This window comes from Oncorhynchus clarkii, chromosome 23 (assembly GCF_045791955.1).
Source record: "Oncorhynchus clarkii lewisi isolate Uvic-CL-2024 chromosome 23, UVic_Ocla_1.0, whole genome shotgun sequence".
NCBI classification, from domain to species: Eukaryota; Metazoa; Chordata; class Actinopteri; order Salmoniformes; family Salmonidae; genus Oncorhynchus; species Oncorhynchus clarkii.
The window spans coordinates 8,707,990-8,852,168 of record NC_092169.1 but is presented as its reverse complement, the minus strand read 5'-3'; the positions used below and the strand labels follow the sequence as shown (position 1 = coordinate 8,852,168).

Genomic DNA, 144,179 nt, shown 5'->3' with positions numbered 1-144,179 from the left:
TTTGTACATGTAGGTAGGGGTATCTTGCTTGGCCCGCAATGCACGTTTTAAAGTCAATGTGACCGTGTTCACGGAAACCACGTTCACAGGAAGAGGTGCATATGTCGGTTTAATTGTAAATGACCTTTTAAACGGCGCATTGTCCAAATCTGTGTTCTGATTGATTCTCGGTCCAAGTGTTCTCTGGAAAACTGCCTGACTCTCTTGAAAGAACAACAGCTCTGGCCAAGCCTTTGTAGTGTCTGCCACTCCAAGGAGATTCGAAATCCTGTATTAGCATTGGGGATAATTGGAAGGCACACGGGGAAACAAAGGCGTTGAGCATCAATACGCAATATGTATGGACTGGATAATTATGGCTTCAATTAAGCAGACCTCGGTTGCCTGCTTCACACTCTCCTGCTTTAGCTCATTCACCAGGTCGATATTAGGTTAATGGACTGGCCCTCGGCTGTCTGATGTGATAACATAGGCCTTGTAGTTAAGAGGGATACAGGGGGAAACTGACAGCACTAACGGTACTACATCAACAGTTTTGTCTTTAATGTGGCTGGTTTAGAGACTAGTGACAGCATAGGGCTATGTTCATCTGTGAAAACATGAACGCTGTAGTATAAATACAGTTGCAACTGCGTCGTTGAAAGTCTCTCGAGACAAAGCGTTTACTCACGGTCGCGCAAACTCAACCACCAGTTAGCAGCCCCTACTGTATGTAGGGCTTAGTGGGCTGTTTAAGGTGAACTAATTCGACTTTTGGCGTGCTTTCCTAGTACTTTACTGCAATACATTGAATCCTTTTGTTCAGAAAAGTTATCCAGAGGCGATAAAACCCACGTTATTCAAAATAATCTGCCCATTTGTGCTCCAAGTGCCAATTTACTTGACTTGCTGTCAAAGCTGATATTTGACTTCCAACTAAAACGCTGGATGAATATTGATATGGAGGTGAAACAAGCCTTTGACCTCTAAAAGTAGAGTGTCTGTGCCTCTTATCTGTGCTCCTCCTGCTCCTAGCACCAAGAAGCTAATCAATGACGCCATCATGAACAATGACTTCCTGAAGAAGCTGGATCCGCAGCACCTGAGGGAGATGGTGGACTGCATGTATGAGAGGATCTACACTGATGGCCAACTGGTCATCCAGGAGGGAGAACCAGGGAACTACCTCTATGTGCTGGCAGGTCATATCAACTTTATTACCTTCTTACACAGTATATCTTTGGCTGTTGGTCTATACTCAGGCTAGGTTTTGTCCCTTCAGATGGCCTGCTAAAGGTCACGCAGAATGGCAAATTGCTCGGAGAGATGCGTCCCAGGACTGCCTTTGGAGAGTTGGCTATATTGTACAACTGTAAGAGAACTGCTACAGTGAAAGGTGAGTTTAACTAGTAGAGTCTCTGGAATGAGAGGATTTCCTCTTTTTAGATACAATACTTTTCCACACACATCGTAAACAAAGTGTTCATACTCAAGTGCAGAAAACTACTCATGTGACATACATGATTACCAATGTATGACAGAGCAGCATGGCGGCACATGATTTTATGAGGAGTCACCAAGGGACTATTAAATCGCCATTAGAATGTGCAAAACCATATTTCACACAGGTGCTTTCTCTAATCTTGCATGGAATAGTACTGTAGGAACCACACACCTTTTTCACATATTGAAAGTATGTTCACGCAATGTTTTTCCAACTCATATAATGTTCTAAGAAAACCCAGCCCAGTGAATGTCTGATGTTGTGTGGTGTGTTGAACGGACTTGTGATTTCCAATGGCCAGCTGTATCCCAGGCTCATATCTGGGCTCTGGACCGTCAGACCTTCCAGAGTATTATGATGAAGTCTACACAGGCCACACAAGAAGAGTACGTCAGCATCCTACGCAGGTACAGCTAGAGGATTGGTCCTCAACCGTGAAGCAGGCATTGATGTCTAAGGGAGACGTGCATGAAAGTTTAGGAACATTAGGAACACAATAGAGATCCAATATGGATGGTGTTACTGTAAGAGATAGATGGGTTGAATGGCGCTGAAGGTTGGGAATAATAACAGCTAATAACAAGAAGATAACTAATATAAAACATCAAGTGTCCGTAAAAAGGGTACAGGGTCAGAACTTACAGGGTCAGGGTCAGAACTTTTGTGAAATAAAGAAATGATTGAGGTTCGAGGAAGGACAGGAGAAAAAACAAACAAAATATAAATGTAAAATAGACTGTGCCCGTAAAATGTATATAGTATGTATAAGCTGGAAGTAGAAGCCTAAGAGTTGTTGTTCATTAGTTTACTCCAATTAGCAGAGAAGTGGTAGGGTTAAAAAGTAATAAAGGAAAATGTATTTTTTTTAAAGATGCGTATATACAGTATATGTATGTATATGTATATGGGGGATTGGAAGTGATGCAGACAATTACATTGATGGAATTTATCTGCAATATTAAAGCTGATCTACCCCTTACATTTTTTTGAAATAAACATTTTACATTAGGAACACCTTCATTATATTGTGTTACAATATATGGAATGGCATCAACCCATGTGTTTGAAGTATTTGATTCCATCCCATAATTCCGCTCCAGCCATTACCACGAGCCCGTCCTCCCCAATTAAGGTGCCGGCAACCTCCTGTGCTACTACAATACCCCATTCAAAGGCACTTCAATATTTTGTCTTGCCCATTCACCCTCTGAATGGCACACACACACACACAATCCATGTCTCAATTGTCTCAAGGCTTAAACATCCTTATTTACGCTGCCTCCCCCCCTTCGTCTACACCGATTGAAGTGGATTCATCATGTGACATAAGTAAGGGAGCTTTCACCTGGTCAGTCTATGTCATGGAAAGAGCAGGTGTTCTTAATGTTTTGTATACTCAGTGTCAGTGGATTCATCATGTGACATCAGTAAGGGAGCTTTCACCTGGTCAGTCTATGTCATGGAAAGAGCAGGTGTTCTTAATGTTTTGTATATTCAGTGTCAGTGGATTCATCATGTGACATCAGTAAGGGAGCTTTCACCTGGTCAGTCTATGTCATGGAAAGAGCAGGTGTTCTTAATGTTTTGTATACTCAGTGTCAGTGGATTCATCATGTGACATCAGTAAGGGAGCTTTCACCTGGTCAGTCTATGTCATGGAAAGAGCAGGTGTTCTTAATGTTTTGTATATTCAGTGTCAGTGGATTCATCATGTGACATCAGTAAGGGAGCTTTCACCTGGTCAGTCTATGTCATGGAAAGAGCAGGTGTTCTTAATGTTTTGTATACTCAGTGTCAGTGGATTCATCATGTGACATCAGTAAGGGAGCTTTCACCTGGTCAGTCTATGTCATGGAAAGAGCAGGTGTTCTTAATGTTTTGTATACTCAGTGTCAGTGGATTCATCATGTGACATCAGTAAGGGAGCTTTCACCTGGTCAGTCTATGTCATGGAAAGAGCAGGTGTTCTTAATGTTTTGTATACTCAGTGTCAGTGGATTCATCATGTGACATCAGTAAGGGAGCTTTCACCTGGTCAGTCTATGTCATGGAAAGAGCAGGTGTTCTTAATGTTTTGTATACTCAGTGTCAGTGGATTCATCATGTGACATCAGTAAGGGAGCTTTCACCTGGTCAGTCTATGTCATGGAAAGAGCAGGTGTTCTTAATGTTTTGTATACTCAGTGTCAGTGGATTCATCATGTGACATCAGTAAGGGAGCTTTCACCTGGTCAGTCTATGTCATGGAAAGAGCAGGTGTTCTTAATGTTTTGTATATTCAGTGTCAGTGGATTCATCATGTGACATCAGTAAGGGAGCTTTCACCTGGTCAGTCTATGTCATGGAAAGAGCAGGTGTTCTTAATGTTTTGTATACTCAGTGTCAGTGGATTCATCATGTGACATCAGTAAGGGAGCTTTCACCTGGTCAGTCTATGTCATGGAAAGAGCAGGTGTTCTTAATGTTTTGTATACTCAGTGTCAGTGGATTCATCATGTGACATCAGTAAGGGAGCTTTCACCTGGTCAGTCTATGTCATGGAAAGAGCAGGTGTTCTTAATGTTTTGTATACTCAGTGTCAGTGGATTCATCATGTGACATCAGTAAGGGAGCTTTCACCTGGTCAGTCTATGTCATGGAAAGAGCAGGTGTTCTTAATGTTTTGTATACTCAGTGTCAGTGGATTCATCATGTGACATCAGTAAGGGAGCTTTCACCTGGTCAGTCTATGTCATGGAAAGAGCAGGTGTTCTTAATGTTTTGTATACTCAGTGTCTACTATTAAGTTAGGTTATCTTTGAAGTTGCTGTGAGTATGTTTCATTGCTAAATCCACATTTTTTTGCCCCCAATACCTATCTCTGTGTCCTTATCTTTTATAGTGTATCTCTGCTGAGAGACCTGCCAGAAGAGAAGCGTTCTAAAATCGTTGACTGTCTGGAAATTGTGAGCCTTTTACTTTGTTTCTTAATCAGACTTTTTTTTATAACAGGTGATTTGGGAAGATTTGTTGATTATTTTGTCTCATGCCTAGGACTATTTTGATAAAGGAGAGTATATCATTCGGGAGGGCGAAGAAGGGAACACTTTCTTCATTATAGCAAAAGGAGAGGTAAGACACAAGTTACACATCGTTCATGTTTGTAGCTGAAAAGACTCACTTTCGTATCTGGCGTTACAGAGAAGTTGAAGTGCTTTATCCGACCGTGATAGATCATGCTATCTTGATTGCAGAAAACGTAGTCTGCCATTTTGGATCGAGGGCAAAAGAGATAGCCCTTAACATGCTGTGGTTTCTGGCCAGGTGTGTGTCACCCAGACCACAGAGGGATGTACTGAGCCGCGGGAGATAAAGACGCTGGGTGTGGGCGACTACTTTGGAGAAAAAGCCCTCATAAGGTAAGAGCTGTTACTGATCGCTTTGACCGACTCAAAATGTTAAATGAGCAAAAGCACTCGGGCCTGGTTTGTCTTGCACCAAGGCAAGTATCAAACACACTTGTAACACACCGTCGGTTCCCTCGTTCTCCCATGTTAATATGCGTTTGTCCAATTTTCATTGCTAGCCCCCTGATTGACAATCCACACATTTTACCAACGCGGTTTCAATCAAATCCTTTCACCATAGTGTAGAGTAGTGGGCCTCGAAATGTCTGTCTGTCTGTCTGACAAAGACATGCATTATCTGGTGGCTATTGCATGATTCTGTGGTGAATTTCCATAGGATTCAATTGTGTGTAGCTCTGCTGAATAAGACTGTCTGTTTCTTTCCAGTGAGGATGTGCGTTCAGCAAACATCATCTCTACTGAGAATGACACACAGTGCTTGGTGGTGGACAGAGAGTGAGTGCGTTCACTGCGCGCACACACACACACACACACACACATTGAAAGGAAACAGCAGTCATGTGTTTATGCCTCCTCTCCAGCAACTTCAACCAGATGGTGGGCACTTATGAGGAGCTGCAGGCGTATCTGAAGGAATATGTCGAAGAGCTCTCCCGATGTGACGTGAGGAGAAATGCACTGTAAGTTGTTCCACAAAATTACTGTTTCCACATAATTCAAATAACAAATGGCAGTTACGTACATTGACAAATACCCAACCACCCCAGACATTGTAGGGCCCCACTGTGGGAAGAAACAGAGATTTAGGAGTTGAACCCAAATGGTCCCCCCTCCCTCCCTCCCTCCCTCCCTCCCTCCCTCCCTCCCTCCCTCCCTCTCCCTCCCTCCCTCCCTCCCTCCCTCCCTCCCTCCCTCCCTCCCTCCCTCCCTCCCTCTTTCCACAGGCCCCATTCCCCCGTTATCGACTCGTCCCCAGAGGCCCAGGAAGTGCATCGGCTCAGGGAGAGGATTGCTGTCCTCCCCACCCATGACCCCTTCCAGGACCTGGAGGTCATAGCCACACTGGGCATGGGTGGGTTCGGCCGAGTAGAGCTGGTGAGTGGCCTGATGTCTGGGTCACACCACAACATAAAGCAACGGCAAAAACAACAGCATGGGCATAGGCCTACAGTTGCTATAAAAACAATGTAACATCATGTCAATAATTGTTATGTTTATATTGCAGGTGAAACTGAGAGATGAAGACACCACATTTGCTCTGAAGTGTATTAAAAAGAAGCACATTTTGGACACGAGACAACAGGAGCACATCTACTCTGAGAGGAATGTCCTTCAGCTGACCAAGTCACACTTCATAGTCAGGTCTGCGTCACATGCTCACAATGCTCTCTGGTTGTCCTCACACAACACTGCCTATTGCAAAGTCCCCAAAGCAGTGTAAACATCCATAGCCTTTTATTCAGGCTTTTTTTTCAAGCTTTGACAACTGCAATGTTTTCTTAGAGTACTTCACATGATACATGTTTATATCAGTGTAAAGGAGTTCCAATATGAATGGAGCATGACTGCTATCACCTGGACCATATGACAATCAGGTTCAATCTAAAGAGCAAGGCCAACTACTCTGTCACTGTAACCTGTTGTACTGACCTGTTATTTCACACGGTCATCTTTAATCAAGGGTGTCAATTTCAGGCCCCAACTGTAGATGTACTCTATTCCCAATCATCTTTTTGCTTTTTGAGGATCCTGTATTGTTTCATAAAAAACAATGTATGGTTATACAACATCATACAATCGCAGTGGGATGCAAAGTGGGACCTCGTGAATCCGCTGAATGCATAAACAAACAGTTAAGTGAAGGACACATTCATTGTTCAGATCTATGAAACAGAGAAGAGAGTGTTTGTATTCACAATGGAAATTAATACAGCATGTATTGTATCCATCTAGTCAATGCGTAACGCATGTTTAGAGTGGTTTCTGACAAAAGTCAAACTTTAAATATAAATGAGGCAAATGCTGCCAAGACCAGTCTTACTTTCACATACTTTCGATGGTTTTAAAATTCATTGAAACAAATATTGTAATCTAGTGTAACTAGATTTCCATTCAATTGGCGACAGATTTTCATGCCAATATTCTAAAATCTGCATTGAACAATATGCGCATTTTCACACCAGAGATGTGTTTCCATCAAACGGACTTATTGCGGATAAAAGGCTGTGCTTGATGACATAGTGCATATAAAAATATATTTTGCGATTTTAATTCCAATGTACCGAATAAAAAGTTAAATGGGTTTCAATTGCATTTTTCAACTCGACTGATGGTTTGTCACAAAAATCGTTACGTAATATTGCAAATGTGCCCACTCTGGTCTTGGCACGTGCACTATAGCCAACAGCTCACAGATACAGTGTGGGTGGGGCTAACTAGCCAACAGCTCACAGATACAGTGTGGGTGGGGCAAACTAGCCAACAGCTCACAGATACAGTGTGGGTATATACATGATGAGATTATTATGGATCATTTTTATTTGTCAAACGGCAGCCAAACATCGATCATCATGTCACCAGAATAAGACCCTCGAAATGTATTGGAAAGGAGCATCAAGCTCACTTTCACCACCCTGTGAAGTTCACATTAATGGATTTAATCTGTAGCCTAATAAACTGCATGCTTTCATGAGTAGTAGTGGGAGGACAACACAACATACAGTACCAGTCACACCTACTCATTCAAGGGGTTTTCTTTGTTTTTTACTATTTTCTTCATTGTAGTATAATAATGAAGATATCAAAACTATGAAATAGCACATGGAATCATGTAGTAACCAAAAAAAGTGTTAACCAAATGTTTTATATTTGAGATTCTTCAAAGTAGCCACCCTTTGCCTTGATGACAGCTTTGCACACTCGTTGGATTCTCTCAACCAGCTTCATGAGGAATGCTTTTCCAACGGTCTTGAAGGAGTTCCCACATATGCTGAGCACTTGTTGGCTGCTTTTCCTTCACTCTGCGGTCCAATTCATCCCAAACCATCTCAATTGGGTTGAGGTCAGGTGATTGTGGATGCCCGGTCATCTGATGTAGCACTCAAATAGCCCTTACACAGTGTCTTTTGGGCCATTGTGCTGTTGAAAACAAATGATAGTCCAACTAAGCGCAAACCAGATGGGAGGTGTATCGCTGCAGAACGCTGTGGTAGCCATGCTGGTTAATTGATTTAGAAATCAAGGCACAATCACAAAGAGTGAGCACCCCCACACCATCACACCACCTCCTCCATGCTTCACGGTGGGAACCATACATGAGGAGATCATCCGTTCACCTGCTCTGCATCTCGCAAAGACACTATGGTTGGAACAAATCTTCCTTTGAGGAGTTCAAATCCTTTCATAAGAGCCAGTTTCATCATAGCGCTTGATGGTTTTTGCGACTGCACTTCAAGAAACTTTCAAAGTTCTGGAAATTTTGACCAATGGACTTGGTCTTTTACCAAATAGGGCTATGACTTTTTTCATACATCAGGTAATTAATCTGCATGAAATGAATGGATGGAAACCTGGCTAGTTTTAAACAAAGTGATGTTTATTATTTCCCAAGTGATTTAGTTCCATTGCCATGACTCCCATGACTTGTGAGTGAAAGGTCTCATTTCACTGAATAAGACAAGTCAGCTCTCAGATTGACACGGGAAAAGGGACTGTGGAAGTGAAGGGTGTTGACCATGAAACAAGAAGTGGTTCATGAGAGGAAAGTTAGAACTTGTCCTTGGCCCCCCTCCACGTGTTCTATGGTCCAGTATGAGTTGCTAAGGAGTCCCTTTGGAGAATGTCGTTGTCCTTGGTCTCACCGCTGAGTGTAGACTAAGGTTTGATTTATCCGCCCTGTGACATTCAAGGACAAAAGGTCTGGGCAAACACTGATTCCAGCTGCCACTCAAAGAGGAAAGTTCAGTTTGAATGCCATATCCATCTTCACACATCTCTCTCTTCTCTCTCTTTTTCAAAATACTCCTTTCTCTCACTCTGCTTTCCTAGTAACTGTTCTTTGGGGCTCAATTGACAAACAGATCCAAGGCAAACAAAAAGCAGCTTAACACCTGAAAGTGCCTCACCCAAAGAAATATACTGCGGAGCAGAAGACCTCTGTCAAGCAGTCATGTCTTTAAGAACCCCAGAACAGTAACATTGTTCAGATGGTCCTAAGTCCTCTAAATGTCACTTTGTGTTCCAGGTTGTTTCGGACATTCCGAGATGACAAGTATGTGTACTTGCTACTGGAAGTCTGTCTGGGTGGTGAGCTGTGGAGTGTACTACGGGACATGTGAGTGTAGGTTGTCTTACATCTGCTAAAACACCTCAAAAGCCTGTAATCAATAGAGCTCGCCAGCTTGTAGTCCTAAAAACACAACGTTTTGTTTCGTAAAGCCGTTCCTATGGGGAAAAATGAATGGGGAAAGAAGCCTTTATGTGCGTCGTGTTTTTTTGAATGACATAAATGCTTCAAAATTCCTAAAAGGTTATGTTAGCTGATTAAGATTATCTCATAGAACAAAATGTATAAGATGTCTTAAGCCTGTGTTTATCACAGACCTTATTTTCAACGTTTATTCCAAAACCCTACAGAAACTCCATTCATTTCCCCATAGGCTTTGTCCAATGAACCGTAGTGGAGTTTGTGCTTAAAAAAATGCCAATCAAAAGTAATCAGTACAAAATCCTAGTATGTGTCTTAATGTTGGCCTTGACTGTGAAACAGGAGTTTCTTTGAGGAGCAGACAGCCCGCTTCTGCATTGCCTGTGTCCTGGAAGCCTTTGACTACCTCCACGCCAGAGGAATCATCTACAGAGACCTGAAACCTGAGAACCTACTACTGGATGCAGAAGGCTATGTCAAAATGGTAATAGACCTTAATTTGATCACTGCTCATTTTCAGTTGTTTGTACATAGTCAGACACTACATGACCAAAAGTATGTGGACACCTGCTCATCGAACATCTCATTCCAAAATCATGGGCATTAATATGGAGTTGGTCCCCCCTTTGCTGCTATAACAGCCTCCACTCTTCTGGGAAGGCTTTCCACTAGATGTTGGAACATTGCTGCTGAGACTTGGTTCCATTCAGCCACAAGAGGTTTAGTGGGGTCAAGCACTGATGTTGGGCGGTTTGTACTGGCTCACAGTCGCTGTTCCAATTCATCCCAAAGGTGTTCGACAGGGTTGAGTTCAGGGCTCTGTGCAGCCTAGTCAAGTTCTTCCACACCGATCTCAATAAACCATTTCTGTATGGACCTTGCTTAGTACACGGGGGCATTGTCATGATGCTTTACACCACTCCAACCGACACTTGGCATTGTGAATGGTGGTCTGTGTCGGCCATGGAAAGCTTCCGATGAACAGTTCTTGTGTTGACGTTACTTCCAGAGGCAGTGTAACGGAGTGAAGGACTGGTGCCGGGGAGTCAGGCGCAGGAGATCAGAGATGGGTGATAACAGGATAACTTTAATATACACCCTGGCCCAAAGGCACAGGCGAGGCAACACAAAGCACAACCACGGTAACATGAACCGAATTAAACAAAACAAACAAACCTAGGTTTGAAACAAACCTAGCGCAAGCCAGCCTGTAGCGTTAACACCCTACACAAAGAACAATTCCACACACAGACATGGGGGAAACAGAGGGTAATATACATTTAGTCTGATGAGGGAATGTGAACCAGGTGTGCGGGAAAACAAGACAAAACAAATGTAAAATGAAAGAGGAGCGGCGATGGCTAGAAGACCGGTGACGTCGACCGCCGAACGCCGCCCGAACAAGGAGAGGGACCGACTTTGGCGGAAGTCGTGACAGGCAGTTTGTAGTGATTGTTGCAACTAAGGACAGACAATTTTTTTGTGCGCTACACGCTTCAGCACTTTGCTGTTCAATTTTGTGAGCTTGTGTGGCCTACCACTTCACGGCTGAGCCGTTGTTGCTCCTAGACGTTTCCACTTCCCAATAACAGCACTTACAGTTGACCGGGGCATCTCTAGCAGGGCAGACATTTGATGAACTGACTTGTTGCAAAGGTGGCATCCTATGACGGTGACAAATTGAAAATCTGTTAGCTCTTCAGTAAGATCATTCTAGCCTTCTATAGCCAAAACCACCAGGGGTGTACATGTTTGAAGGGGTGTCCATGTTACAGTATCTGTCTGTTTCCTCAGGCTGACTTTGGTTTTGCTAAGAGGATAGGCCTGGGGAAGAAGACATGGACATTCTGTGGGACCCCAGAGTATGTGGCCCCAGAGGTCATCATGAACAAGGGCCATGACTTTGGAGCTGACTGCTGGTCTCTAGGGATCCTCATCTTTGAGCTGCTGACTGGCAGGTGAGACAGTAGGACAGTATGACCTGTGATGTGATCTGCCTTTGACAATAACAGTGCCCCAAATGGGTGGAGTGTTGTGGACACTGAGTATGTGCTTGAATCTTGAATAAGGCTCTTCAGGCTCTTCACTCTGAGAGGAACCATTAGACGTTAGGCCTCATTCCACAACCACGGTAACATATTTGACACTAGGATGTTGAGTGTATGAGTGTCTATCAGCCTACTTGAGATAGCTTGTTGGGCTGCATAAGACAATACAGTGTGTGTAAGTGCCCCAAGCATATCCACGATACCATTTAGCTAGAGCCTGTCATGTTCATCATGAGCAAGATCCCTCAAGATCCCCTATTTGTTTTCTACACGTTTTCAACCCTCCAAACCACCTCTTCCAGCCCACCATTTTCTGGAACTGACCCTATAAAGATCTACACCATGGTCCTCCACGGGATTGAAAAGGTTGAGTTCCCCAAGAGGATCAGCAAGCGCCCCGATGACCTCATCAGGAGACTCTGCAAGTATGTGGCTGTGGCATCACTGACTGCTGTTGTAGTAATCCCATTAAGCGACAAATAAGGCTGTAGTTGAATTAAATGAACAGTGTGTCTGTCTGTCTGTCTACTTTGTTTGAGGTAAAGCCAACAAAAATAATGAAACCCTAGTTCCCCATAGAGCGACGCACAATTGGCCCAGCGTCGTCCGGGTTTGGCCGGGGTAGGCCGTCATTGTAAATAAGAATTTGTTCTGAACTGACTTGTCTAGTTAAATAAAGGTTAAATAAAATGTACAAAAATTATAATAAGAATTGTGGTCCGTCCCCCTAGTAATTGATGTCCGTCCCTATAGTAACATCCCTAGCAACCTATCAGGGCACAAGTCACACAGGTCAGAGAGAGTTTGAGAGGCTGGTTTATGGTACCCCCTAGACTCTCAGGCTCCAGTCATGGGGGATGGGGAGTGGAGTGTGCAGCTCAGGGTTGTGAGGTGCTAATAACAGTCCCTACTCACTGTATTCTCCCAATTAGCACCTTAACACCAGTAAACCTGACGAAGATCCTCTGGATCTAAATGTTGTCGTGGTGGTAATTGACAGCATATAAAGGATGTGTCTGTAAATTCAATCTGGCAGTCTGCTCCGATAGCAGAGCACTCTGTATTGAGAGTGCCAGAGAATAATAATGAAGGAATTTAGCAACACCCTTCACTTGTGGAAATGACAGGTGACAGTAAACGTCTGCAAAAAATATTTTATTAAATTGTTGCCAGCAGCACAGTTACATTCACTAACCCTCTAAATTACATGAAAACAGTCCAACTAGCTCTGCTAGGGCAGTAGAGTGTGTTCACTCATTTGTGTCTGGAAGTAGCTAGTAAGCTAGCCAACTTTAGCCTGTTAGCGTGGGTGCTTGACTGCCGTTGTGAGTTCAGAACACTCAGATTAAACCCTACCAGAGCGTCCAGTGTGTGCTCTGAACGCTCAGAGAGTGAAACGCTCTGAATTTACTAACAACCCAGAGTGCACTTTGACACACTTTCAGCTGACAAAACAGTATGTTGATATTTGATTGGTCATAAATAGGTTACTTGACAAGGCTAGTGAGCACCATGTTTAAAATCCTTTGGCCAGCTCAGTGAGTCACACAGCAATTGAGCCTTTAGTAATTGACCAGACAAAAACAACTGAATGTAATTGGTCCATGAGTGGCCTGCATTGATAATAATCACATACCAAACCAGACCAGGTCTGAATCAAATAGACTGTGTCATATCTACTGTATCAACCTGCTTTCGTGTGTGTGTATAGGGTATTAGCTGCAATCATGTTGTCAGCATTCTGTTTGTCCAGATGGTTGTCAACAATAACATCTACATATATATATTGTCCTGCCTTTAGGCTCAACCCTGTGGATAGGCTTGGTAATAAGAAGAACGGAATCCTCAACATTAAGAAACACAAGTGGGTCTGCTTCTTTTTAATAAAGCATCATCAACACCAACTACACACCTAGACAGATCCTAGATCCTAGCCACTAATCAGCTACGGTTCTTTAACGTATTCAGCCATTGATGGATTTCTGATCTAAATCCAGCTCAGTTTGAACAACTTGCTCAGTGGTGCCTTCATAACCAGTAGGCTATGGATCATTCTCTCTCCGTTCAGTCACCCAGAGACATTAGGATAATTATTTTTGAACCTATTGGTGTCATACCTCTCTGCACTGTGCAGAGCAATGTGTGTTGAGCACCTACCTCCTCCCTTCTCTTCAGTATCATGTCACAATAGTCAGTACTGCATAAAAAAAACAGCACTTTTACCTGGGAGTAATTAGCTGTGAGAATGGGGGGGTGCATCTGCCTCCTTATTTAATCAGCAGAGCAGAGCCTGAATAGACCATAGGACTGGCAGAGCTGTCTCCCTCTCAACAGTCATCCAAGCACTAATGCTCGAAGCTGGAGGAACTCACTGAGCAAATCATAAAATCGTGACAGCCATTTTGACCTTTGTTTGGTCATTAGAGAGATGTTCCTGTTCTGTGTAGGCGAGTGATGTTTGGTAGAAATGGTATGTAAACATTAGTGGCCCTATTAGCAGTTCAATATGACCTAAATCATTCTGTTTTTAGTGTTGCTGTGACTGTATACTCCTGTGTGTGTGTCTTCCTGCAGAATAAAACATTTTGTTCACTGCTTGATACAGGGTCCTATAGGCTGGGGTCTGTCTTTGTGGGGTGATGTGTGTGCATGTATGCAATATCTATACCAACTGTTCTGCATTGTATTGGGTCTGGTGGAGTGTGTGGGCACTGGGGGATGATGGGATCTGATTCTGTCAGAAAATGAATAGCTGACTTTTTGTGACGTCTTGCAGGTGGTTCCAGGGCTTCAACGGGGAGGGGCTGAGATGCCAGAAGCTCATGTCCCCACTGAAGAGAGAGGTGAAGTGTTCTGATGCGTAGTACTCTAATCACAAAATTATAGAGTACAGGTATATGACCGTCAAAGGAGTTCTTGGATGTGACTGTATCTGACGGGTGTTCTTTGATGTTCCTCTACCCAGCTGAAGGGGCCGATGGACCACAGCCACTTTGACATCTTTCCCCCAGAGCTGGAGGTGCCTCCAGATGAGCTGTCAGGCTGGGACAAGGACTTCTGAGGTGCCATTTTGAGCCTCTACTCCGCACAGCCATGTCTCCAGACAGGTGGTGTCACTCTACTACCTGACACCGGTGTTCCCCTACTGCAGTGATCTGTGCTATCTGGTAAAAGACAATAGACACCACAGAAGCAGCCTTGACTGAATACTGTAATCCCGTCTCTTCCCTGCGGTTGCCATTCTTGCCATATATTTGACATCATGAGTGCCTGGCTGTTGCTGCCTTGCAGACGGAGAAGATCACCTTTTTTGGGGGCTCTTGGCCGGAGGAACAGTGTGTGAAGTGTCACTTGAAACTCTCATGTGACAGCAAGGAATTTCATCAAGTGGTTAACTTTGAGTGCCAAAAACTCTAATCTCGGTCAAATTCTTTCCCTCAGACAGAAACTCTTAGGACAATGGAAGTAAATAATAAAGCTTCTTGATTGTTACAATTAAAAACCAATGCATTTCGGCTTTTGGAAATTCTTCAGGGTTCTTACAAAAGAAAATAAATAATGAGGGTTTTATACAGTACATTTCAAAATGGCCTACTATGGACAAATCACTATAAGACAACGTACTGTAACAAAATATCTGATTAGTAAAAAATCTGACCAATTGTCCTTGACACATTACACACAATACATATTACAGTCACACATTATTTGGATAGTCCGGATCCGGATATGCCATCTGTAGATGCTCTACAGATGGTCATATTATCAACAAACTATATGTTGATAAGCAACTGCTTGCTAAGATTAGGGTAAGGGTTAAGTTTAGGGCTAGGGTTAGTAGATACCAGTGGCGGTAAACTTCTTCAGAATCGGTGGATCCCCTGTGGGACAGTTGAGCTAACATAAGCTAATGCGATTAGCATGAGGTTGTAAGTAACAGGAACATTTCCCAGGACATAGACATATCTGTTATTGGCTGAAAGCTTAAATGATTGTTAATCAAACTGCACTGTCAAATTTACAGTAGCTATTACAGTGAAAGAATACCATGCTATTGTTTGAGGAGAGTACACAGTTTTGAACATGAAAAGTTGTTAATAAACAAATTAGGCACATTTGAGCAGTCTTGATAAAACATTTTGAACAGATATGCAATGGTTCATCGGATCAGTATAGCCATCTAGTGGGCTGGAATATTACATTATGGCCTTTCTCTTGTGTTTAAAAGATGATGGTAGAAAAAAAAAAATACAAAAAACTGTTGTTTTTTTATTTTTATTATCTTTTACCGGATCTAATGTGTTATATTCTACATTCCTTTCACATTTCCACAAACTTCAAAGTGTATCCTTTCAAATAGTACCAAGAATATGCATATCCTTGCTTCAGGGCCTGAGCTACAGGCAGTTAGATTAGGGTATGTCATTTTAGGCGAAAATTGAAAAAAAAAAGGGTCCGATCCTTATTAAGGTGACCAGATTTCTGAAATGAAAACCGGGGACATTTCCAGTTCGGCGGTCAATATATCATTAAAATATCCAATGTTATTGTCTATGAAATAAAAAAGGGGACAATTCCGGTTTCATGTATTTAGTCTAACTGTGATAGAGAAAACAACTATATTACAGAAACACTACAGACAAGACAGAACAGCCTTTCAGTGGTCCTGGTAGTCTGGGTAGAATAAGAGCAGAAGAGAACATGAGCTAAATTTAAGAAAACAGAAATGTCACGTCCTGATCTGTTTCACCTGTTCCTGTGATTGTCTCCACCCCCTCCAGGTATCGCTTATTTTCCCCAGTGTATTTATCCCTGTGTTTCCTGTCTCTATGTGCCAGTTCGTCTTGTATGTTTAGTCAAGTCAACCAGTGTGTTTTTCCCGTACTCCTTTTGCTATTCTCCTTTTTCTAGTCCTCCTGGTTTCGACCCTTGCCTGTTTCTGGACTCTGTACCTGCCTGCCTGACCATTCTGCCTGCCTTGACTACGAGCCTGTCTGCCACTCTGTACCTCCTGGACTCTGATCTGGTTTTGACCTTTAACCTGTCCACGACCATTCTCTTGCCTACCGCTTTGGATTATTAAACATTGTAAGACTCCAACCATCTGCATCTGGGTCTCGCCTTGATAAAAAAAATAGTATATGTATAGTATAAGATGATGATGAGATTGGTAACTACATAATATACTTAAACCAACCTAATCTGTATATTTCTCAGAATAATGTATTTTCATCAGGATTGCTCAGCTTCTCCATGAACTCCTGGCAGGGGAGGTTGAAGTTTGTCTTCACAATAAGCATTTCCTTGATGGTAGGAACAGTGACCCTATTTTTTTATTTTTTAAATTTAATTTGACCCCTTTTTCTCCCCAATTTCGTGGTGTCCAATTGTTGTAGTAGCTACTATCTTGTCTCATCGCTACAACTCCCGTACGGGCTCGGGAGAGACGAAGGTTGAAAGTCATGCGTCCTCCGATACACAACCCAACCAGCCGCACTGCTTCTTAACACAGCGCGCTTCCAACCCGGAAGCCAGCCACACCAATGTTTCGGAGGATACACCGTGCACCTGGCAACCTTGGTTAGCGCGCACTGCGCCCGGCCCGCCACAGGAGTCGCTGGTGCGCGATGAGACAAGGACATCCCTACTGACCAAGCCCTCCCTAACCCGAACGACGCTAGGCCAATTGTGCGTCGCCCCACGGACCTGCCGGTCGCGGCCGGTTATGACAGAGCCTGGGCGCGAACCCAGGGACTCTGATGGCACAGCTGGCGCTACAGTACAACCACCCGGGAGGCGTGACCTTATTTCTTGCTACAGTCCATATATCATTAATTTGGGAGAACACTCTCTCGACTGGTGCTTTACTTCCAGGTAAGCACATGACAACAGACGCTAGTCAGGTTAGTGTGTGGGATGTCATTCTCTTTGAAGTGGGTAACCACCGTGCTCCATCTCTGACTAAGCGGTGTCTCAGATGTTTTCCATGCGTCAAGCGATTTTATTTTTTTCTCTTTAGGAAATCTTGCAGGCCATTAACCTCGTCAAGCAATGCATCCTCATTGATGGTCACATTGGGGCATTTTTCCTGCAGTGTGGCCGCTGCCTTCTGGATCTCTTCACCCGGAGGTTGCCTTTTTAAAAGGAGACAACCTAAACCAATCACCTCCCGCTGCGGAGCATTTTTAATTTTGGTATGGACATTAACCCTCCCCAGCCTATTCAGTCCTCCAAAGTTGGTATTTGTGTTGTCGGCAGAGAATGCCACGACTTTGTTTTCCAGGTTACATTTTTGGATGACCACCAGGACCTCAGCTGCAATTTCCTCTGCTGTTTCTCCTTTCAATTCAACAAAATCAAGCAGTTTTGTTTCCACAGACGTGCTGCCATCATATATCTTACAATATCTGACTACTATTGGCAGCAGCTTTACATGTCTCTGATTGGACGCATCAATGGACAGGGACACAAATTCAACTTGGTCTAGGTCCTGTAGTTGCCCATGGTGCTAACACATTACTAACTATGGATATGTGTATCTATGATTGTGTCGCATAGTGTGGTAGCAAAGACATCCCCCTGCACAACTAAATCATATTCTTCTTGGGAAGTCTCTACCTTCTTGAAGAATGTGGTGACAGAGGGCATACCAACACGGCCAATCAGAGAGCCCCCCCCCCCCCCCACTGCCAATTGAAAAAGAGGAATTACAAAGGGTGCAGTGAACCATTCTATCGCCTTGACCTGAGCGTATAAATGGAAATTCTCTCATCACGTTGTCATTAAAATGGCATTTCCACTTGGAAAGAGCCATTGTACCTCCTTTGTCTGCTCTTCTTCACTCCCCTTGTGTCACTCTTCTTACTCTCAACTTGTTCTTCTCCTCCGATATTTCTCCTCTTTTCTTCACTCGTCTTCCTTCTCTGTCTTCCTTTCCTTCTCTTTACCTTTCCACCTAACTCTTCTACACTCTCCTCGCTTCACTCTTTTTACTCCCTTCATTTTTCCTTCTCTCTCTTCTCCTTCCTCTCCAATCTTTAGTAATTAATAGTACACTATTACATAAAATACTTTGGTTAACAGATTCCCAATGTTGCCTCATTTTTGTATTTTATCTCAAAAACATTGTTTGGAATAATAAATTGGCAGGCTCTGTAATCATATCTTGACCTTTCCTCCTCTATCTCCTTCACTCTTCTTCCTATCCAGTCTTCCTCCTCTCCTTCTTCTCCACTCTCTAACAGAAAACATTATGCTCTTTAATAATTTGTGTATCTTCATTTTTAATCGCAGTGCTTAGAGCACGGCCCGCGGAATCATGCTCAGATCACATAAAGAATTTGTGAAAGTAAAGTTTTGAAAAACATATTTGTTATTCAAATTAAAAGCCCAATGGGGGACAAAATGGCGCCGTAGAGAGAACACGGTGTTTCAGTGAGCTCTCGTGGCATTCGTAAATTTAGATTTTTACAGTAATCTCCTAGCTTGAAAAAGTGGTAGAATTGGCTAAATAAGTTACCATATAATGAGTCTTGATGGCTATTTCGCAAAAATCTCTGACAATATGCCCAACAGAACTACTAAGAAGTCGACCAAAACCACCACCCCTGTGGATGTGCATGGGGAGCTAGCTAACGTTAGCGAGGCTAACACCATTGCGGATCCAGGCACAATGGACCTGGTGATTCAAAAGATGACTGAGAACATTACTAAAGTCATCAATGCTAAGATAAGAACGGTCTTGGAAGCAATAGCAGGCCATTCAGCTGAACTACAGAGGGTTGTGAAACGTGTTGTTGAGGTGGAAGGAAGAATTGATGCAGTGGAACTACATCTATGGACGCTAAGATAAAAGCACTTGAGAAACAGGTGCGCGAAATGGCGGAGCACATTGACGACTTGGACAATCGAGGACGCAGATGCAATATTTGTGTTGTGGGACTCCCGGAAAATTCTGAAGGGACACGTTCAGTAAAATTCTTTGAGGAATGGATCCCTGGCTACCTACAAATGGACACTAAGGCTGGTCGTGTGAAGCTGGACAGAGCCCATCGCTCTCAAGCACCGATACCCGGTCCCAATCAGCGCCCACGGCCGGTGGTTATAAAGTTCCACAACTTCACCGACAAGCAGCGCGTCATGGACGCGGCTAGAAACATCGGCTCTGATGGTAGTCAACGTAAAAGTCCTAAGGTCTCATTCTTCAATGATTATTCCACTGCGGTTGTACGAAGACGCAAAGCGTTTGATGAGGCGAAGGCTCGACTCAGGAGAATGAAGATGGACTACGCACTGTTGTACCCAGCCACATTGAAGATTATGGTCAACGGATCACCTAAAAAGCTCTACACACCTGAAGAGGCTGCTGCGTTTATTGACTCTCTCGGGTAAATAACTTTTAAGCTGCACCTCCGCAGCATTGGATAACTTTGTTTATTTTTGGTTGAATCTGATCATGAAACAGTGGTGTGAGTCCTCACGTACTGCGGCTCAGTAATATTCGTATCTTTATTATTTTTCTTGCTAAAGTAATAGCCACTATAGCTCAGGCTGAGATATGTGTGAATCCATATTGGTGCCCAGGCTTGGTTTTAGGTGGAAGAGCCTCAATCTTCTTCTATTGATTTTCTTTTCCATACATATAAAGGATGAGGCTATTGAGCGGCAATGCGGACTTAAGAGTCTACATTGGAGAGTTGAAATCCCCTGCATGTTAGCTAGTGGGAAAACCCCCTTTTGGATCTTTACATGTTTAATTTTGGGGTTTAGTATAGTTCGAGTTCAGGGTTCATATCGTTTGTTTATGCTTGGTGAGATAGAGGAGAGTTCAACACATGGAAAAAGGTACCACCCCACTTTTACAGTGCGTTCCAGCCTGGATATTGAATGGTCAAGATACAATGGCAGGTAACGGACTGCGTGTATGTACATGGAACATTAGAGGGAGCCATAACCCCATTAAGAGGAAGAAGGTACTGACTGTCTTTTTTGAAAAAATAAAATATTGATATTGCCCTGTTGCAAGAAACTCATTTGGATGATAAGGAGCACCTGAAATTACAACAAGGGGGGTTTGGTCAAGTGTTTTTCTCATCATTTACATCCAGAAGTAGAGGTGTAGCAATTCTGGTGAAAAAGAACTTACCACTTAAGGTCTTGAATTGTGTGAAAGATACATTTGGTCGCTTTGTTATAATTAATGGTACTTTACAAGGGCAGAACATTTCTATAATGAATATTTACTTTACCCCTGCTCACCCTCCTGATTTCCTCACTAAGGTATTTCTAGACTTTTCAGAATTAAACTCGGACACTGCAGTGGTTGGAGGAGATTTTAACTGCTTGTTGAACCCCCTTATTGATAGGTTTCCCAGCGGTATAGCTTCACTCTCTCCTCAAGCTAAGTCACTTAAAGCTATTTGTGATGATCTGGGGTATGCGGATGTCTGGAGAGCTTTTCATCCCTCCAACAGAGAGTTCACTTTTTTCTCTGCACCTCATGGATGTCAGACTAGAATAGATAATTTTTTTATGCCCAGGACATGTCTGCAGTCTGTTTAATCCGCTAGGATAGGAAGCATAGTCATATCTGATCATGCTGAGGTGATCCTGGACATAAAACTCAAAACGATTCAATCGGTCAAGACATTGGAGGTTGAACACAACCATTCTTAAAGACCATACATTCACATCATATTTTATTACAGAGTTTAAAGCATTTTTCTCTATTAACTCTCAATCAACAGATAACCCCTCGCTCCTTTGGGAGACCTGTAAAGCGTATGCCAGGGGTCTGATTATGTCATACACAGCTACTAAGAGACGGAAAAAGCGTGAAAAGCAAAAAATGTTAGAGGGTGAATTAGGAACTAAAGAGAATGACTACATTAAAACGCCCACTCCTGCCCTATTAAAGGAAATATCAGTCATTAGATCAACGTTAGACTCTCTCCTAACACAGGACGCTGAAAAGAAATAGAGATTTGTCAGGCAAAAGCTATATGAACATGGCGATAAGCCAGGAAAGAACTTGGCATACCTAGCAGTCAATTGCTACTATTACTGATTCTGATGGTAATCATTTATATGAAAATAAATTGATAAGTGACTAATTTAAGAAATTTTATACAAACCTTTATACCTCAGAACTGCCAAATGATGCACCCAAATTAATGGAGAACTTATTTTGTAAGATTGAGCTCCCTACTATCTCTGAAGAGCAGAGGTCCCTCCTTAATGCCCCTATTACCAAGGAAGAGATAATGTTCGCAAATAAGAATCTGCAAAATAGTAAGGCCCCAGGACCAGATGGGTTTTGTAGTGAGTTCTATAAAGAGTTCCATGGCCTGATCCTTGAGCCATTGCGTGATATGTTTAATCACTCATTTTCAAATGACCAACTCCCTCAAACGCTGAGAGAAGCCAACATTTCACTTATTCTCAAAAAGGGAAAATGTCTGCTGGCTTTAACTTTTGGCTTAATAAGGGCATACGTAGGCTAAATGACTTATTTGCTGATAAGATTTTGTTGTCATTTGAGCAGATGGTCGAGAAATATCGACTCCCAAAGCAGGACTTTTCCGCTTCCTACAAGTAAGACATTATATTCTGAAGAGCACCACCTTAATTGATAACCCTGATGTGTCTGTCATTGAAAGAATGCTTTTTTTCCCACAAAGGAAAATGGAGATTACCCCAAGCGACTTACAGCTGTAATCGCAGCAAAAGGTGGCGCTACAAAGTATTAACTTAAGGGGGCTGAATAATTTTGCACGCCCAATTTTTCAGTTTTTGATTTGTTAAAAAAGTTTGAAATATCCAATAAATGTCGTTCCACTTCATGATTGTGTCCCACTTGTTGTTGATTCTTCACAAAAAAATACAGTTTTATATCTTTATGTTTGAAGCCTGAAATGTGGCAAAAGGTCGCAAAGTTCAAGGGGGCCGAATACTTTCGCAAGGCACTGTATATATACGCGTAGATATGTGTAAGTGGGTGCTGTTTTTCTTGTTTTTTTTTCTGTGTGCTTTGTCTCTGTTGTTGTATCTCTTAATATGGGTGAAAATTGTGAAATTCCAACAAAAATACTGTTACAAAAAGCCCAATGAATGCCTTTGGGTAATGATTTAACTCCCAGTGCTTGTGGGACATTTATTTTGAAGGCACATATAAATAACAACAGCACAAGGACAGACAGTGACTGACAGGCTGACACGCACGTCACATTCTTACGAGGCTTAACCCCAGACTTTGAAATTACAGAGGAGCTTGCAGTCAATGAAGAGCACAACCACAGGGAAAGATTTATTGGGGGAGGTTAATAAGTGTGTGGCAAAGCTGGGACTGAGTTTTGAAAAGTTATCCAGTGTGACCACTGATGGGTGCCCAAACTTGACAGGAAACGTTGGCCTTTTGAAAAGGATACAAGATCAAGTAGCTGAGCTGAACCCAGATCAGAAAATTATTTTCCTGCTTTGCATTATTCATCAGGAGGTGCTCTGTAAATGTGTTCTGAAAATGAGCCATGTTGGGGATACAGTCTCTAAAGTGGTAAACTTCATAAGAGCAAAATCTTTAAACCACAGACAGTTTGTCTCACTGTTGGAAGAGACAGAGTCGGGTCATGCAGATCTCCCCTACCACACAAACGTGAGATGGCTGAGTTTGGGGAAGGTGTTTAAAAGGGTGTGGGACCTGAAGTCTGAGATTGCTGAGTTTTTTCAAATGAAAGGAAAACATGTGGATTTCCCTCAACTGCAAGATAACGAATGGTTGGCTGATCTTGCCTTCACCATGGACATCATGGCCCTCATATCTGTCACGCCCTGACCATAGAGAGCCACTGTTTCTCTATGGTGAAGTAGGTCAGGGCGTGACTGGGGGTGATCTAGTTTATTTATTTCTATGTGGTGTTCTAAGTTTATTTTCTATGTTGGTGATTTGTATGATTCTCAATTAGAGGCAGCTGGTAATCGTTGTCTCTAATTGGGGATCATATTTAAGTAGCTGTTTTTTCCACCTGTGTTTGTGGGATATTATTTTGTGTTTTGTGCATGTGCACCACTTAGTCACATTTCGTTATTGTTTTGTTTTGCTTAAGTTTAACTTTTCTAATAAAAGATGTGGAACCCAGATCACGCTGTACGTTGGTCCGAGTATGCTTCCAGTTCGTACGACAAGCGTGACAGAATATCCCACCACACCAGGACCAAGCAGCGTGCCCAGGAGGAGATGGCATCCTGGTCTTTGGAGGAGATCGAGGAGAGAATATCCTGGACTTGGGAGGAAGTCTTGGCAAGACATGAAAGGCTGCCGTGGAAACAGAGAGAATGGAGGACAGTGACGACACCGGGGTTCACGGCCACATAGAAAGCCCAAAAAACAGCCCGAAGATATTTTTGGGGGGGGCACAAGGGGTGGTCGGCGGAGCCGAGGAGTGAATCAGAGCCAGTCTGGAGAAGAGGGAGAAACTGGAGGAGAGTGAATGGAGAGAGTCAGAGACCGTCAGAGAGTGGATGGAGGTATTGGATGAGAAAGAGCTGAGAGAGTTGTTGAGTTGGTGGAAGATGCACGACATTTGCCCTAAGGAGCGTGTAATCAGTCTAATGCCACTTGAGTCAGCTCCCTGTATTCGTCCTGAGGAGCGTGCTATTAGTCTGCTGAAATCTGTGCCGGCTCCATGCATCAGGTCTCCAGTACGCATCCACAGCCCAGTAAGTCCTGTGCCAGCTCTCCGCACTCGCCTTGAGGAGCGTGTCATTTGTCCATTGCCATGTGTGCCGGTTCTACGCAACCAGGTCTCCAGTGCGCCTCCACAGCCCAGTACGTCCTGTGCCAGCTCCTCGCACTCACTGTGCGAAGTGTGTCATAATTCCGGTACAATTGATGCCGGCTATATGCACCAGGTCTCCAGTGCGCCTTCACAGCCCAGTACGTCCTGTGCCAGCTCCTCACACTTGCCGTGCGAGGTGTGTCATCGAACCGGTACCATTCATGCCGGCTTTACGCACCAGGTCTCCAGTACGTCTCCACAGCTCAGTACGTCCTGTGCCAGCTCCACGCACCAGGCCTCCAGTACGCCTCCCCAGTCCGGTACATCCTGTGCCGGCTCCACGCACTAGGCTTCCAGTGTGCCTTCCCAGTCCGGTACGTCCTGTGCCTGCTCCCCGCACTCGCCCTGAAGTGTGTGTCACCAGCCCGGTGCCACCTGTATCGGCCCCACGCATCAGGTCTCCAGTGCGCCTTCACAGTCCAGAGCTTCTGGCGACGGTTCCCAGTCTAGAGCTTCCGGGCAAAAGTTCCCAGTCCAGAGCTTCCGGTGACAGTTCCCAGTCCAGAGCTTCCGGCGACATTCCACAGTCCGGAACCTCCTGAGACGGCCCGCAGTCCGGAACCTCCTGCGACGGTCCACAGTCCGGAACCTCCTGAGACGGCCCACAGTCCGGAACCTCCTGAGATGGCCCACAGTCCGGAACCTTCTGAGACGGCCCACAGTCCGGAACCTTCTGAGACGGCCCACAGTCCGGAACCTTCTGAGACGGTCCACAGTCCGGAAGCTGGAAGGAGCCTTCCTCTGCGCCGATATCTAGTCCAAACATGGCATCCAGTCCAGCTCCATGGCAGGAGCCCTCCTCTGTGCTGATGCCCAGTCCTGACACGGCGTCCAGTCCCGCGCCATTGCAGGAGTCTTCTTCTGCACAGATGTCCAGGCCAGGGCCGGTGTCCAGTCCCGCTCCATGGCAGGAACCTTCCTCGGCATCGAGGTCCAGTCCAGGTACAGTGTTCAGCCTGGGTCCATGACTGGATCCGCGGGATGAGCGGGTTCTTCGGCCCGCACCAGAGCCGCCACCAAAAATGGTGGATCCGCGAGCTGAGTGGGTACTTCGTCCCGCACCAGAGCCGCCACCGACACGAATCACCCCCCCCCTACCCTCCCTATTTGGTTTCAGGTTTTGCGGCCGGAGTCCGCACCTTTGGCGGGGGGGGGGGGGGGGGGGGGTACTGTCACGCCCTGACCATAGAGAACCATTGTTTCGCTCTGGTGAAGTAGGTCAGGGCGTGACTGGGGGTGATCTAGTTTATTTATTTATATGTGGTGTTCTAAGTTTATTTTCTATGTTGGTGATTTGTATGATTCCCAATTAAAGGCAGCTGGTAATCGTTGTCTCTAATTGGGGATCATATTTAAGTAGCTGTTTTTCCCACCTGTGTTTGTGGGATATTATTTTGTGTTTTGTGCATGTGCACCACTTAGTCACATTTCGTTGTTTCTTTATTGTTTTGTTTTGCTTATGTTTCACTTTTCTAATAAAGGATGTGGAACTCAGATCACGCTGCACATGTTTTTTGAAATGTTTGCCAATTTATTGAATATTAAATACAGATATCTCATTTACATAAGAATTCATACCCCTGAGTCAATACATGCTAGAATCACCTTTGGCAGCAATTACAGCTGTGAGTGTTTTGGGGTAAATCTCTAAGAGCTTGCACACCTGGATTGTACAACATTTGCACATTATTCTTGAACAAATTCTTTAACTTCTGTCAAGTTGGTTGTTGATCATTGCTAGACAGCCATTTTAATGTCTTGCCATAGATTTTCAAGCCGATTTAAGTCAAAACTGTAACTAGACCACTCAGGAACATTCAATGTAATTTTGGTAAGCAATTCCAGTGAAAACGTAAAAATGTGTGTCATTCTGTGAACCACTCAAATTTGGCCTTACAACGATTTTAGGGAAGCAATGGCGCCCTCATCTGACCAGAGCCAAGGGAACAATGCCTTCAAACAGGTAGTCAAAAATAAAGATTTCAACTTTCCTTTAGTAGGGAAAGGGGGATACCTTCAACTGAAATGTGTCTTCCACATTTAACCCAGCTCTGAATCAGAGAGGTGCAGGGGGCTGCCTTAATCAACATCCACAGTGCCCGGGGAACAGTGGGTTAACTGCCTTGCTCAGGGGCAGAACAAGAGATTTTTACCTTGTCAGCTCAAGGATTTGATCCAGCAACTGGCCCAACGCTCTACCTGCCACCCCTAGGTAAGGTATCTGTGTCAAATTGTGATATCTAAAATATGAGAAATCAGGGATACATAAATAGAAAATGGTGACCTGTGATTGATGTTGCTTTGGAGGTTCTCAGATACAGGCCTGTGGTGCAGGTTCTATGGCACATGGCCCTGGGGGGGATGAGGCTCTGATTGGCTCTGAAAGAGAAGGTATTGTATACAAGTCAAGTCCTAATAGCTTTATGATGGTAAGTTATGGGGTCCCGTGTGGCTCAGCTGGTAGAGCATGGTGTTTGTAACACCAGGGTTGAGTGTTTGATTTCCACAGGAGTACAAAAATGTATGTGTTCACTACTGAAAGTTGTTCAGGTTAAGAGCACCTGCTAAACGTATATTAATGTTTACCCCAAACATACTGCACAAGTCCACATGAGGGGACGTGCCAGCAAGACTCAATCTCAGAGGAGATGTACACTACATGACCCAAAGTATGTGGACACCCGCTTGTCGAACATCTCATTCCTAAATCATGGGCATTAATATGGAGTTGGTCCCCCCTTTGTTACTATAACAGCCTCCACTCTTCTGGGAAGGCATTCCACTAGATGTTGGAATATTGCTGTGGGAACTTGCTTCCATTCAGCCACAAGAGAATTAGTGAGGTCGGGCACTGATATTGGTGATTAGGCCTGGCTCGCAGTCAGCTTTCCAATTCATCCTAAAGGTATTTGATGAGGTTGAGGTCAGGGCTCTGTGCAGGCCAGTCAAGTTCTTCCACACCAATTTCGACCAACCAATCCTGTATGGACCTCGCTTTGTGCACAGGGCATTGTCATGCTGAAACAGGAAAGGGCCTGCCCCAAATTGCTGCCACAAAGTTGGAAGCACAGAATCTTTACAGTTGGCACTATGCATTGGTCCAGGTAGTGTTCTCTTGGCATCCGTTGTATGTGACAAATACATTTGATTTGATTTGAAGCGTAATTCATCACTCCAGAGAACGCGTTTCCACTGCTCCAGAATCCAAAGGCGGCGAGCTTTACATCACTCCAGCCAACGCTTGGCATTGTGCATGGTGATCTTAGTCTTGTGTGAGGCTACTCGGCCATTGAAACCCATTTCATGAAGCTCCCGACAAACAGTTATTTTGCTGATGTTGCTTCCAGAGGCAGTTTGGAACTCGGTAGTGATTGTTGCAACCAAGGTTAGACTTTTTTTTTACGCGCTTCTGCACTTGGCAGTCCCGTTCTGTGAGCTTGTGTGGCCTACCACTTCTCAGCTGAGCCATTGTTGCTCCTAGATGTTTCCACTTCACAATAACAGCATTTACAGTTGACCGGGGACGCTCTAGCAGGGCAGAAATTTGACAAACTGGCTTGTTGGAAAGGTGGCATTCTGTGACGGTGCCACGTTGAAAGTCATTGAAGTCTTCAGTAAGACCATTCTACTGCCTGTTTGTCGATGGAGATTTCATGGCAGTGTGCACAATTATATACACCTGTTAGCAATAGGTGTGGCTGAAATAGCCACATCCACTCATTTGAAGGGGTGTCCACATACTTTTGTATATATAGTGTATTTCCCTTGCTATGAGGTAAGATAAGCCAGTTGGTCAATAGACACTTGATACTGGATTTATTCAGGGGATCTTCTGTTGTGACCTTAAATGACTCCTCTGTAGGCTACACAGATGTGAGAATATCCCAAAACTGGAGGTGAGCACTCTGCCTAGACTTTAATAGAGTTCAATATGTGCAAATATGACATACCTTGTCTCCGTGACAACCAAGCTGACCAGTCAAGGAACATTAAAACTTGGTGAAACGTCCCCTGTACTCTTATCACAGCCCCTACCTGCCAGAAAGGGAGGATGATGCTTTCATCAATATCAAGTTCAATGCGATCCATCACGCATTTGAGGTAAGCAATCCCCTTACTGGTCATGTGTCAGGCAGAGAACGACACATAAGCTGAATATAGTGCCACTCATTCATGTCTGTTTCCTGCACCACAGCACATTCTCAGAGACCCATGGGCCAAACACATCCTGAAGGAGACAGGAAAGAGCCTGGTATGAGGGCTGCTAGCTTTAACAGGAAAGTTATGTAGCTAGTAGTATACACACCTCACCCACTTGAAAAAATATGTACTGCGTGGAGAATAAATGCTTTGGTAGGTATTCAATACTTGCATCCATTATATTAGCTGGCATCAAGAATATAATTTTTGACAGCTACTGTAAGAGCTTGGCATTTATCAAGACAAGCCCTGAAGGTTTTGAAGTTGTAAGTCTCCCTGCTATGTGAAGCGGTGGGTTTAATAGCCCTGTATCTCTCAGTGGGTTTGTACAGTACACAATTCTCTATGCATCGCACGTTTTTTCCTGAATTCCTCTGGAGGTAGGCAATAGGAAACAGCCTATTTTACTCAGAAACTTCACACAGTAAATATCATATATGTCCCAAGTTAGAATTATGCCATGAGACGCCTCTGTGTGTTTGTTTGGGTGTTGTATGTTGATCTCTGAAGGGCTCAGTGGGTTTTGGTCTGGTATGAGAAAAGCTCATGGCATTCACTGAAAGTCCAACACTCGTTAACGAGTACCAAGAGGCAGGGGTGAGCTGCTGTCATAGAGACACATTATATCAGTACCATCCGAGCTCTCACTTTTATACAGTATGACCATATGCTGTTGTCAACGTGTTATAACATGAATAGCCACTTTATATTCTTATTTGTATTTGTAAATTAGTGTTAAGTGCGCCCCCAACCCTCATAGCAATACATTTGGCCTTATACAGTACAGTGGGAAGAAAAAGTATGTGAAACCTTTTGAATTACCTGGATTTCTGCATACATTTGTCATAAAATCTTCATCTAAGTCACAACAATAGACAAACACAGTTTGCTTAAACTAATAACACACAAACAATTATAATTTGTAATGTCTTTACTGAACACATCGTGTAAACATTCACAGTGCAGGTTGGAATTAATAACAGGTTGACCCTCCTTTGGCTGCAATAACCTCAACCAAACTTTTTCTGTAGTTGTGGATCAGACCTGCACAACGGTCAGGAGGAATTTTAGACCATTCCTCTTTATAAATCTGTTTTAGGTCCACAATATTCTTGGGATGTCTGGTGTGATCCACTCAATGTCTTGATAAACATGGGAATACATTTTTCCGTTGATGATAGCAAGCTGTCCAGGCCCTGAGGTAGCATAGCAGTCCCAAACCATGATGCTCCCTCCACCATCCTTTACACTGGGGATGAGGTTTTGATGTTGGTGTGCTGTGCCTTTTCTTCTCCACGCATAGTGTTGTGTGTTCCTTCCAAATAAGTCAGCTTAAGTTTCATCTGCCCATAGACTATTTTGCCAGTAGCGCTGTGAAACATCCAGGTGATCTTTTGTGAACTTCATACGTGCTTCAATGTTTTTTTCTACAGCAGCAGCTTCTTCCATGGTGACGTCCCAAAAGGACGTATTGTAGACTCGTCAACAGAGATGTTAGTATCTTCTAGAGATTTCTGTAAGTCTTTAGCTGACACTCTAGGATTCCTCTTAACCTCATTGAGCATTCTGCGCTGTGCTCTTGCAGTCATCTTTGCAGGACAGCCACTCCTAGGGAGCGTAGCAACAGTGCTGAACTTTCTCCATTTATAGACAATTTGTCTTACCGTGGACTGACTTTTAGAGATACTTTTGTAACCCTTTCCAGCTTTATATAGACAAGAAAAATACAATAATTTGTGTGTTATTAGTTTAAGCAAACTAGTTTAAGCACATTAGTTTTAAGCACACATTGTTGTGACTTAGATGAAGATCAGATCAAATTGTATGTCAAATTTATGCAGAAATCCAGGTAATTCCAAATTCACATACTTTTTCTTGCCACTGTATCTCTATAGGACATTGTTCATCAAAGCACCATGTGAACCTACACAGTATGCTAAAGCTATTAGAGCTACCTGTATTGTTAAACGGGTCTGGGGAAACCTGATTTAGACATAAAGGGAGCAGTACGATTTTCCCTGCAGTAAATCATCCTTACCAGAAAGAATTTCCTCCATATTTCACTGAACAATGGCTCTGCTCCCTGCCTGCTATCTTTAGAAGCACATGTTGGGCTTTTATTACATAGTTTACGAGTCCATTGTCCAGGAGCACATTCCAGACGTCTTAAAGCCAACTCTATGCACCCCATAGATCTCAGAGGGCACCAAGAAAACAGTACACTTTAAAACAAAAATCTCATAATCAATAACGCATACATTTTTTAAATCATATGTGTACTCAGCATTGATTCTAATGAGATTTCTACAGATGATTGGACATACTTTCACAATGGTAAAACGTTGTATCTTACGGTAAACAGGTGAAAGTCAAACCTTTATGTTCTGGTCACATTCAGCACGTAACAAGGTGAACCCACAGTCACTGTCTGTTTGAAAAATGTCTTCACAGACTGTGACGTTCTATGCCTGGTCACAAATTAAGAAGAAGATGGAGTGTTTAATGGTAGGATGAAAAAAAGGAGGGTGTGGGCAAAATAAATACAATAGTATCAATATTTTTATTTTATCATACATGTATTACCACATATTACCAGAAGATGTCAGGATGGTTCTGAGGTAATATATCCATGTGTCTGTGGAGGCCTGGCCTGGACTGTACCATCCACCAACTGTATGAGGTGTTCAACTACACAGACCCAAAGATTTATGTGGGCAGCCTATGGACCACAGAGCAAAACCAAATAATTATACATCCTTCTTAGGGTATGTGACTTTTTGTTTCCCTTCTCTCAACTGTGAGTGAGTTAGCTTGCTTCCTCCCCGGTAGTTCTGTATGCTGAAGTAATTTACTATTGTGTAGTATCCTTTTTATGCCAATAGATCCAGTTGCAGTACTTGTCTTTGATACAGACCTACTTAACCATGACGTGACGATCAAATACTTTTCCTTCGCCTTCAGATACCATTCTCTAATTCTGTCTTTTTATCCGGCAACATTTCAGCCTGGACAGAAAGAGGTAAAGCTAAGCTGGTAAAGCTACAGCAAGAGCTGTTACCAGTATTGTTGGGCGGAGCCCAAAAAACAGTGGGTGTATAGATGCACAGACTGAGTGTTGGGTATTAGACCGAAGAGTATCGCACTAGCTGACATAGGTTAGCCTGGTTTATGCATAAGGACAACTCAGAGTATGTGATTCTGTTCTCTTGAAATAGACTAAATTTTCTTCATATCATGTTTCTTTAGACCTGTCTAAAATAAATAATGGATTTATTGTGAAGGTGTCGACTATTATATTACATGGATTTATTAGACTTTTTAAAAACGTATATGTTTTTAAAAAGTGTGTGGAAGCCAGGAGATGCTAAATGTGTTTATGTTAATTAACGGAAAATTACCATGAGACCGATTCCAGCAACAAGGATTACAGGAACAAGCGCTCCATCTAAATATAGCGCTCTCCACACCACTTCCAATTTCACTCATTTAATAGACTCCCCCCCTTCCTTAACATTCATAGATAACATCTGATGTCCCTTTGCTTTGTCATCTTATTTTTCCCCCTATGTTTAGTTAATTTTAGAGTGTTTAGGGATTAAGGTAGAGTGTTTAGGGATTAAGTGCAGGGACCGGGTGAAAGGCAGGGTAAATTAGGGAAAGCAAAGGGGACTGGGCTGTCTATTCATGGGTTCTAGCTCTGCTAGCTCTGCTGGGTGATTGGTTGATATTCTATGTGTTTAATAAATGGATTACTGTGAACTACAAACTCTGTGTTGTATCCAATGCACACTCTACCCTGTGATGGAAAATGTTATGTTTGTGCTTTTCTAATTACCAATTTCTGTGTTCTATGTTTGTGCTGTTCTAATAACCAATTTCTGTGTTCATGCAAGTGACTGATTGAACGTGCCTGGGAGGAATTCTCACTATCAGTAGAGCACTTTGGTAGTACGCCCAGAACCTTGTTTTGAGAACGCAAGGGATGTCTCAGTTTCAAGGTCTCCGCTTGGAGAGGAAGCCTTGTGAGATATTGGTCGGTCACATGCATGAACCAAATGTTAATGATGAATTAATTATGAATGATGAATAAGCTAAATCGTGCAAATATAACTTGTCTGTGTAAGCAGTATATAAGAGAACTAACGGGACTGCCCCGGGAGAGCTAACTTCAGACCGGTACTTTATGCATCTAAGTTTGACTGTGACCTCTTCAGCAAGTTGTTAATGAACAATGATCCATTAAAGTGTGGATATCGAGTGTCCCTGTGTAGAATTTCCAAGAAAACCGCATAGTAGGTTTTACTATAGAATGAATCAGAAAGAGAGGGGAATCTCTAAGGGCACACTGTTGAGTGTATCTATACACTTATTTGGAAACTCTAGTTTCTAATGAATGAGTGATCTTTACATCTTTCTTTCCATGAGAAACACGATTTGCTTTATATCCTGCAGGACTCGGTGAGTGGTATAAAATTACTAAAAGCACAGCATTTCATGTCATTGAAAATGTCAACTTTATTTCGAAAAATAACTTTGAATAATGATACATTACGCATATTGAGATATTCCATCCATGTACAACTTACTGTGACTCTACAATATACAGATATCACAATCTTTAGTCTTTAGATCCCAGTCCTGACAAAACATGTAGGCCTATCATGCATATTGACAGCATTTACTGCATCTCAAGTTGCAACAGATGTATTTTCTACTTGATTAGAGTATTTAGAAGTACATGAATTCCGTATGATACAGCTACAGCTGTGCTACATGTACAGTACTACAGAGTATATTATTATTTTAATAGGAGTACACGTTGACCATGATGAATAACTCATTGGTGTTGTACTATACTGTTGTTCACATTGCTGAAGTACATACTGGATAACTAACTGTTTTGTTCTTACTGTGGGATTAGTATTTTCAAAAAATGTGATGACTTCCATTCCTGTTGTCAACAACGCTGGACAGTGTTGAGCATTTGGAATTGACTTCTGCTGTATTTCAATTAGATGTCAAGGCTTTGAAGCAATTTTATTCATCCTTTTCAAAGTTTCTGTGTTGAACTTTCCTTCTGTAGTTACCCAGTGAGATTTCCAAGGTACCATGGCACTTGCCTGTCTGTTATCAAAGGAAGCTCATAGTGATGTAACTAAGGTTGCAAAATTCCAGTAGCTTTCCCAATTTTTCAAGGAAGCCTGTTGGGAAGATTCATGGCATTACGAGGGAAAAGCAGGAAATACGGGAATATTCCAACCAGGATTTCTGGAAAACCAGGGAATGTAACCGTGATGTAGAAAAGCTCAAATCACCGTTAGCTTGTCAAACCAGACTTGCATGTCACAATAAATTTAAAAAATGTCTTGAAGATGAACATGTGCAACAGCGGCCTCTGATAAAATACTGTACATGTTGCAGTTAAACTAAATTATTGTTTTTTTTCTTTACTGTTTTGTTTTTTCACATAAATGTTTGAGAGGAACATTAAAAAACCTTGCGACAATGCATCACAAACGTTTTCTAGCATCCTCAAAGTGTTTTATCATAAGGGATCTGGAACCCCTATCTCCAAAAAAGTATACATTTCCATCATATAAACATAGGAATTTACAGAGGCATAACTCCCCTCCTGTACATACACAGTGACTGTACACAATTAACTTTTGTTATATACAGCACATTCACACAACATCACCACGATCTATTATCCCTGTATAGTGCATGCACACACAGCCTCTTAGGCCTACACTCAAAACAATAAGAGAATTCATACAAAATGTGTTGAATAGTTAAGTACAATCCTCAAATATGTATGATATGTGTATGTTTCACATTTGTTCAAGGGGGCATGATAACCAAAGTGATAGTTCACCCAAACACAAAATTACATATTGGTTTCCTTACCCTGTCATGGGACCGAAATTAGTATTTTTCAAGCATCATGTTCAAATAATCTATGTGACTTTGTTGAGTTTGACAAGCGACTTTAGATACTTTCAAATTATTTTTACATTTACATTTTCATTTTAGTCATTTAGCAGATGCTCTTATCTAGAATTTAAATAATGTATTGATTTGGGCATGATGCGCGAATAATATCGGTCCCATGACTTGAATGGGATTTGTGCCACAAATGCTAAAATGCTAGCATGTTGAAACAGTGGCAGGGAAACTAAACCAAAGGATACATTGCTGCCGTAGCTTGTCCATAGACGGCTTACAGTGTAAGTAAACCAATGTCATTTTGTAATTTGCGTGAACTATCCCTTTAATTTCACCCCAGAATATTGTCTAGGCTATTTCTTAGTTGGAACAACCATGTCAAAGAGTTGTTGTTTCCTCCATCAACACATAGTACTGAAATGTCACTAACATAACACATATTTAGAGAAAGCATTACAATATGAATTGAATAGAAAAACGATTATAGTACAAGATGAAATCATTTGTATCGTATTAATGTACATTGTGGAGTACATGCATGTCTGTTCTCATATAAATACCAATGTTCCCTTATCTGAAACAATACAATCCCTTAGTTTAGAATTGTATCTCAAGAGAGATGTCTATGACCATCCCTCTTTTTGTTTTCTTTTCACTCCTCACTCAAAGTTTTGTCATCCATCACAAGTGTTATTTCTCACATCCCTCCTTTCACACTACTCTCTCAGTCCAGTCGAGAATCTGTGCAACTTCACCTTATCCTCTTCAGGGCATTCTCTTCCCACTTCGGGCCGTCTGTTTCATATCTGGGTAGAAAACAAAGACGTTCAGTGTGGGCAGTGTTACAAAAGTGTTGCCTCTTCACCTCTATGGATATCTGTATTACACATGTACGCTGAGAATAGATCGCACGACAGCTGCTAAATCAGTTGTGCTTGTACATGCACAGCATGCTTCCAACATGTTTCACTACGCATTAGCAATATTTTGCGTCAGAACTTTCTGTACCAACAATGGTTATCTGGGCCACTGGAAGTCCAGTTTGTTCTGATGGCCCAAGGCGATCATGGAGTTCCTGTTTCTTCCTGGTAGGTCCACTGGTCCCAGGTCAGGGCTGTAGGGAAATGGGTTATTGTTATTGGTGTGCTCCAATGCTATTACAATGAGCAATGCATTAGTTTGCACAACGCTTGAGAACAGGATGGTTTTTCCACATGCATTTCTTTCCAAGAGAGGGTCTCCCTTTTGATAAATTCTGCATATCTCTATATATCATTGGACCACTCTGAAATACATGTGGAATTCTCCAACTCCTCCTTGCATACCTCAAGCCAGACACTGCAACCCCTCCGCTATTAGTCTGGGTCCGTGCCCAGCTCCCTCACTCTGAGGAGTGCTCATCCAAGTTGTGGAATACGTTGAAGGGCACAACAAATAGCTGTTCTTTCCTCAAGCTCTTCAACTCCCACCAGATCCTTATGTTCTACAACCCTCAAACAGAATAATACCACAATTCCTCCACTGACACCCCCATCTCGCATGAACAAAATAAAATAAAATCTTGAAGTGCCAAGAACCTGTCATAGTTTGGTATTCGTCTAAAGTCGCTAAGGCTGTCAATACTTTCTAACCCAAAATATCCACGTCTTTTTGTCTACTCCAAATATGTTGGCGTAGATTCCTGCTTGCAAAAAAAGCTGACATACTGTTAGAGGGGGCCAATTGTGTTTTGTTTAACAAATAAGGGAGGTTGGTTTCAGTGGTTTTGAGCTTAGGCCATTTAAACCCAGCAGTGCTAGTCACCATTTACCACCAGTGGAGAGAGCCAGTGAACTTGGGAAGTATAATTCTACAAGCTTGTACTCAGATAAAAACACTTAAGCTTATCATATTTGCCTCAGTCATATTGAAATAAACGGTGCGTAGTCGCTCCCTTACACTGAAGAGTGCATCTGCTTTGTGTACAAGTCCGTTTTTTTGCTTCATTTTGACATTTTCGGGACGCTATTTAAGATAGACTCCAGTGGTTGTGGGCTAAGTTCTCCATGGCGTATGCTGAATGTTGTAAAATAAAATATTAAAGCCGTGGTTATTACTCAAGATAATTTGTCAAGGCACATACTTCTGACAGTTGTGTTGACTGAGTAACAATATATTCTGGTTAGTGGTACATTTTATTTTCAAAATCAATTTGATTTTGACGTGTTTAGCTTTGGCTGATAATTTGTCACAGGGGAAAGTTAAATCGCTACTTACAAGTGATTGTTATAACTGCATTTTAAAAAGCAATATAAAAGTAATTTAATTTAAGTAATTATCTCTAAATGGTAAGATGATATGAGTCGGTTGGGCATTTTCAGTATTTTCAGTGTCTATATTCTTCCTAGGAAGCAATTGAATCATTCTGCAAACACAACCCATGACCTACTGCCAAAGACAGTCTTAACTCCTCATTCTGCGAAGACTAAATTATCTAGAAATAATCTAGAAATAATAGGCACCTACAAAATATGAAACTAAAGCGAGCTGTGATTAATTACAACTTAACCTCTCCTTCCTTGTAGCATGATTAGCTCAAGATTTTCAAACATCCTTGAAGGAGCAACAAGCTCCAACTGTTATTTTTAATTTTATGAAGTTAAAGGTAATCCTAGTGTTAGTTGCGTGTTTGTTTACAGATACTGTAGTAAGAGTTACAGTATTTCGAGTAGACTGAGTGTTTCCTTAGCAAGAGAGCGAGAGAGAGCGGGGGGTGGGTGGGTGGGTGGGGAGTGTCCTCACCGGTAAAGCTGTGGACAGGATCTCTTGAGGGAGGTGGATGTTTGTCCCAGTCTGCTCTGGTTCCTCAGCTTGGTCTTCTTCACCAGATCCTTCACTCTGCCCCACGTGTAGTTCTCACTCAGCTACACAACCAAACACACATCTCTCAGCATTAACGAATAGGCGCTTTACCCCCTGTTTGGTCGGGTAACATCGAGTTGCGCTGATGTAGATATTTGCACCGTAAACAGGGGTTGAGGGTATTATGCAGAGCCAGTGAGTCAGAGGAGGAGTGACTCACCCGTCTGTGTGGGGCATTGAGACCCTCTGTACTGTCAGAGAGATAGGAGCGCGTATCTCCCTCTGTGTAGCTCACCCGATTCAGGCCCCTCTTCCAAAGGGGCACCAGGGGCTGGCATCCACCCTGGTCACTCTCTATAGAAAGAGATAATAAATGAGGATCTGTTTATACCTGGTTCTAGCATGCATACTTTGTTCTGATCTTGTCCACATTCTGATTGTGCCCACATTTTCAGACCGGTGTAGACTGGATATGATTAAAATACGCATTGTGATCTGATTGTGATTTTTCTGACCACCTACGAAGGTAGTCAGGCACGCATTGTGTCTGGAAACCTTACAAGTGTAGACGGATCTGGACAGTGAAACCGTTTAATTCATCATTATCCCACCTTCTTAACTCATTGACAGGTGGCACCATTTGACTTATGGCATCAATATGGGTCTTAAAATAAATAAATACATACATTTTTTAAAGAATAGTTGATCACAATGCAAACACAGTGAGACACATTTTAATACCATGTGTAGACATATTTCTGAAAATGTGGGCACAATCAGAATGTGGGCAAGATCAGGACAAAGGACGCATGTTAGCGCCAGGTATAAATGAGGCTAGAGTCACAAGGGTTGGAACCACTCGCTGCTCATAGTGGGGGGAAACTGTTATGACACATGGTGATGTGAATCAGCAGTCCCAGAGGAACCCCTTCTTTCAACCTGCCGCCACTGCCCACTCAACCTCCCCACGTCCTCAATCTGTTATCGCAGTACCATTCGACATCCTCCTACTCCCCAGCTCCAATTTCCTGAATCCTGCTTATCGGAAGAGCAAGAAATTCCTGAATCCATGGGACTCTATATGTTCCCTCCATTTAACTACCTCATCAGATTTTTGTAGGCTGGAACCCGCTCGATGAGAGAGCTGCCCAATGAGTGAATATGTAGCCCTTTCGAGATTTTTTTGTGAATTAAAGAACAACATATATTTAGTTTTGCCCACATTAAGTACACGTTTTAAATCAACGAGGGCTTTCTGTAATGCAACAAAATCAGATTGCAGCTCTAACATAGCTCGGGCAACACTCAGTGCAATGGCATACATAACCGTATTGTCTCCATAGTGATGAATATTACAGGATTGCATAGACCAATATTATTTATATAAATAGTGAAGAGAACAGGTCCCAATACCGACCCTTGCGGTACACCTTTCGTAATATAGTGGCAACTAGACTTGACACCATGAGAGAGCACACATTGTGTCCTGTCGCAGTGTTCGTTAACTCTTGAGATCCAGCTTGTATTCATAAAGTTTAGTAAATCTGCCTTTAGTTTTAATGCCCCACAGTTACGGAATATCTTACAAAACAAATTACACCTGGATTCCCTGGTGCCTATAAGGAAGTTTAAAACTCTGTTGTTAAATTAGTTTACTGAAGTGTGCAATCATTTCAATGGACTATTATAACTTGTTGTAATAACCTGATGTAATGTATTTATAGCTATCTTGTGTCTTATCTTTTGTTGTTGTGTTGATGGAACCATTACAAATGAGACACTGGTTTCAATTGGTCTTCCCTGAATAAATAAAAGTAGATAATAATAGTCAGCCCCCCTTAAGGGAACGTGAGCCACTCCGAAAACAGGAGAGTAAAAACATGATGAAAAGGTGAACATTGGGCGAAATCACACCTGGGGTCGTCGCACGGTCACATTTTGAAAACCCCTAATGATTTTTAAATAAACCCAGAAAATCCATTTCAGGAAAACTATGGGCAAACATTACTATAAATTGGTCTTGTGACTGAATGATTACCGCAGGAGCAGGTTATGAAGTGCTAATCTACCTGCCAATGAAATAATACACTATGGTTTTCTGAAGGAAACAAAAGGATTGGGCTGGAAACCTCTGATGAGATCACAGTCAAACTGGGACAAAATTACTTTTGGAGAATGTGTGGAATATCCATTGGATTTTGAGTGAGGAGAGATGCATGGATGTAGATTATGGGTTGTTATCACGTTATTAAGTAGTTAACTGACCTCCCCTGGCTGTGAGTCCTGTGTGGTGTGTGACCTCAGGGATGGTGGAGAGGTCCGAGAGGGTGCCGCTCACGGAGGTGGTCAGGAACTCACTCCTAGAGTGTCTTTTCTGTTCATGGAAGGCCATGCCGGCCGTTCCACAGCTACAGTGCTGCAGGAAGAAGTCCTGGGGGACAGACAGGAAGAAAAGGTACAGGACTGTGAGTAGGAGGCATATGAAATGTGTTTTACAATATCCAAATCTCGTTTGGTTGTTTTTCTCACTCGTTGGTCAAGAATGGCCCTCCAATACTGCATACTTGGCTCAGCCAGCAACCATCTGTTACAAATTCAGGAGAGTGAAAATGTGTTATGGCCATCACACTCTTGTATTTCTTGGCCTTATATGCTACCACATTTTTTATAAGAGTCTTTGGGATATCTGAGTTTATTGTTATTGTTTTAAACCTACTTCAACTTAATAACTTACTTTAATTATTGTTTTCATAGTGTGTATTTACTATTTATTTTCCAGATTGAGTACGGTTTATGCTAACCTAACCTCAAACTTCTGAACTCAACATGAACTTGTCCAAAGTAGGCCTTCCAATCTATGTGCCATGCCGATACATGTGTGGTGATTCAAAGAACAATGAGAGACACTTTCCGAGTCATTGTGTAAAGTTGGAATTTGTCAGGAAAATGTTCACATCCGTTTATCCCAGCTGAGGAAACTCTGGATGTCACATCCACGCTAACGTAAAAAAATCACATGTATAACTCAAACAACGCAGGCACCCAGCAGTAGCATAAACGGAATAAGATGAAAGCCTGGCCTGGAGACGAGTGTTGTTTTTTCCTGCTTCATTGTTAACATTTAAACGTGCAGTGTCACTTCTACAGTAGGGGGATTTCTCATCACGTGAAGGTTACACACTCGCCACTTCAGAACCCAGGACCGATACTCAGTAGGCTCATTAGGTGAAGTCACTTCCTAATCTTGTGCAAAATAATTTCCTTCTCCGCACTGAAGTTACCTCTAACCTGGACACAAGGTGCAAACTCTACACTAGAATAGAATCATCTCTTGGCAGTGCTCTCTTCCAGAATTCCTTGTTGGAACTCTGAATAGCCTGTTACGAAACCACTGGACGTTTAAACATAAAAAGGGGTAAATAGCATGATGAATGACCACTGAAGTCACACTCCATGGCTTTGTTTTTGTTTCACGGGACTTTGACCATCGTCTGACTTCCCCGCTGGAACCACGACCACACTCTCCCCTCGGTGAAGACACTGCCTCTACTGAGAAGGGGCTGAGCCCAGGTTCCTGGCCCTGGTTCCATGGGCAAAAACAGTGTGGTCTTTGCACTCTCCAAGGACCTACCCCATCTGTGTGTGCTTAGCCCTTAGAAGGAGGCAGCCCACATTTGGGGACTCAGAGGGCCGGCCACGCCAGGCCTTTGACCTCTGACCTCTGAGAAGAGGATTAAACTGTTAAAGGCATTATGCCCCTGTGCACTCGGGAAAAGGGAAGGTCCAGAAGACTCCGGCCCTGGAATGTTCCCTCCATCAAATCCCGTTCCTCAATAACCCAGGGACAGCTTGCAGATGGCTCCATTGTCCGAGGTAGTACTGCTTTGAGGATAGGGAAAGGGGGAGCTTGAGTCCGTAAGAGTGAACTCATGTTCATTGCTCACATTAGAAACTTGATTACAAGTCATCTTCCACTCTAGTATGGACTCTTTCTTGCATCTCAGTTCATCACGAGAAACCCCAAAGCACGCTGGTCCTGGTAGAGAACAGATGAAGCTAGAAAAGCAGGCTCTATGCAGGTGGTATTTGGCCATTGTCTCATTGATCTCTGTGTTTATAGTGAGCCCAGCGGTGACCCTGGTGTTGATTTGAAAGGTGGGGTAGATGTGTGTAGGCACAGGGAACCATGGGTGTCATTCATGGAGCTTAGATGTGCCCCAGCTGACTTGCTCCTCCTTTTGATGTGTCATCTATGGGGTTCAGCTTGTGGCGTAACCATAGAAACACTCACAGCAGGGGAAAAGACCAACCGCTTGGGAGGCCAGCTGGTGTGGTCCTAAAAATCTTCTTTCAAGTCAGGGTTTGGCCCAGAGAGAATAACAACACCAAGTTATCTGGACAAATATCATAATCAAGGTGAAATCATGTCAGAATTTGATGACCTCAAAGAATAGTAAGTTCTGCTAAGAATGTTAAGAAATAGCTTTTGTAAGAGAGGATGCGTTTTCTTTGAATGAGCACTTTTTGGGATCTCTCTCTCTCTCTCTTACTGTGCCCCTTTCCCCCTCTCTCCTTTTTCTTTTCCTCTCTCACTCTCTCTCCCCTATCTCTCTCTCTTTCTACCTCTTTCTTTTTTTCTCTCTCTCTCTGTCTTTGAAGACTTTGTAGTGTATGCTCCTGCTGGGCTCACCCTTTGCTTTTCCGGCCCCCAGGCCCAAACTGACAGGGATAGTTTGGAACCAGCTCTCTCTGAAACCCCCTGAACATAGCCGCTCCGGTATTGTGCCAAAGTCTCAAAAGGAAAGAGAGGCATCCACACAATGCCAAAGTACTTTTCTTTAGAAGCACAGGCAACTGTCACAAGAGAGGGGGCAAAGTTGAATACAATGCAATAGGGTTGGGATAAATCTTGTGCCAATGTTGTTATTTTTCATATTCAAGGTCAGGTTTTCTTATGATGTTGAGCTGAAAACAAAAACATAAAATTGAAGTAGCTTTGGGACTCTGTGAACTCTACGAGCCTCATTTTCTATTCAAGTGTGTTAAAATGCCACCCATGTGCCCATGTTTTACCATACTGATGTTTTTTAAATGACAACAATGCCACAACTTTTAAAAAGCCATAAATAATAATGGTGTTGGTAAGATAACATTCAGAGCAAACTCATTCATCCTGTTTGGGAACGGAAAGTGAGCGCAGGGAGAGCTGGCCTGGGGATTTTATAGGTTACACATTGTTAACTGAGCAGAATCGTAGTTATTTTATGAGAGTTTACTGGAATACTACTCTAAAATGGTGCTTACTACAGAAAAACAAGAAACGTAATTTGCCCTATTTTACTGCTGACATTGTGCTTGCATTTGTACATTTTCATAGACAAAGGTTTAACAAACAAATGTGGCTATCTAATTTTGGACAGCTGTGAGAGAGTGATGTTACAGATACAGTACATGGTTAGCAAACGTGGAGATTATTTCAGATATAAACAGATTATTCTTTTCTATTTAAACCAATTCTGGTAAACCGTCTCGTTTGCACGATGTTGTTTGCGTTCAGATGTAGATTTTTCAGGTTATCATCATGAATGATGCATCATTGGCCCAGCCACAGACTCTAACTTCTCTGCTCTCTCTAAACAGGTGACTGGAAAGCCCCTGATGTTTGTTATTAATAAACATAAACGTGCCTCTTTGCCATGCTACAACAACCCCTTTACCGTGCTATAAGGACCACTTTACCATGCTACAACAACCCCTTTACCGTGCTATAAGGACCACTTTACCGTGCTACAACAACCCCTTTACCGTGCTATAAGGACCACTTTACCGTGCTATAAGGACCACTTTACCGTGCTATAAGGACCACTTTACCGTGCTATAAGGACCACTTTACCGTGCTACAACAACCCCTTTACCGTGCTATAAGGACCACTTTACCGTGCTATAAGGACCACTTTACCGTGCTATAAGGACCACTTTACCGTGCTACAACAACCCCTTTACCGTGCTATAAGGACCACTTTACCATGCTACAACAACCCCTTTACCGTGCTATAAGGACCACTTTACCATGCTACAACAACCCCTTTACCGTGCTATAACGACCCCTTTACAGTGCTATAAGGACCCCTTTACCGTGCTATAACGACCCCTTTACCGTGCTACAACAATCCCTTTACCGTGCTACAACGACCCCTTTACCGTGCTACAACAACCCCTTTACCGTGCTATAACGACCCCTTTACCGTGCTATAAGGACCCCTTTACCGTGCTATAAGGACCCCTTTACCGTGCTATAACGACCACTTTACCGTGCTATAACGACCACTTTACCGTGCTATAACAATCCCTTTACCGTGCTATAAGGACCACTTTACCGTGCTACAACAACCCCTTTACCGTGCTATAACGACCACTTTACCGTGCTATAACAATCCCTTTACCGTGCTACAACAACCCCTTTACCGTGCTATAACGACCACTTTACCGTGCTATAAGGACCACTTTACCATGCTATAAGGACCACTTTACCATGCTACAACAACCCCTTTACCGTGCTATAAGGACCACTTTACCATGCTACAACAACCCCTTTACCGTGCTATAACGACCCCTTTACCGTGCTATAACGACCACTTTACCGTGCTATAACGACCCCTTTACCGTGCTATAACAATCCCTTTACCGTGCTATAAGGACCACTTTACCGTGCTACAACAACCCCTTTACCGTGCTATAACGATCCCTTTACCGTGCTACAACAACCCCTTTACCGTGCTATAACAACCACTTTATCGTGCTATAAGGACCACTTTACCGTGCTATAACGACCCCTTTACCGTGCTACAACAACCCCTTTACCGTGCTATAACGATCCCTTTACCATGCCACAACAATCCCTTTACTGTGCTACAACAACCCCTTTACCGTGCTATAACGACCACTTTACCGTGCTATAAGGACCACTTTACCGTGCTATAAGGACCACTTTACCATGCTACAACAACCCCTTTACCGTGCTATAACAATCCCTTTACCGTGCTACAACAACCCCTTTACCGTGCTATAAGGACCACTTTACCGTGCTATAAGGACCACTTTACCATGCTACAACAACCCCTTTACCGTGCTATAACGACCACTTTACCGTGCTATAACAATCCCTTTACCGTGCTACAACAACCCCTTTACCGTGCTATAAGGACCACTTTACCGTGCTATAACGACCACTTTACCGTGCTATAACGACCACTTTATCATGCTACAACAACCCCTTTACCGTGCTATAAGGACCACTTTACCGTGCTATAACAATCCCTTTACCGTGCTATAAGGACCACTTTACCGTGCTATAACGACCCCTTTACCGTGCTATAAGGACCACTTTATCGTGCTATAAGGACCACTTTACCGTGCTATAAGGACCACTTTACCATGCTACAACAACCCCTTTACCGTGCTATAAGGACCACTTTACCGTGCTATAAGGACCACTTTACCGTGCTATAAGGACCACTTTACCGTGCTATAAGGACCACTTTACCGTGCTATAAGGACCACTTTACCGTGCTATAACAATCCCTTTACCGTGCTATAAGGACCACTTTACCGTGCTATAAGGACCACTTTACCGTGCTATAACGACTACTTTACCGTGCTATAACAATCCCTTTACCGTGCTATAACAATCCCTTTACCGTGCTATAAGGACCACTTTACCGTGCTACAACAACCCCTTTACCGTGCTATAAGGACCACTTTACCGTGCTATATGGACCACTTTACCGTGCTATAAGGACCACTTTACCGTGCTATAACAACCCCTTTACCGTGCTATAACAACCCCTTTACCGTGCTACAAGGACCACTTTACCGTGCTATAAGGACCACTTTACCGTGCTACAACAATCCCTTTACCGCGCTATAACGACCCCTTTACCATGCTATAAGGACCACTTTACCATGCTACAACAACCCCTTTACCGTGCTATAACGACCCCTTTACCGTGCTATATCGACCCCTTTACCGTGCTATAAGGACCACTTTACCATGCTACAACAACCCCTTTACAGTGCTATAACGACCCCTTTACTGTGCTATAACGACCCCTGTACCGTGCTATAAGGACCCCTTTACCGTGCTATAACGACCCCTTTATCGTGCTATAAGGACCACTTTACCATGCTATAACGACCCCATTGCCGTGCTACAACGACCCCTTTGCCGTGCTACAACGACCCCTTTGCCGTGCTACAACGACCCCTTTGCCGTGCTACAACAACCCCTTTGCCGTGCTACAACGACCCCTTTGCCGTACTACAACGACCCCTTTGCCGTGCTACAAGAAGCCCTTTGCCGTGCTACAACAACCCCTTTGGGTTGGTCGATTGAATCCCTGAGCTGACAAGGTACAAAATCTGTCGTTTTGCCCCTGAACAAGGCAGTTAACCCACTGTTCCTAGGCCGTCATTGTAAATAAGAGTTTGTTCTTAACTGACTTGCCTAGTGAAAATAAAGGTAAAATAACTAAATAAATGTTTGAAGACTGCAGTGGGCTGGACCCAGCTATTCTATTTATTAAATAGACTTTCCTCCGGCATGACTTACAGCTCCTACTACCGTTCTGAAACCGCTGGATTAGCACTGGGACCTAATGGTGAGTAATCAGTCACTTCAAGACATGGCTATCTCTGCACCACCTGGACAGCAGTCAGCTGCAAATCAAAGATCAATGGTCTTAGGTCTGCCCTGCACGACCTACAGCTACGTTCACACTGTTTTTACAACATTTGAAGGAGCTTTGTATCGCTGACAAATTAGCTAGTAACTGAGATAAATCATAATACCGTAACATTAGAACATTCACACTGTTAAGGACCCCTTTGTTTGCTATAACTCATTGAGAGAGATGGTTTGACCATAAGCAAGCTTTGTCTCAGTACTTACTCTCTTCGCCCTCCCTGATCTGACAAGACTAGATATGTCGTGCAAAAGCTATGTGGCGGAAGCCTATCTTTGATAAGACGCACAAGTCCAATCCAGATGTTTTAACCTGGGATTCCTCCCAGGTTGCTCACCAATGACCAGCAGGCACACTCACTGTGTGAGTAAGCTGATGAGGATGAGAGCGCATAGTATGTGTCTGTATGTGACTCACCTCTTTGGTCTTGGTCATCCTTCCATCCTTTTGCAGCCCACAGATTTGCTTCTGCAGCCTGAGGTTGTGTTCCTGGAGCTGCCCAATCTTCTCAATGAGCTGGCAGATGTGCTCCAGGTAGCCCAGTCTGGAGCCCAGGGGGTTGGAGCTGGCCTGGTGGACCTGAGGAAATAGAGACCATTTGGTTGGTGAGTTTAGTCATTAGGGCTCTGTAGGGCTACAAAAATGAAACTTTACTGCTGAGAAGTAGTGGTCAAAGGTATTTGGTCAAATGATTCCAGAGGTTTATATCACCCTGTCATTCCAGATAACCAGATTAAAGAAAGGACTACTGATTTACTGATCCCTAATCCACAAAATGTTCCTGTGTGATAAAAATATCTTTACGCCCTCTGTTCTTGGGTCCAGATATAACATCGACCTTAATGGTGCCCCATATATCGGTGGATTTAACAAGGTGACGTTTGATGAATGGTGTAACCTGCCAGGCAGGTTCTCCATCCACTCTGATATTCAACACATTTTCATTTGATTCCATTTTTATCATAGTCCTGTTTTTTTGTGGGATATTTTTTTTGACTTACAAAACACTGTTACATGTGAACCATGTAGACGGAGTCTGTTTTACTACTCCGAATCATTGTTCAGACTCAGAATACATTCCCCCGCTGCCGCGTGGGCCACTCGTCTTCACCTAGCTTCCTGTCATCGTTGACCGGGAGGAGACGAGTCAGAAAGTCTGAAAGGGATTACGTGCGACTCATATGAATTCATTTTAGGGTCTCGCCTCATCGTGACGGTATTGCATAATCTATTGACATACCATAGTGGCAGTGCATACGTTTCTAATGGTCTGATGGATGGTAACGGCGGGTGGTTGTTTTATTCCCATGGTAGTTATGAAGATGTTCAAATTTAAACATCAAATTGCCATTGGCTGGAGATGGGTAGGTGAAAGGTCTGCGATGACAATTTGAGATAGAGTGCCTTTGGAGGGGTGGAACAGAGGTTATTAAGTCATTGCCTTTGGTGTGGGAACACAAAGTCAGGTGTGTGCCATTTATTTGTTTGTTCGTTTTATGGTGTGACCTTTAGCCCGAGAGGCGCAGATGCTCACGTTTGCAGAAATATGAAAAGGACATTTTGAGCAAATATTTATACACTCGTCCACCATTCCACAGTGTCCAAACAAAAGCAGGAAGTAAGCTCAGGTCGAAGCCTTTCTCCACCCAGAAGGCTTTTCCGTGCCACTTCTGTGAAACGCCAGTAAGGGCCGTGTCCACTAATGGAAACGCAGGCCAAACAATGGGACAAAAAGTCATAACAGTCAGGAGAACTGACATCACTCATTTCCTCCGGCGGAGAAATTAACCTTCTACCCATGACACACGGTCTTGACTTACTACTCATTTCCCAGACAGTGGTTTTGAAGCATTACATTTTGTCAATGGCTCATGGAGACGTCCAGTACTGTCCTAGCTCTCCCCTTATCTCCCCAGATATGCAGGTGTCTGGCCAGGGCCTCAGTGATGATATGTCGGGTGGACAGTGAATTGGTGCCTGTTCCTCGAGCCTGTAGCCTGTAGCCTGGCCATCCCAGCTCTGTTTTACAGGGGTTCAATTAAGATAAGGAGGAGATTCCTCCTCACACACAGTAAGTCATGGGCAGAGGATATGAGACAGGCAGTCATTAGCAGTCTTCCTGGCAGAGGCGGTGATGGAAGCAGGTTGGGATTGATCTTATCACCCCTCCATGGCCCTCCTGGTCCCCCGTGGGTCAGGGAAGGGGACTAGAGGGGAAAAGAGAGAGGGAAGATATGCCCCCACTCCCTTCCTCAGAACTTCCTCTGGCCCCTTATGTTGTGAGGGGGTAACAATGTTTCAAACGTGGGAATCGCTGACGTGTGGAGGAAATGCCAGGCTTTGGCCTAGTTAGTGAATTACTTTTCACTTGGCTCTTTCCTTTAAAGTTGTGAGAGTGTGAAATAGAGAGAAAGGAGAGGTGCATGTGTTAAAATGGCATTTATGGGCAGGTCCATTTTCCAAAGCAAATACACAAGACCATCCGTTGCCTTGACAATGATAAACATACAGTATATGAAAAAAATAACTGTGGATTCTTTTTCTATTTTTCATATCATACAGTATCTAATGATTTTATTAATTTAGCAGACATTTATCCCAAGCGACCAGCATACATGGGAATCAAACCCACAACCCCGGCGTCGCAAGTGCCATGCCCTACCAAGTGAGCCAGACGCAACATAGAAAATATGAGCATGATATGCCAACATATCAAAGTTGTGGAAAACTGAGACTCTCCTCGGGTCTTGGTTCTGGACATTCCACTGCGTCTACTGCATCAAAAAATACTTTCCTAAACAGGACAGCGTTGGAAAGGAATTAGCCGTCAGATGTGGGATGCACACAGAGATAGATTGAAAGACAGAGATAGATTGAAAGACAGAGATAGATTGAAAGACAGAGATTGGGAGAAAGACAGAGAGAGGGAGAAAAGTATGTGCTGTACACGTTTACTCGTTTTCTATCCAGAAAGCCCCATTTATTTTCAGCGCACACAGTCTGGGGAGAGAGTTGAGATAATATTCTTGCCTCTCTGCTTTGTTGTTTATCTCCCAAGCCACTCTCTGGGGAACACTCTGTGTGTCAGTGCTGGCTCTGTCAAACTTTGACAGGAAAAGGGGATCTTGAGGATTTACAGAGAGACAGAATGTATGACGTAAGGTAAAAATGCCGACAAGGTAAAAATCTGTCGTTCGGCCCCTGAACAAGGCAGTTAACCCACTGTTCCCTGGTAGGCCGTCATTGTAAATAAGAATTTGTTCTTAACTGACTTGGTTCGTGGTGAGATTAACAACCCTAATGATGCTAGCTACCTGTCTCAATTAGCCACCAACAACACCTTACCAAAACGCTGGTCTACCTCAGTAGCTCTTACTACCTGCCAACAATAACCAGAATAAGTCCTTGGGTGTCTTGCATCAATTCAGCAGCTATACTTCTCATGTACTCTACAGATGCCTTGAGCCAAAGGGCATAAAGGAACGAGCACCACAATACACACAGACCGGCTCATCATAAACAGACGAATCAGTGGAATGCATCTGAAGCCCCTAGGAAGTGTGCTTGGTACTGTACATCATGTGCATGTTTATGGGCTGCAGCTGAGGAATTCGACAGGACCGCCATTTTAATTAACCCGGAGTTGCCGTCTTCCCCGGTCTTCATTATTTTATGACACCATATTCCACAGTGTTCCACAAATCCTTCAACGGAGGGGAAAATATGCTTTGAATACCCTGTGGTTCCTCCTTTGGATAGAGGCACGCTGAAGATCAGACGGATAGCTAAACACATCCATATGATAAACCTCTTCTCCTCATGGTGAAATATGTCTGCGCTGCACTCTGCGCTCTTACACTGCCCTGCAGCCCTGTCGCTATAGTAGAAGGCAGTGTTATTGGTTACTAACTGACATTACTGTTTTCATGTTCAGCATGCGTGGGGAATGATGTTCTTTTCAAAACATTTGATTGACAGACCATCTTGAGGCCATCATACCACTTAAAACTATAAAACAGGGGCAGAGGGAGAGAGAGAGAGAGTCTTTGATGTTTTTGACTGAGGGTGGGGTGGGGGGGCTTCCAATATCTAAATTCCTGGGGCCACAGAGCCCCATTTGGCAGGCAAAGGAATGGCATTATTAGCTGTGGTGACAAGTGATGATGATGATGATGAAGAGGTTTACCGCCGGACTGCCTGTCAGCAATACACCTCTAAAGTAAGCCACGGAAGGGCCCCCAAAAATAACCGCCACCCGCGGGTAGCCGGCTGTTCCCTTAAAGGGGCCCTAGAGGCTATCAAAGGGGCTTTATCTAGGTAAATATGTGAGTAATTTGAGCAATTTGACACCTGTTTGATGCGTCCAGGTAGACCGTCCATCTCTGGGCCCAGGGAGCGGCAAGACCCAGATGAGAGAGAGAGAGAGAGAGAGAGAGAGGGGAGCTGGCTGGCTGGTTCTCCGGGACAATATCACCACAGTCATCTGCACAGTCACTCAGCACAGATGAACAGGTGCTGTTTGACATGCGGCAGCATGAAATAGGCCCCCGCACTGTAACACATGCCCTCTCCACCTTTCCTTTCAGTCTGTAAGCTACTAGGCCCTGTGTTAAGATTCCCCTGCTGTATGCCATAATACAGCCTTGTCTTCACTGGGTCTTTGAACGTGACATTGTTGTGAAAGGTCTTTGAGGGAGAGATGGGGAAGTATGTGTTAAGAGGAGCCGGCTTTGAAGTATGGCCTAGTTTTTCTAGTTTGGCCACCTCAAATTCTTTAACAGATTAGTTTGCTCATAAATATTGGATTGTTGAACATTTTATGTATTGTGTAAAGGATGTGAGATCAACTAACAGCTCGTGTGTCATCCAAGATAGGATCTGAGGAGATACCCATCTGTGTCCTGGGAAATTGTCAAAAGGTCACAGATGTCATGGGCATCACTTTCACCTTGCCTTGCTTGACACAGCACACCAAACTGTCCACGGTAAACTTTTATAGCTCAGGTATCCCTTATTGCCTAAATAAATTGATGACTAGGCTACTTACAGTGAAATAAATGTTACGCAGATTTTTGGGGGAGAAGATCAAAGCATCTCAGACGAAACGCTCATCTTCAGTCAAAACCAAAATCGACCAGACATTCAGATGAGAGAGCATTTGACGCCGTATCAAAGACAGAGCTGAGAGCTGATAGTGATGTGTACAGCAGCACGTCAAACAGGTTATTATCGGTTGGCAAACCTCTACAGCTGTCAGGTGCAGCTCTACAAGACAACACTGTTTTCTCATTTGGAACATGAAAAATGAGATATATATTTTTTCCATACATGAATGAAAGCACAGCTGTCATTCACAAGCTTTCATTAGGGAACGTGCCTCTACTGGTCCTTTTGAATGGGTAAAGTAGCTTTTTGTTGCTCAGCTATCTCACTAAGGACAAGTTGAGGTCATAGCTATCTTTTTATTTGTACCTTTATTTAACGAGGCAAGTCAGTTAAGAACAAATTCTTATTTTCAATGACGGCCTAGGAACAGTGAGTTAACTGCCTTGTTCAGGGGCAGAACGACAGATTTGTACCTTGTCAGCTCGGGGATTCAATCTTGCAACCTTTCGGTTACTAATCTAACGCTCTAATCACTAGGCTACCTGCCGCCCCTATAATGGAGGTTCAGTATGAGAATACTGTATTTATTTATTTTTTACCCATAATTAGAGATTTAAGCTGTGCTGTTTGTAAAATCAACAAGCACTTATCTTATGACAGCGTGATGTTATCTTATTGCAATAACGTGATGAGGTGGTCTACACCTCTATTGGTTTGATTCTAATCTAGCACTGACTTGTAAATGCAAAGACAAAGTTTAGTCATTTCTCTCGAAATACACCCAAATTCCCTGAAATACTCTCCTGCCCATAGAGATACTTTCCTAGAGCCGTGTTGTCGTTAGAGGTTCCATGATTAGCTGCTGACATAGAGACTGGGAAGGGTTGGTAATCAGGGATAATTAGGGAGCGTAAAGATCTTTGTTGTCCACCACCCAAAATCCATCAAACTACTGATGGCATCATGTTTAAATTAGTGAGAAGTCACTAAAGTATCCCTGGTTTGAATCATTTTAAGAGATGTGTGTTTTTCATATGAATGAAAAATGAGGTCCTTGATTCTGTTCAAGTAGCCAACACACTTAATGCTGCAGATGAAAGTACACAGATGGCATAGCTACAACACATTTCCCCATCAATAAACCTTCATCTTTTATACATAAAACAGAATATGAAACATTGGGAGTAGATACCAAGTGTGGGGGGCGGGGATATCTTTACCTCACTCAGTCTACAGCATTCCTCCATATACTCCTCTAGGCTGTCGCTCGTCGTGCTTTTCCTCAGAGGCCGCTGCTCAAAGTTAACTCCTGTCATATCATCACAGGCCCCTGTAGAGCACTGGCTCTTGGACCTTGTGTTCTCTGAGTTGATCCCGTCAGTCACAGCCCTGTTCTCACCCAGCTCCTCTGAAACCCTGTCACTGTCCTCAGCAGTGTCCTTCAAGGCCCTGTGTTGGGCCCTCTCCATATTTATGTCCTTCTCAGTTATATGAAGGTCTACCCTCTCAACCTCTGTGTTGAGTTCAGCCCCCAACTCCACAGTATTACACTCCAGCACAGCATTGTCTACAGTCGTACATGGTGTGTCTCTTATATCCTCTGTTTGTTTGGTGTCAGAGCACTGTTCAATGGTGAGGAGTTGACCTGGGGTAGGGACAGGAGTATTGAGGTTACAGGAGTCATAGGACGGTTCCCGGCTGTGGACCACAAAGCTCTGCTCTGAGCCGGTGGGTGTGGAGGGAGAGTTGGTTCCACTGGGCAGTTCCACTCCAGAGTCCTCCGACTCAAACTTGTACAGCATGGGAAGCTGAGAGTCTGAGAAAATGTCAGAGAGGTAGCCTGAGTTTGACTCCATCAGGGGCTTTCCAGGCATGTTATCCAGATCAGCATTCCCCTTCAAGCCTTTGACAGGCTCTGAGATGTCCTGCTCAGATACTGACATGGAGATAGTGGATGAAGAATCATCAGCGTTGTTGAGGAGCTTCTCATGGAAGTTGTTGAAGAGCTTCATCTTGGTCAAGACAACCTCATTATCCAGCACATTGTCCCCCTTCCCTGTGAATAATGAAAAGCACAATTAGTAAAGCAGTTTTTTTTTTTGCGCATTACCCGAGTTGCCTATTTCGAGTGTTCCCACAAGTGACTTGAATTTCACTCACAATTATCCCCAATGGAATAAAAATGTATGTGAGTGTACGCCAGTTTTCAAGTGTTGCATAGCAGTCTACTCTAAGGGCTACAAGAATACCATATGCCATAAAGCTTCAGGTGCACTAAAGGGATGGTGAAGCTAAAAGTTAACTCTTTCAGATTACAAAATGTACTTTTTTTGACCAGAGACATAGAATACCTGAGAGCATCACTAACATCTAATTACAACATCTCTTTCTTAAGGACAGTGGAGGTCAAGAGTAAATGGAAGACTGGAGCCGCTCAGGTATTTGAAATATTCTCTCTTCTTGTGTAAGCAGGAGGATGGTGTTTTTGTTTCAAAGGACTCACAGTTGCATGTCCAATTCCTTTGACCATGAATGACAGATGTACTCTCAAAATATACATCTAAGAGGTATTTGAGGATCTTCCACTGAAACCTGAAGACTGGTTTTATACAAACCGGCATTCTTTAACTCGGGCGTACACAGGACACACACTATTTAAACGTGCCCCACACTGGACTGTCCAGCTTGTCCAGCTTAATACTATGATGCGGTGCATTCATATGTGACATCTCCTCTTTCTCGACACGGGCAATCTGATACTCCTCTGTGTCAATCAAACATTTTTTCCCCCTTACTTTGAATTCCAAAACAACAAACTTACATAACACCATCTCCTAGAGGTCTTCATGGGTCCACCCTAACCTGAATACCCGAGACCCAACCCGAGCTGGTCCAAAATTCTACCTTTTCCTTCCAGTCAATGTCGGGTTCTGTCTGATTGTCATTGGGTCTATGTAACTACAGCTGATAGACCTGAATGGCCCCGAATGAACCCGAACACGGCTCTGCATAGCCTATAGCATATTTATTTGACGCTAATAGGGTGAATGTATTGACGTATAAAAGGCTTAGCCAACATATTGTTACGTTCCCCAGTTTCTGTGTCGTGGTTTGTGTATTTGTATGTATTTCAGGAAATGGCTTCCTGGAAACCCCCAAGCAGCTGATTGGTCAACCTCATGGCTAATTGGAGCTGACCCCGCCCCCCCCGTCAGGATACAGCTGTATCCCATTAGACTCATTCTACAGTTATAAAAGCCAGTGTTCTGTTGCTCAGAAAAAGAGGTGATTGCTGAGCGAAGAGAGATGAGGGTGATATCCTGTGTTGGTTGTTGTTAGGAGAGCGATGAGTAGTGTGTCCTGTGTTGGTTGAGTGAGAGAACTGATTGGTTATGTCTGTTATGTGTCAATAGGATGCAGTGTTTTGATTATTGAAATTGTGTTTGTTATTCTGTTTTTGTTCCCAGGGGGGAAGGGGAAGGCACCTAGGGAGTGCTTAGGCAAGAGGCCTGTGGCTATACATAACTCGTAGTAGTTCACTGTCTATGCACACTAGGTAAGACCTGGGCGGACCAGCCCTTGTATTTTGGTTAGTGCACCAGGTGGTGCTAGTTAGGTAAGTAGTGGGTAGGCAGGTAAGGTAGGAGAGGGGGCTTTGATATTTACTTTCTTTGCTTAGGTTCCGTCCAGCCCCTTTTCCCAAAAAATTACGGTATGACGGAATAAATTCCCTGTAAATGGTAATTCTCTGCCTTTTGTCATCCTTACTCGCACCTACAGTCCCATACATCTTTCACTTCACGGGGAGTTGAGTTGTAGCAGGGTGTTGCGTTCCCTCTTCCTAGAGGCGTACGTAACACATATTAAGACCTATTCATTAACCAGAAGAGCAACTTGGCTGATACACATATTGTTTTTGTCACTCGGGTCTAAGTCAATGGATTATATATATATATATATATACTCTAGATCACTAATAGGGGCCGCTGTGTTGAAGCCACCATGCCTCCATCTTGGCATACTTTTAAAGTATATTATGTGAGCTAAACATTATTTTATTTTTTATATATGAAGACATTAGAGATTACTAATGTAACTGTTCCCACTACAACAAGAAAAATACTTAAATACATGTAATTTTGTCTTTAAAACATTTCATGGAAAATACTGTAGAATTCCATTAATTCCTATGGAGGACTGCTCCTACTGGGGAGTGCCAATATGGCCGACCTGTGGCTTCAAAGCCTCTCAGTGAACACATTTACATGCGCACAGTATTCTGCATAGTAGCTGGACCTTTGATATCCCACTCATGAGTTTCCCTGTATCCAAAAATAAACAGAATATTCTTAATTTAAATGAATATGGGTTAAATGGAATAGCAACTGAAATCTAGACACTGACTGTAGGTCTATAACCTCTCACACGTAGCATAATATAATATTAACTCCTGCAGAATTATGCACTTCTCTCAGTAAAATGATACAATAAATGTTAATTTTGTTTCAGGAGCAGGAGTGGAGAAATATGAATTCTTTCTTTCAGTATCTCCTAAGAAAATGTGAATTCGCACATGTAAATGTGTTATCTTTGACACTGTTATGCAAGCAGACAGTATTTCAACCACATAAAATATGCACCCAATATGAGTTGAAGTCCTATCAGAAAGGAATTTCATAGTTTTCTCAGCTTTTCATTTCCTTAAAACCGGTCAAACGTAATACATTTGGACATTTTACACAGGACCAATCTGTTTTGGAATTATTGCGTTTTTCTCCCCGGTGCCTAAACGAAACAGTCAACTTTACAGGTGTTGTTGACAAGTTTTCTAATGCATTCATTCTATCGATGTAAGAGATTATTCTGGTGAGCACTACTTTATTTAGCCTTCTGGGTCAACAAGTTGTGACAGAAGAAAAAATGAATTTATCTAACTGTAGCTGACAATCAAACTGCCTGCCTAATGTCAGAAATTATAAATCAGAAAGTTGTCTAGAAATGGGGTGAAAGTAGCCAGTAGGCTATACGTCCAGTAAGGGAGTATCAGCAAAATAAATTATGGAATTATAGGGGATGGAACTGCACAGGTAGCCTACTTTTTAAAGTGATTTCTTTGACAATCAGATGAAAACATCATCACACAACACCCATGTTATGCGAAACTGAGCCTGCGAAAAACAACAGTAAATGAGATAAGATGTTTACATGCCTCAGTATCCCTTCTAAGATCAGTATATCCCAGGCATCTTAGCCGGGTTTCTCATAACCGGGATACAAGCTTTTTCGAGTTATTGTAAACGGGATATGATGTTTACATGTGTCAACTCAAAAACAGAATACTTGAGTATCCCGAATAATAACAGGATATTGGTGTGCATGTAAACGTGGTCAGTGAACAATACATAGTATCAGCAATCCAGGGCAATCCATACATCATTGGTCTAGGTTTGGTTGTCGTCGGATCCATTCGGATTCGGGTCTGATTGTTCTCGGCTCGGTTTGGTTCCGGGGTCCCACCTTTTTTGAAATGATCGAGTCCGTTCGGGTCCTGGTGTGATTGTCCTCAGGTCCCTTCGGGTTGGACCCAAGAAGACCTCCACCATCTATTATAGAGGCTATTTAAATTGAAGATGTGAGATTAAAAAGGGCTTTGAAGATGTAATCCAGTGCTTTCATTCACTTTAGTGAGGGGAGTTTTTGAAGGAAACATTTGTGAGAGCTAAAAGAAAAGTAAAACTGAATTCATTTGAATATAAATACTAGTTGAATCCCATTACCACCTTACCTCATTACCAAACAAAACAAAACTTCCTAACATGATGCCTACTTAAATTATGCCTACTTAAGGAGTTGTGGTAAGCCATTTTAAATATTTTACTGCAGTGGGCTGCAGGAATATATAAACACTTCCAGGGGAATTCCATAGCTGATTGTTAGGAAATTAGGCAGGCAGAGTTTGTGATTGGATTGGAGGGGACATGGATAGAATTATGGATGATCAAATTCACAGGAGCTCAGGCTGAGTGATGATCCTAAAACCTAATTGGCAGGAAGTTGGTCACTGAGATGAGCACACAAAACTGATTGGAATAGGTGTAACCACCATGTTTTGTTTTAACATTCTACTGCCAAACTATTTGGAGATGGTGACGTGTCAGATTTAAAAGCAGCCAGTCAATTACATTGTAATAAATCATATTACAGTGATCCTCTTCCCTCATTTTTGAAGTTGAATGAATTTTCTTAGTATGGAATTGCATTTGAATATTAGTGGGGGTTGTGAGGTGGAGATACTTCCACCCTGTTTGCTCGCCTGCTTTTTCTCACAAAACAAAACCCATTGTTTTATTATTTCACTGTGAATAACATCCACAACAATGGAGGCACACCCATGTTATCCCTGAGAAAACAATCAGTTGTGATAATACTGTTTTGGGGTTAGATAGCAGCTCCTATCAGCCTTGGTTCTGGCTCAGGTCTCTTCCCATTTAAAACAATGGCCTTGTTTTCCTAGTTAGTTTACATTTACCGATTCTGGCCAAAGCTTGTGAATCAAGATGTCGGGTTTTTCCAGACCACAACGTTGGCCTCTTGGAAATATTATAAGATTCAGAAATTCCACTGGTGGACAAATAACTTTAACATTAGTATCAGAAAGCAATACTTGCTAGCATATACAGTCAAATGTAGCCTACATGTGTTTTTCTCTTTCAAATTCTGAGTTCAATGTGTTCAACTGAAGTACATTCAGTCAAAATTCCACTGTTTATTTAAGTAGATATCATGAATGAGTTTTAATAGACAAAATTGCATGTGGTGTACATGTGTCATTTGGTATGTCTCACTTAATTGGAATGAGATGTGTACTTTCTACATGACATTCCCGTAGTGCTAATGTTACATGTGGAAAACATTTCACTGGCTTAACTCAAGACAGTATTCTCAAAACAAATTATTGCAGTAGAGGCAAGGGAATGTATTTCCTGTTTTCTTCAAACGCCAGGAAAATGTAGCACAACTGTTTCCACTGTGGTCAGAGCAAAAGTACAACTACAGTGCCTTCAGAAAAAAAAATCTGTGGAAAGACTTGAAGATTGCTGTTCACCACCACTCCCCATCTAACTTAACAGAGCTTGAGAAAATGCCCAAATCCAGATGCGCAAAGCTTATTCAGACATTCCTAAGATAACCCAAAGCTGTAATTGCCCCCATAGGTGCTTCTACAAAGTGTTGATTCAGAGGTGTGAATACTTATGTAAATGAGATTTCTGTATTCCATTTTCAATACATTTTCAAAAACACATTTTCACTTTGTCTTTATGGGTATTGTGTGTGGATGGGTGAGAGAGAGAGAGAAAAAAAGATTTAATCCGTTTTGAATTCAGGCTGTAACGAAACAAAATGTGGAATAAGTCAAGGGGTATGAATACTTTCTGAAGGCACTGTACTTGAACACTGTTTGTGCCCTATTGTGTCAACGATTACCTAGCAACATCAGATGAAAGACTTGTCCAAGTGTGAGTTATGTCTGAGGTAAGTTATTCTTTAGCATGTCTCCGGAGTCTGGAGCATACAGCCTTTGATCAAATCAAATCAAATTGTATTGGTCACATACACGTGTTTAGCAGACGTTACTGCGGGTGTAGCGACATGCTTGTTCATGCTTGATCGAGTCCTGAACAAAAGCGTATGCAGGATCATATGGTGCTTCCCTTAATAGAGGTTTCACCAGTACAAACAACAGCAAGACTGCAAATAAAACCACACATTTAACCAAGCCCTATTGCTCCCAGATGAACACATAGCATGGACACTCCTGAATCCTGAGCAGTCTAATCAGAAGTATGGGAAATGGATGTCTGGGATGGCCCTCAAGGTTATGACTGTACACTAAATAACTAGTAAATCTCATATGTATATCCATTTACAGCAGCTCCCTAAGCCTTGATAAGGCTGTGGTCCCTTGGGGGAGATATGAGATACTGCAGTCCATGTGTAACCCTCTCGCAGTACCGCTCTGACTTTCTCTTCATTGTCTTTATCAGGTCAGTCTATGGTCAGTCATGTGTTATCAATACGAGTGTAATGGGAACTGGTGTATCTCACATGATGGCAACAGACCAGAAGGAGTAGATAGATAAAGAGCAACATTGATGATCTCCTACATAACAGCTACCAGAGCCGGTTCCATGAGCTCAGTCGAGGTCTCAACTTACTATTGAGAGTAATAAGAATAGTCAAATAGACCGCACAATTTAAAAATGTGGTTATGCATCAGCGTTTTTTCTCTTGCTATGTCAGTCACTGACAGTCACTCAATTAGCCACTGACAGTCACTCAATCAGCTAAACAATTTTTTATTGGTAGTTAGTCTAGCCAGCTAAATAAACGTGTAGTAATCATGGCCTGGTCCAGGGGGCCCCCAATGATTTGTTAGTCATTCTCACTCAGATATCATATTAACATGGCATAAGTCATTACAAAATGGGTAGAATTGCAAGAAATTTGCTGTACAACTGCACGTTTATTCTCTCTGCCCCATGGCAAAAGGACTAGAATTGCCTGAAATGTATTATGAAATTGCAGTTTTCTCCGGCCCCATGGCAAAATCTGCAGAATTACAGGAAATTAACTTTAAAACAAAACATTTTCTCTCCACCATCGAGGGGGGCCACTAAAATGTTTTGCCGTGAGTTGGGGAGCCCCTAACTCAATTTTGCTTAGGGCCCCCCACAAGACTAGAGTCGGCACTGACAACTAGTGTACTGCACTTCATCCTATAGACAGGCACACTGCACAACATGTAGGCTGTTGTATTTTGGTTGAAAATTACTAAATGTTTGCATCTGCTACTGTAAACTAAAGCCCCCAACTGTCCCACCAAAAATAACTCATCTGAGTTTTCTTTAACTTCTTAGGGCTAGGCCCCTTTTTTCTCAATTTCCGCCGAGTTTTCTTTAACATGCAAGCAAATTGTAAACTGCATTACCATAATGTTTATGCTAGCAGCCAAAGCTTTACTCTCACAAGGTGTGATTCACCTTGTACTTCGAAGTTCACTGACATCCTAGGAATTGATATGCACTAGTATTTAAAGCAGTGCTGGGCTTCTAATTGAGCACAGGGATTTGCTGATGAGGGGGCATTTTCTTCTGTTGTCCTGAGAAGAAAGCAATCTGCATCCAAATCCCTTTGGATTTTCAATTAATGACCTAGAGACCTGGCTCCCTGTTCAGAGAGATCAAACAACACCTCACCCAGCTCCAGGCAGCTTGGAATGTGACTAATGCAATACAATGTAAGTGCCCAGGAGTATGAATAAAGTGGAGGTATGTGTTTTGTAAAATACAAACAAGAGAAATAGGTCAATGCCTGTGTTTGCAGAATATGTAGAGACCCTATTTCCCAATCAGTGTTCTTCAATAACCTCGACCACAAACTCTTTCTTCAGTACCTTATCTTTCAGCAGAAGTACTGGAATGACTTAGTTGGAGAAGTTGACCTGGTTTTGGTCAACTGGTTTTGGCTATAGGTTCTCACTCAATAGCAAACCAAAGAACTAAAGGTTTGCTGTGTTTCAGGTTGTCTACACAGAGCAAGCTTAGAGGAAATCATTTCTGAAGTCCCTTTATCCAAGCCATCTTTTTTAACAGCACCAATTGACATTTTGATGTGCAAAGTGCTCTGTGAACGCCTTAGGGTCTCATGCCTTATAAAGCCAGGAAGCCCCATCTGTGTCAGGTTTCAGAAGCCACATTTGCATAGGGAGTAACGTGTTATGTTTTCTGGCCTATCCAGACAAATAATCTATTCCCTCTGAGTGAGTGAGCCCAGCCTGGGAGAGCCCAACCCGTCACATGGGGCGGCAGGGTAGCCTAGTGGTTAGAGCGTTGAACTAGTAGGTTGCAAGTTCAAACCCCCGAGCTGACAAGGTACAAATCTGTCGTTCTGCCCCTGAACAGGCAGTTAACCCACTGTTCCTAGGCCGTCATTGAAAATAAGAATTTGTTCTTAACTGACTCGCCTGGTTAAATAAAGGTCAAATTAAAAAAAGTTTAAAAAACATGAACAGTGGGGTTGTTCCACCTCAAAAAAAGCACAATATAGAGGATTTCGACACCCACCATCTCAAGTTGTTCTGAAATAATTTCTGTTGTTAGAAACAAATAAGATAATTCCTGCAACATTATTTTGTTTAAATATAATTTGATCTCTGATAAACTAAGATAATTGATTGCACCCAAATTGGCAATTTTAATTTATAGGATTCATTTAATGTTCAATAAATATAGTACCTAACATCCGATTTGGACCAAAGTCGGAGTATTGTTTCTTCGCCATTTGTTATGTATTCTCAGTGAATTCAGTGATGTTTTTCCCACCTGTTCACAGAAATTAGTAATTGAAGTTGTTAGGTCTATGTCTCATCCGACATCCTGATATGACCAGGTTCTGTCCACTAGATGGTGCTGTTCCTGCTATAAGGTGATTTTTTTTTTAAAGACCCCCAATGTTAAAGTTCACCCAAATTACAAAATAACAATTTATAACTAACTATTACCAGAATGGTGAGTTCCAGACCTTTCTAAAACTATGTTATTGTTTATGGCCATCTTATGAAAAATAATTATGTTTGTATTTAGGAGGAAATAGAAGAGGTTTTAAGAGAAAACATATTTTTCTGGGACTGAAGAAACTAGGAACCTATTTTCAAAACCAAGAATGTGGAAATTAATAAAAGGTGGAGATTGTTAAAAACATTATTTTGTGGATTAAAGTTCATCAAGAAACTGGTTCAAGAAATTAGAAAAACAAAAATCTTGCTTTGTGATAAAAAAAACATTTGACTCTTTTCTTCTCTGTTTATGCTGTCTTATCCTTACTCATAAATGCAGTAATTGCCAGCTCCTCTGAATTAGCAGCAGACAGAAATGGGACCAGATTGACATGAATCACACACTGAAGTCACCTTGCTTATTCAACCATGTAATCCAACTACTACCATTGTGATACAATCTGCTTGGCTTGATCCCTCAAATGATCTGGTATTGCACCCAAGCAAGTGTCAACATCATCCAGGTGTCATCAACGGAAAGACAAAACAGATCTGAAATCCCACACTGTAGTTGAACAGACAGCTGAGTCAGCCTGTTTTCAGTAAGGCTGAGTAACCCCACAACATATAATTAGGCTACACACTGTCCGCTCCCCTAGACTTGTCTTTAGCATCCTTTCTGTCATAAAAGACGGAGTCAGGTGTTTCCCTTAACATTAATTTCACATTCCAGACACACAGTTGATTATTGTCAATCAGCTTAGCCAACAAAAATAAGCCCCGGATAATCAACTTCACAGTGATCTCTCTAAAGGGGAGTTCAGATAAATGGATCGCCCTCCCAAATGCCTGGAGCCTCCACTCTACTGTGAGAACAACGGTTTAAGCTCCTGGATGGCTGTCACTCCCTCACAGGGAAAACACAGCCAGCCAGTTGGCAGAAGCTGGTCGGATTGGGGAGGGGCAAAAATATGTGCTGTAAGGAGGGGTAATATCCATTCCTCCCCTCTTCAGTGTGTGTGTATGTGTGTGTGTGTGTGTGTGTGTGTGTGTGTGTCCTTCATTAGATTTCACGGACCCTCCCTGAGGTGTGTTGACCTGTGTATGTGCAGACTCAACATTCCACTACTGCTCTCGCAGTAGGGTGGAAGCTGAGATCCCAAGAATCAGATGATTTACAACTAGAGAATGACAGATGTTGTTAGGTTGAGCATGTACAGTATATTTCTACTGAAATGCTCCCATTAATTAAACTAGGCCAAGAAGAGTTTCAAATAAACTTTTTTTCCTACTCACTGAAAAGGGTGTTTTCCTGCTTAGTGTTTTTGGAAGTAGGTTTTGTCTCCCCACGCAGGTGTGCTCCTCCGAATGCTAAAAGGCGTGCTCCAGTAGCTCAGGCTCTGGGCAATGGCATGTGAAATCCCCGGGCAAAACTATTAATTCAGTTGGCCCCTTGGATCCTAAGTGGAAAGGTCATAAACAGGTTGTGACAGGCGTGCTATTTTTACGGCCGGGGGGCTTTGGAGAATGTCCGTTCTCTGTTAGCACTTTGAGTGGTTAGTTGGACTGACCATAAGTCTGCTGGTAGAACTTCATGCCCATTACTAGTCACTGTCATGAAATGTTTTTTAATACATGTTTCAACCTCAAGTTGTTATGGATGTAATGATAACTGGAGGTGGATACGCAAGAGACACATTTATAATTCAAGGAAAACACCATTGTGATCCAATTGACCCGAAAGAAAACAAAAAAACATATTTTCCGACATCATTTCAACTGCAGTTCAGGTGACAGAAACAAGATGCCCTGATGAGGTGTGAAATACCACGACACACCTTCCCTCTCAGCCCTTCCCCATCTCTTACCTCATCCCCCAAGGAAACCCACCAAAGCACCTCTCAGCTCCATGTCTCTATCTTTTTTTCCAATTCCACCTCTTCCTTGGACGTAATGTCGACCCTAAGTAGGATTCCCAGACTGCGAGCTAGAAGCTAGCAGAGACCCCGCTCCCCACTCCTCCACTATCAGACGCCATTAGGATAAGGCAAGAGTAAGCTAACTCAAGTCAAGTCTCCTTGGGGCTAGTTTCCTCCAACAGCTCAGGTCTGGAGTTTGAATCCTCCCACAATCCCCCTCACCAACCAACTCTGATGTTTCTAAATAACACATATTACTTCAACATTGAACACAAATCAACATGAATATGTTTAAATAGGCCATTCCCAATCTTGTTGTAGGTTTGATGAAGGAATCCTACATCGACACTGCTATTGGCTTTTGATTATTGTGATGATCATGAATTATTGTGGAAGGATCACACTGGAAAAAACTAGGGCATCAAGACCCAGTTGAACTTCACACATAGTTGAAGTAAATCTGATGTTAAACATGTAAAGTACTCCCCTCTTACTCCCTCCAGGTGCTCAAATTCCTCAGGATCTGAATCATACCTGTCAGCCTGTCCTCACAGGATGATTCCATTCCATATATCAGTGAATTCCACTGTGTGCCGTTCTGCCTGGTTGTTTATGAGTCAGGGTGATGAATACGAGGAGGCAAGTGGGGACTCTTTTAATTTGTTTATAGCTATAAAGTGAACATTTTAAAACACTGCTGATGTAATTCCTTACTATGTGCTCAAGGAAACGCTATGCACAGAGGGTGTGTTCGTAAATGCATCAGTTATTCTGCGCTCTGGCACACTCAGACGAGAGTGCTCTGAAATCGGAGTAGCCAGAGTGAATGTACAAAGTAAGAGCCCAAGGATGTTTCTGAATGTTTGCTCTTTCACACCCTGATCTGTTTCACTTGTCTTGTGCTTGTCTCCACCCCTCACCAGGTGTCTCCTATTTTTCCACATTATCCCCTGTGTATTTATACCTGCGTTTTATGTTTGTCTGTTGCCAATTCGTCTTGTTTTGTCAGGTCTTACCAGCATGTTTCCCATTTCGCCAGTTCTCTAGTTCTTGTTTTTTAGGCTTCCCGGTTCCGACTTTTCCTCCTGTCCTGACCCTGTGCCTGTCTGCCGTTCGTTCCCTGATTGACTCCGCCTTGGATTACGAACCTCTGCCTGCCCTCGACCTGCCCTTTGCCTGCCCCTTTGTTATAAATAAATATTTATAAATATTCTGAGAACCAAACTATCCGTCTCCTGTGTCTGCATCTGGGTCATATCCTGAGTTGTGATAAACTCATTTCCCCCAAAAAATAATTAGTGTCATTGTATTTCACCTCCTCTTGCAATCCTCGTTCTGTGAACTTAACAGGGATCGAAGACAACAATAGGGCCACACAAGAATACACCAATAAATGCCTTGCCTTGATGTACTGTACACAATGTGAGCGTTATCTTTACAATGGTTATTTTCATCCAACCCAAGGATCATGGCAAACAACATGATTCCTGCCAAGGGGAGTCTAAGCTCTTTCACAACTACAACAATGCTGGAAATTCTTGGTCTCAGGACAAAACAAATTGAGGATCTGAGGGGGGACAATCCTTCCCAACATGTGTTGGTCATACTGTACATAAGCTAAAATCGTTATCTGATAGAGGCGGATTCTTGGAATGTCGACAAACCTGTAATCTACAGAATAGTCCCATTATAAAGGAGTGGAAGGAGAATGAGAAGTTACACTGTATCACAAGAGCCCCATAGATTCTGTGACTATTTAACAGGTCCTAAACACAAGATGATTTCTATGTTTTTGAGTCAGGATATTTCAGACTTTTTCTCCCCTTAAACATGAAATATATAGCTATTATGCTTTATCAGATGTGATTTGTCAAAGCACTTGGTTTTGCATGGTCATATAATATAAAGCTTTTTGTCTGTTGATTACCATATTTAATGTAATATGATATTCTTCAATTACCACAGACATGAGGATGTGGATTGATATGAACGTGTTTCACAACTTTTTTCAAAACGGCTCCACAGCACCGACTATTAATGTCCCTTCCTCTTAGAGTTTGGTTATTTCATGACACTGCCGTGTTTTGAAGAGTCAACCTAATTTTTGGTGGCACGTCTGTACAATATGCTTTGCTTTAGCTTGGATCGTATATAACAAACAGATGGTACATAAATGAGAATAATAAAAAATAAAAAAATGTCTCACTCCCCAATGGTATAGTAATTAAATATATTGCCATTGGAAAGCAAAAGGAATTGTTCTGTCTGGGCTCCAAATTAAAACCATGCTAGGCTATATAAGAGCATATTGTTGCTTATTCTAATCAAGAGACCATTACACTGTATCAAGTCCAGTTCTCCTCAATACATTCTATTGGGACATACAGCAGGAAAAGAATCCTTCATCAACAGGAAATGCAAATTATTATGTGGATTATAAATAATGGACATTTCTCTAGGGGTTGATACATTTTTCATGAGGGCAAATCAATTGGAAATTTCAAAGTGGAAATTACACATTTAGAAGACTTTAAAAAATCAAATACAGTAGAACTTTGCATTTCCTGCATTTCAGGAAAATTCTCAGCGTGATCAAATTAAGTGATCAAATTAAGATCCTACATCTGTATTTTTTAAATTGATTTTTTTATTTAACCTTTATTTAACTAGGCAAGTCAGTTAAGAACAAATTCTTATTTACAACGACGGCCTACCCCGGCCAAACCCGGACAACGCTGGGCCAATTGAGTGCCACCCTATGGGACTCCCAATCACGGCCGGATGTGATACAGCCTGGAATCGAACCAGGGACTGCAGTGACCCCTCTGGGGACTGCAGTGACCCCTCTGAGATGCAGTTCCTTAGACCGAGAGGCAACAATACTACTTTACTCTCATCTGTACACTGAGAAAAAGTCCATGTGGATATGAGTCAATATATGTTTGTTTTTGTCTATGTTAGTGGTTCGCAACTCTAGTCCTCGATTACCCCCAACAGTAAACATTTTTATTGTAGCCCGGACAAGCATACCTGATTCAACTGGTCAACTAATCATCAGGCCCTCAATTAGTTTAATCAGGTGGTTTTTGTCTGGGGCTACAACAAAATATGTGTGCTGTTGGGGGTACTCGAGGAGTTGGGAACCGCTGGTCTATGTGATGAGACTATCAGTCTCCTAAAATCCTGACACCATAACAACCCAATGCTAAAGACACCCTCTACTTTCAGACTGAAATTACACCTGTCTCAAACCACAAACACACATCCATCAGACACTCAAATTACAACTTGTGCTGGCAAATCTAGCTGGTAGGATGAGACAACATGATGGCACAAGGAACAGAGACAGGTTCAACATGAAGCATACTGTACCTTTCCTCCAGGGGTTCAGGATGGCAAAGGACTTCTGCCAGCTGAATACCATGCTGGCTTTAGTCCTCCCCTGACTCATAGATGTAATTCCACAGGTTCAGCAACTACAGAAAAAGTGTGTAAAATACCCCCTCCTCCTCAGCATAAAAAACAGCAGTCAAGAACTCCTCATCCCGTCTTGTTATTTGTTTTATTTTCTGCTTATTCCAGCTCCACTGAGGCTCTCAAAGTAAACTTCAGTGTTCAGTTCTGTGGGAGGCATCTGTTGTCACAGACCTGAGTCTGTCCCCTGTTTGCTTCATGGTGCCTGCCTCCTGCTTACCTGTCTGCCGGTCTGTCTGGTAGCGTGCCTGCCTGTGGCTTGTTGCGTCTGTATGTGTGTCAGTGAGCTTCACTCCTCCATCTGAGGAGAGAGAGGGGGCCGGCCTCAACCGACAACATACACCACTACCACAGGCACAGATCCACTGGGAGGAGTGGCAGCCAGCCAGAGGGAGGAGGAAGGGAAGAGAGGGAGGAAGGAAGAGAGGAGAGGGAGGAAGGGAAAAGACTAGGGAGAAGCATGGGACTCAAATTCAACCTGAGGGTGAATGTCTGAGAATAATAACAGATGGATAGAAGGAGAGAGAAAAGGGTAGAGTGGGTCAATTGCCAGATAAGGTATTATTTACTGAGATATAGTCTTTGAGGATTTTCTTGAGGACTTTTTTATCCCCCTTGTCACAGAGAAAGTGAGGGGGGGTAGAATCTGCATCATGTGTCAATTACTCTATTGGGAAAACAGATATGTTTCACTTTTGCATCTCAGAAGAGAGACAGGGTGGAGAATGTGCTTTGCTGTCTTTCATTATAAACGCTCACATGGGCCAGGAAATACCAAAGGAAAATGGACTGGATGATCCAGTCTGCCTCACAGTAGAGTTCCTAATCTACTTTTACACCAAAATAAAATCCCCAAGTAGATTCTTGACTAGATATCTGACATTTTATCCCATTCTTAAAACCAGACTGTATTGGCATCTGCTAACATATAACATCTCAACAAAACAATGGATCTGGAAATGTTTCACTACACTTCAAGCCTGCTACTGTACTACTGTTAATCAATGATAACCAAAGTGAGACGTTTGAAAACATTTCAGAAACAAAAGTATGTGGACACTCCTTCAAATTAGTGGATTTGGCAATGTCAGCCACACCTGTTGCTGACATGTGTCTATGTGACCAATGCAATTTGATTTGACTTGATTGGACAGGTGTATAAAATCGAGCACACCGCCATGCAATCTCCATAGACAAACATTGGCAGTAGAATGGCTCGTACTGAAGAGCTCAGTGACTTTCAACGTGGCACTGTCATAGGATACCACCTTTCCAACAAGTCAGTTTGTTAAATCTCTGCCTTGCTAGAGCTGCCCCAGTCAACTGTAATTGCTGTTATTGTGAAGTGGAAACGTCTAAGAGCAACAACGGCTCATCTGTAAAGTGGTAGGTGACACAAGCTCACAGAACGGGAGTGCTGAAGTGCGCAAAGCGTAAAAATCTACTGTCCTCGGTTGCAACACTCACTACCAATCCCCAAACTCCCTCTGGAATTTTGGGGATTGGGGTCGGCTGGAGTGCTGTAAAGCTCGCCACCATTGGACTCTGGAGCAGTGGAAACATGTTTCCCTAGAGTGATGAATCACGTCTCACCATCTGGCAGTCCAACGGACAAATCTGTGTTTGGCAGATGCCAGGAGAACGCTACCTGCCCGAATGCATAATGCTGACTGTAAAGTTTGGTGGAGGAGGAATAATGGTCTGGGACTGTTTTTCATGGTTCGGGCTAGGCCCCTTAGTTCCAATGAAGGGAAATCTTAATGATATAACATACAATGCCATTCAAGACGATTCTGTGCTTCCAACTTTGTGGCAACAGTCAACAGGCTTGTCAAGATCGGTGTGGAAGAACTTGACTGGCCTGCACAGAGCCCTGACCTCAACCCCATCGAACACCTTTGAAATGAATTGGAACGCTGACGGCGAGACAAGCCTAATCGCCCAACATCAGTGCCCGACCTCACTAATGCTCTTGTGGCTAAGTGGAAGCAAGTACCCGCTGCAATGTTCCAACATCTAGTGGAAAGCCTTCCCAGAAGAGTGGAGGCTGTTATAGCAGCAAAGAGGGTGTTGTAGAAATTCTTACACAGGGACACTCAAAGTCAATATTAAATGAATTATTGTTTATTATTAGCGAGCTGACGAGGTTCCAACAAACTTAATGCACCATAGTGGCTGTCTGCCAGGAGCTCCACTGGGGCAGTCCCAGCAGTTGTCTTACATACGGCTGGCTATACACAGGTTGTCATGGTTCCTCCTGGCACCAGAGGGCAACAGAGACCGCCCTAGAGACTTGTATTGGACTCAGGTGTGTCTTATTATTTCATGAGTGTGTCCCTGTTAAAAGAGGTGTGTTTTCTGGGCCTCCCGGGTGGTGCAGTGGTCTAAGGCACTGCAATACAGTGCTAGCTCAGGAGTCGCTAGTGCTCTCATCACGCACTAGCGACTCCTGTGGTGGGCCGGGCGCAGTGCACGCTGACCAGACAGCTAGGTGCACAGTGTTTCCTCCGACATATTGGTTGGCTTCTGGGTTGAATGCGCGCTGTGTTAAGAAGCAGTGCGGCTTGGCTTGGTTGGGTTGTGTTTCGGAGGACGCATGACTCTCGACCTTCGTCTCTCCCGAGCCTGTACGGAAGTTGTAGCGACAAGACAGTAATAATTTCTTATTTTTTAAAAAGAGGTGTGTTTTCTGTGGTCCTTTGCAGAAGCTTGAATTGTTTACCGTGTGCGTTCATTTCCTGAGTGAGTTTTCGAGACTTAGTGTTTGTTGTTTTCTAGTGTACTGTGATCCTGCGGCTACTGTTTCTCAGTAAAGTATTTATGTTTATACTTAACCACTGATTCCTCGTCTGGTCTCTTCTGCACATGGGTCCAACCTCATCACATCACAGCAAGCTTCTGCCACAACATGGACCCAGCAGAGATCACCCAGATCTGGAATGTGGTAGCCTACCAAGGAGTACTGTTAGGACAGCAGCAAGAACAGCTCTGCCAAATCTCCGGGACCCTTCAGGGACTTGCAGAGTCTGTCACATCTGCTTCTGCCACACCCCCTAGTGGACATACGGTGTCTCCTTGACCTGCAGCCATTCCCCCAGTACACTCTCCCTCTCCCTCTCTCTCTCTCTCTCTCTGTGTGTGATTGTGTGGTTGGAGACAGGTGTGCTGGAGTCAGAGCAGATCCCCAACAGCTGCAATCTGTTCCATAATCAAGACCTCTACAAATAATCAGTCCTGCCACTTCCACTCTGCTAGATCTTAATCTCCGTTCAGTCAGTCATGCTTATAATTTTGTTGTAATTTAAGATCCTGTATCCTGCTGTGCCTGTTTTCCTGCCTGACACTGTTTAGCCTTGTGGCAGCAGGTAGCCTAGTGGTTAGAGCATTGGATTTGTAACCAAAAGGTTGTAAGATTGAATCCCCGAGCTGACAAAGTAAAAAATCTGTCATTCTGAACAAGGCAGTTAACCCACTGTTCCTAGGCTGTCATTGAAAATAAGAATTTGTTCTTAACTGACTTGCCTAGTTAAATAAAGGTCAAATAAAAATCTTCTCACTGCAGTTTTGCCACTCTGGTTCCTGTTCCACGTCTCACTGCTACCCTGTTCTGGATTCAGCTCACCACCACTCCCTTGGATTCCCCTTCGGACCTGTTAACCCTGTTCACTCCAACCTCAGCCTCCACATCTGGTTTCCTACAACTCATCCGAGCTTCCCCGGATCTGCACTCCATCTCTCCCTGTGTTACAATAAATAGCTTGGTTCATTCATCCCTGTCCGCCTAACAGGATCCCTCCAAAAACGGCAAGCCCCCAACCCAGGAGGAGCCAATGTCCAGGTCTCATCAGCCAGTGCTACAGATGCTGTCGTGGTTCTACACCGGTAGCCCAAGATCCCAGCCCAGCGGTAAGACGGCCACCCAGGAGGATGCAAGGGGTTTATCACTCAGTGTTCTCTGGTGTTTGAGCTACAGTCCACCTCGTTCCACACCGATCGGGCCATGATCGCCTACATCATCTCTCTACTCTCGGGCAAGGCCCTGGCGTGAGCAACGGCATTGTAGGAACAGCAGCCACTATCTTGCAGATCCATAGTAGCCTTCACTGGCAGGCTGCGACGAGTCTTCGACCACACAGTCGGTGGACGAGAAGCGACCAGCCGACTGTTCGACCTCTGCCAAGAGGCCAGACCAGTGGCTGACTTTGTCATTTAGTTTTGCATCCTCGCCGCCAAGAGTGGGTGGAATACGGAGGCACTAGTTACTGCTTTCCACCAAGGTCTGTCTAACTCCATCAAAGATGAACTGGCCAGTCGGGAACTGGGAGAGGACCTCGAGTCCCTGATGACGCTGGAAATCAGGTTGACAACTGCATCTGGGAATGGGTAAGGGGGGGGGGGGGGGGGGGGTACTGTCATTGTTCCTCTTGGCACCAGAGGGCGGCAAGTACCACCCACAGAATCTTTTATTGGAGGTGTGTATTATTATGCCTAGAAGACCAGCATCTCGGAGTCACCTCTTCACTGTTAAAGCTGATGTTTTGCGGGTAATATTTAATGAAGCTGCCGGTTGAGAACTTGTGAGGCGTCTGTTTCTCAAACTATACACTCTAATGTACTTGTCCTCTTACTCAGTTGTGCACTGGGGCCTCCCACTCCTCTTTCTATTCTGGTTAGAGCCAATTTGCGCTGTTCTGTCAAGGGAGTAGTACACAGCATTGTACGAGATATTCAGTTTCTTGGCAATTTCTCACATGGAATAGCCTTCATTTCTCAGAACAAGAATAGACTGATGAGTTTCAGAAGAAAGTGCTTTGTTTCTAGCCATTTTGAGCCTGTAATCAAATTCACACATGATGATGCTCCAGATACTCAACTAGTCTAAAGAATGTCAGTTTCATTGCTTCTTTAATCAGGACAACAGTTTTCAGCTGTGCTAACATGATTGCAAAATGGTTTTCTAATGATCAATTAGCCTTTTAAAATGATAAACCTGGAGTAGCTAACACAACGTACCATTGGAACACAGGAGTGATGGTTGCTGATAATGGGCCTCTGTACGCCTATGTAGATATTCAATTAAAAATCTGCTGTGTCCAGCTACAATAGTCATTCACTGTATTTATGATCAATTTGATGTTATTTTAATCGACAAAAAAAATGCTTTTCTTTCAAAAACAAGGACTTTTCTAAGTGACCCCAAACTTTTGAATGGTGACCCCAAACCACTCCGTATTTGGTGTGACCACCATTTGCCTCATGCGACACATCTCCTTTGCATAGAGTTGATAGGCAGTTGATTGTGGCCTGTGGAATATTATCCCACTCCTCTTCAATCGGTACGTGAAGTTGCTGAATATTGGCGGGAACTGGAACATGCTGTCGTACACGTCGAGCCAGAGCATCCCAAACATGCTGACATGTATGGTGAGTATGCAGACATGGGAAGAATTGGCACATTTTCAGGTTCCAGGAAATTTGTACAGATCCATGCGACATGGGGCTGTGCACTATCATAAAGAAACATGAGGTGATGGCGGCGGATGAATGGCACGACAATGGGCCTCAGGATCTCATCATGGTATCTCTGTGCATTCAAATTGCCATCAGCAGTCCGGGTGGCTAGTCTTAGGCGATCCTGCAGGTGAAGAAGCTGGATGTGGAGGCCCTGAGCTGACGTGGTTCCAAGTGGTCTGCGGTTGTGAAGCCATTTGGACTTATTGCTGAATTCTCAAAAATGACGTTGGAGGCGACTTATGGTTACGAAATGAACATTTCATTATCTGGCAACAGCTCTGGTGTTGAGACATCTGTGGGACATTTGTGGTGTTGTGTGACAAAACTTCACATTTTAGAGTGGACTTTTATTGTCCCCAGCACAAGGTTCACCTGTGTAATGATACTGCTGTTTAATCAACTTCTTGATATGCCACATCTATTAGATGGATCGATTATCTTAGAAAAGGAGAAATGCTCACTAACAGGGATGTAAACACATTTTTGCACAACATTTTAGAGAAATAAGCTTTTTGTGCATATGGCAAACTTTTGGGATCTTTTATTTCAGCTCATGAAACATGAGATCAACACTTTACATTTTGGATTGATACTTTTGTTCGGTATAGTTTTCATGCATCTAATTAGCCTATTTCTCAGCGGCCCGCCTCGGCCTCCTCACCTAATTGCAGTGGTGTAAAGTACTTAAGTAAAATTACTTTAAAGTGCTACTTTAGTAGTTTTTTGGGGTATCTGTCCTTTACTTTACTATTTACATTTTTTACTACTTTTCCTTCACTACATTTCTAAAGAAAATAATGTACTTTTTACTCTATACATTTTCCCTGACACCCGAAAGTACTGGTTACATTTTTCCAACTTTTCTTTCCAATTCACTCGAGGTTGAAACCAGAGATCTGTATAAAAGAACAAGATGCTCATGTCTCCGCCCTAACAATGGGAGTCTTTGTCCCAAAGGCAGGAACGCAGGAGACAAGCTTAGGTTTGCATATTATGCCCATAGAAACATTGAGCTTATTCTGGACAGAGTTTTGCAGGAGTGAGACCTCTCGTTCTGCCTCTTCCTCTCTGCTGAAACTGTGCTTGCGGATATTATTCATACCCCTTTACTTTTTCCACATTTTGTTACGTTATCGCCTTATTCCAAAATGTATTTTAAATCTACACACAATACCCCATAATGACCAAGCAAAAACCGTTTTTTTAGACATTTTGGCAAATGTATAAAAATAAACTGGTTTACATAAGTATTCAGACCCTTTGCTATGAGTCTCAAAATTGAGCTCAGGTGCATCCTGGTTCCATTGATCATCCTTGAGATGTTTCTACAACTTGATTGGAGTCCACCTGTGGTAAATTAAATTGATTAGACATGATTTGGAAAGGCACACACCTGTCTATATAAGGTTCCACAGTTGACAATGCATGTCAGAGGAAAAACTAAGCCATGAGGTCGACGGAATTGTCCATAGAGCTCAGAGCCAGGATTGTGTCGAGACACAGATCTGGGGAAGGGTACAAAACATATCTACAGCATTGAAGGTCCCCAAGAATGCAGTGGCATTCATAATTTTGAAATAGAAGAAGTTTGGAACCACCAAGACTTTTCCTAGAGCTGGCCGCCTGGACAAACTGAGCAATCAAGGGAGAAGGGACTTGGTCAGGGAGGTGACCAAAAACCCGATGGTCATTCTGCTGAGCTCTAGAGGCCACTCTAAACCGGCGCCGACAGAGATGGCCGCCTCGCTTCGCGTTCCTAGGAAACTATGCAGTTTTTTGTTTTTTTACGTGTTATTTCTTACATTAGTACCCCAGGTCATCTTAGGTTTCATTACATACAGTCGAGAAGAACTACTGAATATAAGATCAGCATCAACTCACCATCAGTACGACCAAGAATATGTTTTTCGCGACGCGGATCCTGTGTTCTGCCTTACAAACAGGACAACGGAGTGGATCCTATGCAGCGACCCAAAAAAACGACTCCGAAAGAGAGGGAAACGAGGCGGTCTTCTGGTCAGACTCCGGAGACGGGCACAGCGCGCACCACTCCCTAGCATTCTTCTTGCCAATGTCCAGTCTCTTGACAACAAGGTTGATGAAATCCGAGCAAGGGTAGCATTCCAGAGGGACATCAGAGACTGTAACGTTCTTTGCTTCACGGAAACGTGGCTTACTGGAGAGACGCTATCCGAAGCGGTGCAGCCAACAGGTTTCTCCACGCATCGCGCAGACAGGAAAAAACATCTTTCTGGTAAAAAGAGGGGCGGGGGCGTATGCCTTATGACTAACGTGACATGGTGCGATGAAAGAAACATACAGGAACTCAAATCCTTCTGTTCACCTGATTTAGAATTCCTCACAATCAAATGTAGACCGCATTATCTACCAAGAGAATTCTCTTCGATTATAATCACAGCCGTATATATCCCCCCCCAAGCAGACACATCGATGGCTCTGAACGAACTTTATTTAACTCTCTGCAAACTGGAAACAATTTATCCGGAGGCTGCATTCATTGTAGCTGGGGATTTTAACAAGGCTAATCTGAAAACAAGACTCCCCAAATTTTATCAGCATATCGATTGCGCAACCAGGGGAGGAAAGACCTTGGACCATTGTTACTCTAACTTCCGCGACGCATATAAGGCCCTGCCCCGCCCCCCTTTCGGAAAAGCTGACCACGACTCCATTTTGTTGATCCCTGCCTACAGACAGAAACTAAAACAAGAGGCTCCCACGCTGAGGTCTGTCCAACGCTGGTCCGACCAAGCTGACTCCACACTCCAAGACTGCTTCCATCACGTGGACTGGGAGATGTTTCGTATTGCGTCAGATAACAACATTGACGAATACGCTGATTCGGTGTGCGAGTTCATTAGAACGTGCGTTGAAGATGTCGTTCCCATAGCAACGATTAAAACATTCCCTAACCAGAAACCGTGGATTGATGGCAGCATTCGTGTGAAACTGAAAGCGCGAACCACTGCTTTTAATCAGGGCAAGGTGTCTGGTAACATGACCGAATACAAACAGTGCAGCTATTCCCTCCGCAAGGCTATCAAACAAGCTAAGCGCCAGTACAGAGACAAAGTAGAATCTCAATTCAACGGCTCAGACACAAGAGGCATGTGGCAGGGTCTACAGTCAATCACGGACTACAGGAAGAAACCCAGCCCAGTCACGGACCAGGATGTCTTGCTCCCAGGCAGACTAAATAACTTTTTTGCCCGCTTTGAGGACAATACAGTGCCACTGACACGGCCTGCAACGAAAACATGCGGTCTCTCCTTCACTGCAGCCGAGGTGAGTAAGACATTTAAACGTGTTAACCCTCGCAAGGCTGCAGGCCCAGATGGCATCCCCAGCCGCGCCCTCAGAGCATGCGCAGACCAGCTGGCCGGTGTGTTTACGGACATATTCAATCAATCCCTATACCAGTCTGCTGTTCCCACATGCTTCAAGAGGGCCACCATTGTTCCTGTTCCCAAGAAAGCTAAGGTAACTGAGCTAAACGACTACCGCCCCGTAGCACTCACATCCGTCATCATGAAGTGCTTTGAGAGACTAGTCAAGGACCATATCACCTCCACCCTACCTGACACCCTAGACCCTCTCCAATTTGCTTACCGCCCAAATAGGTCTACAGACGATGCAATCTCAACCACACTGCACACTGCCCTAACCCATCTGGACAAGAGGAATACCTATGTGAGAATGCTGTTCATCGACTACAGCTCGGCATTCAACACCATAGTACCCTCCAAGCTCGTCATCAAGCTCGAGACCCTGGGTCTCGACCCCGCCCTGTGCAACTGGGTACTGGACTTCCTGACGGGCCGCCCCCAGGTGGTGAGGGTAGGCAACAACATCTCCTCCCCGCTGATCCTCAACACTGGGGCCCCACAAGGTTGCGTTCTGAGCCCTCTCCTGTACTCCCTGTTCACCCACGACTGCGTGGCCACGCACGCCTCCAACTCAATCATCAAGTTTGCGGACGACACAACAGTGGTAGGCTTGATTACCAACAACGACGAGACGGCCTACAGGGAGGAGGTGAGGGCCCTCGGAGTGTGGTGTCAGGAAAACAACCTCACACTCAACGTCAACAAAACTAAGGAGATGATTGTGGACTTCAGGAAACAGCAGAGGGAACACCCCCCTATCCACATCGATGGAACAGTAGTGGAGAGGGTAGCAAGTTTTAAGTTCCTCGGCATACACATCACAGACAAACTGAATTGGTCCACTCACACAGACAGCATCGTGAAGAAGGCGCAGCAGCGCCTCTTCAACCTCAGGAGGCTGAAGAAATTCGGCTTGTCACCAAAAGCACTCACAAACTTCTACAGATGCACAATCGAGAGCATCCTGGCGGGCTGTATCACCGCCTGGTATGGCAACTGCACCGCCCTCAACCGTAAGGCTCTCCAGAGGGTAGTGAGGTCTGCACAACGCATCACCGGGGGCAAACTACCTGCCCTCCAGGACACCTACACCACCCGATGTCACAGGAAGGCCATAAAGATCATCAAGGACATCAACCACCCGAGCCACTGCCTGTTCACCCCGCTATCATCCAGAAGGCGAGGTCAGTACAGGTGCATCAAAGCTGGGACCGAGAGACTGAAAAACAGCTTCTATCTCAAGGCCATCAGACTGTTAAACAGCCACCACTAACACTGAGTGGCTGCTGCCAACACACTGACACTGACTCAACTCCAGCCACTTTAATAATGGGAATTGATGGGAAATGATGTAAATATATCACTAGCCACTTTAAACAATGCTACCTTATATAAATGTTACTTACCCTACATTATTCATCTCATATGCATACGTATATACTGTACTCTATATCATCGACGGTATCCTTATGTAATACATGTATCACTAGCCACTTTATACTATACTATGCCACTTTGTTTACATACTCATCTCATTTGTACATACTGTACCCGATACCATCTACTGTATCTTGCCTATGCTGCTCTGTACCATCACTCATTCATATATCCTTATGTACATATTATTTTTCCCCTTACACTGTGTACAAGACAGTAGTTTTGGAATTGTTAGTTAGATTACTTGTTATTACTGCATTGTCGGAACTAGAAGCACAAGCATTTCGCTACACTCGCATTAACATCTGCTAACCATGTGTATGTGACAAATAAAATTTGATTTGATTTGATTTGATTTAGAGTTCATCTGTGATGATGGGAGACAATTCAAGAAGGACAACCATCTCTGCAGCACTCCACCAGCCTGTATGGTACAGTGGCCAGACGGAAGCCACTCCTCAGTAAAAGGCATATGAAATCCCGCTTGGAATTTGACAGAAGGCATCTCAGACCATGATAAACAAGATCCTCTGGTCTGATGAAACCAAGATTGAGCTCTTTGGCCTGAATGCCAAGCATCACGTCTGGAGGAAACCTGACACCATCCGTACGGTGAAGCATAGTGGTGGCATCATCATTCTGTGGGGATGTTTTTCAGCAGTACAGACTGGGAGACTAGTCAAGATCGAGGGAAAGATGAACGAAGCAAAGTAAAGAGAGATCCTTGATGAAAACCTGTTCCAGAGTGCTCAGGACGTCAGACTGGGGTGATGGTTCACCTTCCAACAGGACAACGACCCTAAGCACACAGCCAAGTCAACGCAGAAGTGGCTTCGGGACAAGTCTCTGAATGCCCTTGAGTGGCCCAGCCAGAGCCCAGATTTGAACCCGATCGAACATCTCTGGAGAGATCTGAAAACTCCCCAAATACAGGGGTGCTAAGCTTGAAGTGTCATACCCTAGAAGACTCAAGACTTTAATTGCTGTTAAAGGTACTTCAACAAAGTACTGAATCTGAATACTTATGTAAATGTGTTATTTCAGTTATGTATTTGTTATAAATGTGCAACATTTTCTAAAAACCTGTTTTTGCATTGTCATTATGGGGTATTGAGTGTCAATCGTTGAAGTAAAAAAAAAAATCAATTTTAGAGTACTTCTGCAACATAACAAAATGTGGAAAAAGTCAAGGGGTCTGAATACTTCCAGAATGCACTGTATGTATCACAACCAGCCGTGATCGGGAGTCCCATAGGGTGGCACACAATTGGCCCCGTGTCATCCGGGTTAGGGTAGGCCGGGGTAGGCCGTCATTGTAAAATAAGAATTTCTTCTTAACTGACTTGCCTAGTTAAATAAAGTTTAAATAAAATAAAAACGTCACCGGAAAGAGCATCAGAGCAAAACAGCGCCATTCTATATCTAGCCCATGACTCTGATGCTGTCTGGACAGATATAGTATGACACGACATACTCTTTTGATCCAGATAGCATCAGATACATGGTCTACAGATACTGAGACAGAGGACGGGCATGGAGATGCGGTAGGGTGGGCCAGGCCCCCTAGGATTCGCCCATACCGCCGGACCTGCCAATGTTGAATTTAAATAGGCTACCAGCTAAATACTGTATATAGCTAGGCTAGACTGCATTGTCTACATAATTAAACAATCCCTTTTGGTTTGACGGTGGACTTTGTCACATGTGCCGAATACAACAGGTGTAGTAGACCTTACTGTGAAAAGCTTACTTACATGCCCTTAACCAACAATGCAGAGTTCTTCTTTTAAGTAAGAAAATATTTGCAAAATATGACCTGAAGATCACTGACGTCATGATAATACCTAGTTTTTTTCCCTCCAAGTTCCCAATTGTCTTGAAAGCAACATGACCATAATTCCTACAGAACTGTTTTTATTAGCTTAATGTTACATTTTTTAAGGCATGTTTTTATTATAATTATTTTTTTATTTAAAAAAAAATCTGAGCGGTAGATCTTGGCTTGCTTTTTGACTGCGAAAGGGATCTTGACTCAGAAAAGGTTGGTGACCACTGCAGTAGGGGGTAGATATTTTAGTTGTATCAGCTTGAACATTTTGAGTAACTCCACTAAACCACACTTCCACTATAATTTCCCAGTGTGCCTTGCCTTTGAGTGAATTGTAGTTACCACCCATGACTCTATTTGTTAGTGATAGAAACATGGTTGTTGAATTAATTCATGTTCAGTTCTGTGGCCTTCACCAAGTGAGTTCCTAAGGCAGTGTTTCCCAAACTTGGTCCTCGGGACACAAAGGGGTGCACATTTTGGATTTGCCCTAGAGTTACACAGCTGATTTAAAATGATTAAAGCTTGATGATGAGTTGGTTATTTGAATCAGCTGTGAAGTGCTCGGGCAAAAAAACAATTTCGGGAAACCCTGATATAGAGAGCAGCTGTTGCTTCATGACGTATCTCTACCTGAAAATACACGATCTAAGTGATTGATAGTTGGTATTAGGCAGTCATAAAAGTATGCTTATTTACTTTAAAGAACTATAAAATAGCGATTTTGTCAGACAGCATAGCCAGCAGCTCTATAGAGATGAGATGATGACTTGGAATAAAATAATAGTAATCAAATAAAACAAAACAAATGTAATATACACAACTGAAATATTTTCGTAAAGTAATATATATATATTAGAGTAAAAAAATAAAGTATGTCTAATAAGCGATAAGCATTAATGGGCAGTCACTATCATCATGGGACGTTAATTAACTGTTTTATTCTGTGTAGTTGGAGCATTCAACCCACAAAATGCATAGTGCAAAATGTAAAATAAAATAATCTTGAAATTGAAAACTGTGATTATTTTTAAAATAATCTAACCGAAACTGAACCGACCTCAAAAAGCACTCAACACTGTAAGGTATTCGCTCCCCTTGACTTTTTCTAAATGTTGTTCTGTTACAGCCTGAATTAAATATATATATATTTACTGAATTATGTTACTGAGGTGTTCCTGAATAAATAAATTATTTAAAAATTAAAAGCTGAAATGTCTTGAGTAAATAAATATTCAACACCTTTGTTATGGAAAGCCTAAATATGTTCAGGAGTAAACATTTGATTAACAAGTTACATAATAAGTTGAATGGACTGTGTGCAATAATAGTGTCTGTACCCAACACATACAATAAGCTGAAAGGTCCCTCAGGTGAGCAGTGAATGTCAGACACAGATTCAACCACAAAGACCAGGGAGGTTTTCCAATGCCTCGTAAAGAAGGGCACCTATGGTAGATGGGTAAAAAAAAGTTATTAATTACACTTTGGATGGTGTATCAATACTCCCAGTCACTACAAAGACACAGGCGTCCTTCCTAACTCAGTTGCTGGAGAGGAAGCAAACCGCTCAAGGATTTCACCATGAGGCCAATTGTGACTTTAAAACAGTTACAGAGTTTAATGGCTGTGATAGGAGAAAATTGAGGATGGATCAACATTATAGTTACTCCACAATACTAACCTAAATGACAGAGTGAAACGAAGAAAGCTGGTACAGAATAAAAAATATGCAATAAGATAGAAAATATAATAAAAAATATGCAATAAGGCACTAAAGTAAAACTGCAAAAAATGACGCAAAGAATTTAACTTTATGTCCTGAATACAAAGTGTATGTATGTTTGGGGCAAATCCAACACAACACATCACTGCGTACCACTCTTCATATTTTCAATCATGGTGGTGGCTGCATCATGTTATGGGTATGCTTGTAAATTGGCAAGGACTATGGAGTTAAAAAATAAATAAATCTAAATGTAGCTAAGCACAGGAAAAATCCTAGAGGAAAACCTGGTTTCGTCTGCTTTCCAACAGACACTGGGATACAAATTGCTTACCAAGACGACATTGAATGTTCCTTAGTGGCCTAGTTACAGTTTTGACTTAAATCGTCTTGAAAATCTATGGCAAGACTTGAACATGTCGGTCTAGCAATGATCAACAACCAACTTGACAGAGCTTGAAGAATTTGAAAAATAATAATGAGCAAATATTGTACAATCCAGGAGTGTAAAGTTCTTTGAGAATTACCCAGAACAACTCACAGCTGTAATTGCTGCCAAAGATGATTCGAAAATGTATTGACTAATGGTGTTAGTACTTATGTAAATAAAAATATTTCTGTATTTAATTTTTAATTAAAAAATAATCATTTTAAATCTAAAAACATTTTTTCATTTTGTCATTATGAGTTATTTTGTGTTAATGGGTGCAATTATTTGTTTTAATCAATTTTGAATTCAGTATGTAACACAACAAAATGTTCGCTACACCAGACCTCCGGCTGCACTTTCCATCACAAGCAAAGAGCCGTCCCCCCACCTGATCCACAAGCTTTTGTCTTGATTTCAGATCAAGCTCTCTCGAGGAGGAAGATGACCTCAGCAATCTGATTACTGTCTGTGTTATCATAAGGCATTCTGACTCATTTTGAGTAAATCTGACTGTGTGTCTGCAATGGTCCTGCTGCTAAACAAACATATGAGGTGTTCCTGAACTTTAGTCAAGTTATATAGACTGAATGCATTGGGGTGCACCTTTAACCTGAAGCAATAACATAGGGGCATATTATTTAAGATGTCAGTCTAATATGTGACAATTATTTGTGAAGATAATGGTACTGGCAAATCATCTCAAATCATCTCTTTGCCAGTACATGACTAATATGTCAATCAAGGCAGAAACCTGTCAATATTAATCAGACAATATATATGGGTTATATCCTTCCTGTTTTGCCCTGTCCAGGGGTGTCCTCGGATGGGGCCACAGTGTCTCCTGCCCCCTCCTGTCTCAGCCTCCAGTATTTATGCTGCAGTAGTTTATGTGTCAGGGGGCAAGGGTCAGTTTGTTATATCTGGAGTACTTCTCCTGTCCTATTCGGTGTCCTGTGTGAATCTAAGTGTGCGTTCTCTAATTCTCTCCTTCTCTCTTTCTTTCTCTCTCTCGGAGGACCTGAGCCCTAGGACCATGCCCCAGGACTACCTGACATGATGACTCCTTGCTGTCCCCAGTCCACCTGGCCGTGCTGCTGCTCCAGCTTCAACTGTTCTGCCTTATTATTATTTGACCATGCTGGTCATTTATGAACATTTGAACATCTTGGCCATGTTCTGTTATAATCTCCACCCGGCACAGCCAGAAGAGTACTGGCCACCCCACATATGCTCTCTCTAATTCTCTCTTTCTTTCTCTCTCTCGGAGGACCTGAGCCCTAGGACCATGCCCCAGGACTACCTGACATGATGACTCCTTGCTGTCCCCAGTCCACCTGACCGTGCTGCTGCTCCAGTTTCAACTGTTCTGCCTTATTATTATTCGACCATGCTGGTCATTTATGAACATTTGAACATCTTGGCCATGTTCTGTTATAATCTCCACCCGGCACAGCCAGAAGAGGACTGGCCACCCCACATAGCCTGGTTCCTCTCTAGGTTTCTTCCTAGGTTTTGGCCTTACTAGGGAGTTTTTCCTAGCCACCGTGCTTCTACACCTGCATTGCTTGCTGTTTGGGGTTTTAGGCTGGGTTTCTGTACAGCACTTTGAGATATCAGCTGATGTACGAAGGGCTATATAAATAAATTTGATTTGATTTGATTTTGAATGTTGTTTGATTAATAATTTTATGTTAACAACAACTGTGGTCATAACAGTGCCCACATTAGTAGAAATGAAAGAGCATGCACGTCCAGTTTCTTTTTTTCTTTTTGACAGCAAACTTGGAATGAAGTTGTACACTTCAAAACCCATTGATAAAAGTGTGTGCTGATTTGGAATTCCTGCCACTTCGGTGTGAAAACCATAACAGGTTCTTGAAACCAATTTAAGTTCTGATCCAGCCCCTTTTTCCTCTTGAACTTTAAAAGGCATTTTGAACTACATTTGGCCTTAATGAGATTAGTTTATGCACACATGATAATGATTATAAATCAGAACAAATGTCAGAATGGTTTTATTAATTGTTAAGGCATGTGGGACTTGCGCTGTGTCTTTCACAGAACTTAAAATACAGTGTTTTCGACATGCAGCTCGTGGACAGTTGCAACGTATCATTATCATGTGAACACTGGAAAATAATTGATGTTTTGACACCCGTAAAAACCAAAGTCCTCAGCTCCATAAAAGTATGTCAACGTAAAGAATTTGACCTACTACGCAATTTAACACTTTAAAAGCTAAGCAATGTTACACTTTTTGATATAGGGGTATAGGAACATGTTAGAATAACGTACAAAGCTTCCTACACTATGGGACACAAATAAAACAGAGTTGATGAGCCTTTTGCTAAACTAATAGACGCAGCGATGTAATGAAGGAAATGGGGTTAATGGGTCATTTCCATACGTTTACAGCTAGCAGTCTCGTTGATTACCTCACAGATAACCCGGGCATATTTCTCTCCACCCCCAGCATGTGGGCCCAAAGCCTGCACACGCTGACTCAACAAAGAGCATATTTACCAGCCCAATGGCTGCTCCTTAGCGTGGGGTTTGCAGTCTAAAACTGGCAAGTCATCCTGGGGTTACAGTATTGTTTCACAGTTTCTTTGTTATCCTCATCACACACGGGCATGACTCAGTCCTGTGAAATGAATATAGGCCAGGGTGTGATGTGGGGGATTGTGTATTTTCTGATATCTTACCAAAGGTCAATTTGTGGTTGAATGGGGTTCCCATTGCGTCGATAGACCATGAACCGCAGTAAATAACGCAGAGCCCATGTAAAATGACTTTATTCCTTTATGTACTTTTCTTTCTGTTGGATAACAGATAATCTATGTTTAAAAAAACTAAACTTTTTCAAGCACCTCCTTGATTGAGCAACATCCGTGATTGTAAAAACATATGGGCACACAAAACGTTGCTCTTCAGGACATCTTTGCCACAGATTTCCACAACATGGTTAGCTAAGCCTGGGCAAAACAACCCAGGAATGCAAGAGGCGCACGGCAGCAGATAGTTTACGCCCTCTACAAGTTTCCAAATACACACTGTCTCCCTGTCAAGAAGCCTATCACATGCAGTCTAAATGTCTATGATTGAACAGTCAATATGATTTGATTGGTGTAGTCTCTCAATCTTGTGTTATGGTAAAATAACCAAAAAGTAATTACCTAAGGCAAAAAGCAGGATTACAAAGATCACATGCAGTCTAAATGTCTATGATTGAACAGTCAATATGATTTCATTGGTGTAGTCTCTCAATCTTGTGTTATGGTAAAATAACCAAAAAGTAATTACCTAAGGCAAAAAGCAGGATCACAAAGAGAGGGCCACAGAAAAGGGCTCAGAAAAGGAGAGGGCGAACGTAGGATGGGGACAAGCTGAACTGAAATGTGACACAGATTACTCACTTGCCCTGGGAGAAGATAAGATGGTATAAGGGAGAGGGGGGCAAGAGCCTTGTCCCTGGACCAAAAGTTGTTTTGTAAAATGATCCACTGTTATCAAGCATGAAGAATTCTAGAAGCGCTTTGGACTCAGCCTTTTTGCTTGTGGCAGTGGTCTCTGGAGCCATGTCTGTACTGCATTAAAAATACGAAAAGAAAACCCCAAACCAGGAAGGCTTTGAGTCAAGCATTGCTACAGTACAACATCCTGAGACTTCAAAGCGTTGATTCCTATAGGAACAATTTAATATCATAAAGATGAAATCGGGGAAACCACGGCACAGGATCCAACTTCCATTAATAAGTACAGGGTTTCCAGCACACCATGTATACATGCAGTGGGAAGTCTCTTCATTCACAGTAGTCTTTGTTGCATGAGACTTTGTCGCAGTTCATTATTTCAGAGTCAGCACTATATGATCATGGCTTGAACCAAAGACAATAACCTTATTGGCTAATCTATGCTATAAATACAGTGCCTTCAGAAAGTATTCACACCCACTGATTTTTTTCCACATTTTGTGTCACAGCCTGAATATAAATGGATTCAATTGAGGTTGTGTGCCACTGGCCTACACACAATACCTCATAATGTCAAAGATGAATTATGTTTTTTTTTAAACGAAAATTAAAATCTGAAATGTCTTGAGTCAAGTATTCAGCCCATTGTTATGACATGTCTAAATAAGTCTAGGAGTACAAATGTGCTTAACAAGTCACATAATATGCTGCATGGACTCACTTTGTGCAATAATAGTGTTTAACGTGATTTTTGAATGACTACCAAACAATAACTCAACCACAAAGACCAGAGTTTTTCCAATGCCTGGTGAAGAAGGGCACCTATTGGTAGATGGGAATTTAAAAAAATAATCTGACACTGAATATCCCTTTGAGCGTGGTGAAGTTATTAATTACACTTTGGAATGTGTATCAATACACCCTGCCACTACATTATACAGGTGTCCTTCCTAACTCAGTTGCCGGAGAGGAAGGGAACTGCTCAGGAATTTCACCATAAAGTTTTAAAACTTTAAAACAGTTTGACTGTGATAGAAAACTGAGGATGGATCAACAACATTGTAGTTACCCCGCAATACTAGCCTAAATGACAGAGTGAGAAGGAAGCCTGTACATAATAAAAAATATTCAAAAACATGCATTCTGTTTGCAATAAGGCACTAAAGTAAAACTGCACAAAATGTGTCAAAGAAATTAACATTATGTCCTGAATACAGTGTTATGTTTGGGGCAAACACAACGCATCACTGAGCACCACTCTTCATATTTTCAAGCATGGTGGTGGCTGCATCATGTAATGGGTATGCTTGTCATTGGCAAGGACTAGGGAGATTGAAGAATCCAGGTGTGTAAAGCTCTTCAAGAATTACCCAGAATAGCGCACAGTGTAATCGCTGCCAAAGGTGATTCTAACATGTATTGACTTAGGGGTGTGAATACTTATGTAAATTAGATATTTCTGTATTTCATTTTCAATACATTTCAAAAAAAATATCCTAAAACATGTTTTCACTTTGTTATTATGGGGTATTGTGTGTAGATGGATGAGAAGAAAAAAAACTTAATCCATTTTGAATTCAGGCTGTAACACAACAAAACGTGGAATACATCAAGGGCTATGAATAATTTCTGCAGGCACTGTAGCTGAAAGCGACTAAAACCATGTGTCCTTTAGTACATATACAGTAAATTACAATATACAATAATAATATTTATTGGCACTTTGTTATGGTACAGAAATTACCAGGGATTCTCTAATATATATATATATATATGGTAAAATTATAATTACATAGTAGTAACCTCTGAATTACTTATTTGTTCGGATTAGATGAATCAGGCCCCACTAGGGACTATTTGTCAGTCCATCTGTAATTTGCATGTCTTGTATTCATGGAGTATGTAAAATTAACTATGCAAAACTAGCTAGTCTAAATCCCAGCATATTCAAATATTCTGAGGAACAAGATTTCTAAGGTCCGCTCTCTAAAAGTATTTTCGACATAATCATGTTGAATGTATTGTTTGTAGCTTATAGCTAGCTACTTATACTATTGTGCACACACACATCTAAACATCTGAGTAGAGGGTTTGTCCACTGTGGTCCTCCCAGGTGACACACACCCTAGGTCTGTAGGCCATCCTAGTGACATCCAGCTCAGGTTTACACTGGAACCATGTTTGAAGCAGTTGATCCATCTGTTCCTGCTTGGTGATCCCATGGAGTCTCTCCTCCTCTTCATCCACCATGTCTTCTTCCCCCCTGTACCTGACTTCGGGTGAGAGAGGCAGTCTGAGTACTGCGTCTTCCCGCATGCCCTCGAAGAACTGCACAACGCACTTACGGGCAAAATCGCGGCAGTGAAGCACGCAGGTCTCATCGAAGAGCTTCTGCTCGATGTCCAGGTAGTTGCTCCAGTAGCGCGTCTGGAGGTTGGTGGCGTGGTCGTCGAAACAGGGCTTGATGAGACGGCCCAGCGCACCCAAGAGAATGAAGAACAGGAGGATAGACCAGCCAATCGCCTGTCAGGAAATACAGTACAAAGCATTGGCATTCTCGAATGGAGAGTGGAGGACATCAGTCATCAGGGTGATAGTTTCTGACACACCCCGGTTAAGGAATGGGATTTGACTGTACAAATAACGAACAAAAGCCAGCCTACCTAAGTAGGGCAACAACATTTTTTAAAATCCCTTTGAATACTAAACCCATCAACTCAAATACGCAAAGTAAAGACATTTCAGAGGTATTTAAAAACGGGAGTGCACTCACTTGGGAGTAGCAGCGCACGTAGCGTGAAACAGCTTTACGAAATGTGCTGTTCCTGAAGATCATATCCTCCTTGCAGGGCACCTTGGCCATGAGCTTGAGCAGGTCGAGGCCAGTATTGTTGGGCATGCCTATGAAAGTATAGAGTACAACTAAAGTTTGTGTTTGAGTCCATGTTCAAATGTTAAAGTAGACAAGACCACACTATTTTGACTCTGGGTGAGGGTTTGGGTGAAAGTCAGTTAGTTACAGGGCTATGAGTTAAGGTTATGATTGACAGGTGTTTCGGGCTATAGCTACCCGAGAAAGGCTTGGGGTCTACACTCATGCTAAAAGCACAGATGAAGATCTTCCCATCCAGCAGAGTGACCAGAATCCACACCATGGGCGCCAGTAGAGCCCTCTGCATCATGGCAGAGAACATGTACCTGCAGAGGGTTAGGAATAACATCACAATTAATTACAGGAAGTAGTAGTCGTTTTTTGGAAGAAAAGCTGTGATGGTAGTGGTCGTAAACACAGGAGCATGAGGTGGTTTGACAGCAGCACTTGACAACTCACTTGACAATGGCAGGATTTTTGCTTCTCTTCCCAATGGGTCTCAACCATTCTTCCATCATGACCCCTGTGTGTCGATTGACCAAGATTCCCAGGAAGAAGAATATTAAAGGCGGGACAAACATCACCCCCAGTGCGTAGAGTTTGTTGTATTGTGGAATACAGGGGCAGTTGAAGTCAAAGCTGGTGTAGAGCTTCACACTGATCAGGGCCAGTACAATACAGATTCCATTTGATATGGACTCGGAATTGGACTGAAAATACTGCAGAACTAACTTCAGACGGTCCATGGTTTAGTGAGACTGAAAACTTGACACACGTGATAATGATCTGGTAAAGTGGTCAGACTAGGTTAACACACTGTACAAAAGTAACCGCAAACAGCTTAGTTTTAAGAACAAGATTTTCCCTACCACAAAATAGTCCTCACCGAAGAATCAACTTCATTCCATTGAATAAAAAATGTCAATACCGTACTAGTATTTTTGTTAGGTTGAGTCAAGAGTCAGAGCAGAGGTTGAAAACACACCAGCCAGGTTAGTGTCATCTGACCACACCCCAGTAGTACGTGTGCAGGTCAGAGCACACTGACAGAGGCTTTAGGAGAGAACGGAGGGTGTGTTCACTAGCTCCTACTGTGCAGGTGCAACAGAGTTCAATACGGTATAACAATTATGGATCTTTGAATGACAGGTGTTTAATGACTTTGCTGTACTCTTATAAGAGCCAGAGCCTTTTCTACCTATTATTTTTTACTCTGAATAACCCCAATGTGAACTGTTCACGTCAACTTTGTGTCTCACATTACTTCCCAACCACGACACATTGTTTTATTAAATACATGTGAAAACATGGATACTCCTTTCAAAGACAAAAGGTGAATTCACCAGTGCTGCTTACAGACCATGTACCTCTAAGAAATAGAACTCACATGATCAGAACTACACATTCAAGTGTTGGTTTATTTTTAGAAAATGAGTTGCATACAAAACAATTAAAAGGACATGGTCTCAGCATGCATAAAGTGCTTGGAGTTTTGCTCCAACATACAGTGTCAACAAACCCGTTGCGTGAACAAGATATAGGAGTTCAGCATTTACTTTAGCATGCATTGTGAAAAGTAATTGATTCCAATTCAAGTGGGGCTTATGAATGATTACTTTAAGTGATTTAATCATTGCACCTAAAATTGGTAAAGGTCCTACCAGCATCCTAATCCACAGCAAAAACAGCATAATGGCAGTTATGAGATTTGTCTAAGATTTCAAAATACTTCATTATACAGTGGACAAAACATGCTCTTTCCATGACAGACTGACCAGGTGAACGCAATGATCACTTATTGATGTAACTTGTTAAATCCACTCTAATCAGTTTAGATAAAGACAGTATTTTTAAACATTGAGACATGGATTGTATGTGTGTGCCATTCAGAGGGTGAATGGGAAAAACAAGAACAGGGTATGGTAGGTGCCAGGTGCACTGGTTTGAGGGTCAAGAATTGCAACGCTGCTGGGTTTCACACAACACAAACGTGTAAGTAAAATGGTCCACCACCCAAATCGACAACTGTGGGAAGCATTGGCGTCAACATGGGCCAGCATCCGTGTGGAATGCTTGACACCTTGTAGATTCCATGCCCTGACGAATTGAAGCTGTTCTGAGCACAACTCAATATTAGGAAAGGTGTTCCTAAAGTTTTGGACATTCCGTGTATATGAACACTAGCTTCTGGAAGAAAGGATTCGGTCTCCACTATAACCAACAGCATTTTACAAACTCCACAACAAAAAGTAACATTTACCATAGGCAGTAAAGACATCAAAACTTTAGTATAAACAGTAGTTTCAGGAGAATGGGTTGAGTAATTCCTCTAGTTTCTGTCTCAGTTGGTACAGTACTACAACGAACATCAGAGCTGTGGACCCTTAGGATCCAGCTCTAGCTTAAGGTTACGCCATATGAGCATCACATCTGCGCCTTTCAAATTTAGGTCAAGCTGATCTCCGATGATTCTTTGGCTTCGATCACCTTGAAAACTCCAACCTTCTGTTTGGAGCTCCTCTTGGCCTTGTCTGGAAAGAGAAACTGGTTACATTACACACAATACAACAGAGGCCAAACAAAAGCAAGGTTTCATCAGGTGACCATGTTACGGGGAGAGGCACTGGTGCTCTGCAGTGGTAAAGCATCCTGATAAAGGCCGAGGACTTTAGTATATTGTGACGCAGGTATGATCAACATCATTCATGATAACAGTAGTTGTGAATTGAATAGAGCCCACAGCTTAACTCACCCAGAAGGTCACTGCGGTCCAGCAGAGCCTCCAGGTCCTTGTCACTAATGACCTTCCCCTTGGTGCTTTTCACTTCCCTGAAAAAGACAACAATCATTAGATAACCATAGTTTCTGACCAACCTAATATAAAATATTTCTGAGTTTAATAATGAAAATACAATATGAAAATTGATCAAGGGGGGGTTGGGAAATAACACTAAAAAACTAGTACTTCTCGTAATCTCTGGTGTTGAGAAGATCCATCAGCTCAGACACGTCGACGCAGCTCTTGGTCTGTTTGAGCTCAGCCTTTCCTCCTTTGAATTTTTCTAATAAATAAAAATACAAACGGTACAGTCAGTCTGAATTCAGAGAATTAAATTGTCACATTTCCAAGAATTCTAATAAATATTATCCCCAACAATTCCCTCAAGCTGATCATGTCACTGTTCAGACAGCCTAGCTATACAGGAAATCTAGTTTTGATAGTGCATTAGTAACATTGTCTCAGTCTAACAGTGTGGGGGGGGGGGGGTGTTTCTACTAGGCTAATAAATATATTTAATGGTTAAGATGATCATACCATGGATAATTTAGTCATTTGATTTTGAGTTTTAGGTACACTTTATTTGATAAAATATTGAATTTGGCCTTTACTACTATAGCCCATAGAAGCACATTGCACACTCATAAATGTATCATAAGGAATACGGTTTTAAAGTGTCTGTCCTATATCTAGGAGATAAGGCAGCTCATCCTGATTTTCAGGATGTCTCACGGTCTGGCAAACGCAGGCGGATTTAGATGCAGGCCATGCAATAAAACTGTTCTCTATCTAAAACGTACGGATTTTGATGGGGATGTTTTGTAGGGGCCACGGCCAGGAATCAGCCATTATTGACGCGACCGCGGAGCAATTACAGATAAGTGCCTTGCTTTCACCTTGTTCAAATCCCCAGCCGACTACTGACTCAACGCTCTAACCGTTAAGCTACCTGCCACCCCATGTTTCAAACATAGGAATGCATTTAAAATATACTGAAAAAAAAATTGAAACGCAAAACGCAACAACTTCATTGATTTTACATAAGAGGAAATCAGTTTAAATAAATAAATTAGGCCCTAATCTATGGACTTCAAATGACTGGGAATACAGATCTGCATCTGTTGGTCAGATAAATGAGAAAATCCTCACAATGGGCCTCAGGATCTCGTCACAGTATTTTTGTACGTTCAAATTGCCATCGATAAAATGCAAATTGGGTTTGTTGTCCGTAGCTTATGCCTGCCAATACCCCCACCATGGGACCATGGGGAACTCTGTTCACAATGTCGACATCAGCAAATTGCTCGCCCACACGACGCCATACAAAGTGGTCTGTGGTTGTGAGGGCGTTTGGACGTACTGCCAAATTCTCGAAAACGACTTCGGAGGCAGCTTATGAAAATAACATTACTTTGTTTCAGTTCATGAAACATGGGACCAACACTTTACATGTTGCGTTTATATTTCTGTTCCGTGTAAATATTTGATAAAAATACATGTTATGCACCGTGAATATACGACACTCAAATACACATGCAATTGAATCCAGGTCTGGAACACACGCGCCACAATAGTTCTCTATCCGGACATACTTAGCAGCTCTTCCATGCACGTTCTATTCAGGTGGGTTTCACATTTACCTCAATGTAATAACAGTTTCGATGTGTCCTGGATGTGAGAGGAGTGGTACTCTACTCACTCTTGTGAATGACCATCTTCTCCAGCTTCCTCTTGGCTGACGCTCTCTCCAGGATCTTCTGGTCAATGGTATTGGCAGTGACCAGTCGGTACACCACCACGGGTTTTGTCTGTCCGATACGGTGGCATCTGTCCTGGGCCTGCAGGTCAGCCTGAGGATTCTGACAGAAGAAGAGTCCATTAATAATCGTGTGGCTCTAGAAAAATCAGTACCAAACATGTAGCAGTAAGCAACAGTTAAGCTCAACCTGAGGGCATGGGTTCTACACCTACCCAGTCACTGTCAAAGATAATGACAGTGTCAGCAGCAGTCAGGTTGATGCCCAGGCCACCTGCTCTGGTGCTCAGTAGGAAGAGAAACACCTCTGGGTCAGAAGAGAACTTTGTCATCTGCAACAACAAAAAATATGATGGAAGGATAAGCTCACAGCACAAGAAATAGTGAGGGAGAAAGACTGCTACATGATTATAAGTAGAGCTGCATGATATGGGCAAATGCAAATTGAGCAAACACTGCGATTTATTTGCAATATTATTCTAACGATGGTTTGAATATAGTGGGCAACTCGAATAGTGTTGTTTAGCATGACGAGTGAAAAAGCCAGGTAGGAGCGTGGATCAGAAAACCAGTCATCTAGTGCGACCATTTTTGCCTCATGCAGTATGACGTCTCCTTAGCAAAGAGTTGATTGGGTTTTGATTGTGGCCTGTGGAATGTTGTCCCTCTCCTCTTCAATGGATGTGCGAAGTTGCTGGATATTGGCGGGAACTGGAACACACTGTCGTACACGACAATGGGCCTCAGGATCTCATCACATTCAAATTGCCATCGATAAAATGCAATTGTGTTCGTAGCCTACAGTGGGGCAAAAAAGTATTTAGTCAGTCACAATTTTCATCATAGGTACACTTCATCTATGACAGACATGAGAAGAAAAGAAATCCAGAAAAATCACATTGTAGGATTTTTAATGAATTTATTTGCAAATTATGGTGGAAAATAAGTATTTGGTCAATAACAAAAGTTTCTCAATACTTTGTTAGATACCCTTTGTTGGCAATGACAGAGGTCAAATGTGTTCTGTAAGTCTTCACAAGGTTCACACACTGTTGCTGGTATTTTGGCCCATTCCTCCATGCAGATCTCCTCTAGAGCAGTGATGTTTTGGGGATGTTGCTGGGCAACACGGACTTTCAACTCCCTCCAAAGATTTTCTATGGGGTTGAGATCTGGAGACTGCCTAGACCACTCCAGGACCTTGAAATGCTTCTTACGAAGCCACTCCTTCGTTGCCCGGGCGGTGTGTTTGGGCTCATTGTCATGCTGAAAGACCCAGCCACGTTTCATCTTCAATGCCCTTGCTGATGGAAGGAGGTTTTCACTCAAAATCTCACAATACATGGCCCATTCATTCTTTCCTTTACACGGATCACTCGTCCTGGTCCTTTGCAGAAAAACAGCCCCAAAGCATGATGTTGCCACCCCCATGCTTCACAGTAGGTATGGTGTTCTTTGGATGCAACTCAGCATCCTTTGTCCTCCAAACACGACGAGTTGAGTTTACCAAAAAGTTATATTTTGGTTTCATCTGACCATATGACATTATCCCAATCTTCTTCTGGATCATCCAAATGCTCTCTAGCAAACTTCAGACGGGCCTGGACATGTACTGGCTTAAGCAGGGGGACACGTCAGGATTTGAGTCCCTGGCGGCATAGTGTGTTACTGATGGTAGGCTTTGTTACTTTGGTCCCAGCTCTCTGCAGGTCATTCACTAGGTCCCCCCGTGTGGTTCTGGGATTTTTGCTCACCATTCTTGTGATAATTTTGACCCCACGGGTAGAGATCTTGCGTGGAGCCCCAGATCGAGGGAGATTATCAGTGGTCTTGTATGTCTTCAATTTCCTAATAAATGCTCCCACAGTTCATTTCTTCAAACCAAGCTGCTTACCTATTGCAGATTCAGTCTTCCCAGCCTGGTGCAGGTCTATAATTTTGTTTCTGGTGTCCTTTGACAGCTCTTTGGTCTTGGCCATAGTGGAGTTTGGAGTGTGACTGTTTGAGGTTGTGGACAGGTGTCTTTTATACTGATAACGAGTTCAAACAGGTGCCATTAATACAGGTAACGAGTGGAGGACAGAGGAGCCTCTTAAAGAAGAAGTTACAGGTCTGTGAGAGCCAGAAATCTTGCTTGTTTGTAGGTGACCAAATACTTATTTTCCACCATAATTTGCAAATAAATTAATTAAAAATCCTACAATGTGATTTTCTGGATTTATTTCTTCCCATTTTGTCTGTCATAGTTGAAGTGTACCTATGATGAAAATTACAGGCCTACAATTGGTGGCTGACTAAATACTTTTTTGCCCCACTGTATGTCTGCCCATACCATAACCCCACCACTACCATTGGGCACTCGTCACAACATTGGCATCAGCAAATCGCTCACCCACACATAGTTGAAACCGGGATTCATCCGTGAAAAGCGCACGTCAGCATGCCAGTTGCCATCGAAGGTGAGCATTGTCTACTGAAGATGTTACAACGCCGAACTGCACTTAGGTCAAAACCCTGGTGAGGCCGACGAGCACGCAGATGAGCATCCCCGAGATGGTTTCTGACATTTTGTGAATAAATGATTTGGTTGTGCAAGGCCACAGTTTCATCAGTTGTCCGGGTGGCTGGTCTCAGACCATCGAGCAGGTGAAAATGCCGGATGAGGTGGTCCTGGGCTGTTGAGGTTACACATGGTCTGCGGTTGTGAGGCCGGATGGACCTACTGCGAAATTCTTTAAAACGACGTTTGAAGGGGCTTATGGTAGAGAACTGAACAGTATATTTTTGTGTGACAGCTGCACATTTTAGAGGGGCCTTTTATTGTCCCCAGCACAAGGTGCACCTGTGTAATGATCATACTGTTAAATTGGCTTCTTGATATGCCACACCTGTCAGGTGGATGGATTATCTTGGCAAAGGTGAAATGCTCACTAACAGGGTCGTAAAAAAATGTGTACACAATTTGAGAGAAATAATTGACAATTTCTGGGATCTTTTATTTCAGCTCATGAATTCAACACTTCACATGTTGCGTTTATATTTTTTGTTCAGTCTAGATATGACATCAATCATAAGGTAAAGAAAAATATTCATGCTTCGCCTATTCCTCTCCGACATACCGTTGCACAAACAATATGCTGATCTAGTCCTACAGCACCATAAGCCTGACGACTCATTACATTCTCCCGCTGCTCTGTCTTTCGCTACATACTTCGGCCATCATTGAAGTAGTTTGTGGTGACGAGACATCAGCGATTGGGGTCGCCTCTAACCAATCAGAGTATCAAAGCCAATAATGAATTTTCAACCGCCGCTTTAGCTACGTGTGTTCAGGCTCAACCCATCGGTTTCTGGATCTGAGTCTGGGTTAGAGGTCGACCGATTATGATTTTTCAACGCCGATACCAATTATTGGAGGACCAAAAAAGGCGATTAAAAAAATTTGTATTTGTAATAATGACAATTACAACAATACTGAATTAACACTTTTTAACTTAATATAATACATCAATAAAATCAATGTATCCTCAAGTAGATAATGAAACGTTCAATTTGGTTTAAATAATGCAAAAACAAAGTGTTGGAGAAGAAAGTAAAAGTGCAACATGTGCTATGTAAGAAAGCTAACGTTTCAGTTCCTTGCTCAGAACATGAGAACACATGAAAGCTGGTGGTTCCTTTTACAATATTCCCAGGTAAAAAGTTTTAGGTTGTAGTTATTATAGGACTATTTCCCTCTATACCATTTGTATTTCATATACCTTTGACTATTGGATGTTCTTATGGGCACTTTAGTATTGCCAGTGTAACAGTATTGCTTCCGTCTCGCTCCTCCTTGGGCTCAAACCACCAACACAACGACAACAGCCACCACATCGAAGCAGCATTACCCATGCAGAGCAAGGAAAACAACCACCACAAGGCTCAGAGCGAGTGAAGTTTGAAACTCTATTAGCGCGCGCTAACTAGCCAGCCATTTCACTTTGGTCACACCAGCCTCATCTCGGGAGTTGATAGGTTTGAAGTCATAAACAGTGCAATGCTTGACGCACAACGAATAGCTGCTGGCAAAACACACGAAAGTGCTGTTTGAATTAATGTTTACACGCCTGCTTCTGCCTACCACCGTTCAGTCAGATACTTAGATACTTGTATGCTCAGTCAAATTATATGCAACACAGGACACGCTAGATAATAACAACCATGTTAACTAGTGATCATGATGGTTTTTTATAAGATAAGTTTAATGCTAGCTAGTAACTTACCTTGGCTTACTGCATTTGCGTAACAGGCAGGCTCCTTGTGGAGTGCAACGAGAGGCAGGTCATTATTGCGTTGGACTAGTTAACTGTAAGGTTGCAAGATTGGATCCCCCGAGCTGACAAAGTGAAAATCTGTCGTTCTGCCCCTGAACGAGGCAGTTAACCCACCGTTCCTAGGCCTTCATTAAAAATAAGAATGTGTTCTTAACTGACTTGCCTAGTTAAAGCTTAAATAAAGGTGTTAAATAAAAATACAGATTTCCGATTGTTATGAAAACTTAAAATCGGCCCTTCCGATTAATTGGTCGACCTCTAGTCTGGGAAGTCAGGTAAACCACACCAGTGGTATCAGACTGTACCTAGCTAGCTACGTTTGCGCTGGCTCAATGCCTTTAGCTAACTAGCGATTAGCTGCTAACACAGATTATTTTGGCCCCAACTTGCTTGCTTGACTAACTAGCTGTTTGCAGAGTGTTCTATACACAAAGTAATAGCAGAATTATAAAAATAATGTGGATTTATATTAAGATGCAAAGTGGAAAGCAGCATCTTTGTCATTAAGATTTTGTTTCGTTGACCATGAGCGAACTTGGAAGGAACAGCAAGTGGGTAAGGCGAGCAACTACGCTCCTTGAGTGACGGGCCGGGGCTTGGTGTGCGCGTGCAGCGGGAGAGACGGCTCAAGTAGCAAACTATAAAATCGGACGTTAAACACCATGGAGGAGCTTCACAATATTGCAGACATTTGCAATTTAAACATTGCACATGTCAATATCAAAATTATATTAATCGTGCAGTCCTAATTATAAGCGCTTTATGACTGCTTTAAGGAGGATAATTCCATTGTGGGGAGTAGACCATGCCACTACTCACGTTCTCTTCTCTGTCGGGATAGGCCATGCTCCCATCCAGTCGGCTGTATTGGTAACCCCGCAGGTAGCAGTAGTCCATTAGGATATCCAAGATGGACGTCATCTGGCTGAAAATCAGCACCTGTCAACAAGGTACACAACAGGTCAGAAGTGGTCACAAACATCTTACAATAAATACATATTCATGGTCAAGTAAAATTTTGGGGGATTAAAAATCAATCACTTGACTGAGGACATTAAGTATAAAAACTGAATTTGGACGTTTACCTTGTGTCCCCTCTTCTTCAGCTCTGGCAGCATTCTGTCTAGAATGAGGAATTTCCCTGAGGTCTGGACCAGTTGCTCATCAATCTGCAATGGAAAGAGAGTCAAAGGGTGAAACAAGATCATGCATTTACACGAGCTACACCAACTGGCAGTCTAACTCCCTATACACTCTGACAAAGCCTCTACTTAGCAGTGCTGAGAGAAGTCATGAATGCACCCACAACATTCAATGGCCATGTCATTTCTACATAATTTAGTCACAGCCATTTCAAATCGCGCAGGGCCTTTACCTTGAACTCCTGAGTGGCCGGGTCCAGTGGGTACTCTATGAGATAGGGGTGGTTACAGCACCTCTTCAGCAGCATGAGGATGTTCTGCAGTTTCAGGTTGATTTGGGAGTCCAGGGGCATCTGCACGTCCACAACCGGGGCGGGGCTGAAGAGTACCGGGACAGGCAACGAGTTAGTGAGTTGCCCCAGCAGAGGTCTCACGTGCAACTATCAACTGCAAGTCTTTAGTTCATTTATTTTAAATAAGGGAGCACACATTAAAATGTTTAACATTCACAGGAAAAAATGAATTGGTACAATCATGTAGTTTGTCTTCATGGACACGTGTGTGTATCCGATGTATCAAGTTGTATAACAGAAAAGATAGTTTAACAAGTCTATCATTGGTATGACCAGTGCACCCCCTAGTGAGTAAAGGCACAAGCATAAAAATAGAATCATCCCATTTCTATGGGCACCGCAGTGTTTGCTTCACACAGAACACAACCATAGTAGAAGATATTCTGACCTCTGCTCAGCCTCCTTCTGAACCCTCTCCAGGTATTTCTCCAGGTCGTAGGGCGTGTCACCATCAGTCTCTTTGTAGTCCACAGGCCTCCTGGTCCTGCGCTTAGGCCTGCCGTCGGTCGTCAGCACCACTGGAGCCTCCACCTGACACGTCAAAGTCTATGAGAAAGCTCCTGGCCTCTGAAAATTTGGCAATACATACATTTGCCATTCTATATAACAGCGTAGCAGTGACTTGAGGGCCTTACCTTCACCTGGCCCAGCACTTTGGCGATGGTCTTGTTCACCACAGCAGTGTAAAAAGACTCCTGTTTGACAGTGAGTGGGGCGTACACAACAATCTCCTTTTTGGGCGGCACCTCCAACGTCACATCAGACTTCAGTCTTCTCAGCAGGAATGGCGTCAGAATCTGGAGATGAAAGAGAAGGTTTATAGACTACCTACAGGTTTAACCATTTTATCTTTCCCAGTGTATTGCAGAGCTAGTCAGTCAGAGGGCTTACCTGGTGGAGCATGTGCAGGATGTTCTGCTCTCGTTCGTTAGCCACAACATTTTTTGCATCCGAACCAATGGTGTCGATGTCAAACCACGACTCAAAGCTGTAGAGATATAGTTGAAGCGCAATTACACTTTTTTTAACAAGACAAAAAACATTCCATATAGTCCCATTCCAACAGTAGAAAAAGACAAGACCCCCTACCTCTTGAGGTCGTCAAACACCTCAGGCAGAAGGAAGTTGAGCAGTGACCACAGCTCAGCTAGATTGTTCTGCAGTGGTGTGCCCGTCAGGAGCAGCTTATTGTCCGTGGGCAGCATCTTCAATTCCCTCACCAGTCGGCAGTTCAGGTTCTTGATCCTGTGGCCCTCATCCACAATCAGGTACTTCCAGTGGAAGCGCTGGGGAGGAAAAGCAAGGGGGTTATCAGTGAGAGGCTGAATGGGTTAAATAGGTGGCACAACTTGTAGTACACATGCATAACTCAACTTTTACACAAATTTACCTTTGATATCAATGCATTATTTGCACGAAAAGGAAAGTTATGCTAATGCCTTTCAAAAGATAAGAGCTCAGTATCGTAAGTTCCAACATCTACATCAGAATACCAAGTACAGAAAAATAACATGTAACTTCTACAGCCTACATAGAATGATAGGAGTAGGCGAGTTGGGCCTACCTGCAGAAACTTCCTGTCTATCATGGCAATCTCAAAGGAGGTGACCACCACAGGTAACATGTTGTGAGGTCCCTGGGGCTTACGAATCTGCTTTAACAACGCCATCCTATCTTTAGCAGGTCCATGGTACAGCTGTACTGACACCTTACAACACAAGATGAACAAAGACAATTTAACAGTGTAGTCAGTAATTGGCATTGGTGACACAATGTTCATGTCATGTGTATCAATAGCACAACTTCTGTAATACCTGGAATGCTTATTTTAAGCAAGGAGTGTTATTATTATTTTTTTTTACCTCTGGAGTAAAGCGCTTGAACTCATTGATCCAGTTGGGCAGAGTGGACAGGGGGGCCACTACCAAGAAGGGACCCATCACCTTTCTCTCCAACATCATGGCCACGTGGGCGATGCACTGGATTGTCTTCCCCAGACCCATCTCATCTGCCAGGATCCCATTGATACCATTCTCCCACAACATCTGGAGAAAACAAAATACAAAACACACCAAGGATGATATGAAATCCTGCATTTGTGATCAAACAAATAAAATGTGCATAACCAACAGTCCACACTCACCCTGAGCCACTCCACACCCTCTATTTGGTAAGACCTCATGACTCCCCCAGTGAAGAGCAAGGGCTGCTGGGCGGGCACAGCCTGCCCGTTCACCTTCCTGTCTGGGTCCAGTAGATGCTTGGCATTGTCTCTCACAGTCTCCGACAGACGGCCCTTGATGTCAGCATTGGAGTCACTCATCTTTTCGATGTCCTCTGCTTCTAGCTTCTTCATCCCAGGGACCTCCTGTTTTTCAGACATATATATGTCTGTATTATTGACATTTGGAGGTACGGTACATCTAAAAACACCCTCCAAGTTCTTGACTAAGAGTAAATCAGTCCAAAAATGTCCCTTGCAGTGAATAAACAAAAGTCCTTTACCTCTTCCTCCACTTTACGTTTCTTGGCCTTGGACATAATTTCCTGAAACAAAAACATGGCCAAAAAATAACATGTTAAAAAATGTCAAATAGAGTGAAATAGGCCTTGATTTAAATGTTGAGAGACACAGTTTACCTCTTTAGACATGACATCAGCAATTTTATAGTCTTCCTCCCTCTTCCTTTTATTTTTTTCAACTGAAAAAACAAAGAAACTTAAGTCGGAAATTGACACTATAGACTATTTCCACATCAACTATAGAGGGTAACAGAACAAGTAACGGAACACAAGTGCTACATACCTCTCCCAGCCTTTCTGCCAATGCTCTGTGACAGAAAAGTTAATATGGTTAGTGATTAAGGACCTGCAGGCAGTAATTGTAACTGAAACAAACAAAAATTACAACTTAAAACTCACTCACCTTCTCTGCCTTCTTTTCCAGTTTTTCTTTCTTCAGCATTTCCTGAGTTTACAGGGAAAACACAGTTAGACATGGCTTTTCAAAGACTCCTCACACTCGTTGGGTAGATTTGACCATTGCCTTTTTGCGTTTCCATGCATTTTCTGACCATCAAACATAAGTGAGAAAGCAATTAGAGATAGCTAGAGCAGAGTCCTACATGACCGCAGAGGGGGACTGGGAAGATCAGGGCTAAGGAGCCACGGTACATTACTGTGGTCATTTGCTCACCCATCACACATGAGCTGTAACAGGATACGTAGTTGTACAATATGCTGTGCAAGGGCTACTTCTAATGTTCATATCCTTTGCACTGGTATTCGACTTACCTCCTGCTGCTGCTGTTCCATCTTCGTAAGGAGGAATTTGGAATATATGTTACTTTTCTCTAGCAAGTGTTGCAGTCTCTTGAAGCGAATGTCATGAGTTTCCTTCCTCTGAGCTTCTCGAGCCTAGTAAAAAAGACATGCCAATGTTGGGCATTAACATCCACACTTGCCAAACAAGATCAATACAGTTTTCAAATATGTTCAAACATTTTTTTGAACAAAGAAACCTTTTTTATAATCTCCTCTTCTTTTTTCTCTCCTTTCTCCACCAACTGCATCTCCTCCTCCTCCATCTCTTTTGTGATGACAACTTCAGACACAGCATTTTCGGCTTTCACACTTGCAGCTGCTGAGAACAAGTGGTGATATGGTTATGATATGGTTCATTTACATGAAGGGGAGAATTCTCAATTAGCTAGCAACTTCCAATTATAGATAGTACATATCATTTAGCCACCTCTGGCCAATTAATGTGTTAACTAAGTTTACTTACAATTTCCAGGCAAAGTCTCCTCCATAGCCGTACCCAGCGGTTCTTCAGATTCGTTAGGCTTCGGACAATGAGGAGACACGCTTCGGGTTTCTTCCTTTACACTGCGTTGGGAGTGAATATTCAATGAATAAGAGTGTGATAAATAGCCTTGCCTGTGTTAACTGTATGGCAAGTTAACAGTTCAGCTAGCTAGCCTTGAAGCTATGAAACACCACACCAATTTTATTAACATTACGCTCGGGCAATTGCTTCGTCCCGCGACTAACCATTGCAGGCGGCTCATTTTGGAAGCCAAGCATCCTTGATCAACCAAATCTAAAATATTAAAGTTTCACCAAGATAACATTTCCAAACAAGAGGCATATCCAATAGCTCTAGGAACAATACTTAACTTCTTTGGGGTAGGGGGCAGTATTGGGAATTTGATGAAAAGCGAGCCCAAATTAAGCTGCCTGCTACTCAGCCATAAAAGCTAGAATATGCATATAATTAGTATATTTGGATAGAAAACACTGAAGTTTAAAACTGTTTGAATGATGTCTGAGTATAACATAACTCCTGGCAGGCAAAAACCTGAGAAGAAATCCAACCAGGAAGTGGGAAATCTGAGGTTTGTAGTTTTTGAACTCAGCCCCTATCGAATACACAGTGGGATATTGGTCATTATGCACTTCCTACGGCTTCCACTAGATGTCAACAGTCTTTAGAAACTTGTTTGATGCTTCTACTCTAAAGGAGGGGCTCATAAGAGCACGTGGTCTGGCAGAGTGCCACAAGCTCAGTCTCGCACGCCCACCTAAAAAGGTAGCTACGTTCCACTTCATTTCTGAAGACAAAGGTATTGTCTAGTTGGAACATTGAAGATTGATTCTATACATCATTTGACGTGTTTCTACGAACTGTAACGGAGCTTTTTTGACTTTGTCTGAAAATAGTGAACGCGCTTTATGAATGTGGATTACTGGACTGAACGCGCTAACAAAAGGAGCTATTTTGACATAAATGGACATCATCGAACAAAACAAACATTTGTGGAACTGGGATTCCTGGGAGTGCATTCTGATGAAGATCAAAGGTAAGTGACTATTTATAAGGCTATTCTGACTAATGTTGACTCCACAACATGGAGAATATATGTATGGGCTCAGAGCTCTACTCAGATTATAGCATGGTGTGCTTTTTCGGTAAAGATTTTTTTAAATCTGACACAGCGGTTGCATTAAGGAGAAGTGGATCTATAATTGCATGCATACCACTTGTATCTTTTATCAATGTTTATTATGAGCATTTCTGTAAAGTTGATGTGGCGCTCTGCAAATTTACCGGATGTATTGGAACTACCGAACGTAACGTGCCAATGTAAACTCCGATTTTTGGATATAAATATGAACTTTACAGAACAAAAGACACATGTATTGTGTAACATGAAGTCCTATGAGTGTCATCCAATGAAGATCAAAGGTTTGTGATCATTTTTTTCTATATTTCTGCTTTTTGTGACTCCTCTCTTTGGTTGGAAAATGGCTGAATGCTTTGTGACTAGTTGCTGACCTAACATATGTTGTTCTTTCGTCGAAAAGCGTTTTTGAAATCGGACATTGTGGTTGGATTAACGAGAAGTTTATCTATAAAATGGTGTAAAATACTTCTGTTTGATGAATTTTAATAAGGCGTCTTGCAGTTTCTCTGGCTGTGGAGAGGTGGGACGCTCACGTCCCGAACGGTCCCAGAGGTTAACGTTACGATTTGACGTCTTGAATGTGTCCTTCGCTATCAAATAAGTGTTTAAAAAAAACACGTTATCCAGGGTCTCCCATTTTCCGTATGTAGAAGATCGACGGTTACGTATGTAACCACGGTTATGTGAGTTATATGGATCACTCCAATATACTCCGCGGCGGAGTGATACATCCGAGGTGAGAATTTACAGACTGATCAATATAGCTCACATAACCGTGGTTACATATGTAACCTTTGTTGGGTTTCACTATATTGGATCACTCCAATATATTGGTATACCCATACCAGATTAGTCAGTGCTAGAGGTACCTGGCCAGCTAGCGGCAAAGTCCCAGCACGGGACCGAGACAGGGGCAGTCAATGTGGAAGGGGGGGTCCCGGCACAATCCCCGGAAAGGGAGGCGACGCCCTTGGCCTGTCCATCCACCCCGCATGGCAGGCAGATATAGCAGCCAAATACCATCTCAGTGTAGAGGCTGTCAAACACTCATCCAAGCGAGACTGCAGGTATTGGAGAACATACTGAACCCCGCATGACTTGGGGTATGCATGGTGTTCATTACACCCTCCTGTAGTCCTAACATGGACCATTGGTGCCGTTCAGTGGCCAAGCCCACAGACTGAGGTGGTGCGGCCTCGGATGCCACAGAATTCCCCCGACCTGAGACAGCAGGTCCGGTCCTAGGGGAAGTTGCCATGGTGTACCAAACAGGGACAGGAGAAGTCTTAACCAGGGTTGTCTGGGACAGTATGGGGCCACCGGAAGCAGACGATGCTCTGCCATCCCGGTCCAGCACAGCCTGGATCAGGGGAAAAGAGGGAAATGCATAAGCTACAGCCTGGCCAATCGTGAGCCAGAGCATCCAAGCCCAAAGGCCCTGGTGGCTGTGACATGGAGTACCACAGGGGGCAGTGTGCATTGTCCAGGGAGGCAAACTGGTCCACCTGCAACCTCCCGAACTTGTCCCACAGGCGATGCACCACCTGGGGATGTAGGCTCCAGTCAAGGTGACGGGCCCCCCAAAAGCATATCCGCTGCCACATTTAGTATGCCAGGTACGTGTGCTGCGCATAGAGACGCTAGACATCCCTGAGCACAGAGAAGGAGCTCCTGTGCCAAATTATGGAGGCGGTGGGACCTCAGTCCACGCTGATGGTTGATGTAAACCACCACTGTGGTGTTGTCCATTCTCACCAGGACAGGTCTTACCTTCAGGTATGGAAGGAAAGACCGCAGGGCCAGCGGTACAGGTGGGACCTGTAGTGTATTGATGTGCCTGCCGCTCCAAGGGGGGGTAGCCAACTGCCGCTCCAAGGGGGTAGCCAACAGCCGCTGGCCGACCTGCCCTTGGTCCTCCCCCCCAGCCGATCTGGGAGGCGTCTGTGCTGACCAACTCCTGGCGGCACATTCTCAGCTTCTCCACCCCATCTGACAGAAAGGAGTGACAGCGCCACCTCAACAATGCCACCTCAACAATGCCCTGAGGCACTGCATCACAGCGCTTTGGGTGCAGCTGGTGGGAGTTGAACCGCCGTTGAAAAGGCCAGAGATGGAGCAGGCCCAGGGGAATAAACAACGAGGCCACAATCAGCAAGCCCAACAGGCATTGGCAAGTTAGGGCAGATACCACCCGCCCCTGACGAAAGTAGTTGAGGCAAGATAAGATGGTCAAAACCGGGGGGGAAGACCCGTGTGGGAAAAACAGGCTGTTGCTTCACCTCACACTGTGCCCCTCTCTGCTGTCGTCCCTTAGCACGAGGCGATGGGGCAGGAGAGGGACCCCACCGTTGTTCGGGTGCAGGTATGCGGCGACAGTCCGTCTGCCTTGGACCCAGGGCCTGAAGAGGTAGCATGAACTGTCTCAGGGCCTCCAGGTCCCCACGAACCTTATCGGTCTGCTCTATAATGTCATCAACCCGTGGGCCAAAATTAGCCCTGGGGTAATGGGCAAATGTGCTCTGGAGAGCAGCTGGCAGACATGATTGGGCCAGCCAGACACGGCGCCAGGAGGTAACCATCTGCACAATGGCCCGTCCGTTGGCGCAGGCCACATCCTTCTGGAGCAGAGAAAGCAGGCGAGACACCTCCATCACTTCCCGGAGGAGCTCCTAAGTACCCTCCTGCAGCCAGGAAAACAGAGTCTGCAGGTAGGCCTGCAACAGCATGGTCATGTTGGTAAGGCGGCCAAGAGAGCAGAGGGACACATATGTGGCTCTCAAGTCCACATCAAAGACTCTTTGGGGGAGAGGGCTCTAAAGTTAATGTCTCAACAGTGGCAGCCCACCATTCTGCAGGAGAAAGAACAAGAAATCCCTGTAGAGGAATTAGCTGAGAACCCGTGTAAGGTAATTAGCAGATAAACTAAAGCAATTCACAACACATACAAAACAAGCTAGTCGGCAGTTGTGTAAGGTAAATACAGTTTGTGGCAGCGAGAGCCACCAATATATTAATGGATGCACACAGTGTTGTAATGAACGCTAACGAAACACAAGCACGACAAACCACGGGTGGAAGATAGAGATCAACCCCACGCTGTAATTGCAGCACGCAAACAGCCAGTGAGTAACTTCCACGCAAGTTATTACAATTTTCAGTGACTTACCAAGCATGCTTCAGAAAGTTTGTACCTCAAACCATAGGAAAAATGAAAGGGAACGTGTGTCGCTCAGTAGACAATGGACCTGATCGGACAGCTCAGAGCTTCTGCTCTTTTCTGTCCATAAGAAACAATTGGATTGGTGGAAGAGGCAGGCCAGGAGCAAGGAAGGAGGGTGTGGTCAAGCAAGGCATCCCGAGGCTAGATGCCCTAAGGTCTTTATCAGAACAGGCGTAGATTAGTTTCACCCTTTTCTTTTCCAAACATGAAAAAAAATAAAAAATAAAAGAGACAAACTTAATTGAAATTATAGCTCACAGCTGTGCAGGGGGAGAGGGGTGGGGGCACTAAGGAGTGCATTCACATATATCTACACATTTTCATACACACACAATTGATTGTATTTTTTTCCTTCTTTCCTCTCTTCTAGGTCAGTTTCAGCATTATGGACATGGGTGTATCTGTGATCCATTTGGCCTGTCCCACCACTTCCTTCAGTGATGGGTTGTGAGTGGCTCTGTTGATGAACTTCTGGCCAATGATTGACTGTGTATTGTTGATTGATGTCAGTCCAGATATGCTGTTAACGTAGTGATTGCTTATGTATCTTGGTAGTCTGTAAGCTATTTTTATTGCCATGTTTTGGACTAGCTGTAGCCGATTCATCTGCTGCGGTGAAGCTGTTATCCAGGCTGGTAGGGCGTATTCAAAGAGGGATCGGATGCGTGTGTCACGGCCATGGGGTCTATATTTTTTTATAAGGGCGGACCCCAGCCGTAAACAGTAAATCGAAATCCTCACCTCCGACCCCGAAAGAGTCTTTCACTCCACCGCGGAGTGATCCAATACAGTGAAACAATCGTTTTTACCCTTACACTACTATGTGGTAGAATGGACTACAATTGCAGCCCACAAGCGGAAAATAGGAGAAACTGCTGTATACAAAACACTTATTTGATAGCGAAGGACACATTCAAAAGTATTCACATAGAAGTATTCTTCTAGAGAAACTAAAATACATATTGGCTGCAAACGTTATTTTGGTGAAACCGAATAGTTTAGATTTGGTTGATCAAAGGACGCCAGCCTACAGAAGCTTTTGCAACGAGCCATCGACATGGGTTACTACTTAACCTTATCTAGCTGCTTGGAGCAACAATTAAAGTCTTGAAACAAACAGAAGGACTTACCAACTCATATTGAAAAACTGCCAAACTAGATATGTAGTCAAATGTTTACTACTATTTTCCTGGGATATTTGTTTGAAGAACCCGTTAAAGCAAGTTACACAACATAAAGCATGCAGTAGTCTGTGTGTGATTGTATAATGAAGAAGGCGGAGCTTCAACATTTCGCGCCAAAGTGGATGCAACCAATGTAAAAGACAGGGGTGTCTGATATTTTGCTAAACCAAGTCTCTATATTTTTGGTTTGCAGAGCATCGAAAGAGAGAAGACTTGCTAGTATGATCATTACCAAAATCATATATACATTTCACTCACTACTTAACGGTTTAGAATTGCGATATGAAATCGCGTGATGAAACATGTACCCCTTCTTAGGATATCTAGATCCATTGCCTTAATATTTCCCGCAAAACTCTTGTGTTCATTCATTCGTCGACACAGTGGGTGATTCGTTTTACATGGAATGTTAGACCATTCCATTGGTCCTTCAACGGAAATTGCAAAATGTTTCTACATAATAATCAGAATCTCCAGCACCAACCCAACATCAACATATGTGAAAATGGCACGTTTCTATGTTTTGTGGGGGGGGGAATATAGAAGATGATACCTATAATTTGTCACCAGAGTGGTTTGTTTACATAGCAGGTTAGGATAATTAACGTGGCTGGTTAGGTAAATTATCGTGGCAGGTTAGGAGAATGAGGTTATGGTTAGGGGTAGGCTTAGCTACAATGCTACAGTTGTTGATAAATTGGATAAAGAATGATAGTAGCAAACTCAACTGCATCCTTCAATGTGGCAGAAGGCTTGTTCATAACAAAAGCCTTTGATATTGCCAACCACTTTAATAACTTTTTTGTTGACAAGATTAGAAAACTTAGCCATGACATGCAGCCGTCTTCATCGACCTGGCCAAGGCTTTCGACTCTGTCAATCACCATATTCTTATCGACAGACTCAGTAGCCTCGGTTTTTCTAATGACTGCCTTGCCTGGTTCACCAACTACTTTGCAAACAGAGTTCAGTGTGTCAAATCAGAGGGCATGTTGTCCGGTCCTCTGGCAGTCTATGTTGGTGCCACAGGGTTCAGTTCTCTGGCCGACTATTTTCTCTGTATATATAAATGATGTTGCTCTTGCTGCGGGCGATTCCCTGATCCACCTCCACGCAGACGACACCATTCTGTATACTTCTGGCCCTTCCTTGGACACTGTGCTATCTAACCTCCAAACGAGCTTCTATGCTATACAACACTCCTTCCGTGGCCTCCAACTGCTCTTAAATGCTATTCAACCGTTCGCTGCCTGCACTCGCACGCCCGACTAGCATCACCACCCTGGATGGTTCCAACCTAGAATATGTGGACATCTATAAGTACCTAGGTGTCTGACTAGACTGTAAACTCTCCTTCCAGACTCATATCAAACATCTCCAATCTAAAATCAAATCTAGAGTCGGCTTTGTATTCCGCAACAAAGCCTCCTTCACTCACGTCGCCAAACTTACCCTAGTAAAACTGACTATCCTACCGATCCTCGACTTCGGCGATGTCATCTACAAAATAGCTTCCAATACTCTGCTCCAGCAAACTGGATGCAGTTTATCACAGTGCCATCCGTTTTGTTACTAAAGCACCTTATACCACCCACCACTGCGACCTGTATGCTCGAGTCGGCTGGCCCTCGCTACATATTCGTCGCCAGACCCACTGACTCCAGGTCATCTACAAGTCCATGCTAGGTAAAGCTCCGCCTTATCTCAGTTCACTGGTCACGATGGCAACACCCACCCGTAGCACGCGCTCCAGCAGGTGTATGTCATTGATCATCCCTAAAGCCAACACCTCATTTGGCCGCCTTTCGTTCCAGTTCTCTGCTGCCTGTGACTGGAACGAATTGCAAAAATCGCTGAAGTTGGAGACTTTTATCTCCCTCACCAACATCTGCTATCTGAGCAACTAACAGATCGCTGCAGCTGTACATAGTCCATCGGTAAATAGCCCACCCAATTTACCTACCTCATCCCCATACTGTTTATATTTATTTACTTTTCTGCTCTTTTGCACACCAGTATCTCTACCTGTACATGACCATCTGATCATTTATCACTCCCGTGTTAATCTGCAAAATTGTAATTATTCGCCTACCTCCTCATGCCTTTTGCACACAATGCATATAGCCTCTTTTTTTTCTTTTTTTCTACTGTGTTATTGACTTGTTAATTGTTTAGTCCATGTGTAACTCTGTGTTGTTGTCTGTTCACACTGCTATGCTTTATCTTGGCCAGGTTGCAGTTGTAAATGTGTTCTCAACTAGCCTACCTGGTTAAATAAAGGTTAAATAAAATACAATAAAAAACAACAAACACAGAGCCTTCATATTCATGCATAATGGACCAAGTAATTAAATACCATCACTGTAGTTTTGAGTTCTGCAAAGTTGGTGTGGAAGAGGTAAAAACATTGTTGCTATCTATCAACAAGGACTAGCCACCTGGTACTGACAACCTTGATGGTACAGTAAATTGCTGAAGTTGGTAGCGGAATACATTGCGACTCCTGTTTGCCATATCTTCACTTCAGGCCGAGAAGACTGTGTGCCCTCAGGCCTGAAGGGAGGCAAAGGTCATTCCACTGCCCAAGAATAGCAAAGCACCCTTTAAAATGGTTCAAACGGCCGACCAACAGCCTGTTACCGATGCTTAGCAAACTTTTTTGTATTTGGTAAAACACAATTTTTTCCAATGTTATTTTATAGAAAACGAATTAACAACAGACTTCCAGCATGCTTATAGGGAAGAACACTCAACATGCTCGGCACCAACACAAATGACTGATGATTTGCTAAAAGAAATTGATAATAAGAAGATTGTGGGAGCTGTTTTGTTAGATTTCAGTGCAGCTTTTGATATCATTGATCATAACCTATTGCTGAAAGAAATGAGATGTTATGGATTTACATCCAAGCTGTCATGGTCAAAACATATAGAATCAAAAGGTTGCTAAAATGGGTAGTATGTCCATGATAAGGCGTTGCTCTGCTTTTTTGACATCTAAATGAACCATGCAGGTCCTACAGACCCTATTTTTGTCGCACCTGGACTACTGCCCAGTTGTGTGGTCATATGCTTCAAAGAAGGACATATGAAAATTGCAGTTGCTCCAGAACAGAGCAGCATGTATTTCACTTAGCTGTACTGTACATGGAGGACGAATGTCAGTAGTATGCATGTCAATCTCTCCTGGCTCAAAGTTGAGGAGAGACTGACTGCATCACTATTGGTCTTTGTGTGAGGTGTTGATGGGTTAAAGGTATCAAACTGTCTGTTTAAGTAGTTGGCACACAGTTTGGACACTCATTGATAATACACAAGACATTCAGCCAGAGGTCTCTTCACAGCCCCCTGGTCCAGAACAAAGGCTGGAAAATGCAGTTAAATAGAGCCATGCTTACATGGAAATCTCTGCCACCCCAGGTAACTCAAGCTAGCAATAAAACAAGATTTTAAGAAAAAACTGGGGTCTGTGAAGAGACACAGACATTTTACATATTTTTTTGAATTGTATTTTTCATTGTATTGTTGTATTGTATTGTATTGTAAAATATAGTGTTAGTTATTTTATGTATTTTATTTGTTGTATTTTGTTTCCTGTTTGGACCCCAGGAAGAGAAGCCTAATTGGTGATTCTAATAAAATACTAAACACTGTTGTCCCCGACGCAACCACTAGATGGAGGTGTAGGCATACTCCATTTAGCCACAACTGTAGAAACGTAAACAAACCATCTGTAGCACAAATCATCAGTATCAATAAGTAGGCTATGTTCATCATACTATAACCTATTAGTAATTGAAGACATCTGAATGTAATTCATGTTTTGATGTTTTGATGTTTGAACAAGAAAGATTATCCCTTATCATAACACTATCCATTCCAGATGAGAATATTGTGTTACTTTTTCCTCCTCAGTAACCAGGTTTCCCTCCAACCTTTTTACGTGAGTAAAGTCAATTTCGGATATAAAATGACAGGTCTGATGGAAACAGAACATTTTCCGGTAAACTTTCCAAATGTCTACAAAATAAGATACGCTCGACAAGGTAAGGTCTTTTAGTGTTGGTAAAATTAATTATGTGAGAAATGTTGGTGGAGACGCTTTTATGCGCAAATATTGATATAATAACCATCACATCGAAGTAAACTTGGAGACGCGATGACATGTTGTGTGATCCTGCCGCTATGACTTGTCGGCAAAGCATGCAGTTTATTAGGCTACAGATGAAATATATTATGATAACCACAGGGTGGTGAACATGCAAGGTGATGAGCTTGATAATCATTTTCGATAAATATCAAGGGTCTTATAATGGTGACATGATTATCGATGCTTGGCTGCCCTTTGACAAAATAATCTTGCTATTTTGTCCACTATAATCAAAATAAAAATGTTAAAAATCAAAATAAAATTGTATTTGTCACATACACATGGTTAGCAGATGTTAATGCGAGTGTAGCGAAATGCTTGTGCTTCTAGTTCCGACAATGCAGTAATAACCAACAAGTAATCTAGCTAACAATTCCAAAACTACTACCTTATAGACACAAGTGTAAGGGGATAAAGAATATGTACATAAAGATATATGAATGAGTGATGGTACAAAGCGGCATAGGCAAGATACAGTAGATGGTATTGAGTGCAGTATATACATATGAGATGAGTATGTAAACAAAGTGGCATAGTTAAAGTGGCTAGTGATACATGTATTACATAAAGATGCAGTAGATGATATAGAGTACAGTATATACGTATACATATGAGATGAATAATGTAGGGTATGTAAACATTATATTAGGTAGCATTGTTTAAAGTGGCTAGTGATATATTTTACATCATTTCCCATCAATTCCCATTATTAAAGTGGCTGGAGTTGAGTCAGTGTGTTGGCAGCAGCCACTCAATGTTAGTGGTGGCTGTTTAACAGTCTGATGGCCTTGAGATAGAAGCTGTTTTTCAGTCTCTCGGTCCCAGCTTTGATGCACCTGTACTGACCTCGCCTTCTGGATGATAGCGGGGTGAACAGGCAGTGGCTCGGGTGGTTGTTGTCCTTGATGATCTTTATGGCCTTCCTGTGACATCGGGTGGTGTAGGTATCTCTCATCATGTTGGCCAGTGGTTCCCAACCAGGGGTACTAGGACTTGATTGGCCTATCTACAGGGGGTACTTGAAAAGACTCATGAGTCCATATGGTTACTGGTACAATGCACGTGAAGGGGTACTTCAGGAGTACTCCGGGCAGAGCAAAATTCAGTTCTGTAGTAGGGTAACCAAAAAAGGTTGGGAACCACTGATGTAGGCTATATGTGCGCTTAAGCCAACAGTGGGGAATAAGAGTACAGTGATGGGCCTCAACATCATGATTTAACTGGACAGCACTATATAGGGCAGAACCAAAGTCGTCAGGTCCAGAGTCATTCTCCCTCTCAGGTCCAGCATCAGTTTCCCTGTCAGGTCGAAAGTAAGTTTCCCTGTCAGGTTCAGAGTCAGTTTCCCTGTCAGGTAGAGAGTAAGTTTCCCGGTCAGGTTCAGAGTCAGTTTCCCTGTCAGGTCGAGAGTAAGTTTCCCTGTCAGGTCGAGAGTAAGTTTCCCTGTCAGGTCCAGAGTCATTCTCCCTGTCAGGTCCAGTCGTTCTCCCTGTCAGGTCCAGAGTCAGTTTCCCTGTCAGGTCCAGAGTCAGTTTCCCTGTCAGGTCCAGAGTCAGTTTCCCTGTCAGGTCCAGAGTCATTCTCCCTGTCTGGTCCAGAGTCGTTCTCCCTGTCAGGTCCAGAGTTAGTTTCCCTGTCAGGTCGAGAGTAAGTTTCCCTGTCAGGTCGAGAGTAAGTTTCCCTGTCAGATCCAGTCAATTTCTCTGTCAGGTCCAGAGTCGTTCTCCCTGTCTGGTCCAGAGTCGTTCTCCCTGTCAGGTCCAGAGTCAGTTTCCCTGTCAGGTCCGGAGTCGGTTTCTCTGTCAGGTACAGAGACGTTCTCCCTGTCAGGCCCAAAGTGATCAGCACTAGGCTTTGAGCCTTCAGCCGTTAAGTTTTGCTGTGTCCAGCTCTAGTCGGCCCTCAGTCCACTGCTCTGCCAGGCTATAGGTTCTCTGCCCCACTAGGTCTGCAGCATCTGCCCTCAGTTGGTCCGTAGCCCCCAGCCTCGGTCGGCAAGCGGTCAGCTCCCTCAGTGCTCCACTCCAGACCACCGCCCTAGTTCTAGGCCTTAGGTCTCTTGCTCCCCTAGATCCAGAGTTATCTGCTCCTCTAGGTGTGCAGTTAGACCGTTCTCAACCCTCAGCCTGTACCCAGTCGCCTATACTAGCACTAGACTACACGATTCCTGCTCAACTAGATTTGCAGCCTGCACCATGCCTGGCTTGAAATCCTCAGATTTAGTAGTGAGTTCCAATTCCCCTGCCCTGCTAGGCCCTCAGCTCCCTGACCTGGGGGAACCACCATTCCCTGACCTGGGGGGCCTGCTGTCTCTAGTTCTGGGGGGTCGCCTGCCACCTGCCTTGGACGACCCTCAGCCCTTCCCACGTGGGAGACAACCTGACCTCTACTTTGGGGCCCAGCCACCTCCAGATCCTTGATGATCATTGCCCAGGGATCGCCACATGGTCCACCATGGGAGTCATCGCTTTCAGCAGTGGTGAAAGAGTCACCAGCCTCAACCACAGCCAGTGAGCTGCCAACAACAGTTGTGGCCGGCATGCAACATTCCTCCACCACAGTAGGCGAGCCACTTGCTTCAGCCGTGGCCAGTCTCCGGCATTGCACTCAGTATCTAAAGCATGGGGCCCAGCTGCCCTGCACCAGCTGAGTTAGAGGGCCCTCCCCCACCCGCTTGGCATTCCATGGGGCGGCCCAGGACTGTCTCTGCGTATCAGTGTGTCAAATGAATTAATCACTGTCTTTTGTTGAATTTATATAACAACATTCCAACCTTGTTTAGCATTATCTAGTCCAAATTTGGCATGATTCCACTATTTGTATCCATTTGTGTCACTTTCAAGAGGGGCTTTTATTTTGAAGGCAAACTATAAATGACACTATTGTGGCTAATCCTTACTGTGGCTAGTTTCACATAGGTGTCGGACCATTTAAGATGCGGGAGCCGGATGAAGCTAGTTAGCTGCTTATAACGTTAGCTTCGTCATGTGGTTTGGTAAGAAGAATGCCCCTCTTCCCACAGGTGTTATTACTATCTCTGAAGGTTTAGAGTTTGAGGTAGTCACCTCATACAAGTACTTGGGAGTATGGCTAGACGGTGCACTGTCCTTCTCTCAGCACATATCAAAGCTGCAGGCTAAAGTTAAATCTAGACTTGGTTTCCTCTATCGTATTAACTACTCTTTTACCCCAGCTGCCAAATTAACCCTAATTCAGATGACCATCCTACCCATGCTAGATTACGGAGATGTAATTTATAGATCGGCAGGTAAGGGTGCTCTCGAGAGGCTAGATGTTCTTTACCATTCGGCCATCAGATTTGCCACCAATGCTCCTTATAGAACACATCACTGCACTCTATACTCCTCTGTAAACTGGTCATCTCTGTATACCCGTCGCAAGACCCACTGGTTCTTGCTTATTTATAAAACCCTCTTAGGCATCACTCCCCCCATCTGAGATATCTATTGCAGCCCTCATCCTCCACATACAACACCCGTTCTGCCAGTCACATTCTGTTAAAGGTCCACAAAGCACCCACATCCCTGGATCGCTCCTCTTTTCGGTTTGATGTAGCTAGCAACTGGAACGAGCTGCACAAACACTCAAACTGGACAGTTTTATCTCAATCTCTTCATTCAAAGACTCAATCATGGACACTCTTAATGACAGTTGTGGCTGCTTTGTGTGATGTATTGTTGTCTCTACGTTCTTGACCTTTGTGCTGTTGACTCTGCCCAATAATGTTTGTGCCATGTTTTGTGCTTCTACCATGTTGTGTTCCCACCATGATGTTGTTATGTTGTGTTGCTACCATGCTGTATTGTCATGTGTTGCTGCCTTGCTATATTGTTGTCTTAGGTCTCTCTTTATGTAGTGTTGTGATGTCTCTCTTGTTGTGATGTGTTTTGTCCTATATTAATACTGTATTTATTATTTTATTTTTATCCCAGGCCCCTGACCTCGCAGGAGGCCTTTTGCTTTTTGGTATGTCGTCATTGTAAATAAGAATTTTTTTCTTAATAACTGACTTGCCTCGTTAAAAATGAAATTAAGAATTATGTTTAACAATAAACATCTTCGTGAAAAATAACATGGAAAAAACAAGCCAGTCTGGCGCATCAACAATACACACGTAACACAAACAATCTTACACAAAGACATGATGGGGAACAGAGGAATAAATACATGTAGATTGATTGGGGAATGATAATCAGGTGTGCAGGGAACAAGACAAAACAAATGGATACATGAAAAATGGAGCGGCGATGGCTAGAAAGCCGGTTACGTCAACCGCCGCCCAAACAAGAAGAGGAGCCGACTTCGGCGGAAGTCGTGACAACGTATGCTAAGTCTGGCATAAGCTTATTTCCACACTTTACAATAACTCTGTTGCAGTGGTCTTAGGTAGTCTCTGTATAGGCTATTCCCTCCATCGCGACACTGCTGCCCTGTTGAAGAGCTTGTGTTCTCCATGCAGCACGACAGCACAATGCGCCTTCGGAAAAGCACCCCTCAGCCTCAGAAGATACCCTCTGGAGGCATGCTCTGCATAGTCATTATACCCTAATGTAGGCCTATTTTCTTACTAGCCAAATTAAGTGCAGAGCATGCATGATGCGTGCAACTCCTCATTCCAACATATTTGAACATTTAATTCATCCTTCATTCAGTTCAGTCAGTCAGTAAGTCATCCATTCTGTCATTTGTCTGAGTTGTAACTTAAAGAGAATAGAACAGTCGTATCCATTAGTTTTATTGAAATCCATGTGTGTATTCAAAATTATCTAAATTCTCAAACGTTATTTAGCCTATCACTTTAATAATTCAATGTTTAATATAGGCCCATTCAAATAATAAATGTAGGCCTTCAACTTGTAGGCATTTTGGGCACTGGTGTCTTGACGAATAATTTCAGAACTCTATTTGTGTTTTATAACTGTTTTTATTATAGGCCTCAGGACAGGTTATAGCCAAGAGTTAATCAATATTTAGTTGTCTAATTTATTGATATGGATACAGCCTCTGCGTGATGGGGTTGTGCAACGCAAATGGTTATAACAAGCCTAAGTACAGAGTGGAATTCACTAATAAAACAGTCAAAATGCCTAACATAAGGCTGACCCCAAATACTGGAAAAAGTGGAATTCATTAGGTTACATGATCACCACAGTAGCCCCACGCGGCTATAAAAAATGTATTAAAATAATTATATGGCCATTAAATAACACACTACATTATGGTATATTTAGATAGTGGAATAGGCCTAGCCTAAATCATATTTGCTTTCTATTTTGCTGTGTCTTTAAAGTATAATTCTCACACAAGTCATTTGCTGAAGGCCCAAGTCTATACTACGCCATCTACTGGTATAATGTCGTTATTGACTGCAGTTCTAAAACAAACTACTTTATTTTGTAAATTAATTCGGAAGCTGCAAAGTAACTCTAAAGTCTGGGCTAGAGTTGCTTGATTGACTAGCTACTTTCGGTTCATGTCCTTTGCAGATGCCACATTCCTGACAAAAGTTTGTATATATAAAAAAAGATCTGTAACCGAGTAAAGGGAGACGTAAAGTAAGAATTGAACTTGTAAACAGATCAAATTTAACCGTTACGTTTCATGTTTCACGCATGACTTTTCTTACGATCCTAAGGATACATACGTTCAACCTTTTGGCAGCTATCTGGCTCTATAAAAACTTTACCAGCATCATAGCATATGTATCGGTGAATCGCTGTGACATATGATATATGAATGATAGTGTTAATCAATGTGTAATAACTACGTAAATGTTTTATTAACGTGTTAAATTCTTGTGTGACAAGCAGTCAAGTTTATTTGACACGCAAAGACCCAAACGGCTTTCCATAATCTGGTGCCCGACTACTCAATCATAGACGTGGCACGCAACCAATTCTCAATTTATTGGCATGGGAAACATGTGTTAACATTGCCAAAGCAAGTGAGGTAGATAATATACAAAAGTGACCATTGGACGAGGAGATGGGCAGCTCCATTGTATTAACAGCTGTTGTGTACGTTGCCCATGTGTCGTCACTGGGCTGCATGGAGCATTCTGGGTGATTCTGGGACAAGGACGGGTCTCCAATGAGTGAATGGGAAGTCAACTGGGCTCTAGCTCAAAACCAAACATTAGCATGAATTTCGTGAACAAGAAGTACAACATTTCAAATATTTTCCGAGATGTGAGAATTAACTTGTTCTCTGTAATATCAGTATAGTTCGTTATCAATAAAACGTCACAATAAGGTGCAGAGCGTTTGATTTGCCTGCTGGGGGGCAAAACCCCCATCTCCTCTAACACCATTGATAACTGCGTGCCGTTTTCAAGGGATTGTTAAAAAAATGTAAATTATTTGGTTGTAATATTGAAGAGCATAGTCAGAACTACACCTTTTCCATGATTTCATCTAAAACAAGTGCGCACATTTAGCTCTATCATCAGAGTTATACAGCAAGTAACTGCATGCTTATCATGATCAGTAAACATAAATTGATCATGTCATTTCAGATATGTTGAAGCTAATATCATTTATCTCTCAATATTGCCCACCATTAATTGAGTATTTGAGTGATATAAAATCAAAGTGAACTACAAGTTTAATTGATGTAGGTTAATAATGTCCCATGTTTGTGGGCTCTGCCTATCTAGCAGCTGAAGTGCGCATTTGCCGATGTACTGTTAGCTGATAGTGTTTACTTTGCAAGCTACCGGTAGAAACGTTGTACAGTGGTAAATAGACATAATCTACTTTTTTTCTCCAACCAACATAGGCCTACCTAGTGAAGTTAGCTAACATTATCCCCTTTTCAACAGTGTTTTTAGCGTGTTTAATCACGATTGCTGCTGACAGGCATGATAGGCTACATTGATTAATGGACCACGTTAAATTGGCTAGCTAGCTAATAACAGACCACGTCAATATGGCTAGTTAGGAAACTAACTTTCAGGGGATAAACTAGGTGGCTATATCCAAATATTGTTCTATTTGCTTGCCGTCTACACTGAGTGTACAACACATTAAGAACACCTGCTCTTTCCATGATAGACTGATCAGGTGAATCCAGATAAAAGCTTTATTGATAACGACCTATACTGTTGCTTTGGAATCGTGACGTTACGTACTTTTGAGGAAAATAGGCAGGTTTTGACTCATACCCTGACTTTGAGAAGGGATTGCTGACGCTTAGCAACCGCGTGACGCAACATGACGACGTGACCGCGATTGATCGACAGTCTGCTGGGAGAGGTGTTATACGTTCCTCCATTCATTGCTCAATCGGATTCCTATCTCCTCCCTTCTCTAATAGCTCTGCCTTTTCTGCTCAGCGGTAGCGGATTGACTACATTTTGTCCCTATAATCAATATCCACATGGTGTGACAATTCTGTGTTTAAACAATGAGCCAGCATTTGGGCACCATTGCAGGGGAAGGTTCTCCTGCAATGAGGAAGTACAAAATATATTGCTGGAGCACATGGTCTGAACAGATTGTAAGCTTTATCAAAAATATGAATACAAATATTGTACTTTTCTGCCGTCATCAAAGAGATTTCTTACATGCTGACCACACCACTCACATACATGTTATTAAATAATTGCACCCACACTGCTTCCGCAGGTCAAAGAGGGTCTTCGTAGCCAGGCACTAAAATAGAACTTGGTTCTATTTGTGATGCAAGTCCCGCCTCTCTCATGTCCTCATTGGTTTTTAAGAGCATATATCCATGTGGGTGATTGAAAGATGAACTGAGGTCCACACTCCAGTCGGTGATGGTAATGCACCTTAAAGTTAAAGTTGGTTGCCAACCTCAATATAAAGTCCAGAGAAGAAGAAGAACCCCGAAGGAGGAGAGATGACTAGAAACTAACTCAGTTTACCCTTTTATCTGAGGATTAATCGTCGGAGTAGAGGACCTTGTGCATTTCAGGTAAAATAACAACCCAATGTTTATATCCCAGGACAAATTAGCTAGCAACAGCAAGCTAGCTAGCTAAATTGCCATAAATGTTTAATGCTTTTCGACCTGTCCCCAAATTATAGTTGGTTCAGAGTTTGTTTTGATATTTCAACCTGCAAGTCCTGATCACCTCTGGTGTGGGTGGACAAAATCAACATGCGCACAATGACGCACACAGTGTGGTCATCATGTTAGTCCTTTGGTGTGACGCCTTTTTGATTGTATAATTGAAAATAAATCATATTTATTTAACAATTGAAATATAAAAAGCTATGAGAAAATGTTCTGGTGAAATCAAATGGAAGGCTTATTGTTAACAATAAGGACCAAAATGGACCATACAGCCTGAGATTTCCAATGCCGTGACAGCTTTTTCTGCTTGGTGTGACATGAATGTGTCACATCAGAGGAAATAGCTGCCACTCCAAGGGACATAAATACACTTCTATAATGACTTTTTTTTCATCAAATAACACTTTTTTGTATTAGACTTATTTGTATCCTGTTGCAATTTGGATACTTTTAAGTGGTTCTGAGTGGAATAGTTCTACCAGGTCTGGTTTCTCACACCCTGCAGGTGACCATTGCTTCGCCGACCTCTGGGTCACCCTATTCAGAATCAGTGACACTTTGTGTTTTTCAAACCTTGTTATTGGCTCCATTGTGCTGTATACTCCAACAGAACACATCTCGAGTGGTGCCTCAGCTCTCACAGCTTCCACGGCTTCAGCTGTTGGTAGGTTGGTGCCTCCCACTGGGTGTGCATGGGTGCGCTTGGTTCTCCCACTTCATTATGGGCCAGGTACACCTCAATGTTTTGGGGGTCTACCTAAGTGATCCGGCCAGTCTTTTCCCAACGATTAAGCCATGTAAGTCTTAGTAGACACGGCCTGTACAGTGAAACTGCAAATGGCTCATTAAATTAGTTATGGTTCCTTTGATTGCTCCAACGTTATTTGGATGACTTCAGCAGTTATAGAGATGATACATTCCAACAAAGTGCTGACCTTCGTGGATGCATGTGCTCTTCTATGAATTCTGCTAGCTCGGAGTGGTGTCCATCCTAACATAGTTGGCCCTGCACTCGTGGTTGGAGCTAGCGTGGAGTGGTGTCTGTCCTAACATAGTTGGCCCTGGGCTCGTGGTTGGAGCTAGCTCGGAGTCGTGTCCGTCCTAACATAGTTGGCCCTGCGCTCGTGGTTGGAGCTAGCGTGGAGTAGTGTCCGTCCTAGCATAGTTGGCCCTGTGCTTGATGATCCCTGCTCTAGTGCCTTCATCTTATCACTTTTTTTTATTTAACCTTGAACAGTTACAAATGTACTTAAAACAACTTAAGTAGTACTTTAGAGTTTTTTTTACTTAAGTACTTTACATCACTGAGTGTTCTACCTCGTTGTTGGCATGCTGAATAAGAGTACCTGGGACCTGGTGTCTGAGTGGAGCAGCTGCCTTCGCCGTCCTAGTCACTATCATTGGCCAAGCGGCCGTGGCTCCCGTGACTTGGATGATCACCTGACTATTACGACTCTGGAAAGGGGTTAGAGGTCATGGGCATGGCTTGAAGCGCTGCTGCTCTCCCCTGAGCTACCAACAGGAGGCGTACTGGTCCCAGTTCAGCTCCTAAGAGCATGACCTTTTCCATGCACGCACCCTGACTTCCGACAGTGTGAAGAGCTACTTTTGATTCGAGGAGAAGGAGAAACGGGAGGAGCACCAGAGCGCCAGCCCCATCTTTAGTACAGTGTGGAACTGGATCTCTGGGTTCTACCTGTACAGGGAGAACAAGGGACTGCCCCTCTACAGCCACTACTTCAACAAGTGGGCCCAGTACAGTGTGGAGAACAACATTGAGGCCACAGAGAAAGAAATCCTGGGAATCCACAGGTACTGCAGGCTTTTGTACCAGCCCAACACTAACACATTCAACTGATTAACTTTATAGTCAAGTCCTTGATTTAGTTGAATGAATCAGGTGGTGTAAGCACAGGGATAGAACCAAAGCATACACACCAAATGGGTACCCAGGACCAGGGTTGAAGAACACTGGCCTAGGTAGATTAGTACTTTACTTGTATTCTCCCACATTGATATGTGTAACCTCCTTCAACTTGTGATAAATGTAAGCAATTGAAATAGACTCAAATATGGACTGAAATAATGTTCCCAACGTTACTGTCATTGTTCCCCATTTACTTCTGTTCTCTTCCAGTTGTCAAATGCTTGTAATGGCTGATAAAGGATTTCTAAGTTTGTGTTTATATGCTTATTGTGTATAGTTCACGGTCCATGTTTAACAGGACGTTGTATGCAAGGTGATTTACCCTCCCCCCAATAGCTTTTCTTTAAGATGGTCAGTTACTGTAACATCCTGCACTTCCAAACATCAGCCAGTAGACAGAGCGCCCTTCTCTCTTTTTTACTCGTAACTTTATATTTTGCCTGTCTTCCTGATTATCTCTAAGATAGTTGCTAAGTCTGTCAGTTTCTGTGTGTGTTTATCTGATTGCTTATCTGCTTGTCTGTCTGACTACCAGATTCACTGGCTGCCTAATTGTCCCACTGTCAAACACACCTGTCTGCTTATCTGTCTAGGAGCCTTTCATGTGTACTTATCATTTTGCTTGTTTGTCCTCATATCTGTCTATGTTACCACGGTCGAATTCCTGCCCAACTAAATGTGCAGGTGTTGCATTGCATCAACCAAGGGTTGCGTGCCACGTAATCGACTGTGCAGTCAGGCATCAGATTTTGCTATATCATATGTGGTTAGCTGATATGTTTAATCCATGCTTTGTAAGATCTGGCATGCGTCTGCAATTGTGTCAGGCAAGAACTTGACCGTCTGTCTGTGATCCTGCCTGCCTTCCCAGCTCCCAACAAACATTCCCACAACTTTAGGGAACCTTTCCTTAAGAGTCTCATTAGGTCATTAACTCATGTTTTCATATGATAAAAAAAAAAATGTAGTTTATTAATTCAACCATTTAAAAAAACAAGCACACATAAAATTTGAAAAGCCATACATGCACACGAGTAAAATCACAGAGCATAACACACAATAAAGTCTGGGACTTATTTCCATTGTGGTGCTCTTGAAACAAGATGGCTAGGCAAGATCGAACACGATTGAACACTGTATAGCATTGAGATAATAAAACATAAAAACAAAGAACATCTATCTCATCATTGCAGTTACATCGTAGGGGTTATTCATATGTAGACAACAGTTTTTACTTTATTTTTTAAAGCTGCCCAGAGAGGACGTCGTTTTTATGGGCAAAGGCAACTCATTCCAATGTTCCCGTGATGTGAAAGGAATGTTTCCAAGGGTCAAGCTGCTCCCACAACAGCTCAATAGGGTTGAGATCCGGTGACCATTGCTGGCCACTCCATTATAGACAGAATACCAGCTGACTGCTTCTTCCCTAATTCGTTTTTGCATAGTTTGGAGCTGTGATTTGGGTCATTGTCCTGGAAATTGACTCCAATTAAGCGCCGTCCACATGTTATGGCATGGCATTGCAAAATGGAGGGATAGCCTTCCTTCTTCAAGATCCCATTTACCCTGTACATATCTCCCACTTTACCACCAACAAAGCACCCCCAGACCATCACATTGCTTCCACCATGCTTGATAGATGGCGTCAAGTACTCCTCCAGCATCTTTCCATTTTTCTGCATCTCACGAATGTTCATCTTTGTGATCCTCAAACTTAGATTCGTCTGTCCATAAATCTTTTTTCCAATCTTCCTCTGTCCACTATCTGTGTTCTTTTGCCTGTCTTTATCTTTTATTTTTATTGACCAGTTTGAGGTATGGCTAATTAAGTGTATGTAGACTTCTGACCCACTGGGAATGTGATGAAAGAAATAAAAGCCAGAAATCTTGCTTGTTTGTAGGTGACCAGATACTTATTTTCCACCATAATTTGCAAATAAATTCATTAAAAATCCTACAATGTGATTTTCAGGAATTTTTTTTCTCAATTTGTCTGTCATAGTTGAAGTGTACTTCAACTGAAAATTACAGGCCTCTCATCTTTATAAATGGGAGAACTTGCACAATTGGTGGCTGACTAAATTATTTTTTGCCCCACCGTGTGTGTGTGTGTGTGTGTGTGTGTGTGTGTGTGTGTGTGTGTGTATATATATATATATATATATATATACACACACACAGTTGAAGTCGGAAGTTTACATACACCTTAGCCCAAAAAAATTAAACTCAGTTTTTCACAATTCCTGACATTTAATCCTAGTAAAAATTCCCTGTCTTAGGTCAGTTAGGATCACCACTTTATTTTAAGAATGTGAAATGTCAGAATAATAGTAGAGTGAATGATTTATTTCAGCTTTTATTTCTTTCATCACATTCCCAGTGGGTCAGAAGTCTACATACAATTAGTATTTGGTAGCATTGCCTTTAAATTGTTTAACTTGGGTCAAATGTTTTGGGTAGCCTTCCACAAGCTTCCCACAATAGTTTGGGTGAATTTTGGCCCATTCCTCCTGACAGAGCTGGTGTAACTGAGTCAGGTTGGTAGGCCTCCTTGCTCGCACACGCTTTTTCAGTTCTGCCCACACGCTTTTTCATGGCTTTGTGATGGCCACTCCAATACCTTGAGTTTGTTGTCCTTAAGCAATTTTGACACAACTTTGGAAGTATGCTTTGGCTCATTGTCCATTTGGAAGACCCATTTGCGACCAAGCTTTAACTTCCTGACTGATGTCTTGAGATGTTGCTTTAATATAACCACAACATTTTCCATCCTCATGATGCTATCTATTTTGTGAAGTGCACCAGTCCCTCCTGCAGTAAAGCACCCCCATAACATGATGCTGCCATCCCAGTGCTTCACGTTTGGAATTGTGTTATTCGGCTTGCAAGCCTCCCCCTTTCCCTCTAAACATAACGATGGTTATTATGGCCAAACGGTTATGTTTTTGTTTCATCAGAACAGAGGACATTTCTCCAAAAAGAACGATCTTTGTCCCCATGTGCAGTTGCAAACCGTAGTCTGTTTTGTTTTATGGCGGTTTTGGAGCAGTGACTTCTTCCTTGCTGAGCAGCCTTTCGGGTTGTCGATATAGGACTCGTTTTACTGTGGATATAGATCCTTTTGTACCTGTTTTCTCCAGCATCTTCACAAGGTCCTTTGCTGTTGTTCTGGGATTGAGTACGTTCATCTCTAGGAGCCAGAACATGTCTTCTTCCTGAGCGGTATGATGACTGCATGGTCCCATATACTTGCGTACTATTGTTTGTACAGATGAACGTGGTGCCTTCAGGAGTTTGGAAATTGCTCCCAAGGGTGTACTAGACTCGTGGAGGTCTACAATTTTTTTCTGAGGTCTTGGCTGATGTCTTTTGATTATCCCATGATGTCAAGCAAAGAGGCACAGAGTTTGAAGGTAGGCCTTGAAATACATCCACAGGTACACCTCCAATTGACTCAAATTATGTCAATTAGCCTATCAGAAGCTTCTAAAGCCATGACATTTTCTGGAATTTTTCCATGCTGTTTAAAGGCACAGTGAACTTAGTGTATGTAAACTTCTGACCCACTGGAATTGTGATACAGTGATATAAAATGTCTGTAAACAATTGTTGGAAAAATTACTTTTGTCATGCACAAAGTAGATGTCCTAACCGACTTGCCAAAACTATAGTTTGTTAACAAGACATTTGTGGAGTGGTTGAAAAACGAGTTTTAATGACTCCAACCTAAGTGTATGTAAACTTCCGACTTCATCCGTGTGTGTGTGTGTGTGTGTGTGTGTGTGTGTGTGTATATATATATATATATATATATATATATATATATATATATATATATATATATATATATATAATAATTAATGTCATTTTTAAAATTAATATTATTAACAACAGATACCTTCTGTGGAATAAGTGTGTAATACAATACAATACAATGTAATATCATATACAATACTAAAGGCAATATTATGCCAACCTCATAGTGTGGAAATATACAAAATATTTTGTGTTGGAATAATATTGTGAAATTGTGAAAAGGATGATAATGCCCTTTTAGTGTAAGAGCTGTTTGAAAATACCGCCTGAAATTTCAGCCTGTTTTGGTGGGAGGAAGTTCCGGCCTTCCATGGTAACATCACCATGTGGTAAACTGACCAGATGAATGCTATGATCCCTTATTGATGTCACTTTTTTATTTAACCTTAATTTAACTAAGCAAGTCAGTTAAGAACAAATTCTTATTTACAATGACGGCCTACCACGGCCAAACCCAGACGACGCTGGGCCAATTGTGCACAGCCCTATGGGACTCCCAAACACAGCCGGATATGATACAGCCTGGAATCGAACCAGGGACTGTAGTGACACCTCTTGCACTGAGATTCAGTGCCTTAGACCACTGTGCCACTCGATAGCATGAAGGGGAGGAGACAGGTTAAAGAAGGATTTTTAAGCCTTGAGACAATTGAGACATGGATTATGTATGTGTGCCATTCAGGAAGGTGTTCTTAACGTTTTGTATACTCAGTGTATATAAAACACAGAAAAATCACATTTTGGACAGCACTGGGCCTTAAATGCTGCAACAACAAAACATCTCTGCCTGATGACAAAATGTGTAGAATTGAAAACTGAAGAATTTTCTCTCCAATGCCAAAAGGGCTTTAACCTTTCTATTTGTTATTTTTTTATTCAACCTTTATTTAACTAGGCAATTCAGTTGAGAACAAATTCTTATTTACAATGACGGCCTACCAAAAGGCAAAAGGCCTCCTGCAAAGAACGGGGGCTGGGATTAAAAATAAAATGAAAATATAGCCACTAGCTGCAGCAAACTGAAAAGAGCCACCCAGGGATGTGTTTGCTTTGGGGACCTTTAACAGAATGTGACTGGCAGAACGGGTGTTGTATGTGGAGGATGAGGACTTCAGTAGGTATCTCAGGTGGGGGGAGTGTGGCCCAAGAGGGCTTTATAAATAAGCATCAACCGGTGGGTCTTGCAACGGGGATACGGAGATGACCAGTTTACAGAGGAGTGTAGAGTGCAGTGATGTGTCCGATTTAAGAAGCATTGGTGGAAAATCTGATGGCCGAATGGTAAAGAATCTAGCATGGGTAGGATGGTCATCTGAATCAGGGTTAGTTTGGCAGTTGGGGTGAAAGAGGAGTGATTACGATAGAAGAAACCATGTCTAGATTTAACCTTAGCCTGCAGATTTGATATGGCTGAGAGAAGGACAGAGTACCATCTAGCCACACTCCCAAGTGTATGTGGTGACTACCTCGAGCTCTAAACCCTCAGTTAGTAATCACACCGGTGGGGAGAGGGGCATTCTTCTTACCAAACCACATGGCCTTTGTTTTGGAGGTCTTCAGAACAAGGTTAAAGGCACCTCTTGATACTACCCATCCCGCATGCGGGAGCGTAATCATCACCTGAAACTAATTAGCATAACGCAGCAGACATAAATATCCCTAGAAAATATTCCTATTCATGAAAATCACAAATGAAATATATTGAGACACAGCTTAGCCTTTTGTTCATCACACTGTCATCTCAGATTTTCAAAATATGCTTTACAGCCAACGCTAGACAAGCATTTGTGTAAGTTTATCATAGTCTAGCATAGCATTATGCCCTGCTAGCAGCAGGCAACATTTTCACGAAAATAAGAAAAGCAATCCAATTAAATAATTTACCTTTGAAGAACTTTGGATGTTTTCACTCACGAGACTCCCAGTTAGATAGCAAATGTTCCTTTTTTCAAAAATATAATTTTTGTAGGCGAAATAGCTCTGTTTGTTCTTCATGTTTGGCTGAGAAATCGACCGGAAAATGCGGTCACTACAAAGCCAAACTTTTTTCCAAATTAGCTCCATAATATCAACAGAAACATGGCAAACGTTGTTTAGAATCAATCCTCAAGGTGTTTTTCACATATCTAGTCGATAATATATCCACCGGGGGACAATTGGTTTCTCATTAGAAGCGATTGGAATAATGGCTACCTCTGTACTTTACGCAAGATTTTCTGCGGGAGCCATCATGTGACCACTTGCTCAATGTAGTCCCTTACAGCTATTCTTCAACATAAATGCGTAAAAATACGTCACAATCCATTCTATCCAAAGCTGTCAATTATATGCATAGTCTAGCATCTTGTCGTGACAAAATATCCTGTTTAAAACGGGAATGTTTTTTATCCAAAAATGAAATACCGCCCCCAGAGTTTCAATTATTAAGGGCAGAGAACTTGTTGGACACTAAGAAAGCTTTGTTGTAGAGCATTTAACACAACATCCGGGGAGGGGACTGCTGAGTATAAGACAACATCATCTGCATAAAAAAATGGATGAGAGAGCTTCCTACTGCCTGAGCTATGTTGTTGATGTAAATTGAGAAGAGCGTTGGGCCTAGGATCGAGCCTTTGGGTACTCCATTGGTGTCAAACAGTGCCTGAGACAGCAGATGTTCTGACTTTATACACTACACTCTTTGAGAGAGGTAGTTAGGAAACCAGGCCAAAGACTCCTCAGAGACACCAATAGTTCTTAGCCAGCCCACAAGAATGGAATGGTTTGCCATATCAAAACCTTTAGCCAAGTCAATAAAAATAGCAGAACAATATTGCTTAGAATCAAGGGCAATGGTGATATCATTTAGGCCCTTTAAGGTTACAATGATACATCCATAGCATGACCGGAAGCCAGATTGCATACCAGAGAGAATACTATAGACATGAAGAAAGACAGTCAGTTGATCATCTGACCCAGATGGTTTTTTGGGGTCAAGTTTAAGGAGCTCCTTTAGCAACTCGAACTCAGTGATCGCCTGCAGGGAGAAACTTTGTAGTGGGGCAGGGGGAAAAGAGGGAGGAGCATCTGGGCTTGTCGCATTAGAGGAGGTGGGAGATGAGGAAATGATGGATGGGCAAGAGGAATGGCTGAGTCAAATTGGAATCCTGACTTAAAACCTCTACGGGATCGGTGTCCCTAAACCGGGACAGTTGTTGCTCAATATGAGATAATGTGACTAGAAAACGTTGTATACAACAGCCAACTTTCCAGGACATAGACATGTCTTATATGGGCAGAGAGCTTAAATTCTTGTTAATCTAACTGCAGTGTCCAGTTTACAGTAGCTATTACAGAAAAAAACATACCATGCTATTGTTTTAGGATAGTGCACAACAACAAAACACTTTTAACACGGCAGCTGGTTTGACACATTCACCTCTGAATGTACTTACATTCAGAAATCTTGCTCTTATTTGTCATCTTGAGGGTCCCAGGGATAAAATGTAGTTTTGTTTGAAAACATCTATTTTTATATTCAACAGTAGGAACTGGGTTCTACAGTTTGACCCCACTGCTGTCTCTGGCTTCACACCCACTCCGCCCGGCTGTCTAGATGTGTGAAGGTTAGCGTTTTCTGTAGGGAAGCTAATGATCCATCATGTATGACATTCCTGGGAGTGTGTAAACTAGAATTCTTTATTACCATAACATTTTTGTATGTTCTCTATAGTTATGTACTAAAATGTATACATTAACCAATTCGGAACATTTGGGCAAACTCCTGGCAGACTTGATGCAAAATATTCTGTCGTGAGGTAATTCTTCACTGGATCAGTCTGACACTTTTCACACACACTGCTGCCACCTTGTGGAAAAAAATCCAAAGTACACCTAGGATCCTATTTTAGCGTATGGCCATTCTCTTGCATTTCAAAGATGATGGAATTTTTTTAATAGAAAACGCATGTTTTTTTGTTTGTATTATCTTTTACCAGATCTAATGTGTTATATTCTCCTACATTAATTTCACATTTCAACGAACTTCAATGTTTTTCCCTTCAAATGGTATCAATAATATGCATATCCTTGCTTCAGGTCCTGAGCTACAGACAGTTTTTGGGTATGTAATTTTAGGCGAAAATTGAAAAAAGTGTCCGATACTTTTAAGACCTCAGCCATGTGCTCCTTGTCAGTAATGACCACATCATCAACATTAAGGGACATGGGCAGCGGTGAGGAGGAGGGTTCATTCTCCAGGTCTTTAACCGTTTTCCAGAACTTCTTTGGGTTAGACCCACAGAGAGAGAACTGCTCCTTAAAGTAACTAACTATGGCCTTCCGGATAGCCTGAGTGCACTTATTTCTCATTTGCCTGAACGAGAGCCAGTCAGCCAGAGTATGCATGTGCCGAGCCTTTCGCCAAATGAAATGGTCTTTCCTCAGGCCCGAGACTTGGTTCGTCCAGCCTGGCACTGCAGACATCATAGAAAAACTTCTTGTAGGCAATTTGTATTACACTCGAGTTGTGTTGCAATGGATGACTACCGTTTTTCAGTAGTGCTTTTTTGTACTGATCTTAACCTTTTTTGTGCATAATGTTTCCACAATAATATCCAATGACCGAAAACAGCTTCTGGACATCAGAACAGCAATCACTAACCTCGTTTTGAATGAAGATTTCTACTTCAACAAGTCGGCGGCACATGACATACTGTTCATCCCGGACCAGACCCTAATCCCTGAGACTCAGAAAAGGAAGAGACGGCGTAAGAGAGGCCGACATGCAGGAATCCTGATGAAACTAACTCAGCGAGTAAATAATCGGACTCTACTCTCCGTTCTTTTGGCTAGCGTACAATCACTGGATAACAAAATTGGACAAGCTCCGTTCTAGACTATCCTATCAACAGGACCTAAAGAACTGTAATATCCTATCTTTCTTGGAGTCGTGGCTGAACAAGGACATGGATACTTGACATCAGCTGTTTTTTCTATGCATTGGCAGGATCAAATGGCAGCCTCGGGTAAGCTCAATGGGGGAGGTGTGTGTCTCTTTAGCTGGTGTGCGATCTCTAATATTAAGGAAGTTTTGAGGTTCTGCCCGCCTGAGTTAGAATACCTTATGATAAGCTGTAGACTATACTATTTACCAAGAGTTTTCATCTACATTTTTTTGTAGCAGTCAAACAGATGCTAGCACGAAAACCCAACTCATTGAGCTGTATAGGGCCATAAGCAAACAAGGAAAAATGCTCATCCAGAGTCGGCACTTCTATTGGCCGGTAGTAGTATTTATTTGGATCCCCAAGGCAACCAAAGCAGCAGCTACTCTTCCTGGGTTCCAAGCAGGAAACAAAACAACAAATAAAATACATAATATACTTAATATACATAACACTACATCATACTACATAATCTCCTGCCTCTGCCTCAAGCTTCAGAAACAGGAGATGGCTACCGCCCTATGGGTGATTTTAATGCAGGGAAACAGAAATCAGTCTTACCTCATTTCTACCAGCATGTCACCTTTGCAACTAGAAGAGACAAAACTCTAGATCACTCAAACTCAACTCTGGACCTCAAAGCCAGTTCCACTGCATTTTTTCATAGTTCCCCTTTAATCAGGGACTGTGTTAGACCTGGGACACCAGAAGGGTGCAATTAATTACCAGGTAGAACAGAAAACCAGCAGGCTCCGGATCTCATAGGGTAAGAGTTGAATACCCCTGCTCCAGATCACCTTTATGCCACACACATAAACACAAACAAAGCTCTACCTTGCACTCCATTTGGCAAATCTGACAATAACTCTATCCTCGAGATTCCTGCATTACAAGCAATAACTCAAACCGAGAGTGCCAGTGATGCACTCAATACGGAAGTGGTCAGGTGAAGCGGATGTAAAGCTATAGGACTGTTTCGCTAGCACAGACTGGAATATGTTAATCTGATGGCATTGAGAAGTTTACCACATCAGTCACTGGCTTCATTAATAAGTGCATTGACGACAACGTCCCCACAGTGACTATACGTACTGTACATATCACAACCAGAGGTCATGGATTACTGGCAACATCCACACTGAGCTCAAGGCTAGAGCTGCCGCTTTCAAGGGGCAGGACACAAATCTGGACGTTCATAAGAAGTCCTGCTACGACCTCCGATGAGCCATCAACCAGGCAAAGTATCTATACAGAACTAAGATCTAATCCTACTATGCTGGCTCTGGCGCTCGTCAGATGTGGTGGGGCTTGCAAACTATCACGGATTACAAAGGGAAACCCAGCCACCAGCTCCCCAGTGACTTAAGCCTACCAGATAAGCTAAATACCTTCAATACTCGATTTGAGGCAAGCAACACTGAACCATGCATGAGAGCACCAGCTGTTCGGGATGCCTGTGTGGTCACGCTCTCCGTAGCCGATGTGAATAAGACCTTTTAAACAGGTTCAAATTCACAAGGCCGCAGGGCCAGGTGTATTAGCAGCATGCGTACTTGGAGCATGCGCTGACCAGCTGGCAAGTGTCTTCACTGACATTCCCAATCTCTTCCTGACCCAGTTTGCAATACCTACATGTTTCAAGCAGACCACCACAGTCCCTGTACCCAAGAGCGCCAAGGTAACCTGCCCAAGAACGTCAAGGTAACCTATATAAATCACCTCGTAGCACTCACATCACTAGCTTTGAAAAGCTTTGAAAGGCTGGTCATGGCTCACATCAACACCATAATCTCAGATACCCTGGACCCACTCCAATTTGCATACCGCCCCAACAGATCCACAGATGACACAATCTCTATTGCACATCTGGACCCCAGTAAGACAAGCTGTTGCCATTGGCGTCAGCTAATGGGGATCCTAATAAATCAAATCACTCCACACTGCCCTCTCCCACCTGGACAAGAGGAACACCTATGTGAGAATGCTGTTCATTGGCTTCAGCTCAGCGCTGTCATGACGTGGCCCTCTTTGGGTATAGCGAGTACCATCCCCCTCTCTCTCCCTCTCTCTCCCTCCTACACCCAGGTTCTGTTATCTCAGGTCATAAATTCCTGGAGGAGACTCTCCTCCTGTCCATGCAGAAAGAGACACATGTAGAAGAAGTTCCTTTGTTCTCTCTATCACAGAACTTGAGAACTGAAAAATATCCATGTTTTGGAGAATGTGTCAGTGGAGAAGCCAGCTACGACCCGGTCCATTTTGTTTCATGTTTATGACCTCATGAAAGACAATACAGCCACATTACCATAACTCTGTTTATACAGGAGCCTCCGTTATGAGGTTTGCGTCTAATTATTGGATAAAATGAATGAGTAAAAATTAAACTATTTGTGAAATGATGTAGTATGATTTTAATCCGTTAATGTGAGAGAATTGTATTTCCTTTAAAGTTGAACTAAGTCATTGGCCCGCCACATGAGCACAGACATTGATCTGGCATCATGGGACAGCCCTTTTCTACTGTTCCAAAATCAAAACTCCACCTGAAGAAATCCTCTCCAGACCATGCATACCTCGGTCAGCTGAGGGAGCGAAGGTTGAGTAAAAAAACGTGCTTCTACACCTGCATTGCTTGCTGTTTGGGGTTTTAGGCTGGGTTTCTGTACAGCACTTTGAGATATCAGCTGATGTACGAAGGGCTATATAAATACATTTGATTTTATTTAATTTTGATTTGAGTAGAGACCACAAAAACCTCAGAATAAGCTACGGTTGTAATGGTTGTTGAAACTCTATCGATCCCGACAAAATAAGAGCAAATCTTAGATACTAATTACTAGTCTGCAGCTAGAAATTATGTTAACCTGAGATGCGAGGACTGACAACCGCCGAAACATCTATTCTATAAGAACATTTCAGAATGGTACTCTGAAGTATCCATTCTAACCACGAGAGACTTAATGGAAGCAGAGAGACGATCAGATGAACTTTCCAACAGAAAGACGGACGAAACCCAACAGCGATCATGACGACACACTGAGCGTAAATATACATTGATTGCAATTATTCCCGAATGAGTGAGAGTTCATGGGCAAAGGATTATAATTTCAATCAATATAATTATCAATTGTGTAATAACTCTGATCTTTCCCGCCCTTCTCAGTCCACACCCACTTCCCTTTGTCTACCAAGCCGTCATATCGGCTTAGCCCACAAGGGAACCTCCCCTATCACTTCCTTGTAACCATATCTACTGTTTGTTTGTTTATACATTTCTGTGTTTATTTAGTAAATAAATGATTAAGACAATTGATGTATGGATGATTCATAGTAAAGGAATTAATTAATTCATTAATTAGAAGACTAATTGATCAGATATTAAAATATTAGGAAAATTACAACTTTAATTTGAAGATTTTCTTTGGTGCCCGAACTTCCTAGTTAATTACATTTACATGATTAGTTTAATCACGTAATAATAATTACAGAGAATTGATTTGATAAAATAAGTCTTCACTTTAATGATGCCAAAGACACGACAGCGCTCAACACCATAGTGCCCTCCAAGCTCATCACTAAGTTAAGGACCCTGGGACTGAACACCTTCTGCAACTGGATCCTTGACTTCCTGACAGGCCGCCCTGGCCAAGATAAAGCAAAGCAGTTCGATACATACAACAACACAGAGTTACACATGGAATAAACAAACATACAGTCAATAATACAGTAGAAAGAAAAGTCTATATACATTGTGTGCAAATGAGGTAAGATAAGGGAGGTAAGGAAATAAATAAGTCATGGTGGCGAAGTAATTACAATATAGCAATTAAACACTGGAATGGTAGATGTGCAGAAGATGAATGTGTAAGTAGAGATACTGGGGTGTAAAGGAGCAAATAAATACAGTATGGATATGAGAAAGCTGGATGGGCTATATACAGGTGCAGTGATCTCTGAGCTGATCTGACAGCTGGTGCTTAAAGCTAGTGAGGGAGATATGTGTCTCCAGCTTCAGTGATTTTTGCAGTTCGCTCCAGTCATTGGCAGCAGAGACCTGGAAGGAAAGGCAGCCGAAGGAGGAATTGGTTTTGGTGGTGACCAAATCAAAAAAATGTATAAAGCCCTTCTTACATCAGCTGATATCTCAAAGTGCTGTACAGAAACCCAACCTAAAACCCCAAACAGCAAGTAATGCAGGTGTAGAAGCACGGTGGCCAACCGTGCTGCTATGGTGACCAGTGAGCTGAGATAAGGCGGGGCTTTACCTAGCAAAGACTTGTAGATGACCTGGAGCCAGTGAGTTTGGCGACGAGTATGAAGCGAGGGCCAGCCAACGAGAGTGTACAGGTCGCACTGGTGGGTAGTATATGGGACTTTGATGACAAATCGGATGGCACTGTGATAGACTGCATCCAATTTGTTGGAGGCTATTTTGTAAATGACATCGCCGAAGTTGAAGATTGGTAGGATGGCCAGTTTTACGAGGGTATGTTTGGCAGCATGAGTGAAGGATGCTTTATTGCGAAATAGGAATCTGATTCTAGATTTAATTTTGGATTGGAGATGTTTAATGTGAGTCTGGAAGGAGAGTTTACAGTCTAACCAGACACCTAGGTATTTGTAGTTGTCCACATATTCTAAGTCAGAACCCTCAGGTGGTGAGGGTAGACAACAACACATCCGCCACGCAGAACCTCAACACGGGGGCCCCTCAGGGGTGAGTGCTTAGTCCCCTCCTGTACTCCCTGTTCACCCATAACCGCACACAATTCCAACACAATCATTAAGTTTGCTGATGACACGACGGTGTTAGGCCTGATCACCGGACAATGATGAGACAGCCTATAAGGAGGAGGTCAGAGATCTGCCAGTGTGGTGCCAGGACAACAACCTCTGCCAATAGTGTGCAAAGCTGTCGTCAAGGCAAAGGGTGGCTACTTTGAAGAATCTCAAATATATTTTGATTTGTTTAACACATTTTTGGTTACTACATGACTCCTTGTGTTATTTCATAGTTTTGATGTGTTCACTATTATTCTACAAGGTAGCAAATAGTAAAAATAAAGAAAAATCCTGGAATGAGTAGGTGTGTCCAAATGTTTTACTGGTACTGTACATCAAATCAGTGATCAGTGAGAATAGTCAGATTAACCAATACTTAACAGGGACATGGTGGCATAGCAAGACGATTGGTGTAACATGAACCTGGACAGTTTTATCTCAATCTCTTCATTCAAAGACTCAATCATGGACACTTTTACTGGCAGTTGTGGCTGCTTTGCGTGATGTATTGTTGTCTCTACCTTATTTCCCTTTGTGCTGTTGTCTGTGCCCAATAATGTTTGTACCATGTTTTGTGCTGCTACCATGTTGTTGTCTTAGGTCTCTTATGTAGTGTTGCGTTGTCTCTCTTGTCATGATGTGTTTAGTCCTATATTTATATATTTTTAAAAATATTATAATAATCCCAGCCCCCGTCCCCGCAGGAGGCTTTTTGGTAGGCCGTCATTGTAAATAAGAATTTGTTCTTAACTGACTTGCCTAGTTAAATAAAGGTTCAATAAAAAAAATAATAAAAACCAAGAGGTTGTGAGTCAAATCCCAGGTAAGGGGAAACCATGTGTTTGATGTTGTTGATACCTTTCCACTTATTCTGCTCCAGCCATTACCACGTGCCCGTCCTCCCCAATTAAGGTGCCACCAATCTCCTGTGACATGAATGTGTCTAGAACATTGTTGTATATATTCTGAGAACATGGTAACCACCTTCTGGGTATGTTATGTTTGACATTAAAGGGAATGGTCTAACTCCAATGGCAAAATACGCTAAAAAGGTTCTCAGAAGGTTTTTGCTAACATAGAATGTTCCCCTATCTATCTAATAGCAAAATTGGGCACTCAAACATTAGGGGAACATCACGGGTAACATTACAAAAATGTTCTTTCTGCCTCTTTCTGTTAGCTGGGTTTCTGACTGTCTGCCTGTAGGGCTCCTGCTCTGTTGTCACCTAGTAATAGCTTACAGCTGGAGAGAGAGGGGGAGGGAGGGAAAATGAGAGAGGGAAAGTGAGCAAGGCAGAGAGAAAGGAGGGGGAGGGTGAAAGCAGAGCTATGGTGCAGACAGCGAATCACATGAGCAGGGATATGTTTACAAACTGAGCTGAGGAGGTGTGCTCACTAGCCCCATTGTGAGGAAGAGGGACAGAGAGCAGAGAGAGAGAAAAAGAGAGAGTGGGATGAGAGGAGAGCGGCTTCCTGGGTTAAATGATCAGTGTTAGGCTAATTTTCGCTGTCTCCTTTTTCACCCCCTCTTTGTCCGTTTTGGAAAAAGGGGAGCAGATGGTTGGGCCTGACAGAGCAGACAGCACAACGCAAGTGCAGGCAAAATAGCTGCTTTTACAGGAACACTGGGCACTGCAGGGAACCATTCAAGTTCTTCCTTCGTTTCCCATAATTAGCAGGTTTTCACAGCAAGAGAGGAAATCTATGTCGAGACGAGTATTCAAGGAAGGCGGAGGCAGAGAGAGAGAGAGAGAGAGGGAGAGGAAAACAGGACTTCAGGGGAGGGAGGGATAAGCCCTGTGACAATGTTTTGAAGGGGAGACAAAGCAAAGCAGCGATTGCACTCAGCTGGATAGATTGAGTTAGCTGCATGGGAGTTCTCTCTCCATTTGGAATATTAACAATAACATTGATGGGTCTTTAACCTGCGAGGGTATGATGTTTATCCCATAATATAAACACGGCTATGCTCTGGAAATCCCTTTGTTTATTTGAGGAGAGGAGCCATTGCAATACGGATATATTTGATTCTGTTGCCTTTAGTACCTTTTCACACTTTTTAGCATAATTTTGGATTTGAAAAAGTAGCTATCAATTCCTGATGAAATTGTTGCTTGATTATTCACATAATGACAAATCATCACAAAGAAGAGTGTGGATTTCAACAATGAGTGAGTTGTTTTTGTCATGTTTTATTCGAAAACAGAGCCTCATCCATAGGAGAGCTTCTTGGGGAACTGAGAATGTTTATCACAATGGGATTGACTCATAGCCTACAAATAAAAGTCATTTTCATTGGGGACACAGAAGAGGTTGGACTCACATCATTGTCTGGAAGACAGTGACTTTTTGGGGGGACAACCTCCTCGATCTGTCGGCACCCCAACAAAGACCCAGGACTGGTTGTGACCCCAGACATAGTGACTCTAGAGGCTGTGAGTAACTTCAGACGTTTTTGACCCCCATCCACTGATTCCCTGGGTCCCTCTGGCTTTCTTGAGGTTGATTTCACCCAGTCCAGGTGTCACGGTGAGTACCTTCTTCCTATGTGTAGTGTCGTAATAATGACCTTTGTGTTTGTGGTGTAACAATGTGTTGTCTCGTTACAAATTGATTTGCTTTGATTTGTCTGTTTTGTTGTGTGCCTTTCCCTTTGATGCTAGGCCCTAGACGCTCTCCCAGACAGCAAGTGTTCACAGTGGCCTACCTCTTAGACCTCGACTGTCAATGATTCACTAACATCCTACTAAGATTACAGATGCCCGTTCCCTCACCCAAACCCAGCACCCCACCCCCCTCAGAGACAGATCTGGTGGAATGGCCCTTCTGGTCAGACCCGCACACAGGCAGAAGTGACCTTTGACCCAGGAAGTACTCTACTTATTGTGAGACTATGGGTGGCATTAGACGTTAAGGTTGATCACCATTCTCTCCATAGGTAGTGCTGCTGGTGATGGTCTGAAACGGCTGCATGGACTGAAAGGACCCAATTCCAATTCCCCATCGCCCACTCACGCCCACAAAACGACACACACACACACACACATAACACATACACACACATCCCCAGGCCGACAAACAAGCATAACACGTTCAAGTCCAACAATATACTGCATATTATACTATAGTGGTATTCAAAATCGGGATTAGGAGCAACATATTTAAGAGTACAGATTATGGTATGGGACAATATACAAACGTTTAAAAATATATATTTCATTGAGTAAATGTATTTATTGGTTTCTTTTAATTTTGGTAAGAGAATAAAATTCAATGAATTGAAGGTTATTTGTTAATGTAAAAATCCAAATGTACCGATTTTAAGGTTTTGTCATTAGATTTCTTGTAGTCATTGTGGAGTGCCTCATTGCTGGGGTGGCCTTCAGATATGGGACTCACGCACACCTGTCAAACACTCACGCACAGGCCTTACTGGGGGAGCTGGTCCAACAACCACTCCCACTGAGAGCTCACTTTTCAGAAGAAGTAACGCGGTACATTTTGAAAAGTTCATGCAGCTCAATGAAGTTCAACAATGGAAGTAGTGTTACATTGATACAGTACGTAAAACAAGAAGCTGTTGAGTGGCTAACAACGCATACGCAATGAGATGAGTCCAGAGTCCAGTACCGGCCAGACATACGATGCACAGCCCACTTCACAGTAAATAACGCATTTATGCTAATAGGACATTCCAAATTTCATTTGATTCAGTCTGCTTCATATGTAAAACATATTCTGTGCACTTAGTAGATGAACACACACACGCAGAGATACAGCACAAAGTTTTAAAATGCCACATACCAATTTATTGAAGGTAAAACATCCTCCCTACATTGTAAATGAAACACACACGTCACTGAAACGTGCTTCAGAATCCATTATTGCGGATGACGTACATACTGAATCCCTTTTTGTCTTTTGCCTGTGATGACAGACGGGCCTGTAGAGTTTGGTCAAGTAAACTCAAGGCTCTCTGTCTTCCTCCTCTCAGGATGTCTGTGCGGTTTAGGGTCGCAGAGCTCAGACCCATACTGCAAGATGACATCGGAAGACATCTACCATCTGCCAATCAACATGTACGTCATCATTCTGGGCATCGGCCTCTTCATCTTCATGCTCAGCCTGATCTTCTGCTGCTACATGTTCAGGTGAGGCTTAGGGGAGAGTGGGGTAAGTTTAGCCATTTTTTTTACATTCAGAATAACTCCGTCAAGGGAGCTATAGTATTCTTTCTAACAAAGATATCAACATATATTTTACGATGTTGTTTATCCCTGGAAATAATCAGAATTTCAGAACAGTTTATAGGGCCTCCTGGGTGGCGCAGTGCATCTGCATTGCAGCGCTATCTGTGCCACCAGAGACTCTGGGTTCGCGCCCAGGCTCTGTCGCAGTCGTCCGGGTTAGGGGGGGCTTGGCCGGTAGGGATATCCTTGTCTCATCGCGCACCAGCGACTCCTGTGGCGGGCCGGGTGAAGTGCACGCTAACCAAGGTTGCCAGGTGCACGGTGTTGTAGAATAACAGTAAAGACATCAAAACTATGAAATAACACATATGGAATAATGTAGTAACCAAAAAAGTGTATTTGAGATTCTTAAAATAGCCATCATTTGCCTTGATAACAGGTCAAATATTACAATTTGTGTATGGTTTCCTAGAAAGGTGACTCAACTTACCCCAAAACTTATACCACTCTCCCCTACTGCACAGCAGCGGTCACCTAGCGCAGCAGGGTTCCCCAACTGAAAGGTGATTTTATTTGGCCCCCAAGTTTTTTGACAAAGAATATAATAAAATGTTATTGTATACAAATGTAAGCAAGTTTTGAAATTATTTTCTATTCAAATATTATACTGAACAAAAATATAAATGCAACATGTAAAGTATTGGTCCCATGTTTCATGAGCTGAAATAAAAGTTCCCAGAAATGTTCCATATTCTAAAATTTGTGGGTTTACACCTGTTAGTGAACATTTCTCCTTTGCCAAAATAATCCATCCACCTGACAGGTGTGACATATCAAGAAGCTGATTAAACAGCATGATTACTCAGGTGCACCTTGTGTTGGGGAGAATAGCCACTCTAAAATGTGCAGTTTTGTCACACAACACAATGCCACAAATGTCTCAAATTTTGAGGGTGTGTGTAATTGTCATGCTGACTGCCGGAATGTCCACCAGAGCTGTAGCCAGAGAATTTCATGTTAATTTCTCTACCATAAGCCGCCTCCAACGTCATATTAGAGAATTTGGCAGTGCGTCCAACCAGCCTCACAACCACAGACCACGCACCATGCCAGCCCAGGAACTCCACATCCAGCTACTTTACCTGCAGGATCATTTATATTTTTGTTCAGTATATATCTGTTTGGGTTTTTTGTCAAATTTAAGTTTTGTTTGTAATTATTCCGTCCCCCTGACCATCCGCACAAGAAAAAGATCTTCCCTCGGCTGAATCTAGTTGATGATCAATGAGTTATGGGCTTGTTAATCACAATAACCCATAGTCAGCTATAGCATTCTTTATAGATCAGGGCCTGGTTTCTCAAAAGCATCTTTCATTATTAGAACCTTTGTTGGAGCATCGTTAAATGTCAGAGCTGTTTTCTGGCCAAATCTGAGGCGTCTTCTTTTAGACTTTCTTGTTGTCGAGAACCAAAAATACATACTCAAATCTGCTCCTGATGATGTGTTTTGCAGCTGTAGCACAGCCAAGTGTAGGCACATTGTGACTTGCATTTGGCATACTGTTCATGGGTTGCATGTTTCGTCACAATACTGTTTTGAACGTTCACATTGGACTGATGCCCGACTGAGCGTTCCACTCAATGCATCGTCAATGAGCGCTGATGAAGATTTCATCAAATGTGCATTATAGTGGGATGGAAATACAATGCATTCAAAATGAGGAAAATAATTAGCAGGAAAACCTTTTGTCATGATTTTGATGTCGCCAGATTGACTTTAGACTTTAGATTGAGGGGATGCCCCCGGATTTTAGCTAGCTAACGTTAGCATTGCTAGCTATTTTTGACGAACTTTGCTAGCTAATGACAACATTGCCATCTGTCTAAAGTAAATTTGATGACATGATAATGCTGGCAAAGTTGTTTCCTACTAAATATTTGAATACTTTAGCAATGTGATCGTATTTCCAGGAACTATAGTGGAATTTAGACGAAACAGTAGTTAGCCTCCATTCAGAATGACTGTGCTTCTTCTTCTCTAAAGTTTTATGGCAGACTACAACGAGTGGTGGCAATACACCAACTACTGTACGGAGTATTGAAACAAAATAAAAGGGGAGGTCCCGAGATAATAGAAAAATAAATAAATCAATCATCCCATACATTTCAGTCACATTCAAATCAATCCCTACACAGGCTCAGGTGTCTGTGACGACGGGCATTCATCGACAGGATTCCTCGTCTCTGCAGAAAAGTCCCCGAGGCCCCCAGAAAACGCTCAGCCGCACTCACGATGATGCTTATTTGCTCCGATTTCCTCTCTGTTTGCGCTGTGCAATTGATAACCAAAGCAATAAACGCTACAAAGTCCACCTTCTTAACGTGCAACATGTCAGGATCCCTCTGCTGACAAGGAACATCATCTTGTGTCTCTACTCCTACTACCATTACTTCATCAACTTCACTCCTTTCTTCCACACTTCTCAATGCCTCCGGATAGGAGACATTCTGGACAGCCCTTATTCTTGCCAACTCCATCTCCTTCACCCTAACAGGACACTTCAGAAATTCGGGTGAATGTTCACCACCACAATTGCAGCATTTAGGCTCAGTTGACATAATACTCCTCCCGTCTACATACACTTGACACATTTATCACACTGCATGGGTTTGGGCACGGAGGCTCTCACAGGGAATCTCATGTAACCTAAATACAATCTACCGTAAAGGTCAGTCGTTGTGCACCAACCACTCGATCCTATTCTTCACATATATCCTTTTCATTTACTTCTAAAGCCATCCCAGAGATAACACCCTTGATAGGTGCCCTGCTTCAAAGATCAAGACACACGACACATTCCAATCCGACATCTTGAGGCGCAAAGCACGCTCCTTCTTTTCCGTAGAAAACACAAAAAAACAAAGCCCACTTCTCGTTATTCTCATCGACGCCAACAACGCATCCACAATTTAAATAGAGACTTCAAAACGGATCTCCCAGGTAACAAAATTGATCCAAAATTCTTATTCCAACCAAAAAATACTCAGACCTAGGTTTGGAATGACTAGTTTTCACTACCACTTTACTTCTCTTGTTTCCTTTTACATTCGCCACTGTAATCCAATTCTACTCATTCTCATCTCCACTCGACAAGCCATCTAATTCAAACAGAACATCTGCTTCCATGACTGTGCTTATCACCACTTCAGGGTACCACTATACCGGCACCGCCGGTAGAGGGCGGCTTGAACGTTCATAACAATGGCATGACGTGACCGTGTGACGGAGGTGCAACCTATGAATAGCGGTCTCCATGACAACACATCAGGCATGATGGGACATATGATCGAAAGATGAAAAGTAATGGGACAAGCATTCATAACATAATAATATGGAATTATGAAGTGTCAATTATAAACAAATTATGTGTATATCAGTCAATGTCAAAAAGCATTTTTGAATATGCCTTTTTTCAGGTTAAGGCGACAAGACACAAGGGAGCAATATGGATATAATGAGGTAATTTCATCTTGTATTAATAAAAAATCTCTCAAACGTGGTAAATTTCACAATTGATGAGAATGACTGATTTGTTTCTTGATATCTTTGGATTGCCAGTTGTTGTTCCTAAAATCAATCTCTATTATATTAATTTAAAAAGGTGTTATTTTGCTGCACTTTTATTGTAGAAAAGATTTCCCTCTGTCATAAATTCATCTTTGTCTCTAGGTTGTTTTGAAAGGAGCAGGAAAGAAACTGAGTCTTCTTGGAGTAAGTTGATTTTGTTGTTCCAGCTATGCACTTTGCAAATTGTTTTTTTCAGCAGGGGAATAGAATTTAGGCCTCAGCATCAGAGGGTTAGGGTGGGGAGTGAGAGATTTCTCTCTTTCCAAGGATAGTGTTAACGTGATCTCTTTCCCATCCTACAGCAGACCTGTGCCGTGTGCTTAGAAGAGTTCAAAAGCAGAGACGAGCTTGGAGTGTGTCCCTGCTCACATGCCTTCCACAAGAAGTAAGGCCCCTCCCACAGTCCTGGCTTTGATGGCGTGAAGTGAACAGCTGAAGGCATACACATGGAAGAAGAGATCAAAAGCTTTTTATTTTTTTATTAAACAGAGACAAAATCCTTGACAAAGCCCTCTAGGTCTAGTGTGAAAGTGACAGGCATTTACGGTCTGTGTGACTTTCAGTCATTTGACTATACGCACCGGTTTACCCCTAAGGAAAGACCCCTATGACACTGTTTGCAGACTGTTTGCTTGAGATGATAGACTACCATCTGTTTCTCCCTCGACCAGGGTAGAATAGTATTACGACCTCTCCCACAGGATATGTTTGGCATGTTAGTAGCCAATGGGCGTATATAGTAATATACAGGGTAGTGTGTACTGTTGAACCTTCCCTGAATTGCGTCTCTCTCTCATGCGTCCTTGCTCGCTCTGTATGCCTGTCTGCCTCTCTCTCTCTCTCTCTCTCTCTCTCTCTTTCCCACTTTCTCTCTCTCACCCGCTCATCATCTCTCCTTTTCTTCTACACATCTCCATGTCTGTCTGTAATATAATATGTTCCCCTCTCTACCCCTACGCAGGTGTCTGTTAAAATGGCTGGAGATCCGCAGTGTCTGCCCCATGTGTAACAAACCCATCTGCCGTTTGCAGCCAGACCTCCCACAGGGAGCAGAGAGGCCCCAGAGCCCAATGGAGGTGTGAGATGAGCGAGGGCCCACACTAGAGAACCTCAAAACCCCTAATTACAGTTCCAACCTGCCTCATCCCACTCCACTCCGCCAGACCCCTAAAAATCACACCCTGGTCCAGTTGAAATGAATCAGGCATCCCATCCTGACGTCTTCCATATACCCCCATCCTAGAGTTCTGAAAGATTCTACTCTAGTTTTGAAGGTGTTAGACCCCTAAAGGTGTGTGTGAGATGAGACTTTGAAGTGGAACTCATAGAACAATATTGGAGAACAAACTGAATGTTTGTTTTTTTATCTAAAAGGCAGGG

The 144,179-nt window shown here is 42.8% G+C and overlaps 5 protein-coding genes across 10 annotated transcripts in view; 2 read left to right on the top strand and 3 right to left on the bottom strand.

Moving 5' to 3' along the window:
• The window catches only part of LOC139381360 (cGMP-dependent protein kinase 2-like), a 17,582-nt gene extending 2,711 nt beyond the window's left edge, over positions 1 to 14,871 (top strand). Inside the window, exons 3-19 of the mRNA XM_071124831.1 lie at positions 1,015 to 1,181; positions 1,262 to 1,375; positions 1,785 to 1,890; positions 4,365 to 4,428; positions 4,517 to 4,594; positions 4,787 to 4,881; positions 5,257 to 5,325; positions 5,412 to 5,510; positions 5,775 to 5,925; positions 6,056 to 6,192; positions 9,074 to 9,163; positions 9,599 to 9,740; positions 11,051 to 11,214; positions 11,607 to 11,729; positions 13,106 to 13,168; positions 14,081 to 14,147; positions 14,270 to 14,871. Coding sequence (XP_070980932.1) covers positions 1,015 to 1,181; positions 1,262 to 1,375; positions 1,785 to 1,890; positions 4,365 to 4,428; positions 4,517 to 4,594; positions 4,787 to 4,881; positions 5,257 to 5,325; positions 5,412 to 5,510; positions 5,775 to 5,925; positions 6,056 to 6,192; positions 9,074 to 9,163; positions 9,599 to 9,740; positions 11,051 to 11,214; positions 11,607 to 11,729; positions 13,106 to 13,168; positions 14,081 to 14,147; positions 14,270 to 14,365 — 1,825 coding nt within the window. The 3' untranslated portion in view covers positions 14,366 to 14,871. The remainder of the gene's footprint in view (positions 1 to 1,014; positions 1,182 to 1,261; positions 1,376 to 1,784; positions 1,891 to 4,364; positions 4,429 to 4,516; positions 4,595 to 4,786; positions 4,882 to 5,256; positions 5,326 to 5,411; positions 5,511 to 5,774; positions 5,926 to 6,055; positions 6,193 to 9,073; positions 9,164 to 9,598; positions 9,741 to 11,050; positions 11,215 to 11,606; positions 11,730 to 13,105; positions 13,169 to 14,080; positions 14,148 to 14,269) is intronic.
• A 17,956-nt stretch (positions 14,872 to 32,827) lies between these two features.
• Positions 32,828 to 67,252, bottom strand: LOC139382020 (uncharacterized). 3 transcript variants are annotated; one of them, XM_071125937.1, is made up of 8 exons: positions 66,818 to 67,252; positions 52,192 to 53,027; positions 46,283 to 46,444; positions 39,390 to 39,555; positions 37,345 to 37,478; positions 37,065 to 37,186; positions 35,292 to 35,397; positions 32,828 to 35,089 (listed from the first exon to the last, which is right to left on the bottom strand). In XM_071125937.1, exons 1-7 carry the CDS (start codon positions 66,894 to 66,896, stop codon positions 35,301 to 35,303), a joined length of 1,596 nt encoding a protein of 531 aa, XP_070982038.1. In that variant the 5' UTR covers positions 66,897 to 67,252; the 3' UTR covers positions 32,828 to 35,089; positions 35,292 to 35,300. The 3 variants fall into 3 exon arrangements, 2 of the variants coding, with proteins under 2 accessions (XP_070982038.1, XP_070982039.1); XM_071125938.1 differs by having other exon boundaries at positions 35,296 to 35,397; positions 66,818 to 67,222; XR_011628608.1 differs by lacking the exons at positions 37,065 to 37,186; positions 37,345 to 37,478 and having other exon boundaries at positions 66,818 to 67,189.
• Positions 67,253 to 86,779: 19,527 nt separating this feature from the next.
• LOC139381906 (calcium homeostasis modulator 3) lies at positions 86,780 to 88,352 on the bottom strand. The gene is made up of 4 exons (XM_071125765.1): positions 88,066 to 88,352; positions 87,805 to 87,932; positions 87,508 to 87,635; positions 86,780 to 87,257 (listed from the first exon to the last, which is right to left on the bottom strand). The coding sequence occupies exons 1-4, from the start codon at positions 88,350 to 88,352 to the stop codon at positions 86,805 to 86,807; spliced, it is 996 nt and encodes a 331-aa protein (XP_070981866.1). The 3' UTR covers positions 86,780 to 86,804.
• A 652-nt stretch (positions 88,353 to 89,004) lies between these two features.
• Positions 89,005 to 107,399, bottom strand: LOC139381815 (lymphoid-specific helicase-like). 3 transcript variants are annotated; one of them, XM_071125592.1, is made up of 23 exons: positions 107,270 to 107,399; positions 101,740 to 101,840; positions 101,474 to 101,595; positions 101,247 to 101,369; positions 100,879 to 100,920; positions 100,759 to 100,783; positions 100,593 to 100,654; positions 100,458 to 100,499; positions 100,096 to 100,320; positions 99,815 to 99,997; positions 99,517 to 99,660; positions 99,042 to 99,238; positions 98,844 to 98,940; positions 98,588 to 98,749; positions 98,341 to 98,483; positions 97,833 to 97,977; positions 97,543 to 97,626; positions 97,277 to 97,396; positions 92,357 to 92,473; positions 92,085 to 92,244; positions 90,572 to 90,668; positions 90,359 to 90,435; positions 89,005 to 90,137 (listed from the first exon to the last, which is right to left on the bottom strand). In XM_071125592.1, the coding sequence occupies exons 1-23, from the start codon at positions 107,275 to 107,277 to the stop codon at positions 90,052 to 90,054; spliced, it is 2,562 nt and encodes an 853-aa protein (XP_070981693.1). In that variant the 5' UTR covers positions 107,278 to 107,399; the 3' UTR covers positions 89,005 to 90,051. The 3 variants fall into 3 exon arrangements, with proteins under 3 accessions (XP_070981693.1, XP_070981695.1, XP_070981696.1); XM_071125594.1 differs by having other exon boundaries at positions 89,805 to 90,137; positions 101,474 to 101,592; positions 107,270 to 107,391; XM_071125595.1 differs by lacking the exons at positions 100,593 to 100,654; positions 101,247 to 101,369; positions 101,474 to 101,595; positions 101,740 to 101,840; positions 107,270 to 107,399 and having other exon boundaries at positions 89,805 to 90,137; positions 100,875 to 100,916.
• A 28,979-nt stretch (positions 107,400 to 136,378) lies between these two features.
• The window catches only part of LOC139381793 (RING finger protein 122-like), an 8,880-nt gene continuing 1,079 nt past the window's right edge, over positions 136,379 to 144,179 (top strand). The window contains exons 1-7 of one of the 2 annotated variants that reach the window (XM_071125557.1): positions 136,379 to 137,510; positions 138,976 to 139,132; positions 142,649 to 142,691; positions 142,902 to 142,943; positions 143,102 to 143,184; positions 143,761 to 143,875; positions 144,174 to 144,179. The exon at positions 144,174 to 144,179 is cut by the window's right edge and continues 1,079 nt beyond it. In XM_071125557.1, coding sequence (XP_070981658.1) covers positions 139,023 to 139,132; positions 142,649 to 142,691; positions 142,902 to 142,943; positions 143,102 to 143,184; positions 143,761 to 143,875; positions 144,174 to 144,179 — 399 coding nt within the window. In that variant the 5' untranslated portion in view covers positions 136,379 to 137,510; positions 138,976 to 139,022. Of the gene's footprint in view, positions 137,511 to 138,975; positions 139,133 to 142,648; positions 142,692 to 142,901; positions 142,944 to 143,101; positions 143,185 to 143,760; positions 144,113 to 144,173 lie in introns of those variants that run through there. The other variant, XM_071125558.1, reaches the window with a different exon arrangement.

Bases quoted from the DNA above. Each gene is read 5' to 3' on its own strand.
- LOC139382020 (XM_071125937.1), bottom strand. From the start codon at position 66,896: ATGAGTCAGGGGAGGACTAAAGCCAGCATGGTATTCAGCTGGCAGAAG. The intron at 37,187-37,344 runs GTGAGTCACTCC...TTGGTTGTGTAG, and splicing joins TCAATGCCCCACACAGACGG to CTGAGTGAGAACTACACGTG. The intron at 35,398-37,064 runs GTGAGGACACTC...ATTTCCCTACAG, and splicing joins TCCTGTCCACAGCTTTACCG to CCCTGACCTGGGACCAGTGG.
- LOC139381906 (XM_071125765.1), bottom strand. From the start codon at position 88,352: ATGGACCGTCTGAAGTTAGTTCTGCAGTATTTTCAGTCCAATTCCGAG. The intron at 87,636-87,804 runs GTAGCTATAGCC...ATACTTTCATAG, and splicing joins AGACCCCAAGCCTTTCTCGG to GCATGCCCAACAATACTGGC. The intron at 87,258-87,507 runs GTGAGTGCACTC...ATTTCCTGACAG, and splicing joins ACGTGCGCTGCTACTCCCAA to GCGATTGGCTGGTCTATCCT.
- LOC139381815 (XM_071125592.1), bottom strand. The intron at 100,655-100,758 runs GTATGTAGCACT...TTGTTTTTTCAG, and splicing joins TGGCAGAAAGGCTGGGAGAG to TTGAAAAAAATAAAAGGAAG. The intron at 90,138-90,358 runs GTGAGTTAAGCT...TTCTCTTTCCAG, and splicing joins GGACCGCAGTGACCTTCTGG to ACAAGGCCAAGAGGAGCTCC.